Source organism: Podarcis pityusensis (assembly GCF_964106645.2).
Source record: "Podarcis pityusensis genome assembly, chromosome: 2".
Classification (NCBI taxonomy): domain Eukaryota; kingdom Metazoa; phylum Chordata; class Lepidosauria; order Squamata; family Lacertidae; genus Podarcis; species Podarcis pityusensis.
The window spans coordinates 105,969,491-106,112,678 of NC_138029.1; the positions used below are offsets into that span (position 1 = coordinate 105,969,491).

The following is a 143,188-nucleotide window of genomic DNA, read 5'->3' on the forward strand; positions in this document are numbered from 1 at the left end:
TTTTGGTGTTAAGCATAAGATTGTTTTCTTTACACCATTGAATTAACCCCTGTACTTCTTTCCTATAAGCAGTCTCATCGTTCTCACTAATGAGCCCCACCACTGTTGTATCATCCGCAAATTTGATGATTGTGTTGGACTTATACAGTGGGGTGCAATCAAATGTGTACAGGGAATAGAGAAAGGGACTTAGCACACATCCCTGAGGGGCTCCTGTGCTTAATACTAGAGTAGAAGAATAGTAAGGGCCCATTCTCACTGTCTGCGGCCTATCAGTCAGGAAATTCCTTACCCACAGACAGATCTTCTGATGTATACCCAAATTGGTCATTTTAAGAAATAACCTGTCTGGCAGAATTGTATTGAAGGCAGAACTGTAGTCCACAAACAACAGCCTTGCGTAGGTTCCCTGTCGTTCTAGATGACTCAGTACAGTATGGACAGCGATGGAAATAGCATCATCAGTAGATCTATTTCTTCTGTATGCAAACTGGAACGGGTCTAGAGTGGATGGAAGACCAGCCTTAATATGATCTAGCACCAATCTCTCAAAACATTTCATAACGACAGATGTTAGGGCTATTGGTCTATAGTCATTGAGAGATACCACCACTGACTGCTTGGGGACTGGCACTATAATCGATGTCTTCAGGCAGGTAGGGACAGAACCCTGCAACAGGGATAGGTTAAAAATGTCCGTAAACACACCAGCTAATTCTGCAGCGCAGTCCCTAATAGCCCGTCCCATGATTCCATCCGGTCCAGCTGCCTTCCTAATGTTAATGCTCCGAAAGGCACGTTGTACGTCACAGGTCTGTAATAAAAATGGTTGTCTATCAGTAGTAGTTTCTGATGATGTGCTGGTAGCCAATGCTGTAGTGACGGTAGTTCCAGTTCCCACCTCAAAGCGACTAAAAAATTGATTCAGTCGGGAATACCTCATGTTGTAACAATGCCATGTGGAAATATGGGGAAAGTGTTAGAAAATCAGATACAGTGGTACCTTGGGTTACATATGCTTCAGGTTACATATGCTTCAGGTTACAGACTCTGCTAAGCCAGAAATAGTACCTCAGGTTAAGAACTTTGCTTCAGGATGAGAACAGAAATCGTGCTCCGGCGGCGGCAGGAGGCCCCATTAGCTAAAGTGGTGCTTCAGGTTAAGAACAGTTTCAGGTTCAGAACGGACCTCCGGAACGAATTAAGTACTTAACCCGAGGTACCACTGTACAGTCATACCTCGAGTTGAATGTGCTTCAGGTTGACCGATGGAAGCAAAAGCTCTGAAAAAGCTCAATATGGAGGTCAAATGGCCGAAATATTGGGAAATTCTGGAACAAGATGGAGATAGACTGAAATTGCAGAGTTTTGAGAAATTAAAAAACAAAGTGCAAGACTGGCTTCATTATTATCAGATAATGGAGGCATACAATTTGGACAAGAAAATTGGCTTCCAGGTGGAAAAATCAAAATTAGAAACTGAACTGTTAGAACCCAAAACTAAGATTTTGTCAAAAATGTATAACTTGCTGTTGAAATGGAATACTCAGGATGAAACGGTGAAATCTGCTATGATTAAATGGGCACAAGATGTTGGACATAACATAATGATGGCTGACTGGGAACAGTTATGGACCACAGGTATGAAGTTTACGGCATGTAATGCCTTAAGAGAGAATATTATGAAAATGATATACAGGTGGTACATGACCCCAGTCAAGCTTGCAAAAATTTATCATTTGCCCAATAATAAATGCTGGAAATGTAAAGAAACTGAAGGTACATTCTTTCACCTTTGGTGGACGTGCCCAAGGATTAAGGCTTTCTGGGAGATGATATATAATGAATTGAAAAAGGTATTTAAATATACCTTCTTGAAGAAACCAGAGGCCTTTCTCCTAGGCATAGTCGGCCAATTGGTGCCAAAGAAGGACAGAACTTTTTTTATGTATGCCACAACAACAGCAAGAACACTCATTGCAAAGTATTGGAAGACACAAGATCTACCCACTCTGGAAGAATGGCAGATGAAGCTGATAGACTATATGGAACTGGCAGAAATGATTGGCAGAATCTGAGACCAGGGAGAAGAGTCGGTGGAAGAAGATTGGAAGAAATTCAAAGACTATCTATAGAAATATTGTAAAATTAATGAATGTTAGAATGATGTTGGATAGAAATTAAGTGGTTTCCAGCTGTAATGCTTTAAGGGTATATGAAAAATGGGTTGTTAATAGGTAAAAATCTAACGTTACTAATTTAAGACCAAAGATTAGGATAAACAAAGAGGGTAAGGATTTGCTGAACCAACAAACTGAACTGGAATACAAAAAAGGGAGGTATGAGGAGGTCCGGGAAACAAGCTAAGGAAAAATAAGTAATGGAAAAATTGAGTGGTTTTTAATCATTTTTATTTTGTATTTTGTATTTTTTCTTTTTTTCCCTTTTTTTTTCATTTTTATATTGTAACATTTGGAAAATCTCAATAAATATCTTATAAAAAAAAAAAAGAATGTGCTTCAGGTTGAGCGCTTTCGGGTTGTGCTCCGCAGCAACCCAGAAGTAACGGAGTGTGTTACTTCCGGGTTGCACCGCTTGCACAGACGCTCGAAATGACGTCACACTCATGCGCGGAAGCGGCAAAACACGACCCGCGCATGCGCATCTTACGTTCCATTCAGGATGCGAACGGGGCTCCGGAACGGATCCTGTTCGCATCCCAAGGTACCACTGTATATAATCTAATGGCACCTTAAGCCTAGGTTACGGTCGTCATAACGCAATGTCTAGGTACCATTCCCCGCCCTTGTAGGATAGTGATTGCTGTTGTTGTTCATTTCATTTCATTTCTATGCTGCTTTGCATTTTAAAGAACAAATCTCAAACCAGTTTACATAAAATATCAAATCAAACAATCCAGAATAAAACAAATTCAAGCTTCAAGGAAAATATTTCAGATCCTTCTCTGACATTCTGCTTTCCTCCGTCACCAATTGCCTTCAGGACTTATTGTAGTGGGAAGGTGGGACTGAAAATTTTTAAACAAATAAGAACAATGGTATCTTCCACTGGTTTGCAAATATTTGAACTTTTCAAGGCAAGGACTCTAGAATCAAGTGTCCAATCTGTGGCGAAATTCATACAATGCTTCAACCTCACAGAATACTGTACTGTTACTCACCTTAAGGTGGTCGTGCTTGAATAAAGGAACTGCAGAGAAAGATTGTAGGGTGAATCTAGTGAATTACAATTTATCAAGATTTCAATTCTATCATCCCAGTGGCCTAAGAAAATGGTCTTTAATCCTCAAAAGGTGTTAATTAGCTAACCAATGCTAGGGTGTTTGTGTTAATGTTGCTTTGTGAATTGTGAATAATCATTTTTGACAAAATTAAACTTTAACATATTTATTACCACCTTTATTCTTTGCATTTCTTTCCTCTCTGATGTTACTGCTTTTCTTCTTCCTTCTCTTGAGACAGACAGATGCCAGCCAGCCAGCCAACCAACCAGAAACACCCACACCCAACTTAGGATATTATTTCATGCAGCTGGTGGATTCTAATGCACTCAGGTTTATGCCTTTTTTATTGTGGTGTAAGACATTACCTTATGATTCATAAATCGACCCTCTATAATAGCTACAGTTTCCCTTACAAATAAATTTATAACTAAAATAAAAATCTGCTGTTCTGTAACCTTCATTTATTAGCCAGACACTGAACGAGTTATTCCACCTGCACAGTTTAATGATTCCTCTGGCATAAAAACCCAAATGCAAATTCTGGAGAGAGAAAGTAACACGTAAAAAAATGGGTCTGTGGAAGAACAATTGAGTTAGTAAGCCAGGTGTTCAACCTAAGTTGGGAATACAGTGCTGCCCCGCAAGACGAATGCCTTGCAAGACGAAAAACCCGCTAGACGAAAGGGTTTTCCGTTTTTCGATGCGCTTTTCAGGACGAATTCCCCTATGGGCTTGCTTCGCAAGACGAAAATGTCTTGCGAGTCTTGAGATTTTTTTCGCTTCCCCCCCCTTTTTCTAATAATAGCTAATAGCCTTTTAGCCGCTAAGCCGCTAAGCCTTTAATAGCCGCTAAACCGCTAATAGGGTTGCTTCGCAAGACGAAAAAACCGCTAGACGAAGAGACTCGCGGAACGGATTAATTTCATCTTGCGAGGCACCACTGTAGTGCAAGACTGACTTTTGAAAGCTTCTCTATGACTGTGGGGGCTAGAAATAATAATAATAATAATAATAATAATAATAATAATAATAATAATTTTGTTTATTCCCTGCCCATGCAGCTTTTCCTGTCTGCTAGATTCCCGTTTGCAAGGAGTGTGACATGCAAGAGCATTTGAGCACCTGTTTCTGACCTGCAATCCAAGTGATCTCAGGAGGGCTGCACTGGGTCAGACTACTGGTCCATCCAACCCAGAAGTATGCATTCTCTCTGGCAATGACTGCCCAGTGTATATCAGACTGAAAGGTCTTTCTTAGCACCTGCCACCTGAGACTTTTTAACCTGGAGATGCCAAGAATTTGACTAGGGGCCTTCTCTCCATGCAAAGCATGCCTTCTTCCACTATGCAATGGTCCTTCCTCTCCCCTGAAGAGTTATTGCACCAAGCAGCCATGACCTTTCAGTATTGCCTGTATTCCATACTGCACATGGCTCAAACTGAATTGTCTCTTTTAATTTGTAAGCGTGGGTAAGGATCATGTTCGCTGAAGTTTGAAAAGCAGACGAAGACACACAAGAAGGTAATCAGGAAGGCTGGACATGGCATGTCAGGTTTTATTAGTCGGAAGTGTAGTCAAACCCCAGATCAGATTGACACCAGCATCTCATATGGCGGGTGTACTCTCCCCCACCTTGGGCAATACTATAGTGCAAGAACTGATCCCTCTGCAAATCTGCCCACACTTTTTGAAAACAAACAAGGACAAAAAAAAAAATCATCAAATATTAGCTGTAAAAATGAGTTAAAACAGGCCCCTCCCCAACAGATCTAAAAAACCCCAAGAGAACATCCCACATACTTAATGCAACAGAACTTATCATAACCAGTTTGTGGAATTCTCACAGGCAAGACGCATTTACAGCACTTGGAGCCTTGAGGTAGCATTTTTAAGCAAAATTGAAATTACCTTTGTGACCGGAGAAAAGCATTCATAGCACATGGTTTAAGATTTAGATAGGCTCAGAAAATTTGTGTCACGTGCCTAAGAGATTAGGGACCGTTTTCTGCTTCCTGGGTGATCAAGGCGCAACATAGCCCTACAGCCTGTACAGGGAGAAACCACACAGAGAGAAGGCCTCTTCAAATGAATCATGTGGTTGAGCAACTGGAACACACTGACTTCACCAGCAGTACTCACAACAAAATATAACGGGGGGGCCGGACCCAGAAAAGTTGTATTTTTGGCAAGACTAGTATACAAATACATGTCAATAACAACTAAAAAGAAAATGGCATTTAAAGGGGTTACCTTTTCTCCTCTGCAAACCTGCACTTCACATATCAACATTTCGTTTCTTACATACATTTAGTGAAATTTGTGCTGTGACATTAACAAAAGTATAACACAGGGACACTGTAAGCTCTTCCTACCAGCCTCAAAAATGACAAGCAGAAAGCTGTGTTGTTGGTGTTTTAAAAAAGGACCATATGAAGAGATATCACTCTCATTAGTCACTTTGCTGCTGAGTTCTCTTATTAAAGCTAGACATCACCAGTGATCATACGCAAACTATTTGCAGATTTCTTTCCCCCTTGATAAAGAGCAATACCAGAAGCAGAAACAAAATTCTTAAAATACGTTCAAATGTCATAAGGAGTTAATGCAGCTATGGTAAAGCAGTGATCCAAAAATGGGAGCTGAACCACTCTCGGTCAATATTGCTAGACTCCAGGGAGATTGGGGACGGAGGCATGAAGGGGGAAATAGTAGATGTCAACATGATTCGTCCAAGTATCTTTCACTCTAAGTATTTCACAATACATCATTTTACAAATAGCCAAATCATTACCACTCAGACATATAAAAAATGGCTCATTTTAAAAGTAATGTTGATGTCTTCAGTGCGAGGAGCAATCCACACGGCTACAAACTGGACTTGTGTTTAAATCCAGCCAAAGAAAGAAGACTGTCCTCCTTGAATGTTCAGCTGGAATTCCCACACAACTTATCTCAGGAACACCAGAAAATTGTGGCTCTTGACAGTGAGTCATATGACCAGTCCACCATCCATAAACACACGGCGATAAATCAGTTTTGCACAAAAAGGAATGTCCAATTTTGGGATTGTGCATTTGAGCCCTTCAACTTGCCTGCTTTCAGAAAAGTATAGAAAATTATTTTCAGCAGGTAGTCTATAGATCAGTATAGCTAGTCTGGCCCCCACCCACTCTACTTCCTGTAAAGACATTTCCCTTCCCTGTCATTTCTTTCTAATGCAGCAGAATCCTCTACAAAACTCCAACAAACAGAACCCCAGAACCTCAGCTTGGCCAGGTTGAGAATGTGCCATTTTGAGTAACGTGTTAAGAACTATATAAAGCAACATTATATAGGGCAAAGACAAACGCCTGCAGGGTTCCAGTGAGTAAGTGCTCAGCATAAGAAGGGAAGGCCTCTACTGGCTAGAAACTGTGGGTCTAGAAGGAATTTGGCTCACCTGAAATTTGACGAAATCTTAAGGAAAACTTGAGAATGGCTTGAATGCATACCTGCTCAACTCAGCTTACAAAGGCTCCACAGTGACCTTTTTCAACCAATCCCCTTAATTAGATCCACAACCTAAAAGAAGTTTACACACTGAAAATCCTACAATGAAAAACAATATCTTTGGTGTAAAATCTTAAGATGAATGAAGCATATTTTTCTTCTGGGCTTTTGTAGCAAGCCTGTCTCCTACAAGCAGAGAACGCACAGCTGAAATGGAGGTGTTGGAGGAAGAAACGCAGGATACAATCACCAGAGCTTGGATGTCTTTTCCATTGGCTTTCATTACATTAAAAAAGTCCTTTTGCCTTCAAGCTTGTACAGTATCATTCCCTGATTCAACAACATATTAAAAATTATGTCTTAAATTGCTAATGTAAAAACATAAAAATGAGACAAACTGGGAAATGGCTACTAACTATGAGCTAATTTGTGGTTGAATCTGTGGCATTGCCAAGAAGGAGGAATTATGAATGGTGGAATTATTTCAGGTTTAAATGGCTGGGCCACAATGAGTGAAAGGTTTTCATCTATAATTGCAAATCCATAATTGGTGAAAATCTCTCTCCAAAATAGTTATGTTTAGAACACACTGAGAAACACTGATAGTGAAATAGTCAAAGCAAAATGACTACTTACAGGTTCCAAAACTTTTTTCCTTAAGAATGTTCTTTCTAATGCTATAAAGAGAATCGTTTTAAAATCTAATTGCTGTAGATATAATACTTGGATAACACTTAATCCAGATTTTTGGCCAAGATCAAATATAGTGAGAGCAGGAGGCCCCACAAGCAACAGGGCTTTTCCTTCCTCTCTCCCAAAATCTGCTCCGGAGGGTTGGGGGAATTGCCAGAGCAGATTTTTAGGGGGAGTGCACAAGGGATAAAATGAGGGAGAAGAGAAAATCCCAAGTTCTATTGTGCAAGCAGATTTTCATTGCCCAGGTGATGAGCATCACTGGATGTTGCTAATTATTTTAAGTAAGCACTAAGATAGAAAGAAGATACTTTTTTAAAAAAATGCTGCTGACTTAGGAAGTGTTTTGGAGAAATGTCGTTAACTGAATCTGAGCTCAAAAGATCCCTCCAGCCACAACATCAATTATCCAGGTAGTGAGATTTTTTCATTTTAGGTTTCTTTCTTTTTTTTTTTTAAAAAAAGAAATCATTCTCGTTTGAAGTAAGTTTCCAAAAAAAGGTTTAGCAAACAGACTTGGCAACTGGAAAGTGTATACCTAATTTTGTTAAAGAATGCTGTAAAATATTAGAGTAGAAGGGAGCCCCTTAAGTACATAAATATAAGTTACAAAAAAAAACACCAAAAAACCAACCCTCCTTAAAAAAAGAGCATTAAAACTGATTCTGCGCAGGGCAGTGCCATGCAAAATTGAAGTGTATAAAGAATCCCCACAAACAGGAACTTGGGTTACGCAATTCTGTTTCCCATCAGACCACAGATTAAGTCTTAATCAAGAAAACAGGTCAACTTTTGGAGGACAATATTGTTGCAACACTTCTGGCCACTGGATCCCTTGACCTAATATTCAAATTCACTGTAGCCTAAAAATATAAAAAACCTAATTCCGTTTTCTGCTAGATACTGCTCAGAATCCAGTATTTTGCTTCATTATTCATCGACTGGAGCAGGTCCACCCTTGGACCCAGAAGCTTTAGAAGCTGCAGTACCTGCTATTTGCAGCAGGTGGCAGGGAAACCTCAGAACTCGCTAGCTCCAAAATCTTCCCATGCCCTTGACATTATCAACTATTTCAAATCCAAGTACAACATCTGTATTAAAAGCAGATTGATACTCTGTCGGGGGGAGGAAACGTCAAAGGGAAGATACTGTAAGGAGGTAGCTGTCCCCGAAAGAAGGAAGAGCCACCTGCTATTCCAAATCACAATTACAAAGTTTTCTCTCGCAATGATTTTTGTTTAAACAAGAACAAATAAGAGGGCTCCACATCTTTCGTATCAGGCACTTGAATTGTTGGAGAGACATGCCATTCTGAATCAAGCAAAGTGAAAGGAGGATTAAGAGACTCAGCAGTAAGCTAGGTCTAATAATGAAATTTCAGCAGCAGCAAAGCAGAGGCCTGGAGCAAACCTTGACCTGTCCAGCTGTGCTGAGACCTATGTAGGTTTCTAAAAAAATGCCCAAGAAGACACCAACAGCCACTGTCCCATAGTGTCCTTCTTTCATTTGTGTGGTGCTGCGCTGTTGCTAATAGGAGACTTTTCTGTGTCTTGAACTGAGAAGGCACTAAGGTACTCTGTGCCTAATTGCCTGGATGGGTCAGGTCCAAGCTAGAACCAAACAACGCTACCAGCTGCTCTTCGTAATGGGTTATATTCCTCTTCATAATGTCCATGCAGGGCCCAAGTAACCTTTCGAATGCTTGCACATCCATAACTGCACAGAAACACAGGGAGACATGGAAAGAATGCATCAAAATAGACTTCAAGGGAAATCCCCGCCCCCCACCTGCACCTCCAAAGAAAACTGGAAGTAGAACAAGTCAACCAAGAAAACAGGGAGATATTGTTCCTTGAGGTTTTTATGGTTGCTCCAAGAGCAGCCACCTGTTTTAGGGAAGTTTTTAATGTTTGATGTTTTATCGTGTTTTTAATTTCTGTTGGGAGCCGCCCGGAGTAGCTGAGCCCAGTCAGATGGGCGGGGTATAAATAATAAATTTGTTGTTGTTGTTGTTAATGGTTTGGACTGCTGCATCAGCAGCATGGTAAGTTGCAGGGACAGAAGGAAAGTGGCACAGTTGATCCGAAGGATGGATCCTTTCTCAATCAGATCATTTCAAGGGAAACCACTTTTCACAGACAGCAAACTTTTGCCTGGTATTGCTATTTACTGTGGATCCCAAGGCTATTCCAGAAATGTATCTAATTCTAGACTGTAGGCCGCATCCAGCAGAATGAACAGAAAACAAAGCCAATGAGAACAAGTCAGATCTATTAATAAGCTGGTTTCCAAACGTAACTACCCAAGCAAACACAGAGCCAAACTGGAGAGCAACTTTTCTGAAAACAGTATGCCTCCAGTATCATTGGTAGGAAGCGTGAGCGAGAGGCCTTTGTCGCTTGTGTATTTGACTGAAACTTACTGATGGGAAGGGTCGACCTTCTTGGTGTCTCCCTTACTGTCTTCTGGACACCAGGCTTTTTAATCTTTCATGGAAACTGTGTTAATATTGCTCTTTTAGATTTCAACTGTTTTATAATTTTATCACTCTATTGTAAACAACCCTGGAATTCCTTTTTTAACATAGCTGTAAAGGTAAAGGTACCCCTGCCCGTACAGGCCAGTCGTGACCGACTCTGGGGTTGCGCGCCCATCTCGCTTAAGAGGCCGGGGGCCAGCGCTGTCCGGAGACACTTCCGGGTCACGGGGCCAGCGTGACGAAGCTGCTCTGGCGAGCCTGCACCAGAGCAGCACACGGAAACGCCGTTTACCTTCCCGCTAGAAAGCGGTACCTATTTATCTACTTGCACTTAAGGCTGCTTTCGAACTGCTAGGTGGGCAGGAGCTGGGACCGAACGACGGGAGCTCACCCCGCCGCGGGGATTCGAACTGCCGACCATGCGATCGGCAAGTCCTAGGCGCTGAGGTTTTACCCACAGCGCCACCCGCATCCCATTAACATAGCTGAGTAGGATATAAATTTACAAAATAAAAATGAAACTGAACGCCCTGTCAGATTTTGAAGCAAACTGGAAGGAACTGATTTCAACTAGGATATCCCGTGATTTAAGTATATAATTCTATGTTGTTTTATCCCCAAAATGTAAAACGCATCAAGAAATTTGGAAACCGCTTTGTTACAAAGCCACCAGGCACCCATTGGTTTTGCCTTCTCTCCATTCTGCAAAGTCAGAGGATTTAATAAATGTGTTCTGGAGAACACCAGAGTTCCTTGGAAGCATTTTAAGAGATTCAAGAATATAAAGGACTCTGAATGTTGGCTTGCCTGCCACTACTGATCTTTCTGTGCAACATGAAGCCACAGAGGAACACTAGCCAGAGGTACACCTTTATCTGAATAGGACACTAGTGAGACTCAACAGTTGTGATGTGGAGTGGCTGTGTTCAAACATAATTCTAGACCAAGGTTTAGTGCTATGTGCATGAGCTGGAAGCCCAAGTGAAGTTTCAGGCTCACACACTTTCCTCTGCACAGGCAGAGGGATTTCATAAGCATTTAGTTTCAGTTTCACAGACTACTTGCCACGCCATGTGAAACAATGGTGTGGTATATCACAAACTCTAGCACACTCTAAACTGTGGGTTATGAAACTGTCATGTTTAAATAATCAGTTTGTGATAAACCACAATCTCTGGTTTTGCTTAGCAGCTACAATTCTTGATTTTAAATGACAGCTCACTTCCTCTTGAGCAGATAATAAAGTTTCAAGGGAACTTTCTAAATACTGATATCCTTAGATAACTCTGTTGGTTAACATGACCCCTTCACTATGGGGCCTTGGGTGTCAAGTAAAGACTATCTTTTCACCTCGGCTTTTGAAAATAATTGCTCAGGTCAGGGTTAATATAAAGACCACTGCAGTTTGTATTGTTATTTTAACAAAGCCGCATTGCTGTTCATCAGTGTTTACTTAACTCTTTGCTTTTTATGGTTGTAAACCTGAATTTTATTGTTTTAACTGATTTACTATAAACTGCCCTGGGATTTTAAATTGGTGGCTGGTTTAAAATAATAAATAATATAATGCTAGAAAGGAATTACAGAGTGTTCATACCATCTATGACTGACTTGGTTCACTCACAAATCAGCATATTTGTCCATAAAACTGAAGTCCATTCACTGCCTCCTATTATGGAAACGAATGTAGTTGTTCACCCAAGATTAGAGTGAAGAATCGGGAAACTGTAATTTTACTAGGCATCACTGACTGAACTTCCAAGTTGCTGTCTTGGATGAAGAAATCAAGGTCTCAAGTTCACTTTGGATTCAAATTATGTAAACAGGCCCAAACACAGGTACTTGCCAAGGAAAGAAAACAAGTCCTTGGAAACAAATCTTTGCATAGCACATCTCCTTTTGCTAGCAATCTTCTAACCAACTGGGATCACCAAAAGCTATGCAGTGGGTCAACTCAAACATCACAATTATAACATATCGGACCCTTTAAGAAAGATGCTGTCGTATTTTCAAGATTTTCTTCGCAGGGAAAAGAGCTAGAAACTCAGTGGAACTGACTTTCTCACTCGTGGTGCTAAGGTATTTTATTCTTTGAACTGCCCTGGAATCTCTTGAGGAAGGGCGGTATATAAATTTAATAAATAGTAAGTGGGTGGCGCTGTGGGTTAAACCAGAGTCTAGGGCTTGCCGGTCAGAAGGTCAGCGGTTCGAATCCCCGCGACGGGGTGAGCTCCCGTTGCTTGGTGCCTGCTCCTGCCAACCTAGCAGTTCGAAAGCACGAAGTGCAAGTAGATAAATAGGGGGAACGGCATTTCTGTGCACTGCTCTGGTTCGCCAGAAGCGCTTAGTCATGCTGGCCACATGACCTGGAAGCTGTACGCCGGCTCCCTCAGCCAATAAAGCGAGATGAGCGCCACAACCCCAGAGTCATCTGCGACTGGACCTAATAGTAAGGGGTCCCTTTACCTTTAAATAATAATAATAATAATAATAATAATAATAATAATGTACCCGAACAAAAAGATTATGGATCCAAACAGAAGTGTGGAGGAAATGGAGCCGCTGGTGGTACTTGATCATACAAGAAGAGAGAAAAAGTTATTACCTAAGAACTTACAAGGAGAGAGAGAAAGTTCTTACCTAAACATTTGACCTCCCCAACTGCATAGGCAGAGGCTGCTCTGGGTTTGTTGGTAACAAGTGCAAGTTCTCCAAAATACTGTCCTTTTTCACATCGAGCAATCTCCACCTCTTGGTTTGCGTCCTTGCCTGTGACGGTCTGCATCAGAAACATTAACAATTGGAAGTGATTCTTGTTCCCCTTCAAACCCTTCTATGCAGCGACACTACTTGAGTGCCCTGCTGTCAGTTCCATGGCTATCAGACTGAAGTATCACAAGGTACAGAGGCTTTTCTGTGGTGGTGCCCTCATTGTAAAACCCTGCTCTCAAAGAAGGCTGGAAGGCAGCATTGTCTACATACTTTTTAAAGTTGGCACACACAGTATTTATTTCAACAGGACTCTGAGGAATGAGGTCGGTCCAGCTAGGACCCATACAATGACAACCGTTTTCTAAAAAATATTATTAAATTGATATTGAAACTATTGATTGATTTCACTGTTACCTAGAGGATTCTGTACAGTTATGTTTGGAGGAATTAAAGTAAAACAGGAAAGTGCCACTGTAAGAGGCAAGTTCTGGGTGTTCTAGCATACTATTTGCACAGTAGTTCTCTCAGCTATCACACCTATCTACTTAAATCAAGGCTGACTTAACAAGAGGCTTTGACCCCTTCAAAAGATCTCTGCAGCTGCGTAATGTGAACATGGATTTCACTCAAAAGCAATAAAGCACTGCTGAGAAGGCAAAGCACTAAGGTACTGAAAATTGCATTTTTGTTGACTGCATTCTAATACTGCTCCACTAGGAAACATATTATTTTTTGTTGATAGCCAGGGTACATTGTGACTGTCAGCATACGGTATAATTTATATGAAAAACTTTTGGCATGGTGGCCCAAAGCAGATTTAACAGTAGGAGTGGGACATGGGTTCATGCACACCCTCTCTCCTCCTCTCTGCTGTACACACACTTCCTCCTTTCTCTTGTCTGTAGATTACAATGCAGCAATGCCAAGAACACTGAGCTTTTAACAAGAGGTGTGCACAAGCCATAAGCTTTGGTCTGGACCCTGTTTCAGTGCTTCAGAAAATAGCCCATTTTAACTCAAGACCTATTTAGCGTCTGTGTGATTCAGATCTGAATTTCAAACCAGATTCAGGAAAATCAAAGCTAATCACTATTTTGAGAAATTAAAAATGCGATAAACTACTTTTTTAAACAGATAAAAGTTGCAGGCATATTAGCTGTGCCTGCCAAGATAAAATATCAGTTAATTTCATTGTACACAGGTTGTACATTGACAATAAAGGTATTATTATTATTATTATGCTAATTTCCACACAAATTGATCCAGGAGTTTTTGTGCTGGGCATATATAAGTTAAACACACACACACCCACACACCATTTTTTAATTTTGTTACTAAATGAGATTACATTTGCAGGCTTGGTAGCCCCTTCTGAGGGGATAAATACTGCCAAATTTCAGAAGGGTCGCTGTATGTGAACCAGACCCGTGGTTTTCTCTCACTTATGGTATATTATTTCCTTACAATGCATCTAAATGACCAATTCACATAGGACAATTCCTACGTCTTTTTAATACCATTTCAAACATAACTTTCCTTCTTATACTAAAAGTATTTCTGTAAGGTGAAACTAATTAAGAAAGCTATGTGTAGAAAATGTGCATATAAAAATGTATGTCTAGAATATGTTTTGTGACAAGAGATACATGAATCTCTTGTTCACATGTAAGTGTATATGTCTCATTCCTACACAGAGAATATTGCTGCACAAAAATGACATCCTCTGTAGATTAGCCCTGAACTCTCTTCCCTGGTACATTAACCTTTTCCCATTCAAATGCATATTAACTGCTTTATTTTAAACTCATTTTCACAAATCCATGTGTGTGCAAGGTAACACGGAAGCAACAGCAATCTCTCAGTACATTTCCCCCTATAATATTAAGTCTTGAGAATTCACTAGCAAAGGCAATTCCACAACTGGAAATTATAACCAAACTAACACAGACCGTAAGCAAAGTGAATGCAGAAGAGGGAGAGCAAACCTCTTCTTCCCATAGAAAGAGATTTTTAGGCTTAATTGTTTGTTTGTTTGTTTGTTTGTTTGTTTGTTTGTTTTAAAAAAACAACCTAGTCTGTACTTTCTTTAAAGATACATAGATTTTCTTACCAATGTATGTTTCTAACTATGGCAATTCACAGCTTTAAGGCTTTGCAGTGGTCTTGCTCACAGCCTACATGAACTTTTGGCGTCCTAAGAAACTGTTAATACCTTCACACAATTTCTTCCCTGCTCCACCCTCCCACCCCAATAGTAACTTTAGAGTAAAATAAGTAGCAGTTCTTATAGCAAGATTCTTGGAAATGATTGCTTTTTTCTGGTCATTTTTCTTGATATTTGTATTTACTAAATTTTAACCAATCAGCACCACCGCGTATTTGGACTCACCTTGCTTTTAATCAAGATCTTTACTTCACCAGATTCTACAATGTAAAAGCTGTCTGCCTTATCACCCTGTGAAGACAAGAAGTTCTTTTCAGATTTGTTTTCGTTTTCTGAAACTCTGTTCAGCCCACTGACTTGGGTGGTGGTGTTGAACTGCTTTATTGTTTCACTGAAAAATTTCTGTTTCCTAAGTTCATTAGTAACAACAAATGGATGCCATATGCAAATCAAATATTAGACAAGCTTAACAGTTTTGAGGTTGTTAGCTTTGTTTACTAAATACACATAAACATACTAAATTATCTCTCTCTAGGGCATTTTCTGATATAAATTTCCCTAAGTTGCATGGGGGGGGGGATTCCAATTCAGTACATCACTGGTACAAATACTGGCATCAAACCACAATTGTGCTTATTTCCAGAGTACTTCCTATAAAATGCAAATAACAGCATAGAGGGAAAATAAAAGATCCAGGCTGAATGACAAATAAGTACATCAGCAGAACCATGAAGTGCCACAGCAATACCACAGCACTTTGGTCAAGGAAGAAAGAAAGGCGCACATAAATGGCCACATTGCTTAAAACCCCAACACCAGTCACCCTAAAGGCTTATATTCATTTTACTTTCTGTATGTTGGTTTGGGTAATGTAAGTAGGTATGATCAGATAAAACAGGGAAGAACAGTTCATGCTGATAATGAGGTCAAGCTAAACCTAACATTATGAGACGAGTGTGTTGCGGAAGAACAGTGTCCACATACCTGAGCAATGATACGTTCCCCATCTTGAAACGTTTTCTCCCCTATTACATCAACAATTTTCATTCGCTCTGAAGGCTGCAACAGAAAGGGAAAATGAAATCCACCTCCCATAATCCTTCCTCTGGCATAACCTAACCAAATGCTGTAACAAGGCGACCAAAGTGCCCATATGTGGATATGTTAAACCCTTCCCACAGTATTATTTGCATAACTTTGTCCAAAACGGCATTGCAGTTTATGGCCAATAGGCTGTTCACCCATTCACTGTTTTTGTCACCCATGCTTGCCCTCAACCCTACTCCTTCCGCTGCTTCCCTGACAGCTCAAAGGAAGTCTGCTTCTCCATCCCTCCCCACATCATGAAACTGGACACAGCAATTGATGCCTGTTGTTGCTTCTAGTATACCTGGAAGCCAAAGAGAAACAGCAGTGACAACCACAAAAGCGCCACGTAGAGCTCTTTTGCCTTCATTTTAAATTACCGTATTTTTCGGACTATAGGACGCACCGGCCCATAGGACGCACCTAGTTTTCAGGGGGGGAAATCAAGGAAAAAAATATGATTTCCCCCCCGCAGCTTTGGGAGCAGCGGACAGGCTGCACGCAGCCTGTCCGCTACTCCAAGACCTTCTCCCTGCTTTTGCGGGAGGTGGCGGAATTCCCCAACCTCCCGCAAAAGCCCACAGGAGCCCCGCGCGACTCCTGCGGGCTTTTCGACCAGGAGGGAGAAGGGACTGAAACGGCCAGTCAGTCCCTTCTCCCTCCTCGGGGAAAAGCCCCCAAGAGCGGCGCGCTCTTTAAAGGGTGCGCGGCTCCTGCAGGCTTTTCTAGGAGGTGGGGGAATTCCCCCACCTCCTAGAAAAGCCAGCAGAAGCCGCGGAGCCCCTTTAAAGAGCACGAGGCTTTTGCGGGCTTTTGCGGGAGGTGGGGGAATTCCCCCATCTCCCCCAAAAGCCCGCAGGAGGGAGAAGGGACTGACTCGGCCAGTCAGTCCCTTCTCCCTCCTTGGGGAAAAGCCCCCAAGAGCCGCTCGCTCTTTAAAGGGTGCGTGGCTCCTGCGGGCTTTTCTAGGAGGTGGGGGAATTCCCCCACCTCCTAGAAAAGCCGCGGAGCCCCTTTAAAGAGCGCGCGGCTTTTGCCTGCTTTTGCGGGAGGTGGGGGAATTCCCCCATCTCCCGCAAAAGCCCGCAGGAGGGTTGGAGAGTAGCGGGAGGGCGTCGCGCGCCTTCCCGCTGCCCCCCATCCTCTGGGGCTGGCGATGGGGGAAGCGCTGCTTTCCCCACCGCCAGCCTCGAAGCCGGGTTGGAGGGTAGCGGCAAGGCGTCGCGCGCCTTCCCGCTGCCCCCCATCCTCTGGGGCTGGCGATGGGGGAAGCGCTGCTTTCCCCACCGCCAGCCTCGAAGCCGGGTTGGAGGGTAGCGGCAAGGCGTCGCGCGCCTTCCCGCTGCCCCCCATCCTCTGGGGCTGGCGATGGGGGAAGCGCTGCTTTCCCCACCGCCAGCCTCGAAGCCGGGTTGGAGGGTAGCGGCAAGGCGTCGCGCGCCTTCCCGCTGCCCCCCATCCTCTGGGGCTGGCGATGGGGGAAGCGCTGCTTTCCCCACCGCCAGCCTCGAAGCCGGGTTGGAGGGTAGCGGCAAGGCGTCGCGCGCCTTCTCGCTGCCCCCCATCCTCTGGGGCTGGCGATGGGGGAAGCGCTGCTTTCCCCCACCGCCAGCCTCAAAGAGCAGACTCTCCTGGCTTCAGCGGAAGCAACGCGAAGCCTCCGGAGCGCAGGCTTCGGAGGCTTCGCATTGCTATCGCTGAAGCCGAGGAGTCTGCATTCGCTCCATAGGACGCACACACATTTCCCCTTCATTTTTGGAGGGGAAAAAGTGCGTCCTATGGTCCGAAAAATATGGTAGTAACTAGAAAGGCAATAGGGAGACCCACGCATGCAGCTCTTGGTGACAGCATTTCGTAAGCTGCCAGTTAGCTCAAGTCATCATTCTGAAGGTTCCATTAGCATTTTCCCATTAGAAACCCTTTAATACTGGGAAGAGAGCCACACAAAGCCTCGATAGCGCGGCATAGTTTGTCCTGCATAATTTGCCCTTTCTTCACCTTGGGACAATTTGCCAGACAAGTAGCAAGGCTGGCTGAAATAGTTAATGTAGAAATAGAGTGCGGTTCTAAAGGAGTTGCTGCTGTTACGAGTCCTATCCAAGCCTGGCAGGCTCAGCGACCCACCGAATATTTACAACGCTGAAAAGTTAAGTATAGCAGTGCCCCTAAATCAATTTTAATCATTCTTTATGGGTCACCTCCAACAAAATACTTTACCTCCAGTGACTTAAGGATGGGCACTGACTCAATGAATAGTTCATACGTCTTCCTTTTCCTTGCATTGTTCTTCACGATAATTCTTCTGAACGTCGCTCGATCCTTTAAGAAGCAGCATTAAAGTGTAAGTTATTTACCCAGACAACTTCTATCCGAATTAGTCAAACAAGGACCTCTTCAATTGAAACAAGGAGCTCACGCTTGTAAAGTTATAATTACGTTTCAATTCTTTGTAAGAAGTGTCACATTTTTTTGCTAGTCAGGGCTCTGGTACTAGTTTTTGAAATGTCCACATAGTAATGTTAATACTGGAAAGGAAACAGGAAGAGAGAAGAGAGGGGGAAATGGCTCTTTCCTAACCTGGTTTCTCTACATGCACTTTGACTGATGCAGAGGATACATTCAAAAACTGCTTGTTGAAAATGAGCAAACATTTATTTAGCTCAGCTCACAAAGACCCATTAACTGCATACCAAATATGGAATTAAAATGTCCATATGAAATTTGCCAACCTTTCTGCAAATCCACATAAGGCAGTTCACAGTTTAAGATGGCAGCTTGTCATTTGATAAAAGCAAGACATTAAGGGAAAGGGATAGAAAAGGAAGAGGAAATAAAATTCAGGCCCAATGTCCACTGCACAGGAGTATGCTGGGAGGAGAAAAGCCAAATGGCAAGTTATCTCAGCCACAATAATGGAGGGAGCATCACCATCTCAGATGCAGCTAGGTGGGAAGGATGATGGAGACAATTTGGGGTGGGTGGGCTAAATGTATATTAAGCATAAAAATTAAACAAATGAGAAACCTGCACCACATGTTTATCATCTCTGCCTTAACACCATACTGTTATTCTTTTAACATTTTTTAATGTTTTATGTACACCACTTAGAAATTCTCAATATTAAACAATATATAAAACCCTGAAATACATAAACTTCTGAGAAGACCAGCTCAAACTTGCTTTCCTAGTTACTGATAATTACATTAAGAAAATGCACTCAAATATCATGGAACTGTAGCCCTGGAAATTGCTTAAAAACATAAAGGGAAATTATTCTGAAAACAGCCAGTCTCTGAAACAAAAACAATTGCTTGGATAAAGAAAAGAGAGTCTTAATATGTTTGGAAAGGAAGAATTTGTTTGCAGCTGGATATATAGCTATGTTATCTTTCCAGAAACAGTAAACTGTACACTGGGGCAAGAGAAGACAGAATCTGTAATGGCTGTGCAATAACTACAGAAAACAGTAATTCAGTTTCCCATTTTTGCCAGCTCAGGCTTGCAATGCTGCTCATGTTTAATTTCTCTAGCGTATGGCAGTGGTGGGGAGAGCCTGTCATTCAAGAATGCCCCCAGGGCCTAATAAGCAGCTGTGAGACAAAGTAAGGTAATTGAGAAAGCTGCTCCAACATGATGGCAACATATCGAGAAAGGAAAGAGACATGGGAAAGAGAATCTCTGGGAAGCGGAAAGCAATGCAGATAATCAAGGAGAAACCTAGTTTATGTCCAAGAAAAAAACATGTCGAGGGCATGGGCAGTGAAGCTGTTTTCATTTCTCTTCAACATTTTGGACACTCGTTTTTAAAAGGGATTCACAAGTAACATCATGCATGTGATAAGGTATCTGGAATAAAATGCTACCTTTTGTCTTGCCCTCTCTTAATCAATAAACTCACATAGTATAACATATTTGGTATCAATTACTTAGATGGTCATTTCCAACTAACAGCAGGGAAAGTGGCGGCAAATGACCAAGCCCACAATGGAGGACGCACCTGCTTAGTGGCGGACAGAGTTTGATCAAAGCCATCCCTATCAGACGGACTAAATACTAATTGCCATGAAACTTGGTAGATACAGCGTACATACACATAATCCATGACACTTCAAAGGGCTCTATGACGTCAGAGGAACCAAGGCAAATTATTGCAGGCAACTATGAAGTGATCTCAGATTAGCAGTTGCAGATTAGTGCTAGAAGGGAAGTTCCTCATTTTGTAAGTATATCCCAGAAAAAGCAGCAATGCTCTCAGTCAGCTTTGGGAACCGCACTTCAGGAACTCTTTGCACTCCCCCCTCTTGGGGAGAAGAGAATCTATAAAGGCATTTTCCAACTCCATATGTAGGTATACCAAAGCCGATGTGCAAGAGAGGCAGTTGTTCACTGGAACCAAATAACTGGTATATTTAATACTTGACGGGATCTAAATAATTGCATTTCTAGTTTGACATGCCAAGGGGACTCTGGCTTTCATTTCTTGAACAGCAGTCCCTGGTGCTGCATGGCAAATAATTTTGGAAAATGAGGCTTTCAAAAGCGGTTTGCAATATGATATGGATAAGTGTGAGCAGAAAAAATAAAAATAAAAACATTTTCCACTAGGCATGGAACCAAGACTACCAAATACTCCCTTAAGCAATATCAGCCATCTTGTTTTTTTACATACTGCCTTAGGTAATTTTCATTGGAAAGGCAAATGAGCTCAGTGAGATGAAATTAAATGAATTAGCCAGGAGTCAGTACTGTCAGTTCCCAGTCCACTTTATGTGGCAAAGAAAAGGACTGGTGTTTAGAAAACAGTCCACCAATAACATAAAATCTCTTACAAGGAAGTGACTATCTGGTACAGCCTTTCGTACAGAAAGCGAGGTCTCAGAAATGAATTCTGTGAAGCGACAGCATAGCTAGCTAGCTTAACTGCTAAATGGCCAAGGCTACACTAGATCTAATATACACAATTTTGAAAATAATAGATAGCAAGCCCTGCCAAAACCAGGAATAGCATAAAGCCATTGGAGGGGGACAACATCTGATAAACATAATGCCTATAATAGTACAACAAACAAAATGTGAGTAATTTTCCCACCACGCCCCAAATAAACTTACCAATCCCCAAAGGGATCCTTCTGTTGTGGCAACAATTGTCGCAGCTCTAGGAGTGTTGTACATCAACGCCAGTTCCCCAAAACTGCCATGATTATCGTAGCGGCCAACACAGCGAGTTTGGCCATCTCGTGTTACAAAAATATCATACAATCCCCTAGAATGATGGGGAAACAAACACCATGGGCATTAGACCAAATATAACACTGCTGAAAAAACTCAACTTTGGCAAGAACACAAGGAATAAAATAAGATGGTTTCCGCATCTCTCCTCTGTGGTTTGGAGAGAATATACCCTGCCAACATGTATCCTGATCTGCCCTCAAAATAACTTGGCTATTTCCTTTTCACAGTGTTAGGTCTTTATTTGGAATTCCTTTTCTCTTGCAAGTGCTATATATATTTATAATTTGCAAAATATTGTATATTTTTTATTTACTGCTCTCAGAATAATATTTTGAAGTAGGTCATTGTTATTTCTGTTTTACAGATGAGGAAATTTAAGCAAATAAAAAAATTACTTGCTCAGAAGGCACACACTAAGTGAACAGTTGAGATGGGATAGTGATATATGCCTTCGAAGGAATATGTTAACATATCTCAGTGTCTATCAGTGATGCAGAGACTTTATTTTTTCATGGAAATGCTTCTGTTTCATAAACTCTAAGAATGAATGCCAACTGCAAATGGCAATTTCAAAGCTTTTAGTTTTTTGAAATAAAATAGATATGCAAAATTAGATCACAATCTATGCTACTAGAGAAATTTCTGATGCAAACTGAAAACTACCCTAAGCAAATTACCCTGTACTCAAATGACTGCAGTCGTCCATGAGACTTAATTTTGACCCCTAATGGTTAAATTTTCCAGTTACTTAATCATTCAAAATACTACTAATTATGATAAGGTGTTCTCTTTATCTCGTGCCAGTCTAGTCAACCTCTGTATGTACCATTTGAAAAAACCTGCACTGGGAGCCAATTATTTATATCCCACTATCACTCCAACTGCCAGGCTTACACACACACACACACACACACACACACACACACAGTTACAATGTCTTGAGATATACTGAAGAACATTTTGTAATCTGACCTGTTCCCCAAGGTACCATGCTATCCTAATAAAGTACACTAGCACAGAAAGGATTATGATCTATCGCTACAAAAAGAGCAATGTTACTCCTGAGCCCCTAGAGGATTTTGTGTCTTCAAAGGGTTTGGGGCTTAAATGAGCATGAAGTTGTCAGAGTTTATTTATTAACTAAAACTTTTATTTTAGAACAGCAGTGTTCTAAACTTTAGTTGAAGCCATGTTGCAACTTCCAAGACACCTACAACAGTTTTATAGCTGGTCTAGTTCAGTGCGGCTGCGACTGGATAATACAGATCTTAGCGCGCAACTCTCACAACTCCAAGTTAGGATTGTTGATTTCTATGTATTATACTATAGAATAAAGGGAAGAAAGCATGCTATCCAACTAAGTTCAACTTGGAGTAGACACACTGAAATTAATGTCTGTGCACAACTAATGTTGGATACAACCTTGATACTACAATACTGCCTTATGCTAATTGCTGAAGCTTTAATGCTAAAGACATTAACATTTTGGGAGAGCTCTACTTTAAAAGGCACTCACCCTATTGCGCAAGTGACAAGCTAAACAATACCAACTGGTTACATTTTGCGCACAATTTTTATTCCATGAGAGTATGAGTATGCAACGTTTTCCCTTCGTAACAAAGTTAAATTTTCACACATTTTCAGCAAAATGCAAGAAAAGGAAACACGTGAAAGTTGTCATCACTGGAGAACAATACATAAATTGGCTCTTGACAAACATGTCTTAAATATATCACTGATTACATTTGTACATCATGCTCAACCATAATTTAGAAAGACATGCAAACCTAGAGGTTACCAGAGCAGAGACAACAGTAGTTAGGCTATCACTGTCCAGATAGGAGTGCAGCTGGGCCACCATCTAAAGTTGACGGAAAGCGCTCCAAGCCACCTGCGCCTCAAGCAACAGCTTATTTAATTAAAACTAACCATAGTTAATTAAGGTTAGCCACAGTTTCAGTTCCAGATGACTGGGAAGCTGTGAATAATCAAACATCAAAGCAAAAGCTTCTGAGCTCCTCCTTCTGGTCATGCAAGGGGAAGAAACCCAAGGCTCACTGTGACTTCTTTCCACTTGTGCATGTTGCACTGAACTATGGTTTAGTGTGGCATGCATAGACACTGTGTACTTATGATACAAAAAGCGAATCTCTATGCGGAACAAATTCTAAAACCCACTGACATGTGAACTAGCCAAGCAGTATTTGAGATTGATGGGACATACTAAAGTACAAGTTAATATTATTCCAGTTTATTCAATCCAGTTACAGTCATACCTCAGGTTAAAGTTGCTTCAGGTTGAGCATTTTCGGGTTGCACTCCACGGCGACCCAGAAGTAACAGAACGCGTTACTTCTGGGTTTCGTTGCTCACGCATGCGCAGACGCTCAAAATGACGTCACACGCATGCACAGAAGCGGCGAATCACAACCAGCGCACGCGCAGACATGGGCTGCGTTCTCTTCAGGATGCAAACAGGGCTCCGTAATGGATCCCGTTCGCATCCAGAGGTACCAGTGTACTAGAACTCATTTTTTCAAAACTACCATTTTTTTAATGTATGGCTATGTTTTTTGCTAAAAAAAAAATTTAGTCAAAAATTGGGGGTTGTTTTATACAGTGATGGTGAAAGCACAGGGGTTCGGGCTCTGGCGTGGGCGGCCTGGGCTTGCGTTCAGGCTCTGGCCCGATTTCTTAATTTGGGGTTCAAAAAAATAGGGGTCATCTTATACATGGGGGCATCTTATACATGGTACATTTTTATCTGCAAAACTCCAAAGAGGTACATCTTCAAAGTCCTTTCAAATATCTTATTCAGTCTTTCAAATATCTTACTAAATAGTTGCTCTATCTATGTGAGATTCTTATGTGCTAGATTTCAGATCCTCCCTTTTAACATTTTAAATTTAAACTTTTAGCTTTTAAACATTTTATTGTATCTTTGATTTATGCTGTGATACACTTGGAGATTCATTTGAAGAGTTATATATATATATTCCTATAGAAATGAATAAATAGATAATGCATATACAAGTCCCTGTTAAAAATATTGTGCCATCTTAAGACTAGCTGAGCTGAGCTCTTAAGAGACTTTATTCCCACAGCCATTTATCCATTGGTTCATCAGTCTTATTATCATCCTCGTTCCACAGGAAACCATAAATGTTCATATTTCACTATTATCTGTAGAAGAATTAAGTAGGTGTTCATCAGTAAAACTGTCAGGATAATAATATTTAAGAGGGAACATTACATGACAGTTTTAGACACTTCAAAAATGATATAAACATATTTCATGACTAACGCACAAGCTTCACAAAAAGACCATTCTTCTTACTTGGAGATAATGTCAACATAGTTAAAGAGATAATGTACAAAATCAACTTAAGAGTTACTATAACTCTGACAAGACAACTGCCCCAAAGCTTCAATGAAGAATCAGGCTATGCACAATTAAACTGCTGGTGTTTTACAGAAGAAGCATTATGAATCCTATGAGTATTGTTGATGGTTAGCTAATATAATGCGCATTTTGTACACCTACACTCAAAGGGATCTTTTGACTGCATCGGCCATTGACAATTAATGAATGAGCCATAAAATGAAGGCTGAAGTATTATCCAGGTATCATGTGCGCTTTCAACCATATCGTGTTTGTAGAACCCTCTTCTCCAGTATGCACCCTGCTTAGAAAATTCCATTTCCTAGCAAGGCACTCCTAGGTACTAAATTACATTTCAGAATACCATTTTCTACTCAGATAAAAAACCAAGTCCTAAACCCATTATAAAGCAATGCTTTAGCGTCTTACCGTTCAATTACATAAAAGTTGTCTCCATCATCTCCTTGGTCGATTACATGATCCTGAGGTTGAACTTTCATTTCAAACATGGCATCAAGAACCTGTGATAGTTGCTCCTGAAAGGACAATAACGCTTGGGTGAATACATTGGCTTATTTTTATGCCCCAAATCGTCCTGTTTGTGCCTACAGTCCCCAGTTCCATGTGAGGAGAAAAGTCAAGTAGCCATTGTAAATAATGGCTTCTTGGGAAAATTCAAGCTTATTTGCACTTTCCAACATGGCAACTATCTCCATGAAGGGAAAATCTATCTCATGAAGCAATCCAACTATTTAACTCTGAAAGCAGACATTTATCTTAAACATTTGCTGTGAGGATCAAGCAAGCAACCAACTCAAGGCACTTGTACTAATGCAGTTCTTATATATAAGTACATGTGGTGACCATTTTGCATGTGACCACCAACGCACAGGTCCCTTTGGACCCAGAAGAGGGCAGCACAGGGGCAGATGGGGCAGAACAGGCTTATGCATGCTCAGCTGACATGTGTGAGGGACAGGAACAGAGCCTGTTGCTGCCTGTATTTTCACTCACTTTGCAACACACATGTGAGGATAAGAAGTGGAGTAATCAAAGCACCTGCACACTAAATACTTTATAATTAAATGGGAGTAAGTCTTAACAGACAAAGCCAGAAAATGCTTTGTTACAAAAACCTGCTTCAAACATTATAGTGTAAATAGCACACAGAAAAGAATGAGAGTCTAGATGGTGGGCTTCATTAACACAGAGTACTTTTTTATCACAGCTTGTATCTGTATTGATTCCGAAATTGTTTTAACTGGGTTGTATCCAACTAAATCACTGTACATGCAGGACTACTTTTGTGAGTGCAATGAAACTCCCCCCCCCCCCCAAAAAAAAGAACTGCTTTGGGAGCTCCTGAAGCCAATTTGCAGATGGCACAGGGAGCAGAGGAAGGAGAAATTCCAGTGAACTCATGGTAGACATTTAGTTGGCTAGAATCCATTGTTTTTATATATTGTTTTAATTGTTGATGTTTTTACAGTGTTTTTATAGTTGAATCACTTTAAGATAGGAAGCAATTCATAAATTGAAATAAATAATTTCTACACATTTTAATCAGCTCTGAGTAGCAAGAAAGAAGTGGGATTGAGGACATTACTGAAAGGATTTTTGATTCAGAGGAAGGGATTCCCTTAACTGAAAAAAGGCTCCAGAGCAATATAACTTTCATTCAGTAGCTATTATCTGAAAGTACTTCACAATACTGTGAATCACAAAATGAAATGGCATAAACTGTTTGGCAATTACAAAATGTAATTGCCAAACAATTACATAAATCGTTAAGTAAAAATAAAGCATCTCTATGAAAAATCAATTAAAATCAATGCAATTATTATTTCTATCACAGACACGAAACAGTTGTAAGAAACTATATTTTCAACCCATAATTTTATTTAATTCATGTGAGAAACATAATCATCCATTCACAACTTGCAAAAGTGTTTGACTGTACAGAAATAAAATACTGTGATGACACTGAGACCAATTTTATATTAAATTTTATGTTCTCAAAGCTGTCATCTTATTCCTCAAATAGGACACAAATATTTCTTATCATTAACATGCAGAAGGCAAATCTGTTTATGTCCTAATGCAACCTTTCAACTTTGAATGATGCTTGCTAGGCAGTGAGCCTGCAAATACATCCTTTATTATCTTAGTGTTGACCAGCCTACTTAACAACACATATTTTCCTTTCTCCTTGCAAGTGCTGTTTTAGTGACTAAGAACCACTTTTCAGCCTGAAGGCCGCGCAAGCAGTTCACTGTTACACATACACCCGAGTCTATACTATCAGTTACTAAAATTTTGTTTGATACTGACACATATCAACTCATTTCTCAGTTGTACCTTGTTTGCAGTATTACTGCTTTTTGAATGATTAAAGCTGAAAGTGCTACAGTAAACATTTTGAAAGCACAAGGGATTATCTCAGAGCTGCCGAAGAACCGCAAAACAAACTCTGGACCACCTTCAGTGCAAAGAGGGGGTGGGATTTGAAAAGGTTTCAAACTACAGCAGTTTGGGGAGCTGACATTCAGACAAAAGGTTGTTCCTCCCTGTTCAAATCCTATCAAAGGACGTTCTAGGGCTTTCATCATACCAGGATTCCCGGCGCATGCAGCGTTTCTGAATCATCATTAAAAGGATGCAGATAGTAGCTAAGCAACCTATTAACAATGCAAAGAAAACCTAGAGAAATAAAGGTTTCAAAAGGTTTTACAACGCCTCTATAATCATACTTTCTAATAGCTGGCAAACAGATGGGGCAAATCAAGCTGGGTCACAGGATGGATTGAATATCTCAAGGGCTTCCATAGGTCTGCACAAGAGAATAAACTCCTCTACTTCTGATTCACCACTCCATTCATCACCACCACCATCATCCTCTGGCAGATGATCAGAGTCAAGGTCTTCAGGGGAAGCAAAGTGTCTGGGTAGGCACTGTGTTCCCCTATCCTGAAGTGCAGGGGCAGCAGAAACCCTGGGTTGGGAGTGAGGAGCCCTGTGTGAAGGTCACGCTTTAGGCCAGGGGTAGGCAACCTAAGGCCCGGGGGCCAGATGCGGCCCAATCGCCTTCTCAATCCGGCCTGCGGACGGTCTGGGAATCCACGTGTTTTTACATGAGTAGAATGTATGCTTTTATTTAAAATGCATCTCTGGGTTATTTGTGGGGCATAGGAATTCATTCATTCCCCCCCCCCCAAAAAAAAAATATAGTCTGGCCCACCACTTGGTCTGAGGGACAGTGGACTGGCCCATTGCTGAAAAAGGTCGCTGACCCCTGCTCTAGGCTGCCTGTTGGAGCTGGAGGGATGAGCAGGGGCAGCAGATAAAGATTGTTGATGAAGAAGATTTGGAGACTGAGAGGGCATTGAGGGCAAAACTACTTCTGTAGCTAGATCTACTAGTAGAGCCTCCTTAAGGTGGTGTAGTAGATCTGGATGAAATTCAGGATTTAATAATGCTGTATTCTGAAGCAGAGACTGCTGCTTGATTGTTATGTAATGATGCTGAAACATTTGATTCATGTTAGGCCAAACTGCATGAACACCTTGACTCAGAGAGGTTTCCAGGGAATGAGGAAATTCCTCTAAGTTCAGCTGAGGAAGAGCTTCCCTGTTAAGTGATCGAACTTGTGAACTGCATGCTCTCCTTCACCAGGAATAGATTGTGTTGCCCTCCTCTCTTTGCCTTGTGAGTGCTCCTAAACCAAAGCAGAGGTACAGTCATCCCCCTAATAACTGCAGAAGGACCTGATCTCCCCCCCCCCCCAAGAAGGAGAAGGAGAGGCTGGTAAACCAGGAAGATCTACCGTAACTGAGCTGAAAGTGGTAAATACTGCTACTGGGTGGCAGCTAGAGCTAAAACTTGAGTAGAAGCAGAGCTAGCTGTAATCATGTCTAGTTCCTTTACGGGCTGTAATTTTGCTGCTGCAACTTGTTCCTCGCAGGAAGTTAGCAAAAAATGCAAAGAAACTGGCTAGCCCCCCACTGAGCTAAGGTCTAGTGGTTTGAAAAGCCTTAGCTGTACTGAGCAAAGGGCTGGAAGAAGGAAGGAGGCTAACTAAAAGCAGCAAAAATGCAATAGAGAGTCTGAAGAGATTGTAGATAAGGAAACCAACAACTGAATTGGCCTTAAAAAATGAGTGGGAAAACACCAGAGCGCTGGATGGAGCGCTGAGAAGAACCAACAATGAGGCTAAACAAAGAAATTCAACAAGAGGTAGAAGAAACAAGGAAAGAGCCAGCATGAAAGACGTTTCAGGAAGAAACAACTGCTTTCTGCGACTCAAAGTAAAAAACCAAAGGAGGAAGTTGCGGGGAGGAGCTAAGACAGCAACTTCCTGTTTGAACTCTTTATTTTTATAAGCTTGCAATGTTACCTATTGACCAAATCTCAATCTAGCCGCAGCTTTTGTGGGATTCTCCACAATACACATCCATACTCTCAGCTAACTAGTGGAACTGCTCAATTATGTAGGGTTGACATACGTCTGGAATTTCCTGGACATACCCGGAATACTGCAGTCAAAAGCAGTGTCTGGGAGGAAATCGGCTGTCAGCAGTGTCGTTTTTTCCAATATTCCTCAAAAATAGCTCTAAAACATTCAATTTCTTAGCGGTTTTGCAAAAAAAGCTCAGTAATACGGCACTCCTAAATTATGGACCAGCTTGGGTAGGTGCTACCAGGTTTGTTCCAACCACCAGTACACTTGGTTTGGTTTCTGACTTCCATGATTAAGACTTGCAAAGACACATCAGCCCGAACATTTTCAACAGGTGAAGGAGTGTGCCCCAGGCAGTACTATTTCTTGTTGCTTCTCCCAGCAAAACTACCACTCAGGCATTCTGCTGCTCAGGAAGGGAGAAGAAATCTGACAGCACCATAAATACAGCCTCTGGTGAGAGCTAACTTGTCTCCCTTCGCTCAGCCTCACTTCTGCAAACACCTGACTATGAATTCCCCTTGTTAGAATTTAATGAATAAAGAGCAGTCACATGTAATTTATGAATAACCTTGAAATTATGGCTATGCTTATAAGAAGTTCAGCACAATTAAGGCTACTGAATTAAAAGACAGCTTGTTCCAGTTAGGTTAAAAAGCTGTTTCACAAAGTTGAAGCTAGAATGACAATCATTCTTCTTGGGTGCATCACAGAACAGAGTGGCAAGAAATGGTGAAGAACATTATAGACCAAGACTGAATTGCTGTATGAACAGTAATGCCAGGGCACTATATTATCCAAACATAAATGGCAATTAAGAGCAGATTGAACTCTGTGTTTGCACAAAATGACGGAGAGATAAACAGATGCCGCCTGGATTCTTCATTTTAGAATGGTGAAACACAAAAAAAGCTGTCATGGCATGCTAACCTTGCAACAGGAAACTATGTTTTCACCTTTTATCACTGCACCATTCCAAAGAATACCTACAGAAGGGTTTGCTACCTTATTGAATTCTAACCTTTCACTGCTCACTGACACTTGCTGATCCTGGACTGCCTCTATAAGTAGCACAGGCCAACCTTTCATAACCTGCCCAAGTATCAGGTTTTATACTGACTGCACTCATAGCTTCCTTGCACTCTCTTCAAGGACTGTCAGGATGTTGCGGAAAATCTGAAGTGCCCAAAGTGGGTCCCCATGTAACAGAGCAAAGCAGACATTGGGTTTTATATATATCTGAGTGTTATGGCACTGATGGAAAATCACTGGTGTTATAGAACAGCCTTTTTTTTGTAGCCTGTGGTGCATCACTGAGAGCACAGGGGGAGAATCTCTTCATCTCTCTATCATTCGCAGGCTGAAGAAAGGGATATGTCAAAATGCCTCTCCCAGGCAGAGAAAACAGGAAGAGAATACTAGGGAAGAACAGATCATAAATTTTTAAAAAACTTTTAAAACAGCTCTTTCCTTTTCTTATTTATGTCACTTAAGACACCAGTACAAATGACAACTTAAATACTACCATAAATATCACTTTCCTGATGCCTTATAAGGTTATTTGTTAGTAGATGCACTGGATGAGCATCAACGCTTTTGCAAGAGCTTCAGCTTTGTTCACTGTTTATCCTAGGCATAAATATCCTTCTTTGGTTGCCTGGTGTGTGCAGAGTAGCAAATATTTTCCCCAAAAAGCCAACTGAAAAAATGTTTTGTGACAGAATAATGCATCAGTAATTGACTAGCAAAAATTAGCTGGTTTGGATAGTAATTTGGTCATTTGACTGGAGTGCTTTAACCTAAGGATTGATTTGCTTTTTTATTCTTTTCAATTAGTGTCCCATTATCCTATCCATTAAAAACTCTGGGAGTTCCTTAGTTAATTTATATTCAATATTTGTAAATTCCCTTAGATGACAGTGTTCAGAAAGTAGAACGATATAATATTTCTCTCTCTGCCATAAACTAGAACTTCCAGTGGAATCAATTAGCAGTAGGCTCAAGACATAAAACAAAGGTCTTCGTAAGACAGTGCATAATTTAAGAAATTCACTTTCACAAAATGTCCCCAAAGACTGAACCAACTGCTATTAGCCATGGAACCACTATGCTGTGAGGCACCATGGCACCTACAAGCCCACAGTGGGCAAGAGTAAGATGGACTAAATAAACCTTTGGTCTGTGTTTAGTGTTTGGATAAGATATAAGGACTTATTGGAAAATAAAACCCCAAGGTGGCTGTCACTGATGGAAGCGAAAGCCCTGAAAAAGCTCAATATGGAGGTCAAATGGACGAAATATTGGGAAATTTTAGAACAAGATAGAGATAGATTGAAACTGCAGAGTTTTGAAAAACTAAAAAATAAAGTGCAAGACTGGCTTCATTATTATCAGATAATGGAGGCATACAATTTGGACAAGAAGATTGGCTTCCAGGAGGAAAAATCAAAATTAGAAACAGAACTGTTAGAACCCAAAACTAAGAATTTGTCAAGAATGTATAACTTGCTGCTGAAATGGAATACTCAGGATGAAACGGTGAAATCTGCTATGATTAAATGGGCACAGGATGTTGGACATAATATTATGTTTGCTGACTGGGAACAGTTATGGACCACAGGTATGAAGTTTACGGCATGTAATGCCCTAAGAGAGAATATTATGAAAATGATATACAGGTGGTACATAACCCCAGTCTAGCTTGCAAAAATCTACCATTTGCCCGATAATAAATGTTGGAAATGTAAAGAAACTGAAGGTACATTCTTTCACCTTTGGTGGACGTGCCCAAGGATTAAGGTTTTCTGGGAGATGATTTATAATGAATTAAAAAAGGTATTTAAATATACCTTCTTGAAGAAACCAGAGGCCTTCCTCCTGGGCATAGTCGACCAATCGGTGTTAAAGAAGGACAGAACTTTCTTTATGTATGCTACGACAGCAGCAAGAATACTCATTGCAAAGCACTGGAAGACACAAGATCTACCCACACTGGAGGAATGGCAGATGAAAATGATGGACTATATGGAATTGGCGGAAATGACTGGCAGAATCCGAGACCAGGGAGAAGAGTTGGTGGAAGAAGATTGGAAGAAATTTAAAGACTACTTACAGAAATATTGCAAAATTAATGAATGTTAGAATGATGACGGATTGAAGTTAAGCGGTTTCTAGCGGTAATGGTATAAAAGAATATGGAAAAATTGGTTTTTAATATCTAAAAATTTAATGTTATAATATATCAAGATTAAAGATCAGAATTAAAAAGGAGTGAAAGGAATCGCTGGACTAACAAATTGAATTAGAATACAAAAGAGGGAGGTATGAGGAGGTCCGGGAAACAAGTAAATGTAAAAGAAGTGATGAAAAGATGGAATTGTTTTTAACTGTTTTTTTCTTTTTTGTACTTTGTATTTTGTATTTTTCTTTTTTATTGTCAAATTTCTTATTAATGTGATCTTTTTCTTTTGAAACTTTAATAAATATCATTTAAAAAAAATAAAAATAAAATAAATAAACCTTTGGTCTGATCTGGCATAAAATTACAGAGTTGTAGAGTTGGAAGGGACCACAAGGGTCATGTTCTCATATACTTGGTCTAAGGCTGAAGTTCTATGTAGAATTTACTAGTGATTAAGTCTACTGGACTCAAGGGGCTTACTTCTGAGTAAACAGGCACAGGAACTGGGCTGTGGCATTCTATTTTTCTTTCTTTCTAACTAATCTATAGCAGGTGTGGGGGATCTTTCATTCTCCAGATGTTGCTGAACTGTAATGCCCATTATCCCTGACCATTGACCATGCCTGCAAGGACTGATGGGAGTTGTAGTTCAGCAAATATCTAGAGGGCCAAAGTTTCCCACTTCTGCTCTATGTGGAAAAGCACGGATATGCTAACTGATTACTTAAAAAAAATACTGCATTTGATGGGTAAGAGAAGAGCAGTTAACATTAGCTGATTTCAGGCTGATTCTCTGCATTGTGAGGTTAAAGCCAGAGAATCGTTTTCAAAAGTTTTCTTACAGATTCGTGGAGAATACCTCTTAAGACTGCAGCACCAGAGTGGTTACTTCCTGCTAGCAGACCAACTACCGTATTTTTCGCTCTATAAGACGCACCTAGTTTTTGGAGGAGGAAAACAAGAAAAAAAATATTCTGAATCTCAGAAGCCAGAACAACAAGAGGGATCGCTGCGCAGTGAAAGCAGCAATCCCTCTTGCTGTTCTGGCTTCTGGGAGAAGCTGTGCAGCCTGCATTCGCTCCATAAGATGCCCACACATTTCCCCTTACTTTTTAGGAGGGAAAAAGTGAGTCTTATAGAGCAAAAAATACGGTATTTAAAAATGTCAAAAAGAATAACAGAGTTTTGGTCTTTAACAGCTTTTAAGCAGTTTGCTAAACCTTAGAGTTGAATTTTTAGGGCAGCTGGCAGTACAGTGGTACCTCGGGTTACAAACACTTTGGGTTACAGACTCCGCTAACCCGGAAGTAGTACCTCAGGTTAAGAACCTTGCCCCAGGATGAGAACAGAAATCATGTGGCGGCGGAGCAGGGCCCCATTAGACAAATGTGGTACCTCAGTTTAAGAATGGTTTCAGGTTAAGAACGGACCTCCGGAACATATTAAGCTCGTAACCAGAGGTACCACTGTAGCTTGAAATTACAGCAAAAAAGACCATTGGCAATGCTGCTGATAGATGTGCTGAAATGGCTCCACTGTGCCACGTTTTGTGGAATAAGTAATAAACCAATTTTATAGTATACCTACTTATACCAGATGAAAGTACAAGTTTCTAGCAGCAACAGTAGAATGAACAATGCCTGAAAAGTGATTTTTCCTCTTCCCAATTTCACTTGCCAAGGAAGGGCTGATACTGACCTTCAGTGAGAGTTCAAGCTGGGCCCAGGGGTAGCAACTCATACCAAAGTAAGTGAGCAGAGGCATTTAGAGTTACTGTGGAAAGGTCCAGCTTTCCAGAACACCAGCTACACACTCCTTTCAAATACTGACAATAGACAAGGCAACAGAATGCACAAGGCCTTAATACAGCAAGCGGAAAGAAGGCACTGAGGTGGCTGAGGCAGGTACTTCCCCAAGTGGTACCAACGTGAAGCACTAGGCTATCGCTATTGCCAAGGTCATTCACCTAACGACAAAGGCGCAAGAATTCTTGTGAATATGCTGCTCTTGTGGAGGAAGAACAAGGTGAACCTCTGAGTCAACAATGATTATGTTGCAAAGAACTAACAAGCTAAGACATCAGATAAAAGTAGTAAACACAACAAAAGCAATGCTACCTGATCTAGATTTTTGAAGAGGAGGATATCTTTGCATGCTTCTTGCAATCTGCATCTCTGCTCATCTGTTTTGGGATTTACTACCTGCAAAACATAACAAAGGGAAAGAATTATAGGGGAGTAACCCAGCTTAAACTTAGAATATACCATCTTACTTTAAATCTGAACAGTGAAAATTCAAACATGTGTACAGAAATAGGTACCAAATTTGATCGATAGATGGGTGTGTGGAAATTCCACTTGTGGAACAGGGCTTCCCAAAACAAACATGTGGACCACCACCCCCGCCAAAAAACCCCAAACTCATCCAAGTGTCAAAGGACCTTCTGGAATGAGTAAAATGGGAGAATTTGGCAGGGTTCCCTTGCACAAGTGGAACTGTATTTCTGTTCACACAAAACATCTCTGTTTGGTATCCAATGATTAAATGGATACCATTAAGTGCACCTCAGTAAATTTTGTGCTCTTTGTTTGTTGGAGAGTACTCTGAAAATACCTGTGCTAAGGAGCAAGTTTTCCCATTGCTATCTAGTTTGTTATTCATTTTTAAAAACTTTAAATAACTTGAGAAAATGAATGAAAGAGCATGCTTGTTTACAAGTGTAACTATATTTGCTCTAGAGATGTTTTCCCTATTTGAAAGTATGGACTTATCCCATGAAAGATATGAACATGTTAGATATGAACAGTTTGTTAAGTAATATTGAGCATTCTCTAAAAACAACTGCATCTGAAATCCCAAACAAGCCTATCCATACTTTTAAAAATTGTATAAAACAAATGTTTCTGCTTTTTACAGCATGTGGAATAATGCTGGGAGTTTTTAGGGGGGATGATAGGTATCTCCTACTATTAGTCAAATTCTTGAAAAAGTAATGCATTCCACTTCTACAAAGAGGCATTAAGAGACGTGAGGAAATCTGGGTATCAATTTTACTAATTTTTACATGCCACCACAAGTAGTATGATCAAAGTCTCACAGATAAAAGGCCTTCAAGTATAATTGTGAAAACCCTTTGCTGTTCAATCTGTAACACAGCTGCAATGCCCTACAGAACAAAGTGTCGCTGCATCACTTATGACTTCACTTTGTAAACACACAGATCCATGTTATAAGGAAGGCAGGTAGCACACACAGAACTGCTTATTGCAGAACCAACAGTATCTGTCCCATTAAACTGTGCAAAAATCAGATACGATTTGTTCATTCTCCCTTACCCTCGGTTCTGTGTCTTCCTCTTCTTCATCTGGGTTGAATGCTTCTGCACAGACTTGAAAGAGAAGAAAATATATTTTAAAAATTATAAACATGCAGAGAACAATGAACTCTGTGTGTGTGTGTGTGTGTGTGTGTGCGTGCGTGCGCGTGCGTGCTTGCTTGCGTGCGTGCGTGCATGTAAGCTTGCCAAGCTGCATTGCAACCTATTTATTGTGTATGAGGAAGATGTACTGGTATCTTCAATTATGTTATTGCTCCCAGTTCTGGCTGACTGTTCAGTAGAAAACACACTATTGCCATTGTCTAAGTCAGGCATGTTCAAAGTCCATTTCAGGGCCCTAATCCGGCTTGCCAGTCAATTTAATCCGGACCCCGTGGCAGTATATGTCCTGGGGTAAAATCCTAAAAAAAAGCTCAGCAACTTCAATCCTTGATCAGTTCACTTCATAAAATCAGGCCCTCTTTGAAAAAAGTTTGGACACCCCTGGTCTAAGTAAAGCAAAGGCTTCTTCCTCAATTGCATAACCCCCAATGGCTGGCTTGGTTTAGCCCATTAAGTCAAAGTCACTCAGCAGAAAGCTAGGAGGGGGGAACTGAAAGCTTTTTCTGTTGAGGAGCTGAATAATATTTCTGTGACCTTATCACCTTCCATAGGGTAAATTCAAATTATATATATGCATGGGAATTAATAGGATGATGAGGAATTAGTTCTTGTATATCTGTCACTGTTATATTTGTATGGTGACTGCAGGGCTATGCCCTTCAAGCTATAAATTATAAAAGTGTCATTTACTGTAGTTGTCTTGTTGCTTTGGGACTAAAGCTGTTTGCAAAGAAGCAACTTTGCAATATCCAGCTCCTTGGCACATTAGAGGAAAATTTGGACTGGCTGACGCTACAGTTTGCAAACCAGAAATGTCTAATATTCTCTTAGACTATTGTGTTGTTCATGTGTTAAAAACAAATTACTTATGCATTAAACTTTTTGTAAATAAATTTTTACTGAACTGATTTTACAATTTCAACTTCAAAAATTGTTTTTGACCCCCCCCCCCAAAAAGGGGAAAAAAGAATGAGAAATACAAAATATCCAACACAAAGAACTAAAATAAAAAAATTAATAACATCTTTTGGGGGGTTCTCTTTAACGTCCTGACTTCCCTCCATTTCCTTTACTGGTTCATTGAATACATATATTTTCTGCATAATTATACTTAAACCTCTTTTTTCATATCCATATTATTTTATTCTAATTACATACCATCAGTTTTTATTGTTTCAGTTCAAATTTCCTTCCATAAATTTTATCTTATTTTAACTACTTGCAAGTGTTTGGGTCAAACCCTGCCAATTTTTCTACTTGTTTACAATATTTTTGTACATATACAATAAATGCCTCCCATTTTTGCATTAAACTCTTTTTAAGCATCTGCTGTATTGCATAAATATGGCTGCATCTAAAGAATCCCCCCCCCCAACGCTTTAACTATTCACAAGCTTTATGCTACTTAAGTCCCATAGGACCTACACAGCCAGAAGTTACAAACACAGCAAGTGTGCGAACACAGATTACTGCAATTACAGAAAATTGGGATTTGGTCTATATAGAATTGTTTCATTAAGTGATATAGATGCTGGAGATCTATGAAGAGATTTAAAATGTTGTGGAACTGAATGGGACAATAGTTAAAATCCAAAAAAATAAAGGGAAAGGGTCCAGACTCCTGGTGCTGTTTGGAGAATAGGAAAGGAGCACAGGAAGCAGAGGCTGTATGGAAAATGGGACATATATATGTCTGTGGATGAAGAGATCACAACATTCCTTTGGGTGGAAGCAGATACTATTGCTCAGGGTTACACTTGCACTGTCCTATACTGTCCCCATTTGACAATTGGGCTTAGAGCTACGTATCATGATTAAATCTCTGGTTAGCAGGATTGCCTGGGGGGCTTAACTAGACCTGCTTAAAGCGGAAAAGAACTAGAGATTACACTGGATACAAAAATCCTGCTTTACGAGAGAGAGAGAAAAATTCATTCTCACTGAACATGGATGGGTAAACTCTGCATCAATATAACCACCAATACTAACAAAATGATATTGTGGATCTGTATTTGCTATCCAGAAAGAATAAGGGTTCCGTATACTGTGAAACTAAATATTTAAACTGAAGCATGGGAGATTTTATCAACCCAATCTGTATTAAAAGAAGCAAATAAATTTTATAACTGAAGTTGAGTCATATACAGAAAGATTACTTGAACAGGATACATTAAGTCAATGATACCTCATTTTCTGGTGCAGCATAAAGCCCCTAGGGAACTCTGAACACACATCCCCTAAAGCAGGCATGTCCAAAGTCCGTTTCGGGGACCTAATGGCTTAATCCGGCCGCTGTGGCAGTTTATTTCCTGGGCTAAAATCCTAAAAGAACTCAACAACTTCAACCCTAAAAGAAGCTCAACAACTTCAATCCTAAAAAAAAGTAAACAACTTTGGTCGGCCCCCACGGCCCTTCACTTCATCAAATCTTTGAAAAAAGTTTGGACACCACTGCCCTAAAGCCTTCCAAAGACTTAGAACAGTCATTTTCAATTTTGAAGGGTCATTTTATTCTACTATACCATTATACTGAAACAGAAAAGCAACTCAAATTTGTATTCAGAGCAATTAAATGTTGTTCCCAACTATTCTGAATATAAATTTGAGAGTTTAGCATTTTAAAAATTGGTGTGGCTGTCTGCAAACATTGGGCTGTAGTCCATTAAATCCCATACCATTCTCTACAAACAAAGCTAAGTGTTGTAACTCTCCAACGGTTTGACTTTACCCCCTTAGGCGCACTCTTCCATTGTTTCACGAAACAGACGGATGCCAGCATTAACTTCAATGGGTCTACTCTGAGTAGGACTAGCATTAAATGCCACCTAGGGTTTCATCCAATGCCAGTCCTACTCAGAATATAGTCAACTTAATGAACCTGACTTTGTGCTCAATGCACCCAACCAGCCCTGTCTGTAGAAGACCTGTGAAAGAACTTCCGCTCGCGCAACAGGGCTTTCCCCCCCCACTCTACTCCCGCTGTGAGCCCCCCAAAACCACAGGGGGGGGGTCATTTCACCTAGGAATCAGGAATGTTTGCACAGATTGGAAGAAGCTGTTACAGCTTCAAACAAAACAGCTGTCTTTTTCTATTTAATTTTATCTCTCCTTGCTTACTCTAAAATAAGCAGGTTTGTGGGATCCACCTGAAAAGCGATATATACCATATTTCACTGTGTAATGGTCACCACTGTGTAATAGTCACACACCTTTTCTTTGGTCCCTAAAATTGGTTCCCTAAGCATTAACCGCATAATAGTCACAAGGTGTAACTCTCAGCGTGTGCATTCTCAGTACCAAAAACAAGTACACCTACCCTGAAATACTACTGGAGTAGAATCTCAAATTACAACTATGAGAAATGCATCTTTTCTTACCTTACAGTTACAAACAGCTGAGAGAATTGAGATCCTATGTGACCTGTCACATGGCAAGGTTGGAATGGTGTTGAGTCCTCCCTTCCTTGCCATCCTGCAATTCATTTTACTGTAAGAGATTCACCTGCTACTTCTTCCTTTCTAGCTGGAATCTATGTGTTTGGAGCCAAGCCAATCCCATTAGTTCCTTGTTCAGATATGAACTTTAATTAAGGCTGCATTAAAAGATGAATCTATAACTTCTACTTTGCTTTGACTGCAAGACTAAAGAGAACAGGTCTGAAGGGTGGGGGATTCTCCTATGCGAGAACCAGTTGTAAGGTTATTTTGAATGAGCTGATATGCGGTGAGTGAAATTTGACTGCCCCTCCCCCACCCTACCACTCATCCTGAAACCATTCACAAAATTTAAAAAAGTCCTGGAGGCAGTGAAAGGCTCCATGCAGCCCTAAGCAAGAACAATAAATTATTTATAAAAAGAAATTATGACCAGTATTGACAGCAAATACTATTTCAAGAAAATATATTATGGTATGCTCAAGTCATTCAGTGAAATTGATCAGGAGAGGGTTCTTGCCCAAACAATTCATTCAACACATTATGTGGAATGCACTGCTGAAAGGTGCAGTCGTAATCAACAGCTTAGACAGCTTTTTAAAAAGATATGTCCTCTGTGGATTTGTCTGAATAGATATTTAAACATGACAGCTAAAGGTGCTGTTCCATATTTGAAGGCGGTATATCTCCAATTACCAGCTACTGAAGACAAATTGGCACAGGATGCTTATCACCATACCATGCTGTGTGTTTCCCAGGAGCACACAGCTAGCTACTCCAAGAGACAGTGCTGGCCTAGATGGTTCATTGGTTGGATCCAGAAAGGCAGGTATTGTTGGACTGACCTGGAAAGTGCCCTCAACTTTATTTATAATTTGTCCCCGTCTCACCTTTCTATAGCAACAGTCAGGTCAGTATACAATTAAAAGAAGTACAACAAAATATACACTCAATTATCCTTCAAGGACAAGATGTTTCTGGTCTTTTTTTCTTCTCTTTTGTAAGTATGGTTGCTTTCAAACCAGAAATTTCTTGCCTTTTTTTGGAGTCCGCTTACATAGTGAAAGTAAAGATGCCTAACAGCAAAAGATTAGGAGTCAGAATTGTTTTAACCTTACTTTGTTCCTCTTCTGTTTATGTTTTGCTGGAGTCTACACCATTAAGAATTTTACAGAGGCGCTCATTTGTCCTCTATTCACTAGTCTGACAGTACAAAACTCTTGGAACATTGCCCAGCTTACTGAAGTGAATAAACCTGAGCAGAGAGAGAAAAGCAAGCCTTTTATAAAATCTGAAAGAAACCCCAGAAGCCTGCAAGTCACTGGAGATCAAAGGTTTATGCAGTTTCCTAGCCATGTTATGCATAAATGCAGCATTAGTTGAGATACTTATTTGTACTCTCCTACAGAGAAAAAGTACTGTGTAAGTAAAGCATTGTCACTCTCTAGTTAAGCATTCATTCAGGAATTAACACAGCGCATTCTAACATTAGCAAACATAAAGCTGAGATGAACAGTACTACAAATATCATGTCTTCTTTTTTTCTATTTCCCCCCACAATTAAGCAAAAATCAAATAGATGGAAATGTGCTGTTTTATATATGATGTCAGGCAGGATTCGAGATAAAAGTGCTCTTAGACAAAAAGTCACAGCATCTTCTCTTGTAGAAATACATTCCATGTTTTACTTTGCATTTGAGTGAAGGAAAGACACAGAATGCTAGACAGAAGAAGCGTTATCCTCATCTAGAGAGAAACTCATTAAAAAGTGTAGCAAGGGTTTAAAATCTCCTTAACAGTGGTAACACAATAAATGAAACAAGAGTACCCCCTACTCAGAAATGAGTTACTACTGCATTTTGCTTTCTGTATAGTCTTCCTAGATGATACAAGGTCTGAACTGAATTACAATGACCATTTCGTGGGGGGGAGGGTTTCTATTCCCAGCCCCCTGCATGCATCGGTGGAGCACATGACATACCGTTACACTCTTTTAGTGACATGTTTAATGATGCTTTCATGTCACTTCCAGGTTCAGCGCTGTGCACGCAATCACGCATCATTCTGACGCACATTGATCTGTCCTTGCCAGTACTTTACATTATTGCTCACATGACAGCTGTGGTAAATGAGTTCAATAACTGAGGGGAATTAATGATATGGAGGAAGGGACACGGGTGGCGCTGTGGTCTAAACCACAGAGCCTAGGACTTGCCAATCAGAAGGTCGGCGGTTCGAATCCCCGCAACGGGGTGAGCTCCCGTTGCTTGGTCCCTGCTCCTGACAACCTAGCAGTTCGAAAGCACTCAAAGTGCAAGCAGATAAATAGGTACCGCTCCAGTGGGAAGGTAAACGGCGTTTCCGTGCGCTGCTGTGGTTCGCCAGAAGCGGCTTAGTCATGCTGGCCACGTGACCTGGAAGCTGTCTGCGGACAAACGTCGGCTCCCTCGGCCAGTAAAGCGAGATGAGCTCTGCAACCCCAGAGTTGTCTGCAACTGGACCTAACGGTCAGGAGTACCTTTACCTTTACTGATATGGAGATTAATGTTATTGAGCTTCAGTTGCAAGTTCCTGTAAGTTACTTGTCATGTCTCTAGTTGGTTACATGAAAATAAAGCTTGGAGGCCTATTCCTTCTCTGTTACTTGCATTGGTGGCTCATGCAAGATTACATTATCAATATTACAGCTATGATTATTGTTACCAACCATTATTGTTACCAACCATTGATATAAGGTTTGAAGTCAGTTCACATGATCAAACAAGAAGAAATCTGGGTTTCAGAACATATGCCTACAACCTGCTATGCATTCAAAGTGACATGTTCGACAGCCACATTTTTGTAATTCTGCCTCACCAGTACGGCAGAATAGTAAGGAATTGGTTATTGTACACTGGCCTGCTGAATACACTGGGCAAGTTCACAAATCACAATAAACCACAGTTAAAAACCAAGTATGGTGTAATGTCAACAAGCAGTATGCTACTCAAAAGTGCACTCGTTCCCCATTTGTCCTACTGCTGACAAGTCATGGTCAAAAGAAGCCCAAGCATCTGGTGGGCTGCATGATTCAGAACTAGACTTACATGTTATTGAGCATATGGGATTTCTGTTTGGTCAACCGTGGGAATCAGACTCCAGACAGAGTAATGAGACCTCCTCTGGAATTGCCCACCAAAATGGTGTCTCAACTTAATTCCTTTGGTGTCTAAAATCATCTAGTTAAGTCACTAATGGAAATTAACAGAGGGGGTGCTCTTTATGAAGACCATGATTGTGTCACCAGTCTGTGAGACATGAGACACTAAGATACTACAGCAATAGCATGATTAAAGCTTCACAGCCTCAAACTCCAACCCTTTTCACTGCATTTAATCTTTTAATTCCCTTGTGTAGCTTCCAAGACTAAATGTTTTTCCCCAAGCTCTACAATAGTTATTTTCTACCCATAATAGGAAACACACTCCTAAGTATCTTTACAGTCAGCATAAATATAATTTTATGAGCAATGAAATGAAGCTTTTAAATCATTCTGGTCAATATTTTAAATTTTCATTATATTTTCATTGGGTTCTTCTTTCAACAGCTTCCCCCACTCCCAGGGAATTATTTCAAAAACTTCCAAATTAAAAAGCACCACCAGAGTCTGGTGATTCAGAGAACAGAGCATGAGATGCTGATAACAACTGGAATAAAAAGCTGGTGTTAATGTGACCTTGCAAACTGCAGGATCAAACAGGTTGCAGACTGCATATTTCATCAATATGTTTCCAAGTATTCTGAGTCTACACTTAGAATCTCTCATTATTATTTTTTAAGAATATATACCATATTTTTCGCCCTATAGGACGCACTTTTTCCCCTCCAAAAATGAAGGGGAAATGTGTGTGCGTCCTATGGGGCGAATGCAGGCTTTCGCTGAAGCCTGGAGAGCGAGAGGCGTCGGTGCGCACCGACACCTCTCGCTCTCCAGGCTCCAGGAAGCTATCTGCAAGCCTTGCGCACCCGGGGGGAGTTCCCCCGGGCACGCAAGGCTTGCGGGCAGCAGCCTGCAGCACGGGGCGCCCTCTGGAGGATGCCCCGTGCTTCGCGCAGGTGTCGGCAAGCCTTGCACGCCCGGGGGGAGATCTCCCCCGGGAGCGCAAGGCTTGCGGGCGGCAGCCTGCAGGGCGGAGCGCCCTCCGGAGGACGCCCCGTGCTTCGCGCAGGTGTCCCCAAGCCTTGCGCGCCCGGGGGGAGATCCCCCCGGGCGCGCACGGCTTGCGGGCGGCAGCCTGCAGCGCGGAGCACGGGTCACCCTCCGGAGGACACCCCATGCTTCGCGCAGGTGTCCGCAAGCCTTGCGCGCCCGGGGGAACTCCCCCCGAGCGCGCATGGCTTGCGGGCGGCAGCCAGCAGCGCGGAGCATGGGGTGCCCTCCGGAGGACGCCCCGTGCTTCGCGCAGGTGTCTGCAGCCTGCCGCCCGGCGCGTGGGGCGCCCTGAAGCAGAGCGCCCCTCACGCCGGGCAGACACCGGCCAGCCCCACAAGCTCGGGGGACAACGGGGAGGCGCAGCGCCGCCATCCCACTGTTCCCCGACCTGGTTTTGGGGGGGAAATAAAGGGAAAAAATTTTTCCTTTTATTTCCCCCCCAAAAAAGTAGGTGCGTCCTATGGGACGGAGCGTCCTATGGAACGAAAAATACGGTATGTTGCTGCAGATAAAGCAGAGTGTTGAATACTACATTAAGGACATAGTAGTATAGCACAAAGTTGCCTGTCTTGCTTGGCTCTCCATGGGAACACAGAGAGAGAAAAGACTCAGTATAGCACAGCACATTCAGCTGAGGCTGAAAGCAAAGTCATTGCTCACCATTGTTTCTAGACAGAATGAAAGCTGGAAAAGGCAAGTCCTGTTCCTCCCACTAACCTGTCACACTTGCAGTCAGATAAAGCACCCTAACAGCTACCCATATGGCTTGGATACATGGGCATAGCCAAGTGGGGGGAGCCAGGCCCCCTAAATCAAGTAAATCAATAAAAATACTTAACTGAGGTTCTGCCCCTTACCACCCATTATTAAGGTGGTGTACTTTTACTGCAGAATTTAAGTGTTATTTTTAAGGGGGGAAATGTGCAATGAAACCCCTACATCTATACTAAAGCTTTAGACTCTTTCCAGACAACAGTTTGTCTACTAAATAAAATAAACATGAAGCATCAGGACATCTTTCCTCAATGAAATGCTTCTCTTCCAGATCTGTCATATTCTCCTCAGCACTCAGCTTTATTTTTTCAAAGGGAAACACGTGTCTCTCTCTAATGCACCCACTGCTACTGAAAATATTTGGTTTTATCCAACTAAAACATGTGTGAACAGAGTGACTTCCACAAGCGCTACAGAACTTACCCCCTCCCCACACACACACTTTTCTCTCCCTGCACACCTCCCAAATCTGCTCTGGGCATTCCAATTCTCCAAAAATTTGGGTATGGTGCAAGCAGTGCACAAGTGGGAGGAAATTCTGTTCTGTTCATGAAAGTTTTTCCATGCACACAATGATTTAGTGTGTGATACAACTCCAAGTAGAATCTATGCAAATGGAATTGACCTTATTGCACAACTTCTGTTACATCACTTGTGGCAATGCCTCATGCCCACAACACTTTTGAGTCTTCCAGTTTTAGGTTAAGAAGATTCTCACAGAGCAGAACCTACCTAGCACTTTTACATAAAAAGGTTACTGCTGTGGAGATTTCATGAGCCTTGAGGTGTTTTAGTTTTGAAGACTCTGCCCTTTTTAACCCCAGTATAGGAGAACACGTCTGCTCTTTCCCCCCCTCTGTATTTAACTATTAGTATACTCTTGTCTAAATTAAATAAAAAGTACAAGATATTTTTTACAAAGCAAGAATGGGGAACCTGTGGCCTGTTACTATACCACAATTCTCAGCAGCCCCAGCAGCATGGCCAATGGTCAGAGTTGAGAACTGTAGTCCAAGAGTATCTAGAGAACCACAGGTTCACCACTATGCTTTTAAAGCAGCTACTGATTGTCCCTGGGTGGCGCTGTGGTCTAAACCACTGGCCTAGGGCTTGCCAATCAGAAGGTCGGCGGTTTGAATCCCCGCAACGGGGTGAGCTCCCATTGCTTGGTCCCTGCTCCTGACAACCTAGCAGTTCAAAAGCAAGCAGTGCAAGTAGATAAACAGGTACCGCTCCGGCGGGAAGGTAAACAGCATTTCCGTGCACTACTCTGGTTCGCCAGAAGCGGCTTAGTCATGCTGGCCACGTGACCCGGAAGCTGTACGCCAGCTCCCTCAGCCAGTAAATCGAGATGAGCGCTGCAACCCCAGAGTCGTTCATGACTGGACCTAACGGTCAGGGGTCCCTTTACCTTTACTGATTGTCCCTATTTCAACAAGACAGATAACCTATTATTTTGTGGAGCCAGGGTATCAGATCTTACAAAAGTTTAGCATAATTTTTTTAGAATAAAAGGCAGTTTTATTTTTACCAGCGAGTAATGCCCTTATTCTAAAATACAATCATACTGGCTCTGCAAGGTCCCCATGTTCCAAGCTACAAATCTCCTAACAGGAATGTTCTATCAGCACCAGTATCCTCAAATCAATTAGAACAGCTGAAGCACAAACATTCATTCATTCATTCATTCATTTCACCTTAAAAAATGCTTGCCTTTGGTACTGCGTGGCATGTTACAGGCAAATCTTTAATCTTGGGCACGTCTAGATATGTCAGAGCCATGCACCTGACGAAAAAAAAGCTGATACAAACATAGAACACACAATAGCTGTTGCATTGACTATAAAGAATACATAGTCTTTGGTCATAGAATTTTAGAGTTCGGAAAGAGCCAAAGGTTATCGAGTCCAACCGCCTGCAATGCAGGAATCTCAGCTAAAGCATCCGTGACAAATGGCCATCCTACCTCAGCATAAAAACCACCAAGAAAGGAGTCTACCACCTCATGAGAGTCTGTTTGCCTGGTAGTTATTTTGACAGTTTCCTTTTCTTACGATTGCTAGTTTATCTGAACTCTCAGATTGTGTTTTGTATTTTCAGACATGCACTCATGAAGCAGTCACTAAGATTTAACACTAGATTGTTTCCAATGGAAAATTCCACAAAAGCATTGCACTATTTTCTCCCACTTTCTCCTTGGAACAAGTTCCCATATCAAATCCCCAAATTCCATTTTGAACATTTTACTTCACATGTATTTAAGCTGCTTTCTGTTAACACCTTTAACACAGAGACGTGACAGAACTAGTTGTTTGAACTTCATGTTCCTCAAAATATAACAAGGAAAGAACAGTGGAAGGTAAACATGTTAGTTGAGCCTATGCCAAGTCACTGCACAGAAGGAGAATTTCTGAAGAGGCTTTTGGATAAGATACCTGCCCTAAAAAAGATCTACTGGAAAATATGAGTCATTCACAACCACTACTTTCCTGCTTGGCAGGGGGTTGGACTCGATGGCCCTTGTGGTCTCTTCCAACTCTGTGATTCTATGATTCTACTTTACAATTCAAGGCAAGGCCCCCACTTTTAGGAATATCCAATGTTTTCACATTGTTTACTTACATAATAGTTTTAAAATATCAGATCTGTGTAACTAAGGCAAATTTAGCAAGGCACTGAGCACCAAATTATGTCACTGTCTCAAAAATAAGCAGCAACGTTTGTCATGCTAAGAGCAGGGGTGGAGAGAAAAAGGATATATGAATTTTACTTTAAGCCTTTTCTGGTACAATGCTTCAGGACTCCCAGCAAGTTCTAACAAATGACTCAGGCTGTACTGCCACAATCAGTATGCAGTTTTTACAAAGGTTGTTAAACGCAAGTACTTGGCAGGAAAATACTCTTGAAAATAAGACACACACAGGGAGAGAATTATATTCTACAAATAGGGAATCTTGTTTGAAATACAGTTTCAAATTAAGCTGTTCCTGTTTCATTTTAAAAAGAATTCACTGAGTGGTTTATTTCAGTTATGAATGGAGCAGAAAGAAAACCATACTCCTTGTTCTGTGATGACCAGCCAAAAGCATACTTTTGTGCACCTATTACCCAACAGATTTCCCCACCCAGTGGAAAATGAGAGGTTGTTCCAACAGCCTCTGGAGAGGCATCTGTCATATAAGTACTGGTGCTTTGCATCCCCCACCTGGTAGAGTGTATGGGACTGGAGGAAATCAGGACCCAAATGGCTATCACCACACTAATTCATAGTTATTAACATCACACAAAATTATTATTTCTGCCATGAAAGAATTATGATCACACAAGCGAGCTGTATTTTAGGAGGCTGCCCTGGAAGGCATATTTCACGTGCTCTACAAACTTGTAGTCTTATAAAGATTATGTGTATTTCATTCTATTGAAAGAGCAAAAAGTAATATAGTCGTACCTTGGAAGCCAAACAGAATCCGTTCCGGAAGTCTGTTCGATTTCCAAAATGTTCTAAGGGACAGCTTCCGAAGAACGTTCACAAACCGGAACACTTACTTCCAGGTTTGCAGCGTTTGGGAGCCAAAACATTCGACTGCTAAGGCGTTCATCAACCAAGGTACGACTGTACGTACTGGGAACACAAACCAATCTGCAGTCAGAACGCACCATTAATGAAATCTGCAATGAATATAGTCACTTGCAAACAAAAATTACAGTTCTGCATTTGCCCTCTGGCCTGTAAGGGGTGCCACTAAAAACATCAGGATATATTGAGACTTCCCCCAGCCACACTATGGAAGGAGACAGGAAGCCTGGTCACACATAAATCAACTTGATGAATTACTGAATATATTCAGTCCCCATTAAACGTTTGGGTTGGTTTGCTGTGAGCAAGTGATTAATAGAAGAATGTTGGTTAGTGGTTTATGAAACAACGCATTAGCAGTTTAGACACAGCTTGTTCTGTATAGGTAGCTAGAACAAAGTCTATTTTTGTTGCAGCAATGTTCATTGTTAATGGTCCTTGAAATTCAGAATAAAAATTAGACACAAGCTGAAGCTGTGTAATATATGGGTCATAAAACCCTCAGGCAAAAATTATCTATACTGGATTTTAGAAAAAAAATGAGCTGGTCAGGTTAAGCAGGTCAAGCCATTTTGTTTTTTTAAAGCCTCATCCATCCTCTTCTCCAACAGCCTGTTTACTGATGTGTATATGGTTTATTACCTTATGTGCGTTGTATACCACAGTGAACATGCAGCAGTTGCACCTTGTCAGAACTTGTCAAGAAATGTATATTCTGACAATCTGTATTACCATCTTAAAATCCTCCAACCCCAAAACTGAAATATTAGAAAAAATCCCTGACTATAGGCATAACCTCGTTCATACTTTATCCTATTCTGATGTGTTTTAAATGAGCCATTCTTTTCACAACCTCTGTCAACTATTCATCAATACCCGTTGCCAATAGTGGTGGTTTCTCTAAAGAGATGTCTCCCAAGTTCAATTCTCCATCTCATCAGTCACTTTTAGAGGGCCAGATGTTGCATTTAACTGGAGCTCCAAGAACCCAGGTAATATGCAGCCAACTCCATTTTGAAACCCTTCACATTGGCTTAAAGCAAACATTTCTTGAAGTCTTAGATCCTAACTGCTATTCCAACATCATCAAGCAACATAGAAACAACTTGCCAGTGGAAACTTGTATTTTACTATTTGGTACTGTTCGGCCAGCTTAAAATATTTGTTCTTCACTTCTAGGTTTAAATAAATACAATAAATTTATTTCAGATTTTGTGGGAGGGGGTTGTGGGGGAGAACCCTGCTTTACCCCACAACGATGCAGGACATGATTGCCATGGTTATTTATTCATTTGTTCTTTAATATTTCTAAGTTGCTTAATATTTAATTTTTTCCCAAGTAGTGTATGCAAATAAAACCACAAAAACAATATCATAAATGAAAATGCCATACAAAAATCCAGTGGTACATGGTCCATTCTTATGCATCAGGGAAAGCCTACACAGGAGTTTAATTTGAAAACATAATGGCAAAGGGGTTAAAAGGAACAGGAGATGAGACGGGGAAGAAAAGAAATCCAAAGACTTTAAAAGCTATTGTTATTATTTTAAAAGATAATATTTTTAAGAGCTGACTCAAGTTCCACATTTGAGGGTAACAAGTAAGTATGATGTATACACTAGCTGTCGTTTGGCCCCCACCAAGCTCATTGAAATGCTCTGCAAAACATAATTACATGCAGGCAAATATGCAAGTTTCAAGCTGCTCCTTAGTTCATGAACCTATCAATGGGGGCCCTCACAACTGAAAAGTTACCCACTCCCATTTTGCAGTTACTTTTCCAAGTAGGTATTAGAACAAGATGCAGCTTTAAAACTGTCAGAGGAAGAGTTGTTCCTTTGTGAAGCTTCCCAAGCTGTTAATCTATTACAGCCTGAAAACAAGCGCTTGCTATAGCTCAGCTAAACATCCATTTGTCTTTCGAACTGGAGCAGGTCACAGTGTACCATCTGATCCAGCCCATTTCTGCTAAACTCTACAGAAGTAATTATGAAAAGGAGAACCACCACCCCCAACTGGGTGCATAGGACAACACAGATCAACTGGGGTGATTGGGTAGCAGGAAGAGCCTCTGTATGGTATATAACCTCTGTATGGTTATATACATGATCTACATACTACATACTAAAAACTGAAATGCTTTTGTTTGTTCCTCCATAACTGTCATAAATCTTTGCTTAGGTTACCATGACATTTAGAGCAGCCCTGGCAAGCCAGTGACAGGTACAATAATACACTGCTTTTATTCTTTGAATGCATACCAACTGCTAGTTGAGATATAAATTTGTTTCAGTCTTATGTATGTGAAAACCAACTGACTCATCACATGCCTTTCTGGAATGAAAGGTCATCTTATCGCTGCAACAGGATTGCCTACAGTATAGTGAGTGTATCCACATTTACATAACCTTGGCCTTAACAATGGAAAAGAATGTCAGTATACCAATATGTGAAGCAGAAATTACAGTGGTACCTCGGGTTACATACGCTTCAGGTTACATACGCTTCAGGTTACAGACTCCACTAACCCAGAAATAGTGCTTCAGGTTAAGAACTTTGCTTCAGGTTGAGAACAGAAATCGTGCTCCAGCAGCGCGGCGGCAGCAGGAGGCCCCATTAGCTAAAGTGGTGCTTCAGGTTAAGAACAGTTTCAGGTTAATTACGGACCTCCGGAACGAATTAAGTACTTAACTCGAGGTACCACTGTATTCTGATTTGTGAACAGCTAAACTTGAATTTGACATGCAAAACAAACCATTCTTACACTTGATGAAGGATCTTCCTACAGGTGTACAGGTCCAAATCTATAGACATACCTCTGGAGCCCTAACTAGGCACATTCTATCTGCTCCCCCAAATAAACACATGAGGCAACCCAGGGCCCACTGCAGCTTCAGGCATCAGCAGTGTCAGGGAGCCTAATTATGAACTCTATTCTCAGGCAAAATATCATGAACACTCCAACTTATATACAGGACACCACTGACTGTCTGAAGAAGAAACTACAATATATACTACTGTATATTATTTGTACTTCTACCCCACCCTACACCAAATGGGTCCAAGGGCAGATAATAAAAGTAGTACAATAAATCAGAAATAACTACAAAACAACCAATGACAAAGCAGCATCACAGAACAGCAATGAAGGAGGAAAGCCATCCACTTAAGTAAAGACAAAGAACTGTATTAAGAAGAGGTAGATGGAGAAACATCCAGGTCTCCCCAGAATTCAAGAACTACTCTTATGGTGAGTGGAGTACCTGTGCATACTGTGAGCTGATCTGTGTGTAATACTAAGCTAAACCATGACTTAGCATACATACATAATGACTCCCAGTGAAGAGATTGCAGCCGCTGTGCTCTTCCCCTAGCTCTCCTGCTGCAAGCTAAGACATGGTTTGGTTTGGGCCAGGGTGACCCAAGATGTTTTGATCCTGAGGCAAAATGTCCCATTGCTGCCCCTGCAGTATGCCAGGGGTGTAAGGCCCTGCAATGGCTTCACCTCAAGGAAAACCCTAACAGTTGGTGAGAGTGAGGCATTCTTCAGAGCTTTGGCACTGGTCTCTCTCCACCTCTAGGCCACAGAAGTGGTGGGGTGGGCAGGACACCCATGGAGCACCACCTCTTGCATTTCCACCACCTGAGGTCTGAGCTCCTACTGGTGCCATCCTAACCTGAATTTGCCTGTGCATCGTCTCTGCTTCCCCTCAGATGACCCAATGAAGCAGCTTTATTCCAGTAGGTCCTATATAAGGAGGATAGTTTGAAGGGGTGTGTGTGAGGGGGAAGGCTATGTACATGGATATTCTCCTGTAGCTTAAACCCAAATCCAAGATGACAGGATGTTGTGGGGGGGGGGGCTTGATGAAGCTCATCTACATTTTGAAACTAACTTTAACAAGCCCCTGAAGTTCCTTGCATAGTTTAAGGCAGGTTACAAAGGTAGTAAAACACAATACTATATGCAATTATACAATGTTCCTTGATCATCACACTTTGCCAAAAAATATACTGCTAGAGTTGGCCAATCAAGGAGCACACAACAGTGGCTGGCATAATTATGTTTTCTTCTAGACAAGACTTTCATCAAGCCATCTTTTGCTTAAGCATCCCACTGGCCAGGCCAGAATGCAGATGTTGATAGAGAGTGTTCAGCAAAATACAGCCATAATATTCAACATCAAGTGTTGTTCAAAGCTGCCCACTCTACCAATACCAACTTTTTGATCTATGTAGTTAATGCTTCACTTCAAAAGACATTAGCACTTGATGAAGTGTCCTAATGCTATAAAGAAAGACCACATGTGCTCTCTAGAAGTTCAAGTTGAACAATAAGGCCATCATACCTGAGCAAACACAGGGGAAATGTCACGTCTCAGTCCACTTCATTTAAAATGCACAATTAACCTTTTGTTCAAGAAATGCCGGAAGCAAGTTCTCTTCATCATGTAGCTATGTAACTAAGAAATTTTGCAGGGCAATTATTAATGGCTTCAACCCTTCCTTCATGAAGAAAATACCCAAGTAGCATTTGACAGTTTTTAGTCTACTAACCCACTAGGCTGACTTTTGTAAGCTTGCTATAATAAAACTATGTTTATTGGATCCTAAGCCTAAAATCTGTTCTCTTACAAGACTGCATGTACTATGCATTCTAACACAGTTGTCTAAGATGCTGACAAGTCTATTACAGTGGTGCCTCGCAAGACGAAATTAATCCGTTCTGCGAGTGTCTTCGTCTTGCGGTTTTTTCGTCTTGCGAAGCAACCCTATTAGCGGCTTAGCGGATTAGCGCTATTAGCGGCTTAGCGGCTATTAAAGGCTTATCGGTTTAGCGGATTAGCTGCTAAAAGGCTATTAGCGGCTTAGCGGCTTAGAAAAAGGGGGGGGGGAGCGGAAAAAAATCTCAAGACTCGCAAGACATTTTCGTCTTGCGAAGCAAGCCCATAGGGAAATTTGTCCTGCGAAGCAACTCAAAAACGGAAAACCCTTTCGTCTAGCGGGTTTTCCATCTTGCGAGGCATTCGTCTTGCGGGGCACCACTGTATTTCTATACAAAAACAGGAGCTATTTTCCCTTTATGCTACTACTACAATTCACTTACAATATCATGGTAAGGATACAAAAGTAGCATATGGAGAACTGTGAAGAGCCTTGCATCCTTTGGTGTGAGGGGCAGAGAATATAACCCTTTTCGATAATTATGGCTGCTTCCTTTATTTCTTTACAAGTCAGTGGAAAGATGAAATACGTAAGTTTGAAACGGTGGGCAGCTGCTGCACAGCATGGGCAGTCTCTGCACTGCCTTGAGACCAGCAGGCCTAAACAAAACACATGCAACCTCTGTGTGTAGGAGAGTAGATGGGGAACTACTCACACTACAAAGCAATGGGCTCAAAACCTGTTGCTTCAGATATATAATGCAGATGAAGAAAGAACTCTTTGTGACCTGTGCCCATTGCAACATATGCAACAGATCTGGACTACGGAGCAATGTGTAAAGATCCTCAGCTTTTTGTTAAAATTTCAAGAATGGAGGATTATTCAACATTTGTAGCAAAAGCTGCACCCTGGTGGCCTTCAACAAAATATTTGCTGAAAGGTCTAGAAAAACTATTTCTACAAACAGCAATTACCTTAAGAAGGCTCAGTTACACTCTTATCCTGACTGCATCGGGTGGACGTACCTTTAGAAAACTGAAACTGGTTAAGCATGGATGGGTTGGCTCTTTGCTACGAAGGGCCACTGGCTACAGAGGAAAGTCAATCAAGTCCCAAGGGAAAGGCTAGACCATAGGTAGGCAAACTAAGGCCCGGGGGCCGGATCTGGCCCAATCGCCTTCTCAATCCAGCCCACGGACAGTCTGGGAATCAGTGTGTTCTACATGAGTAGAATGTGTCCTTTTATTTAAAATGCATCTCTGGGTGATTTGTGGGGCATAGGAATTCGTTCATTTTATTTATTTATTTTTCAAAATACAGTCCGGCCTCCCACAAGGTCTGAGGGACAGTGGACCAGCCCCCTGCTGAAAAAGTTTGCTGACCCCTGGGCTAGATCAAGGGGAGCATGTGCTGTTAGGTGCTTTCAGGCAGCTCCCAGCACTACCGTCCCATGCAGTGTTTTTTTTGTTAGGAAGACTGGTATATGCACTAAACATGGTTAGCCAGATGAAATTCTGCTATGGACCCACCCACAGACCAAAGGTTCTCCCCTCTCAGTGGTAAATGATTTCAAGATCTACCACAGGACATTTCGCACTCTGAGGAAAAAGTAAGCTTACTTGGAAAATCTTTGGAAATTTAAATAGGGTTTGCCAAAATGAAAATGATGGAAATGTTATTCAAGGAAGTAGATGATTTATTAGTTATTACTTATTATAAAGGATGTTTTGTTTTAATTATGTGAATTTCATACTTTTATCTTGATTTTAGTAATTTCAAATAATGCTTATAGATAGATTTGTAATTTCCAGAGATTATAAAAATTTTATTTCACATTCTAGTAAAGTGGGTTAGATAAAGTAGATAAATGTATTAATATCACTAAACATGTGAAAAATATTATCATTTTTCATCAATAAGTAAAACATATCGAACTATATAATACACTTAATATGTCAGTACTACATGTACTTAAATATGCTATGTTACTACTAACGGCATTTGGGGCATGTGCAACAGGAGAGCCGCAGAGACCACATCTTGCCCCAGGCCCCACAGTCCTCTCTGTGACGCTGGCTGCATATGCAAGGAAATTCACTGTTGAGCAAAAACATTTATGGTAAGTTGTCCCTTGGATCAAAGGTTAGAACAAAAATGGTCTCAATAGCAATTTTAACAGCTTTAAAGATTATCTTAGACTAAAGACAGCATAGAAGACTGAAGAAATCCACAATGTACTGACTCCCCCAAAGTACTGGTTTCATATGCTTAACATTCATTCTCACTTAGGTCAGTACTGAACGCAAACAATGGCAGGATTCTTCAGTTAGCCTAAAATATAGATTTAGCCTAGGCGGAAATTCTGGCTCAACTTAACTCCCTGCTTTTAGGACACCAGCACACCTTGTTTAATTCAATTATGTCCCAATTTAGTGTTTCTGAATTAATCTTTGTTCCAGCAATGCATACAATCAAGTTTGAAAACACTCTGTTCCCTTGAACTATTTTTAAAATAGTGTGCATCTGAAAATAGACTTCACCATAAGTAAGTGTGATAGTTTGGGGCAATGAAGTAGTTAACATCAATTTTTAGCAGGAAAATGAGAAAAATAAAAGCTACATAGATATTCACAAGAACTAGTAGTGCAATGTTTCATCTCCACCAGATTTATGCAAATACAGTGTGACCACACTTAGAATACTGTGACATTCTGCCCCACATCTAAAAAATATATTGTACAGCTGGAAATTGTTCAGAAAATTTCAGTGAAAATTATCAGGTGGCTGCAGCCACTCCCGTATGATGAAAAGTCTTGTTGTGTGGAATTTTCAATTTTCCATTTGTGTCCTATCTTTCTAGATTGTCGGCCTGAGGGCAGGGATTGTATTTTTTGTGACTTTCATGCTGCTCTGAAAGTCTTTTTTAGCTGAAGAGAATTAAAAAATATATATATGTAAAAAATCATATGAAAATTAGCTGGTCCAGACATAGCAAGTAGTATTCAACTACTGCATCTCGTCAATGCAAGGATTTTCCTTGCGAAATGGGTGTATGTGCCCTCTCCCCTAATCTGCTCTAAAGAGTTGGGGGAACCCTTAGGGCAGTTTTTGGGACACACAGGGGGGAGAAGAAGGAGAGGAGACGGGGAGCATGTTTCATTGTACAAGAGCAAATCCTTGCACTGATGGAACTAGAGTCTTAGTGCTATGTTGATTCCTCCCACCCTGTCCAAGACAACCCTGCAGATTTTCTCCAATACAATAAGTTACCCTTCATTCTAATACTTCTATTTATTGTTAGCTTAAATAAGAAAATACAAATTGTGGGGGTATGTAGCCACAGGTATTGCTATTGCTGTACAGTATTATTGCATCTTTGCAAAGACAGAACTGCAAAGTTTACCTGAAACAGACTTCCAAAGATGGAAATCTCTTTTAAAAGAAGAAGTCAATTTAAGTACGAAAGAGGAATACATTAAATCAATTTATCTTCCTTGAGTTGTGCCCTATTTTACCTTTACCATGGTGTGGGGGGGGGGGATTCATGTTTTTAGAAGACACAGATTAAAAGATAACATGATTTTTTACTGCATGTTTAACAAAAGGCAAGCATCACTGTAAGAAAGTGAAACGATCCTAATCCTAAACACTATTGACGAAAGGCAGCCAAATTAGGCGTTCAAATCCCAGAAAGCAATTAACTTGACAGCTGAGGTCTTCTTACACAGCAGGGAGACACGCACAAAAAACTGAGGGAGGTTTCTGAAAATTTCTAAGCATTGCAAGAAGAAGAAAAGGCGCTGTGCCTTCGTGACTGCTGGCAGCCTACCCAGCCTAAAAGATTGTCTGATAATTATGCTATATACAAGACATGCAAATACAGCAAGGTTGGAGAGCGTTTACCTTATGAAAGCATACAACATAAAAAGAGTTCACATTCTGGTGCCAAACTCATTATAATGCTACACTAGTTCCGTTTAAACCACTGTCACGTTGAATAGATATATAAAAACAATATTTGATTCCCTTCCCCTCTTTCTTTTTTCCTTTCTCCTTCTGTGATGGAACTCCTATTTGGGGACTTCCCTGGCTTTTTTTCTGGCCCATGTAGGACCAGTCTGGATAGTTAGTCTTGGTGAAGACTTGAAGTTTTCATCCCCCCAAAATTTTTTGATTTGAGTTTCCATTGAAATGAGGCTGCATTTTAATGTTGTAATGTTGTATTTTAATCTTGCTTTTAAGTTGTATTTTAATCAATTGTTTTTATATTGAGCGTTAGCCGCCCTGAGCCCGGTCTTGGCTGGGGAGGGCGGGGTATAAATAAAAAATTATTATTATTATTATTATTATTATTATTATTATGCTGCAACTTGTCTTGATGGTGTCACAAAATGAACTTTCAAGGCTGAAAAGAGAAGCCAACTCAACCAGGATAGTACCAGTATTGGTCATGTGATGACCCTGACCTAGCTTTGACATAGCTACTTGACACTTTAATAAAATGTTCCAGTTCCATTTGGGAAATGAAAACTTGCAAAGCAAGCAACCAGTTCAATCTGAAGTACAGTGGTACCTCGGGTTAAGTACCTAATTCGTTCCAGAGGTCCATACTTAACCTGAAACTGTTCTTAACCTGAAGCACCACTTTAGCCTATGGGGCCTCCTGCTGCTGCCGCGCCGCCAGAGCATGATTTCTGTTCTCATCCTGAAGCAAAGTTCTTAACCTGAAGCACTATTTCTGGGCTAGCAGAGTCTGTAACCTGAAGCATATGTAACCTGAAGCGTATGTAACCCGAGGTACCACTGTATGTGTATGCTTAATATCCTGTATCTGAAACCTGTTCTGCCCCCTCCCCCACACTTGGTGCCATTTTGCAGACTGTCAACTGGATCCTCATACTTTTCTCAGCTTAAATGTTAATAAGGTCTCATCTACACATGCAGCAGAGTAAGTTTACCCAGAATAGTACCAATTCAGATGGCAGATGGGAGAATGACAGTGCTGAATGCTTTCCCATGTAGAACAGTCCCTGCAAATAAAAACCTAGCATATTTGGAGGAGGGATGCTAGCCTAACCATTACCTTCTATGCTATTACTATTTGTTGTTTGTTTGTTTGTTTGTTTGTTTGTTTGTACATAAGTAAAAAGTGACCTTTCCCCATCTGGCATGATACAAGCCCATTCTTACAACTCAGAATTTTTTCAACTCTTTCAGCTACATATGTAGAATATGCCTTCATTTGTTACTAGGCAGAAATGTAATTACCCATTTCTGATGCATGCTACAGTTCCCTGTTGTTTGCTGGCACTTACTGACCTAGAGGCACAGATAATTGATCCTGTTATAAAATGTAGGAGAAGTGTTGTTTTAAAGAGAAAGAGGCAGGAGCATTAGCTTTTTCCTACTGCTCAACTGGCATGCAGTACTTAGCTGGAGTTACTTCAGGCTAAAAGCCCGATTCTGAACCCAGATTTTATTAAAATATCTGCCAATGTTGTTTACATACTTTTCTAAAAAGGGCTTCATGCCCTTTAGAAAGAGGAACCCAGAATTTGCCTGGGGAAAACAGAATGCCCTTTTCAAGCACTTGTTCCCAGCAGCTTGTAATTGTTTATAGCAGTCTTCTGGTGTCTGGTAGCAGGCACCAGGTTGGGGGAAGCTGGTTTAGGGGTATGTCCAAGCAGGCTTGATAGCAAAAACTGTTTCTCACAAAGTTAACAGCTTATACAGCCATTAAGTGACAGTGGCCTTATTAGGCAAATCACTGTCAGCCCTTACAATTACAATATGGGGACAAAATATTGAACTTTGGCAGCTTCAGTCAAATTGTTCTCTCTGAATTATCCTAGCACCGTGCCTCAGTAAGAGCTTGATAGTCCAAGAGCAAGGACAAAAAAAATCTTGCCATGTGTGAAGAATAATGCTGACTGTGATTTCTGCATGTTAATATTGAACTACCTTACAGGGTTATTCTAAAGTGTACATGAAGTGCTTTGAACTCTCAAAAGTATTATGCAAATGCTAAGCATTACTAATATTACAAGGGTGTATGGTGTGTTAAAGGAAGGGCAGTACCTCTGGTGAGGGACACATTGTGCTCCTTCTGGGGTTGTTTGCCCATTTTTGGTCCCCACCCTGCACTCCACTCTCACCTGTGGCTCCTAAAAGCTGCCAGCATACGACAGCAGCCACACCTCGTGAAACGGCTTTGTGGCTGGCCAAACCAGGTGAGAGTAGCCAATGGGTCTCAAACCCTCAGTGAGTTAGGGACTTCCCTTGGATGTGAAGACAGACTCTGGCCGATTGAGTGGATAAGACCAATAGGGGGTCCAACGGTCAAGAAGGCAGTTACTCCACATGCTGTAGAGGGAAATGAGGGGCAGACAGGGCTCGTCAACCTGGGAAGGTTTTCCTTCTGGGAGAAGGAAAACTTTAGCCTCCACTGCCTTGTGGCTATAATCGTTCACAAGAAAGTCTTCAGAAGTAAACCCTGAGGAAAAATCCATACCCGCTGCCAAGCAGGACATCTTCGGGGGGGGGGGAGGCTAAGGAGCGAACCCTAAAAAATTCTGAAGTGGAGTCCCTAGGATGGGTGGGTGGGATCTCATACACCACCTTCTGGCAACTCCTGAAGCTAAGCTGGTGCCAAATGTATTGCTCTTGTTTCCTTTGGAACACAGTAGTGAGGCCAAGAGGGGGAGGATCTTGTTGTCTGGGCAGCCCAGGACCTCCATACACACTGCCCAGGCTTGTGCCCCAGAGAGGTCACTTTAGTGCTGCTACTGCAGCAATAGCAACATGGGAAACAACAGTTAAGAGTTACTGGTCTCTGCAACCATAACAGGTGCTGTGATTCTCCAGTGCTTTAACAATGTAACATGCAAAATCATAAAGAAATATGGCAAACTAATCCTACTACAACTAATATAAGGTTAAATCATGATATACATAAAAAGTTAAACAAAACCAGAAGATACTGTAAAATCTTAAATAATGCTTTGAGATTGACTGAAGTAATAAATATAATTAAACTTTAACTTTGGAATATTTATATATCTATAGCATCACCCAGTGGTATAAGAGGTGTTATTTTTTCCACAGGTGAGCCTAGTTCACCAAAGAAGAGAGGGTTAGCAAAGTTATGTCAACCACACAATACAAAGAGTTGGTGACAGAAGATTACATTGTTCAGCTATACTCATCAAATCTATAAAGTCAACTCATTCTGCAGTGAATTTGTCTTTTTTAATTTGTCTGTGTGCAGGTCTCAATTTATTTGTCAATTTTCCAAATACTTTTTCAAAATTGTTTACGGCAGTCAAATATGAACATTTACTTACTTTCTCTCTTGTGAGAAACATAATGAGGCCACCAACTACAGTCCACTGCCTCTGGAAATGTGAGTAAAATAGAGGTTTCCTGCACCTTCTAAAGAATCTGTGGCATAGATGGTATCTGAAGAACTGTATGTTGAATGGTCCTACATCAGAACTCCTTGCTTGGGGGAGGGGAAGCATGCCTGGGAACAGGCTCAGAGTCAACCACTCTGTTTAACTTATGTGTTCAAATCTTTCTATTCAAATAATATTCATCAACTGCATTTCTAAAGATTCCTAGATTTTAAATGTTCAATATAACTGAGTATTCTAAGCAAATTTATGTTTCGCTAGGCCACTGTGAATCTAACAGTTAAAAACATTCCAAACACTCACATACACTATCACAGATAAGAGATTAAAATAGTTTAGAGGACAGGTTCTGCCCCATAAAACTTGGTGTAAAAGTTTTATCACTTATAGCAATACAAACAACAGCTGTAGTAAAAGAAATTCAAGGCTGCAGAGTGTGGTTTATTTTGGAACATGAACATAGTAATCCCATGAAACCAAGACCATCCACTCACTCACTGCAGCTTAGATCCTAAGAGACAGGCTTGTGAAAAGCCAATCTAGGATGCTTATACAAATAAGCGTTTCCATTCTGCATGTTAAATGTTAACTACATGCTATTAACTGCACTAAATCCCTGTACACACACACACACACACACACACACACACACACACACACACCCCCCCCATATTGGGAACAGCAGAGCTGCCTTACTGCATGTTCCCTACTTACTGTGTCTTCCATGCTTTGCGACAGAAGGTCTGAAACAGGGAGCCTGCTCTACACAAGTACTCTCCTGATACAGTTTAGAACTCTGATTGCACACATCACTGCAGACAGTCCCCCTCCCCATAAAGGCATGGCCACTTTGGGGGTGGGGAGAGAGCCAGCAAAGACATGAAGGGAGAAGGACACTGTAACAGCAAGCATCACCTGTTCTTTGCTTCACATGATGGTGAACATTAGTGCAGGCGGCAACAGCATACGTATTGTTGGACTCCAGATAATACTTAACTCCCCCAAACCCAAAGATAAGCAATAGGCATTGAAAAGCCACCAGCTAGGGGAGACAAGCACATTTCTACAATGAAGGAAGTCCACATAGTACCTACTCTCTTGGGAGTTGGACATCCCTGCTATACACCATGAAGTAGTCTGCATAGGGCTTCCAAACACTTTTCTAGAGCACATATAAGACATTCAGGGTAAATGACCAATAATCAACTGAATTGGTGTTATATGAGTGTTGTTCCATGACATAATTTTAGACTGCCTTTTGAACAGTTCAGATCTATTGGATTGGGCCTTTTTTTGTTTTTACATTTCATTTATGTATGTAAAGTGCTTCAGTAGCATTCTGCCCTGAAAGACAGCACAAATTATTTTTTTTAGATAATTAGGTAGATACAAGCCTATTTTGCTGGCATTCCATCATGGTTTCAACAGCCCTCACTGAGCTATACTGAAGGAAGCTAGGCAGCAAGCAACTTCTCAGCTGCATTGTAAGATGCTAGTTTCCATGTCTGCTAGTCCATACAGCCATTCAACTCAGCCCTCTCAAAGCCACTCCGCTGCTTCATAACATTAAATATCCCCTCCAAGAGCTCAGTGACAGATTGCAAAAAATATGCTACATTTAATTCTATTTTGAATTGATTTTTAAATTAAAAAAAACGAAGTATAAAAGCCAACTAACAGACTCCCTGATCAAAACCTCCAAGTTGCAAGCACTCCAAAGTTCATCTGCCCTGCTATCTGCACTCACAGAGCATTTAACATTTTTACAAGGAGCTCATATTCTAGTTGGCCCTTTTCCTTATTCTCCCTCCATGCCACATGATAGCAATTCCTATTAAAACTGTAAGCTAAACACCCAGAACAGAAAATTTTGAGTTTTTATACAAATATGGTACATGCATATGCTGCCCTTAAGCTGGCAACTTTCCCCCCTAATTTTTACAATAGTTAAAGCTGCCTATTAAAGAGGGAAGAGGGTACAGCTTAGTGATGTAGAACATGTTGTGTCTTCTAAAAGGTGCTGTTTAATTCTTTCAGTTTTAAAAAAACTGTCTTGGACAGCACTCTCATAAATTTTGCCTGGTTTGAATGAGAAACATTCAGTATAAAAACCCTTAATTACTTGGATAAATAGTGTAAAATACAATATTGGTAGGGTATAAAAATAGAGAGCAACAATACAGCACTACACATATGGTTGTTGCAGTAAGATTGTAAGACATTAAGACTAAGCTATTAAAAATATTACCTTTTTAGGATGGCATATAAAGACATCACCGCTCTCAAAACACGCCCACAGAATTTGCCAACACAATATAAACATATATGCACACTGAGTTGTTTTTTAAAACAATTCTTTGACAATTGTTTTGAGTTGCGTTAAAATATGGATAATCTTACCTGATACTCTTCTGTTGAATCTGTTGATAACAGGAGCTGCAAAAAGAGAGAGAAAAGTCCAATAAGCTAGGAAATACTTGGTTGCTGAAACTACTAAGAACACAATACCATACTCCAGTGGTTTTCAACCAGTGTGCACCCTAGAGTACCTTAAATCAGGCTTCCTCAAATTCGGCCTTCCAGATGTTTTGAGACTACACTTCCCATCACCCCTGACCACTGGTCCTGCTAGCTAGGGATCATGGGAGTTGTAGGCCAAAAACATCTGGAAGGCAGAGTTTGAGGAAGCCTGCCTTAAATGGTTGCCGTGGGCAACATTGGCCTCTGTCCCTCTTCTTTTCCCTCCCGCCTCTGATGCCCTCTTGCGTCTCTGCCTCCCAAAGGCTTGCACTGCTGTATATTGCAGCACCCCTGGCTTTAAGCTCCACTGGCAAATGGTGCCTGGGAGATACCTCTCTTTGGGGCTGGGGTGGGGCGAATGGCAGCTCAGAGACCAGGGGTGATAGCAGCAGCTGCCCAGAGGACTCCCAAGGAGAGGAGGCTGAGGGAACACCCCACAAGGGAGGGTGTTCGAAAAAGGGTGAGAGGCTGCCAGTTCTGCAGGCAAGGGGTGACATAACTGGGCTCCTGAATGAGCCCCACAGGGGTGCTGCAAAAAGAATGTAGTTGGTTAAGGAAGACCTGGGCTCAAAAAGGTTGACAACCTCTGCCAAGCTCTGAAAATGCCATGCTCTGAGAACAGGAAAAGGGAAGGGTGCACAATCCTTTCCCTGTTCACCACTTTTCTGCTCAAAGCTGAACATCACATATGACTGCTTTTTCTCATCCAGGATTCAAAGCTTCCATTTCCCTCACAAATACATGAGCAGCTCAGAGAAAATAAATGCCGTGGTGCAGCAGCACAACCGGATGCCTTCATCTGCACCAGCTGCAACAAAACATGTCTCTCCTGTATCAGTATCTACAGCCATAGCCGGCACTGTAATTCTCCAACAGTTTGACTTCACTCGCAATGGCACATTCCTCTATTGTATCCCGAGACAGACAGATGCCAACAACTAACATGCTTAGATCCCCAAAAGGGAAAAAAAGTGCCTAAGGGACTCTTGAGTATAATCATTATTTAATCCATAGCCCCTTGATCATTTTTCTTTTGTCAAGATTTCCGTATGCGTAATGGAACTTAAATGCTTTGCAAAGTGCTAGAAGTTATTTTTTGTTAAAAGGTAATCAGGTGTGCACACCCGACTCTGCAACAGAAATATGAGAACCTGTTAGTAACTAGGGGTGAAGGCATATTTATCCCTTCTGTTAATTAACACACTAATGGGATGTTCTTTGTAAATTTTGATGTCCATGTTCTAAACATCCCAATCAACATCCCATACAAGCACATATTAATGGTATTTATAGAAATTCTAATGATAGATTTCAGTTGTTAAAAATGGGCTCTCAGTGAAGTAACTGAACGTATCTGGTATTACATGTTATTCTTCAAATTAGGCATCCAAGCAAGCATTTGATCCTTCCTCAGCATTCTCAGAACTTAATACCTTGTTTCCATAGCTTTGGGATTTACATCATATATCAGTGGCAAACAAACCCGTATTTTCAAGACGACGTGTGCAACAGCTCGCACTTCTTAGTGCAACTGCACTAAAGCTACTACCATCAAGCGCAACCTTAAATACTCACAAACCCTCTGACCAATAGTCAAAATAAAAAAAATCCTTCCAGTAGCACCTTTAAGACCAACTAAGTTAGTTCTTGGTATGAGCTTTCGTGTGCAAGCACACTTCTTCAGATACACTGAAACAGAAGTTGCCAGATCCTTCTATATAGTGAGAAGGTGGGGAGGGGTATTACTCAGAAGGGTGGTGGGAATGGGAGATTGGCAGATAGCTGAGATGAGCCTGCTGACAACTCTTAACGACTGTAATAGGTCTTACAGGAAAAGGCAAGGGGTGAGAAGGTGAGAAATGGCTTAGTCATGTATAATGGGATAAGAATCCAATGTCTTTGTTCAAACCAGGTCTCTCCATGGTTTTAAGTTTGGTAATGAGTTGCAATTCAGCAGCTTCTCTTTCCAGTCTATTTCTGAAATTCCTTTGTAGTAAAACAGCTACTTTGAGATCTTGTATAGAATGTCCTGGGAGATTGAAGTGTTCTCCTACTGGTTTCTCTGTTTTGTGATTCTTGATGTCAGATTTATGTCCATTTATTCTTTGGCGTAAGGTTTGGCCTGTTTGTCCAATATAGAGAGCTGAAGGACACTGTTGGCATTTGATGCCATACACAATGTTAGATGATGAGCAATTGAATAGTCCCGAGATGGTATGTGTGATGTTGTTGGGGCCAGTAATGGTGTTGTCCGGGTGTATGTGGCAGCAAAGTTGGCATCTGGGTTTATTGCAGGCTCTGGTGCCAGTGTCTGTGTTAAGTCTGGTTGTAGTATTATTGTGGGTTAGGAGTTGTTTAAGATTGGGTGGCTGTCTGTAGGCAATGAAAGGTCTTCCTCCCAGAGCTTGAGAAAGAGAACTGTCATTGTCCAGGAGAGGTTGTAGATCTCTGATGATGCGTTGTACTGTTTTAACTTGGGAGCTGTATGTGATGACTAGAGGTGTTCTGTTATTTTCTTTTTTGGGTCTGTCTTGCAGCAAGTTCTCTCTGGGTATAAGTCTGGCTCTGTTGATCTGTTGTCTAACTTCATCTGCTGGGTATTTTAGTTCTGAAAAGGTTTGCTGTAGATCTCTTAGGTGAGAGTCTCTGTCTGTAGAATTGGAACAGATGCGGCTGTAACGTAGTGCCTGGCTATATACAATGGACTGTTTGGTATGTTTGGGATGGTAGCTAGAGGCATGTAGATATGTTTGTCGGTCAGTTGGTTTACGGTATAAGGTGGTGTCTATGCGCCCATCCTGTATTTTTATAGTAGTGTCCAAAAAATGTATTTCTTGCATAGATTGATTCATTGTAAGGTTGACTGTGGGGTGAAAATCATTAAATTTCTGGTGAAAGGTGTCCAGGGTCTGTTGACCATGTGTCCAGATGATAAAAATATCGTCAATGTATCGCAGGTACAAGAGAGGTTTGAGTGGGTAGGAGTTTAGGAAACGTTGTTCTAAATCTGCCATGAAGATGTTGGCATACTGTGGGGCCATGCGGGTGCCCATTGCTGTGCCGCTGATCTGAAGGAACAGGTCATCACCGAATTTGAAGTTGTTGTGGGTAAGGACAAATTGGCAGAGTTTGGTGGCAAGGTCCGCTGTGGTTTTATCTGAAATGGTGTTCGTTATAGCTTGTAAACCATCGTTGTGTGGGATGTTGGTATACAGAGATTCCACATCCATAGTAGCTAGTATAGTATTGTTGGGAAGATTATTTAAAGATTGTATTTTCCTCAGAAAATCTGTGGTGTCACGTACATAGCTGGGAGCACTGATGGCATATGGTTTCAGAACAGAGTCCATATAACCAGAGACACCCACTGTAATAGTGCCAATACCTGAAATGATGGGGCGTCCTGGATTTCCTGGTTTGAGATTAAGATTAAGATTAAGATAAATTTATTGTCATTGTCCGTATATACACAGTATACACAACAACGAAAATCAAACACCCACTCAAAGACCGGGTTCACATACACATTTGCACGTATCTCCAACACTCTCATAGCAGCAATAAGTTCACAAATAAAAATAAAACACAAATCACTGAATACCGGTCTTCGGAGTGCCGAGCCGCTGCAAGTGCTTGCGCCGCCATCTTGACCCATCTTTGTGTATTTTAGGTAGAAGATAGAAAGTTCCTGGTCGAGGTTCTGTTGGTGTGTTGGTGAGGATCTGTTCTTGGATGTGTGGGGGTAGCTCCTTAACAATCTTGTTCAGTTCTTTCTTGTATTCTTGTGTGGGGTCTGAGTCCAATTTTGTGTAAAAGGCGGTATTGGAAAGTTGTCTGTGAGCCTCCTGAATGTAGTCAGTTTTGTTCATGATGACGACAGCTCCACCTTTGTCTGCTTCTTTAATTATAATGTCTGGGTTGTTTCTGAGATTATCTATGGCTCTCCTTTCAGCATGGTTTAGATTTTGTTGTAAGCGATGGTGTTTTCTGGTCACATCTGTTTGGATTCTGTGGCGGAAGCAGTCAATGTACAAGTCCAGTGTGGTATTGCGTCCATCAGGAGGGGTCCCGGACAACACCATTACTGGCCCCAACAACATCACACATACCATCTCGGGACTATTCAATTGCTCATCATCTAACATTGTGTATGGCATCAAATGCCAACAGTGTCCTTCAGCTCTCTATATTGGACAAACAGGCCAAACCTTACGCCAAAGAATAAATGGACATAAATCTGACATCAAGAATCACAAAACAGAGAAACCAGTAGGAGAACACTTCAATCTCCCAGGACATTCTATACAAGATCTCAAAGTAGCTGTTTTACTACAAAGGAATTTCAGAAATAGACTGGAAAGAGAAGCTGCTGAATTGCAACTCATTACCAAACTTAAAACCATGGAGAGACCTGGTTTGAACAAAGACATTGGATTCTTATCCCATTATACATGACTAAGCCATTTCTCACCTTCTCACCCCTTGCCTTTTCCTGTAAGACCTATTACAGTCGTTAAGAGTCGTCAGCAGGCTCATCTCAGCTATCTGCCAATCTCCCATTCCCACCACCCTTCTGAGTAATACCCCTCCCCACCTTCTCACTATATAGAAGGATCTGGCAACTTCTGTTTCAGTGTATCTGAAGAAGTGTGCTTGCACACGAAAGCTCATACCAAGAACTAACTTAGTTGGTCTTAAAGGTGCTACTGGAAGGATTTTTTTTATTTTGACTATGGCAGACCAACACGGCTACCTATCTGCCTCTGACCAATATATAGTGTATGCGTGGATCCACAATTTAGAGTGATCCAAAGCTTATAATGGGGCACACTTCCCCAGTTGTTTATTCATTTCTACATATATTGAGTATTCACATGGGGATGCCATGCTTGAAAGCATCCTGGTCTCAGTGTTGGACTGCATGCAGTACTATGATATATGGTAGACACAACTGGAAGTTTGGGAATAATCTTGGGTGGCTCAAAGCTTATTGTGGGGTCCACACCCTATTTTGTCCCAACTGGGCCTTGTGTTATTTGTTACACTGCCCCTTAGTCTCTGCATTTAGAATGATCAGGCTTTGTTGTGTGTTATTATGCATTTATAGGTTGTTCATATGTAGACGGCTGCTTAAATTCATTTCCCTCAGAAAAGGAAGTCTCTGCTCTGGACTTGTCGCCTGACATTCTGAATTGCAGCCTGGAAGGCCTGACATTTATTTATTTATTTATTTATTTATTTATTTATGCTTCACCTCAACCATACAATCTCTTTACCTTAGATTCAACCTTCCTTTAATCCTCCCCTCCTACAGCTACATATTTGATCTTTTGCATTTGCTAGCTGTTTGCTATTCAAGCTGCATTAGCAATAAAGTTGAAGATAAGATCAATGTACTTGAAACGGTGAACTGGATCCAAGTTTAGCTGCCTGGATAGATATACAGTACAGTATAATGTGTGTTGTAGGAAAGAACATAGCGTTGTTCATTGGGTGTTACTGGCATGAATGTGTTCTGCTTGTGAAGTGTCTTGTGCCCCAATGAAGCACTTAACTAAAAACAACATTTCAGTAACTTTTACAAGACACAGCTCTGGAAGTGTGAGTGACAGCACCCTGCTGGTGCTGTCATAAGCAAGTCACTTCTCCTTGCTGCATGGCAGAGTTAGATTTATATAAACCGTAACAACACACAAAATAATTTAAGTGCTGCAGATCTATAACCAATTTTCCTTGCCCAAAATCACATTCAGCATTATTATTCACATATGGTAAGATGTTTTTGTCCTTGCTTTTACTGCAGCACAGTCAGAGGACAATTCAGAGAGGCAAACTACAATCTGACTGAAGCTGCCAAAGCAAATGTTAGCGATACTGTTCTAAATCTTGCATGTTTAACAACGCAAAACCACTACAGAAGTTAGTAAAGAGGAGAAATGCATGGATCTCATCTCAAGAAGAAAAAGAATAACTATCAACGGATCAAGAACTGCCAGCTTTCTGGGGGGTCAGAGGGTCTGCAATAGCTCAGAAGCAGCCACCACTCTCTTCCCAAGTGGTAGTAAATGAATGTAATAACCTTTTCCACCAGACATATTTAGAGGTATGACTGACTTGCAGAAGCAGTCCCACGTCAAAGAACTGGAGTGCAAAACTGCCATTATGACTGACAGCTCAGAACAACAAACAAGTTAATGAACAGCTATAACCACACTAAGGCCGTTCAGAGAAAAATTTACTCAGCAAAGTGAGCTACGCCTGCTTTCAAAAAAGGGGGGAGGGCAAGCAACTTACAGTATTCCTTAAGAAATTATATTCTGTTTTTAAAACTGAATATTATAAGAATAGGAATCAGAAACAAATGGAATATGAATGCACTGATGTATATTTGAGGCTTCACATTCTTAATTCCTCATGCAAATACTTCTAATCTATGCAACCAGGATTTTTTCCAAATGATATAGGGTAGTTCAATCCGCAGAGCACAAAACTAGACCCGTCCGCAACACGGAACTGATGCAAGCTGAAGTGCCATGTCTGCGCAAGTGCATGGCGCGATTTAGCACTTCCGTGCATGCGCGAGTGATGAAACTCAGAAGTAACCCGTTCCGGTACTTCCAGGTTGCCGCAGGACGCAACACGAAAACACTTAACCTGAAGCGGACGCATCATGAGGTATGACTGTATAGTCCCAGTGGATCAGAGATAAGATTAATCTAGTCCAGCATCATGCTTCCCATACTGACCAGCTAAATGCCTCCAAAATACCAAGAAGCAGGGCAAGAAAGGCAGGAACAGAGGTATACCACCTCAACATGGAGGATACCCAGAGATTTTCATGCCTGCACAGGGATATAAACATGGTTTCCCACTACAGCAAGCATAGGCAAACTTGGCCCTCCAGATGTTTTGGGACTACAACTCCCATCATCCCTGACCACTGGTCCTGTTAGCTAGGAATGATGGGAGTTTTAGTCCCAAAACATCTGGAGGGCCAAGTCTGCCTATGCCGGCACTACGGCATACCTTTTTACTTGATGTCTGTGAACCAACCAAAATTTAGAGGGTAAGTACACATTTGGCTGCCTCTAATATGCCAGCAAATTAAAGTTCGATCAAACCTTGAATAAAATAATTGAACTGGAGTACCCAAAGTGAAGAGGGAAGGGATAAGCATAAGGCTCTTTCCCACAGCACCAGATCATTGTTTTACATTGCAATAAATCAAGAATTCAGGTTCAATTGTACTAAAAAAATCATTAAATAAACTGGAAGTCTCTCAATAAATACAATGGCTATTCCTATTATCAATCAATCAATCCACCTTTTATTTAATATTTAATAAAATAAGGAAAATTTAATAAATTTTCTAATTTTCATTTTAGACATGTAAATTCAAGCGATATTTCTGAAAAGCAGCAACCATTCTATGCATGCTGATGTTTGTTTCCTTCAAAAATGTTGCTCAAGAACAATACCAAAGGAGGAACTGTGTGAGAATACTAAATTATGGTTAAATGAAGTACATGAATAACACATTTGCAAATCAGCTGGTACTGTCAAATAAGAAAGACAAAACATCTCCACTTTACCATACTGTCAAGTTTCCTTAAGTGCTCTTTTACATGAAAACATGCTAAACTGTGAAGCAAAAAAAATTAAACTGCAAATTTATTTCAATACCTACTTTAAAGCAGTCATAGTCATTTAACTTTTCTATTACTGTCTTGGGTCGTTGTGTGTGTTTATTTCTTTGTTTTTGGTTCACAAGTAAAACTGGAAAGGAAATTTCTTAAGATTTAGACATTAGTCTGAAAATCCTATCAGGTGATTAAGGAATAAAATGCCACTCTAAGCTGGACAGGGGAGAATTATTTAGCAGGGAATAAAAACACTTCAGTGGCTGTCACCACTTGATTTCACCATCTTCTGATGTCTTATATACTTCACTTTAGCTAATTCAGGCAAGAAAGGCATGACATGCAGAACAGGCTTTGTCAGTAATCCTCTCACTTGAGAAATGCCTTCTCAAAGCTCAGTGCCACAGTACAAAAAGACTGCTTCATATATGAAGCTTCATATATGCTATTCTGTAGCTGTGGAGAATGGTCAAGGACTGCAGGTAGAATCAGGAATTTGAATAATATTTTCAACAAACTGTGCTGCAATTTCTTTCTGACTTCATTCATTTCTTGAACAAGGCTATGTTGCCCACAGTTGTTTTTGTTATTAGCTCTAGTGCTTTTATTATGAAGCCATTACATATCCTAAAGTGGGTCACATTTCTCTTAGTGTGGAAATCAATCAACACTCTGCAAAATTGACAGTTTGTTTGCCTCACCATCTCATTGTATCCCCTCTTTCCTACAGCTATGCAAACACACTAACCAGAACTACACCATGGTTTGACTTACATTAAAAACTAACAAACCACAAACTAACTAATGTTTCTTCTTGGTTTACCATTCACGGTTTATTTGGGGGAGACAAACCATGAGCCAAATTTGTTTTGATAATTGAGGGAACTGCCATACTGAATGATGCATCAATAAGTGATAAGAAAGTGAGAGTGAACTATGACTGTCAAGTGATTTCCACATTCCAACAGGATGATAAACGTCCAACTGCACACACTGAAGAGGGTGAGAAAATCTGACAGAGAAGTTAAGCAGCTCCCAGATACCAAATGAACAGTCCAGCCAGCTCATACCATTTCCTTTCAGAACACACAGCTCTGCCAAGAAGAGCAATGAAATCTTGCTGAAGAGCTCTTCCAATCAAGTGCAATGTATAAACAATCCACATTCAGTTTTAAGAACAGCCCACAATATAGACAGAAAAAGACCATTCAAATTAGCGGCCTGCAGTTCAGGTGAAGACATTTGTTGCAGTAATGACAAATGTTTCAATACCAAGCTATGGTTGCACACAGTACTCAGGGTGAAAGTATCAAGACAACCAAATTCAAGCAGTGTTATTCAGTTCAATGTCATATCCTGTCTTGTGCATCCTTCAGAGATCTCTCCTTAACATTCTCCTCAGAATCTACAAGAAATACCGGTACATACATTTATTTGTATACTGCACTGCTACAAAGTTGCTGAATTTCTGCAGTTTGGAGATCATGCTTAGATCATTTTTGCCTGACCTTACTGTTTCGTTATCAATGTTTTAAATATATTTGGAGTTTCTTAAAAAGCAGGAAGGAGCTGCCGTGAGCCTTTCGTTTGCATGTTCCCTTCCCTTTCCTCCTCCCACATGACCAGAATGATAATTGGCATGGTTTAGTTTCACTTTTCATGAAGCCCCACTAGTTGTTACATAAAACAAACTATGGTTAGTTTCTATATAAGCAAAAGTCAACCACAGGTTATGAAGCTGGTTTGTTAAATTAACCCCAGTATGTTTCGGAGCACAATTCCAAGTGTTGGTGCTGACCTTTAAAGCCCTAAACGGCCTCGGCCCAGTATACCTGAAGGACCGTCTCCACCCCCATCGTTCAGCCCAGACGCTGAGGTCCAGCGCCGAGGGCCTTCTGACGGTTCCCTCACTGTGAGAAGCAAAGTTACAGGGAACCAGGCAGAGGGCCTTCTCAGTAGTGGCTCCCGCCCTGTGGAATGCCCTCCCATCAGATGTCAAAGGAATAAACAATTATCTGATGTTCAGAAGACATCTGAAGGCAGCCCTGTATGGGGAAGTTTTTGTTGTTTTTTAAATGACTGATGTTTTAATGTATTTTTAATTTCCTGTTGGAAGCCGCCCACAGTGGCTGGGGAAACCCAGCCAGATGGGCGGGGTATAAGTAATAAATTGTTGTTGTTGTTGTTGTCAGAGTTCATTTTAAACCACATCTATGGTTAGACAAGCCACATTTTGTGTCAAAATCTTTCCTCTGGCCACAAAGGAAGAGAAGGGAATGCATGTAAGCTTCTTTTCTGCATTTGCACATAGCACTAAATCATGGTTTAGAGTTACATGCAAACTGTAGTTTCTTGTAGTTTGCTTCAAGCCATTTTTCAAATGTAAAACAGTATGCAGCTTCCAGCATGCTTTGTATGCTTGCCACTCCTGCACACGTTAAGAAAATTGCTTTCACTGAACTGTCGAAGATTCTGGAAATGTCACACTGTCAACTTTCTAATTACCAACTATTACAAATAGCAAAGACATTCTCCTGCACACTTTAAATCTTTCATAAGCTATGTTTATTTAGTGAGTTTAGCATCCATTTTACAAGTGCCCTGCTCACTTTTACAGCATGTCATGAAACAAAATGTACATACATAAAGGAAAATTATTGTAGACAATTATATGCAAGGTTTACATTTCTTATTTACACAACAGGGCAAAAATCCAGTTCAATGCTGAACGTAACATTTTCCTAACCCACCACCAACACTGTGTTAACACTGCTGAGCATGCTATGTTTATGGCAGGGTTGTAATTAGAGAACTGGGCCAAAACAAACAAGATGAATTTTAACAGGGAGAAATGTAAAGTATTGCACTTGGGCAAAAAAAATGAGAGGCACAAATACAAGATGGGTGACACCTGGCTTGAGAGCAGTACATGTGAAAAGGATCTAGGAGTCTTGGTTGACCACAAACTTGACATGAGCCAACAGTGTGACGCGGCAGCTAAAAAAGCCAATGCAATTCTGGGCTGCATCAATAGGAGTATAGCATCTAGATCAAGGGAAGTAATAGTGCCACTGTATTCTGCTCTGGTCAGACCTCACCTGGAGTACTGTGTCCAGTTCTGGGCACCACAGTTCAAGAAGGACACTGACAAACTGGAACGTGTCCAGAGGAGGGCAACCAAAATGGTCAAAGGCCTGGAAACGATGCCTTATGAGGAACGGCTAAGGGAGCTGGGCATGTTTAGCCTGGAGAAGAGGAGGTTAAGGGGTGATATGATAGCCATGTTCAAATATATAAAAGGATGTCACATAGAGGAGGGAGAAAGGTTGTTTTCTGCTGCTCCAGAGAAGCGGACACGGAGCAATGGATCCAAACTACAAGAAAGAAGATTCCACCTAAACATTAGGAAGAACTTCCTGACAGTAAGAGCTGTTCGACAGTGGAATTGGCTGCCAAGGAGTGTGGTGGAGTCTCCTTCTTTGGAGGTCTTTAAGCAGAGGCTTGACAACCATATGTCAGGAGTGCTCTGATGGTGTTTCCTGCTTGGCAGGGGGTTGGACTCGATGGCCCTTGTGGTCTCTTCCAACTCTATGATTCTATGATTCTGTTCTATGATTCTATGTAACATTTAACTCATTAACTCAATTAAAAAACACTTTTAATCAGCTAAGGCATCCCCAAATAGCTGGGCAGCATACTTTTTTAAAGTGCTAGCACCATCTGAAAAGGCATTCTTCCTTCTCTCAAAACAGAGGGAAATCTCTCCTGATCATGCCTAAGACACACACATGTACACCCCTATAATATATGCTTTGTTTCAATCACACATGATCAACTGAAACTCATGATTAATCAATTAAAATTCTTTCAGATTAATTGTGGTCCTAAGGTTAAAGGAATCCACAGTTTGAATGTTGTGTGCATCAGTATTCAGAAGAAGTCTGCAATGTAACTTTGGAATGATGCCATAGCCATCACCACACAGCAGTGTGAGTGTGAATACTAGACACTAGCTGTTGGCATTTGCTCAAGTGGCTTTATAATAAATGTCCAGCTGAAAAATTGATGATCTATTTAAATAATAAAATGTGAGGATCCAGAGGGCAGGCAGAAAATTAAACTTTTAATATCCTGGAGCAGTTCTGATCCCATCTGCTTCTAACATGCTGTTTGCCAGTGCTCAGTGGTTACAAGTAGTCAATTTTGTATTGTATTTCCAAAGCAAGCAGGATGATGCAATGACTCAGTACATAGCCTCCATATTTACGTGGACAATTAATACCTATTGTAATTTTTATATGAACACCCTGTGATTCCAATGAAAGACAGTATATTAATATTTCACATAAACAAATAAAAATAAATATTTAAGGAAACAGGTTCAGCTATCAGAAGAGTAGAGCTGCACTATAGCAAAACCCAACTATATTTTAAAAATCTTAATACAGAGCTACATACTGCAAACACAATGACCATTTATGTATTTATGAAAGTATCCATATACTGCCCTATCATGCAAAGCGACTAATGTTGGTGGGCATGAAAATGACATCTGCACTGTCAGAACACACAAGGAAAATTAAAGCTAGTTTCAACAGCTTTTGTACTGTGGAGGATATTGATACGTTTAAAGAAAACTATTTAGGTGACTATAATACTTTGCTTCTTAACTCAATTCTTTCCATTGTTTTCCTTACAACAATGGTTAAACAAGTGCCAGACAGTTTTTCTGCAGCACAAAGCAGGAGTTTGATGCAAGGTTTGGTTGCGATGTGAATGAGGAACTTGCCCCACTCACATAAGTGGGGCCATGAGAGAGGCCCCTCAAAGATTCTGAACTTTGCTCTGCATAGGTGCAGAACCTATAAATGACACCAAACAGAGGCCATGAAGAACATTAAGCCTACTGGGTGACCTTTGGTGAGTCACTACGTCTTAGCTTAATTCACCTCACAGGATTGCTGCGAAGATAAAGCAGATAAACTAGGTATGGCGCCCTGAGAGAGTGGGAGGAAGGGTGAGAGAAAAGTGAAATGAGTAAATAAATATCCAAGCAGCAATAAAAAGACTCTTTCCAATTAATCCCTATGCCTCAAGACAGACCAGCTGTTTTAAATCTCAGCTAAAGCATCCATGACAGATGACCATCCAACCTCTGCTTGAAAACCTCCAAGGAAAGAGTCCACCACCTCTCATGGGAGCCTGTTCCACTGCCAAACTGCTTTTACTGTCAGAAGTTCTAGATTCTGACTTTCTGAAATCTCTTGAAGATCTCTTTATGCTGACAGGCCTTTGCAGCTGTTGAGTGGTCAGTCGGTTTAGCGATTCTCGGTATTGTTTCTTTGGGTGTTTCACGTTTTATTGTGAAACACTACACAGACATTTTATGATACGATATAGAAATATTTTTATAAATAACTGCCAGGAAACATCTAACTATACCCACACATTATCTGCTATCAGTCTAAGAAAAAGTTGGTGCCAGCCTATTCATCCACTAAGTAAGGCCTACTGGTCGATCGTGGGATGTCCGTGGTCGATCCTGGGACCCTCAGATAAATACTCCCCCCATCCCCCCCATCTCTGGCTCCCTAAAAAAAGCTCAACAACTATGGTGGTCAATCCAATGGGTAGATCACTGAAGTTTTTATATAGCGGTAGTAGATGACAGTCTCTTGGAAGTTGGACAGCCTGAACTAAGTCGTCAATATAATACACAAGGAAAATTACAATGTGTGAAATAAGACATCCTGTTTTACATTCAAAGATCCAGGTAGCTTTTGATCACATAAATTGCAATGGGGAACACTGATGATGGCAAATGGCCATGGCTCAATAAAGACAACCTGTTGCAGAGGTCAGTATGGTTAAGCAGCTGCCAAAAGCTTGAGAGCTTGAAAGGGCCCATCATCAGGGGTTCTCATCTGGTATCCCCAGTGCCAATGAGTCTCTGACCATGGATCAGATCCAGGTAGCAGCTCATCTCCCTCCTATTCAGAAGAGTCGCTGCCTGCAAGTAAAATTCATCTAGAGTACACAGGTGTTTGATGGCTACAAATGTTGGTACCGGCAAACCGGATTAAAAACAAAGAATTTTTGACCAGCGGTGTGGAGATTTCCCACAAGCCAGTGTTTTGATCAAGAGCAAAAATTTTACTTTAATGAAGAAAACAATGTTATTAATTTCTGCATTTAATTTAAAATTTAGTTAGACTTTCAAAGTCATAAACAGAGGAGACTGGGAGAAACAGACTGCTTGCTAACAAGGGCCTGATGGTTTCCCTAAGCAACAATCATGTTCAAGTGGAATGCATGGGGGGGGGGGGAGAAAAGAGAAAAGAGAACAGACTCTGCTTGCTATCAAACAGAAGCTGACTACACTTCCTTTTCCAAAATTGAATACGACAGTGTAATTGATATGTGATCAAATAACCAATCAGAAAATTCTGGTGAATGTTGCTTTGCTAGCTGACATGATTCACTCAGCTCGCTGCAGTGCCAAAATGACCAAGGAAAAAGCAGTCACAAATGCCTCTCCAGCAGGCTGCAAACTCACATAAATCATGCTAAGCCATGGTTTGGCCTAATGTGGTATGAAAATGGTACAAATTCCAAAATAAGGAGTAAAAGGAAAGGAAAAGGTTTCCATTTGCAAAGAACTCACATATGAGGGAAAGTGTGTTTGGGGCTTGTGACTATGGGAGAACTTGGTAGAAATGCTCTGAGTCTGAAACAGTGAAGAGCAGGAAAATGTTTTTTTGTCTGAACACAACATTACTGACCTGCAATAAATTGATAGGTATTAGAACAAAATACTTCTTTTATTTTCACTTGAAATTCATAATTTACAGGGAATTCCACTACAACAAGATGTAATAGCAACTTCTTTAGATGGCCTTACCAAGAGGATTAGACAAATTTATTAAGAAATGCTCAATCAATGGATAATAACCACAAAAGGGTGTGTATATATAAACTGTTTCTTCAGAAAACTATAGCCCAATGACCAGATGCTGAGGACGAATCACATGGGATCAATTATATACAGCACAAATGCATATTAGACAGTTTATAAATAATACATTATGATGGTCATTGCTAGAGACAGAATGCTGGCCTAGATGGATCTTTAGTCTGACCCTGAACACATTTCCTCAGGATCTCTTGGGAAGAAAACAAAAGAAACCACCTCTTGTATAACTAGCATACCATGTGGTCTGATGAAGTGGCATAGACAGAAAAAGACAACAAACTCAAAACACTAGGGAACAGTTTAAACAAGTTTTAAAATCTCTTTAGCTTGTCTACACCACACAATAGTACAAGATAAATCTCAAGCAACAACTGCTGTCATACGAAGCACTTATTCATGGCACAAATGCTAGAACAGCTTTCTAGTGAGATGTATGTGGTCACCACCAATCTCATTCCCAGCAACCTCTGGGATGCACAAAGGGCTTGGGGGTTGGATGGGGTTTTCTTCCTTTTGTGTGGGATATGGAGAAAGTAAGAAACAGTGGCAGTTTCTACTGGACAGGACTTCTGGTTCTTACTTGTTCAAAATCTGTTCTGGAGAAGAGAATTTGTGGGCTGCTGGGTTTCCTGCTTTCCAGTTTCATAGCAATGGTGGAGATGCATTCTCATGCCTGATTCTGAATGCTCCATTTTATTTTTGAAAAATAAAATTTCTTGCCATTTTGACTTTATAGAGAATGAAACACAAATAAGCAGTGTACTACCCAAGTGCATAGTATGTAGGAAACCTACTCCTACCTTCTAATATTCTGAACAAAAAGGAAATGTGGACTTGGTAGTATTTTAAAAATTACATACTCCATTACAAGTACAGTGGTACCTCGGGTTACATACGCTTCAGGTTACAGACTCCGCTAACCCAGAAATAGTACCTCAGTTTAAGAACTTTGCTTCAGGATGAGAACAGAAATGTGGAGCGGCAGCAGCAGGAGGCCCCATTAGCCAAAGTGGTGCTTCAGGTTAAGAACAGTTTCAGGTTAAGAACGGACCTCCGGAACAAATTAAGTACGTAACCTGAGGTACCACTGTATTTAGGTTTTCAATGCAATGGGTTTATGACTTTAACTCTTCAGCCCCCCCCCTCCAAATCCTAACTCCGCTATCACCACACAAAAGGCCTGCCAAGCTGTCTGCCCACACAAATTTAACTGACAGGATAGTTTTAATAACTGGCCTAAACTACTTACTGAGAAGGAATTGCTACTTGCCCTACTCACATGACAAACCCTGACTGACAAATTGTAGGGAAGGTTGTGTTGGGGCGCTCAGAGCTCTTGGAGATGGAAGTTAAAGGGAAGGGCAAAATCCTGAAGTGGTTTCTCTGCCCCATAACAGAAGATCCTGTCATTCCCCTGCAAAGTGATTTGAAAAGAATAAAAAAACCAAAGATGATTTCTTCTTGTGTTTCTCTAAACAAGGTTGGGGGGCGGGCAGCTGCCACCTCATTACATGCAGCACCAGCCTGTCTGTACACAACTACATGCAAGGTTCTCTGCACTTTCAGCTGTGGAACACATGACTGGTGATGCATTGGGGGGTGGGTGAGGGAGTAAGCTTGGGGTGGAGGCATCCAGGTTCAAAACATTTAAAGAAGCATTGGGCTAAATGCAAAGTTGGTATAACACAAACTTACAAGTATAATTCATAGGGCTAAAAACATCAGTGAACAAATGCAGGCAGGGAAAACCAAAGCCCGTCAATTCTGGCACTAAGACAGAAGAATAAGCAAGGCCAAGGAGGATTTTGAGGAATAGCTATTTTAAAACCTTTAGAAACTGGACGATTGCCAGCTGCTTCAGTAATAGGGAGCAGCATGCATAGTAAGTATCACATATATTGTTGGTGCAGCAAGCACACATTCAAAGCCACTTTGCTATAAAAGAACCCAGAATATTGGTGTAACAATATTTGTCTTTTATATTTCAAAATCAAAAGTTAAGAAAATCTTCACCTAGTACTCCAAAATAAAAGTTGACAGTAAATGTGGTACAGATCAGGGGGATCTAAACTGATTACTTATATTCAATCATACCTGTAGTTGGAAAGCAAGATGGTTTTAATCAAAGTTTCAACATTTTGCTCGTGAGTCACCAAGTTCTCCCAGCAACAACCCAGCTTTAACAGAACATTTTGTCCCAGATTTCCTATAGGTTCTATGAAACAAGCAGTAAAAAACCAAACAGAACTTGATTCTGAAGGGAAGAAAAGAAACACTGATCTCCCAACTTTCCATCACAAAAACATAGTACACTTACTTTTCTAAACACTGCGCTTTAGGAGTCAAAATACTAGATCACACATATATGTGTATGGATTTAAGATGTTATTCCTCTCCCCTCTCCTTTTCAGCTCTGGTTAACAGTGTCTTTATTCTTGGGTAGACAGAATTTTATAAAACTGGTTGGTATCCACGAACTGACTAGTCATGTATATTTAACCAGCAAGCCAAAAAAAATCCCTCTTCAGCTAACAACAGCTATTATTTCTTGGTAATTAAGCAGCTTTGTATTCTAGGAAGACAGCACCTATCTTGCATAAACTACAGAGGTCAGCTCTTCTAATGAGATGAGAGATTAGGACAGAATACTGCCATGCAAAAACAGCTGGGTATCTCGTGTACTTCAGGAAGCTTGTATATTCCAAAAGAAATAAAACAAAACAAAAATCCCACAATTCTGAATACTTCCCCAGATCAGTATTATAGAAAATATTTAAGAACCAGGAGAAAGGTATCTAAATAGTCAAAGAAAAAGACAAGTGGTGCCCTTATCACAGGCCGTTTGGCATAATGCAATGATATATTGCCTTCAAAAAGAACATTACAAAGAGCCTTGTGATGCCCTAAAGACCAACAAATTTATTTTGACATAAGCTTTCTTGGGTCAGAAGCAACTTTGTCACACTTCTGGCAAAGTACACTTTAATCCTTCACAATCTGTATACCCTCACTGCATCAGGCTATCAGAAATATGTTGTAGTTAGCAAACACACATAATTGTGTAGAAAAAATACAAACAAATGCCAATGTATGTAAATAACATTCCAGGCATATCTGTGAAACATTCACAAAAGCAGAAGCTGCAGATGTTAGAGTAAATGTTGATGAAAATGACCTGTTGTCTTCAAACTAAAAATACAGAAATAAATAATTATTATTCAGAAGGAAAGAAAACTATCTTTCATGTATGATCTGAGACTGTATTTATCCAAAAAAATTTTAAGTCTCATTTTTGTTTATAGTCACACAAAAAACCTAACTTGGACATTCATATTTTCATTATACAATTTATTTTTTAAATAAATACCTATAACAGTTTCATATGCCGCAGGGAACACTGATAAAATTGAGAGAGTAGTTCCATGCAAACATAGAAGCAAGTGCCCATTTTGTGCATGACTCTAACTGTTAGTTTAGAACCACAGGAGAAAGTCTCAGCAAGCCTTTGCTTTCTGCACTTCTCCCACATGGCTTTTTAAAAACATTATTTTAACTTTAAACCAGCCTTTCCCAACCTTAAGACCCCATATGCTGTTGGACAAAAATATCATTACCACCAGCCAGTATGGTAGTCAAACAACATCTGGGAATACAAGGTTAGGGTATCCTCCCCAAAATTTTTGATCGGCTTAACAATCCCTGCTCTCTGCAGCTGTTTGGCCTGCAGGTAATTGAAAGGAAAGGGGAGCACACAGGAGAAAGTAGTAGTACTTAATCTGCCACACTAAAGGTTTTTCACTGGGCACTGAATTAATGGGAAGTGCCGATAAAAGAATGAGAGCAAGTCATAAGAAAAGAAAGTATGAATCAAACTGAAGCTTTAGGCCAGGCATGTCCAACGTCCGTTTCAGGGGCCTAATCTGGCCCACCGGTTTAATCCGGCTCCTGTAGAACTTGGGGTAAAATCCAAAAAAAGCTAACCAACTTCAATCCTAAAAAAAAGGTCAACTTCATCAAATCTGGCCCTCTTTGAAAAAAGTTTGGGCACCTCTACCAAAATGGGAAGAAGAACCTGCATTCACTGTTAAGATGCAAATACCAGTGTCTTATCTGCAATGCATCACTCACAACAAAGGAAACTATTTGAAACACTTACAGATAGGTAGCCGTGTTGGTCTGCCATAGTCAAAATAAAAAAAATCCTTCCAGTAGCACCTTTAAGACCAACTAAGTTAGTTCTTGGTATGAGCTTTCGTGTGCAAGCACACTTCTTCAGATACGTATCTGAAGAAGTGTGCTTGCACACGAAAGCTCATACCAAGAACTAACTTAGTTGGTCTTAAAGGTGCTACTGGAAGGATTTTTTTTATTTGAAACACTGTTAGGAAAGAATCACAAAGAATATTTAATCAGAATACCAGAATTAAGGAAAAATAAATTAAACTACATTAAAGCAGTCAAACACACTACTTTCAGCAGTCACTAAAGAAGATGACTCAAAGACTAAAGCCTGTGTTGCTATTACATGGAACATCACTCATGCTAAACAAATTCTGATTGAAAAATTGTCAACAAAATACAGCAGAAATGTTGTGATTTTAGATTCAAACACAGCAAATTCCAATACGGCACCACGCTACAGAGACGAATCTTCCAAATCAGTGCTAATCTTGCTGACATGATGCATAATTATCTGAAGAATTATCTAGCAACCAGGAAACAAGCCACAGTAGTGAAGCAAATAATGCTCATGAAAAGCACTGACAATGACAATGTACTACAGGATAAACTTCAGAGTATTGCAGCACGTGGAAGACCTGTAACAGTAGAAAGAAAGGAAAGTTCCTATTGCTATAGTTGGCATCCATATGTCTGAAGAGAGACAATGGAAGAGTGCACCATCAAGGGTAAAGTCAAACAGTTGGGAGTGACAGTGCCTGCTGTGGCTCTAGAGACCAATATAGGCTTGGGAGAGCATATCTTTGCTTGAGACTCTGTTCTACCCTGTGGTGCCCAAAATCTTCCTGATGCAGTGCACATGGAAGGTGTTGTGGCATCGCTCCTGGTGGGTGTAAGTTGCCCATGACTCACTTACATAAAGCAGTATGCTCAACATGCAAGTCTGACAAACTCTCGTCTTGGTATTGGTTGCTAGCATCACATTCTCCCAGACCCTTTTGGAGAGGTGAGCCATTGCCATAGCTGCCTTATCAGTACATTTGCCTAGCTCAGCATCAATGGAAAGGTTGCTGGTTATGGTAGAGCCCACACAGGCAAAATTGTCTACCACCTCCAGCGCGTGGTCACCAAAGCTGATACATGGAGTGCTGGCAAAGTCATGACCCAAGATGTCTTAATGTACTCCTGAAAAAAAGTGGTCCAGTTTCCAGATTTTTCCCATGTTGGTTGCATCATCCACCATGAAGATCTCATTTGTGGATATATAAAGCAGGAAAACAGTGCTGGAAAATGTCAGTTTTATCCATATGACTGGGAGCACTCATCCCCAGTTCACTTAAGAGGGGGCTCCAGAAGACAAACCTAGTTATGCTTCTTTCTACTGTGTTGGGACATACAGATCAGTCAGCAATGCCTTAAATAAATTTGTTGAACTGCTGAAGCCTAGCAGTACCTTTATTTTTCTAAAGGAAAAATCATTATCAGCTAGAGGGTAAAGAATAAACACAGGATCTGACGTTAACTCAGTATTTGCAGAATCTCCATTTGGCATTCCATGGTAAAGACAGAATTATTTCTGTCCTTGCACTGACACACTTCATGCTTAAAGCTTTGGCTCAGAGCCATAGCATCAAAAGGCTTCAAACACTTTCCTTTTTCCCCTGAAGTGGAAGTGAAAAATCACAAAATTTAGGAAAGTGAGATCCCGATTTGCCTTTCCTGTAAATCTATTTATGAATGATATAATCAGTGGTGGCTGTCAGATTCACAAAACCATGGCTATAGAAACATGAATGGAACTGCTGGAACATCAGGAGGACTAGGCTCTATGATGCATAAATCAGTATCAACAATCATGTTCTGGGAGCAAGTGCCAAGAGTTAAGTATCATCTAATTAAGAATGCTAAACCGTGGTTTACCATTATGTGCAAATGCAGCCATGGCTGGCCTTGGGCATCTCTCAGTCTCCATGATCCTCACCTATAAAATACAAAATTTTAATTGACTGCCTTTGAGCCTTTGTTGAGCTCTGCCAGTCATGTTGCGTAGTGTGATTTGATGCTAGAATCCCCTTATTTGGATTAATTCTAGATTAATGTTTTCAAATAACCTATCATCACAAAAGGATCTAGTGATTTTGTATAATTTAATTTTGGGGAAGGTTCATCATATGTGGTAGAAGTAAAAAATAATCATATTTTGAGTGTACCACCAGCATTGAGAGCTATTGTTCTAAGCAGTCAGTCTGGATTCAAATATCAATTACACATTATTTTATAATTATTCTCCCTTAGGTTTTGACAGATTCCTCAGGCTTCACCTTTTATAAATATGCAATACATTTAAATGATTATTTAATTTATGTTACACTTTGCCATTGTCAGTGAATTATCTTGAAATGTTGCTATGTTTTATTATGTGCAGTTTTCTGATGTGATGAGCCACTTTCAGCATTGTTTACCATGTTAATGGGACATTCAAATAAAAATGACGATCTGATATATGAGGAAATCATTTCCCGCCACACACAAGCTTTTAAAAAAACACTATCACAACTGTCATCAACATTTAATAGTAGACTATAAATTTTGACAAATTCTTTAAATTAATCTGAAAAAGGAAATACTTAGGAGGGATGATGATGTTGGGTAACTTAGAGGTGTGGGCAGGTTTTTCAGTTCTGAGTTGAATAGACACTATGCACTGTATGAATTGAATTATGGTTCTCCTTGAACCATAGGTAGATCACAGAAGCCTGAAGTCTGCCCATCCCTGATGTATGATGAAATACTTGCCAGTGACATAGGGACAATGTTTTCTACTTTTGAAGACACATGCAGGGACTCATGTCTTCTCTTCTATAGGTCATTCTCATAAATTCTGTGTGGGAAAGGTGGGACAGTTTTCTACTTGCACTGTTGAAAGGGGGAAAAATTATGCATGCGCTCAGAGAAAATTTTACTACTTAGCGTATAATGGAGATAATTACTGGCTATGAAGCCTGGTCACAACTTGGCAACTTAAAAGCATGACTTGAACAGCAGAAGATGACTGAACAATATTTCAGCAGTACACATGCTTAAATAAGTCAATAAAAGTACATGCCTGTGCTAGTTTGCTCAGAAGTGAGCCACACTGGGCTCAACAGAGCTTACTCCCAGGTGAAATGGTATTCTTCATACTGTTTGCCTTTTCTCCCTATATCAAGTTTGGGCCCATGGATAGATTCTGAAGTTTAGATTTGTGTGATATCGAACCAAAGCTACATCATTTGACACTGCCAATTACCAGAGGCTGCGCTCAACAACTTTGGCTGGATGCTCCCCTCTAAAAAAAGGTCAACAAATTCCGGCACCTCTTTTTCTAGAAAAAAAATGAATACACCACTCAATTGTAAATACAATTGTATACAAAGCAAATAAGCCTTTAAAGAGAAAAAGAGTGTATAGCAAGTTATCACCAAATGAATATTTAGGGGGAAGGGAAATAATGCATACTGAGTAACTGGCAAGCCCTAGAGCGGAATGCCCACACAGATAAACTCTGACATGTAAATGGGACATTCTATGGCATCAAAATGGCATTAGGTGATTGACATCTGTCAAAGTTCAAAGAAAGTTGCTGTAACAGCGGACATTGACAGATATAGTACAGTGGTGCCCCGCAAGACGAATGCCTCGCAAGACGGAAAACCCGCTAGACGAAAGGGTTTTCCGTTTTGGAGGTGCTTCGCAAAACGAATTTCCTATGTGCTTGCTTCGCAAGACGAAAATGTCTTGCCAGTTCCTGCGGGGTTTTTTTCCTTTTTCCCAAGCCGCTAAACCGCTTATCAGCTGCTGGGTAAGCCGCTTATCAGCTGATCTTTAAGCCGCATAACAGCTGATGCTAAGCCGCTTATCAGCTGATCTTTAAGCCGCTTAACAGCTGATGCTAAGCCGCTTATCAGCTGATCGTTAAGCCGCTTATCAGCTGATCGTTAAGCCGCTTATCAGCTGATCTTTAAACCTAAGCCGCTAATACTGTAGCGCTAAGCCGCTAAACCTCTAATGGGCTTGCTTCGCAAGACGAAAAAACCCGCAAGACGAAGAGACTCGCAGAACGGATTCTTTTCGTCTTGCGAGGCACCACTGTAATCACCTTTGGTGCTAAAAGTGTATCTTTAATCAGTTAATTAGCAATGAGAACACACTTTCAAAGAAGCTCCCTGTAACCGCTGGGTTATAAAAAACAAGATAGGTGCCAAATGGCTTGTGGGACCTGGGTTGTGGGCACCAAAACAGAATGTCTAGTCGCCACTGGGGGGGGGGTCGGCAACACTTTTTATTTATTATTTTGAAACGCATGAACTCATACGCAATTCATGTAAGTGACACATTGTTAATATCACATTTTTTAGCAGAAACTGTTAATACATGTTTAATTGGGTGCAAAAAAAATTGTACCATACTTCCAAGTTTTCAAAACACCCTACTCTTTATTGTTAAACTCCTTAAAATATTGTCTATCCTTAACATACACTTCGAGGCTTCGAAGCATATACATTTAAGTAATCCTCGAGTATCAGCCAGGCACAAAAATAGCACCCAGAGTTTTTGAGGTGCTCACAAATGGAGAATCTTTAGATGCAAAATGTGCCTGGCACCCTGCTAATTTTGAACCCTGATTGGGGATACAGAACCTTGAGCCCATAGGCCTGTCTTGGCCCTGCCATGATTCCCCATTTGGCCTGAAAGGCCTTTTTGGGAAAGGCACTTCCCTCAATACAACTAACGCCATACAGGTAAGGACAGGGCTTGTCAAGAGCCTATTTTCTGTAGTTCCCAAAGCACTTGACAACCAGCTGGTTGTCATGAGCCTTTGAAGCACTGCACAAAGCAGGAAAAGAGTGCATGAGAGAGTTCTCAGTGAAGGAAGGGAGAGCAAGGCTGCTTGGGTTCAGGTGCACCAGAAAACTCCCTGAAAACTTATTTCACACTGCATATTTAGTTATAAGACTAACCTAGTCCACATTTCCATATATGTGGTGACTTTAAGGTGGGTAATGAAGTCATATGGCCACAAAAAAGATTTAAAAGATTAAGAAATACCTATATGGGGGACTAGGAGGTCAAAATTGATTATTTCGTCTGTCCGGATATGGTGGTATCTTTGTTACCTATTCTCTCATACTTTAGGATTTTGTTGTGTATTGTAGTTGCTCACTCTGTAATTTAAACTATTTCTGATTTTATCACGGCCTCTGGCTAGTACAATAAACTTATGAACTAAAAAAAGTGGTAAAATAAGATGTTTCACACACAAAATAAAATTGTAGTGACAATTCATTTTGGGCTGAGCCAGACTTACCTTCAATTGGAGGATAAAATATGTTGTGTTAACATGACTATATCTCCTTTCAGCTAAAAGGCCCCCAGTAATTAAACCACTGATGAAAAAACAGTAATCACTATATTATACATGGAAGAACAACACAGAAACTAACCTTAGAAAAGGTGGTATGGGGAATCAATCAACCCCCCCCATTGGAAAATACAGTATTCATGAGAAAATGAAAAAACCAAAGGAGCCAAATACATCTCCCACAGCCTAGGTACCACCACCAAAACAAGCCCCACCCCTGTCCCACTAAATCATCAAGACAGTAGTGAAACAAAGAACACGCCCTCATCTCAATAGAACAGGCTACATTAAGTGTCTTGGAGAAAACCAAAGTACAAACTATTAAGAGTTCTAAAAAGTAACAAAGTGGGTTCTGAAACAAACCAGGAGACTGACTGAATAATACTCAGTAATATATTCTGAGTAACCAGCCTCAGGTAAAACCTTGGTGGCAATATTGTAAACCATTTGTGATTTCCAAGGTGTCTTCAAAGTTGGTCCCACATAGTCTCAAATATATTCGCTCACAGTCTGGTCACAACTGCTCTGAAGATGGGGAAACTTGATTGCAGTTACAACATTAACTGCTATATAAACCAAAGACCACCACAGTGACCCCAATACAAAGAGAGAAAACAGATTAGCAGAAAATTATTTATAATAAATCTATACTTACTACATAAACAAATCTAACTGCTTATTTTATTACAGTTGTATTTCACCCTTCCCTGAAGGAGCTCTGACCACTACACATATGGATTATCCATTTTATCCACACAGCTCTTGAGATTGTGACTGACAAGGTCACCAAATAAGCTTTGTGGCTCAGTCAGGATTTGAAATGGAATCTTTCTGGTCCAAAACTGTAGCCATTAAACTCTCAGACTTAAGCAGACGGTTGGCTCAAATAGGAACTTGGGAGACAAAACACATTAGCTTGGAACCTAAATTACTCTGCCATTAAAGTGGGGGGGGGGGTTTAGCCAAAAACCCTACATGCCCTTGTACCACACTGTACCTCATTTCCAAAGGTCCACCAATCCCCTGGAACAGATTTTCAAGGGACAGCAAAGGGAAGGGGGAAGCTAGAAATCCCTTTCCCGTTAATGTTAAGTCTGGTCCGTTCATACAAGGAAAGTTAGCAACTAAGTTACTGAGTATTAACTCAAAATTCACGATTTAGTGTTAAGGAGTATTACATACAAGGACAGAAGAGTTTGGACTGACTAGAAACATCTAACTATGATGAAAGAAAGGTAAATATATATATATTTAAATAATCTTGCGCAATGTTGAAAATTAGCTGGGCGCCAGTCACATTTTGCAACTGGCAACCAGCCTTTTATGACTGGATGGAGATATCCAGGTGCCAACTTTTTGTGCTTAGCATCTCCACCTGCTTGGTTGCAGTCAGTTGGTCGGGCACTGTGTGCTGCCCTGATTTGCCCAGCAACGGACCAGCAAAAAATGCATCTTTAAAAAAAATAAAAAATGCTGCCAGGTGAATCACCTGGTCTGGTACCATGGCAAGGGGGGGGGAGGCACCTGGACATGGCTCCTCTCTTTCCTATCCCAGTTTCTAACACAATGCTAGAGGTGAAAGTGCAACCTGACAAAGCAAATGGATCACTTGAGAACCCCTTCTTACCTCCACAGCTTGCACTGCATCTTCTGGGGGAAAGGGAATGAAATTTATTTGAAGAGATATTTAGCTCAGGAAGTTAAAGGAATTAATTTAAGAGATACTTAACTTAAACTTACTTGCATTTTTAAAATTTCAACAGCATATGTCACGCTAAGAAATAAATCCTACATCATTTCAAGTCTTCACCATGAAAACTGGTTATGCTTTACTACTGGTTTCTGTAACACCTAATTAATTGATCTAAAACTCAACAGAAAACAATTTTCCCACAACCCCAGCATTCCATTCAACCCTATTTTCTCTTACAGCTACCTCATGCATATTCCCTCGTTCATCCCCACAATGCAATACAACCCTTCTTTGCTCCCAACACTCCCTTGCTTCTTAATCCAGAAACTGAATCTATATTTAAACTCACCATTTCATGATCCCTAAACTTCAGAATGTCAATTCCCTGTAAGATTTCCCTTTCCTGCCTGCCTTTTATCATACAGTATTCTGAAATTAAGAACAGAGCAACTCACATACAAAGAAGGTAAAATATCTGTCATGGGAATAAGGCACTCCAAGGCTGCACTCATACCAGCGTTCATAATTATTGGGGGAAATGAAGTGTGTGTATGTGGTAGGTAAAGTATATGAGAAATGATCAAATTGGGTATTCACTTACATAGGAAAGCCACCTTCAACTATGCAACTGGTAGAATTAATGGTTGAGGGATTAACTGCTTAGATCAAGGTTTAATATTCAAGTACAGTATTCCTGACCCAGACTCGTACATAATCTTAACAAAAACAAGCCTTATACAGCCCAAACTCTCACTCCCAGCAAAAGTGTATCACAATTCAGGAAGTTACAGTACCTTCTATGAATGTTTCAAAAAAAAAAAAAAAAAAAAAAGGAGACTAGGGAGGGAAGAAACCTTCCTTACTTTTTCCCTCTTCTCAAGCATGGCAAATTCTTCTCAAACATATCCAGAGTGTATCCAGTCTAAATGCTATTGTGGGAATCTCCAAAACATTACCTACATCTACACAAAGAGAAAGCCTGTTACCTCACTCCAAAGGTTAGGGTCATCTCCAGGGGTTCTGCCTTCTCATACATCACGAAAGAACCTACTACTTGCACAAACAGCTCTGCTCCAAGAATTATGGATTCACTTCATGCTCTTCTTGTCCTTCCAGAAACATAGCTGAAAGGCTAGGATCACACTACCACACACACAAAAATGGGTGCTGTAAATCCTCTCCACTCCACCTCACATCCCAGAATGGAGAGGAGACTCCTTCAAGCCACTCCCTCCACCCTCCTGAGATTTCCTTGAAAGCTTTCTTCCTTTCCAGCCGTAAATCCCTCCCTCCCCCTGCTCACAAGAAGGCTCTCATTCATTTAAGACTGACTCAAGCAAGGCAAATTACTCCCACCCATGCAAAATGCTTTTATAAAAATATTTATATACCACAAACTTAAATAGAAGGCATGGCATAGTATCATCAGGACTCCACAAGCTTTGCTTTCACATGCCTTATCTCTTTGCCAGGGGGCTAAGATTCAACTGCAGACATTCTAAAGCAACTGCACGTCTTCTGAACAATTAACTTCAGTTCCAGTTGTGTGCAAGTACCCTGGTACTAGGGCAGACAATGCAATGGCTGGGGACAAGATTAAGCTGCTATTGCAACCGCACTGTCAACAAACCCATAATAATTAATAACCCACTTTGGCAAGCGGAAAAGAATAAAGACAGAAAGGCTCTGTATCTAATACACTGCACCTTCTTTCACTACACACGCAAGGTCACACCTACTCCGTGTACGAGAGAGCCACGCACACCCTTGTGCACTCGCTGTTATCTGCAGATCCTTTCTGGCATGTTTATCTGTCGGGCACGTTTTTATGTCTCGCCTTTCTCCCGTCGTGGAACTCAAGAAACCTGCGGTGAGGATCACCCACCCACCCCCTTGGCGCAGAAACAAGCCGTGTAAAGCAGCGAGGGAGAGAGAGGATTAAGCCCATCTTTCGCTGATCAGACCAACAAGGGCTGTAATGTGAGCTGAAAAGCGCAACCAGTCCCGCGTTAAGCGCCCTTTTGCTGAAGCCGCAGGCGCATGGAAGGGCAACTATAATAATAATAATAATAATTATTATTATTATTATTATAAATAATTATAAATATTTATTATTTATTTGTACCCCGCCCATCTGGCTGGGTTTCCCCAGCCACTCTGGGCAGCTTCCACAAAGACCAAAAATACACTAAGGTATCACACATTAAAAACTTCCCTGAACAGGGCTGCCCCTATTGTTTCCTACAGTTCCTGGGGTCTGGGGGCAGTAATAATAATCTTTAGAGCCTTTACAACACAACCCCCCCAACCCACCCCCCACTTGCAGGCCAGGCAGAGGACGGGGTGGAGGGCCACCCCACCACCACCAGCAGCACGCCCCCTGACCCCGACCCGCCCCTCACTCACGCTCGAAGTCGGAGTCGGAGTCTTCGTCCCTGCGCTCTTCCTCGCCGTTGGACTCTGTCTGCATGGGCTCCGCGCCGAAGTTGACCCCTTTGCCCCGGGCCCCCACGCCAGCCTGAAGCTCCCTCTGCTGCTGGTCGCGGGTTTCCCTCAGGCGGCCGAAATATTCGGCGGCGAAGGCCAGCAGGTCCGGCGGCCGGTGCCGCAGCACCTCCACCGTGTAGCCCTGCAGCAGCTCCGTCAGACCCGGCGGGATCTCGATGCTCATTTTGCCGCCGAAGGGCCCGGGAGACAGAGAGAGACAAGACGGAGAGAGAGAGCGGGAGTCCCTGCTCGGCGCCGCCGCTACAACTACTACTGTGGCGGTGGTCGTGATCGTAGCCGCCGCCGCCGCCGCCGCCGCCCACCTCTATCTATCTCTCCACCTCAGCTTTCTACGCGGGCCTGGAGCCGGAGGTGGGGGGTGGCCGCCGCCGCCGCCGCCGCCGCCGCTTTCTCCGCCTCCACGTCCTGCCTCCTCCTCCTCCTCCTCGAGCCCTCCGTCAGCCCTGAGGGAACCGCCGCGCTCGCGCCGCCGCCGCTCTCTGACACGCGAGAAAGAGAAAGGAACGGAGCGGCGGGGTAGTCGGGGGAAGGAGGGGCCGGAACGGAAGCGCGAGGCGAGCTGCGCATGCCCAGCAGGAAGCGGCGGAGAGCGCCACAGAAAGAGAGAGAAGCAAGGGAGGGCGGGGAGTGGGCGGGAACACGCTTCATGCGTCACAAAAGCGGACAAGAGGCGCTCGAGGGATAGATTAGGTGGATAGATAGAAATCCCCCCACACCTCCGCCCGAGGTGGGCGGGGTGGGAGAAAAACGAATGGGGCGCGTGCATAGAAGGGGGCGGAGACTAAGGTTCGTCCTCGCGCTCTCCCCTCTCCATATTTGGCGTGAGGGCTTGGAGGGAAGGGGGCGAAATGGGCGCGAGTTCGCCATCATTCCCTCAGATTGACTTTTTTTTTTACTTAGAGAAATATAATAACACTGAAAGTTTCCCTCCCATCTGGGTTTCGTGAGGAAAACATGCCTCTGAATGCCGGCTGCTGGGGCCCGCGCAGGTGTGGAGCAGTGGCATAGCAAGGTCACGTGGTACCCGTTGGGAAAAATTTCGTGTCACCCCCCCACACACAACACTGAAATTATTAAAAGAAGGAAAAATAGGATACTTACAGTTGCAAGTGTTATTTTCTGGTTTATTTACTTAACATTGTGAGCATAAGCACTTAAAACCTACCCCCCCTAACTTTGTTCTCTGCAAATTTTGAAATTACATAGTCAAAATCAATTCCTTTTGCTGCTTTCTTTTCAGCTGACAAGATGGCTAAGCCAGAGAGCAGAGCTTGACTCATAGCAGCCACATTTTGTTGCGTTTGTTGACTCAACTAAAAAGTTTCGATTCGTATTATGTTGACTTGTTGAGGTTAATTAATTGTCAGATGAAGTTATTAAACTCATTTTAAATAATAATATTTAATAATAATAATATTTTTTTAAAAAGTGTTGCAAGCCCAAAAATTTTCTTGAAAACAAAACATATTTTTGCCAATTTGTCACACACACCCTCAGTGATGACACCCGGGGCGTCCCGCACCCACCGCACCACCCTTCCTACGCCACCGGTGTGGAGAAGGCTGTTAGGCTCATGTCCTTCAACACAGATTATTGCACCGCTAAAAACACAGTATTTAAAACAGAAGCATAGCAGGTCCTGAAAATAGGCAGTTCAAGCGTCAAAAGCCGGGGCAAAGAGGTGCATCTTCAGCATTCTGTGTAATGAAGGCGTCAGGCTACCTCTGTATCCCACAGCTTAGGGGGCCCTCCATGGGGAAGGCCCTCTTCCAGGCCACTATCCCCTCAGCCTCTGAGGGCAGAGGAACAACCAAGGGGAATCCCCTCTGCCGATCTCAGCACCCAAGAGTGTCTGTGGGGAAAGAGACAGCCTTCCAGATATTTGGGCCAGATACCTGGTTGGCAGCTCATATAGATAGGCCTTTGGCCTGATCCAACTGCATAGTTGCAATCATAGAATAGTAGAGTTGGAAGGGAACCCAAGGGCCATTTAGTCCAACCCCCTGCAATGCAGGAATCCCAGCTAAGGCTTCCATGACAGGTGGCCAACCTCTGCTTAAAAACCTCCAAGGAAAGAGAGTCCACTGCCTCCCGAGGGAGATCGTTCCGCTGCTGAACAGCTCTTACTGTCAGTTTTTCCTGATGTTTAGTTGGAATCTCTTTTCTTGTAACTTGAAGCCATTGGTGTGAGTCCTACCCTCCAGAGCAGGAGAAAACAAGCTTGCTTCATCTTCCACAATTCAGGGGTAGGCAACCTAAGGCCCGTGGGCTGGATGCGGCCCAATCGCCTTCTCAATCCGGCCCACGGACGGTCCGGGAATCAGCGTGTTTTTACATGAGTAGAATGTGTGCTTTTATTTAAAATGCATCTCTGGGTTATTTGTGGGGCATAGGAATTTGTTCATTTTTTCCCCTTCAAAATATAGTCTGGCCCACCACATGGTCTGAGGGACGGTGGACCGGCCCACAACTGAAAAAGGTTGCTGACCCCTGTTCCAAATGGTGGAACTTGAGATCCTTGAAGATGGCTATCATATCTCCTCTCAATCTTCTCTTTTCCAGCTCCTTCAACCGTTCCTCATAAGGCTTGTTTTCCAAGCTTGTCTCTACGTTCATGAGCATGCCCTCTTCAAAATTACCAAGACAACAGTTCAACAATTGTAAGTGAGTTTGTCTGTCGTTGTTGCTTTAATTACCTGTTACTACAGTTGCGTGAAACTTCCAGTGTTTTCTGGGGCAGGGCAAAGGAATGTATTTCCACCTCAGTTGTTGTCCTAAGGTAGCTTCCTTTTGGGAATCTGTGTTCAGTGAAATTAATTCAGCACAGGACTTATTACTAATGCCCTCATTGGCACTGCTAAGTATCTGGGACAACCAGAACAATGATAGAAAAAGTAGAACATCAGTCATATTTTGGGGGCAGGGGGAGGGAGTAATGTCTGCAAGGCTATAAATCCCTAGACATTGATGGGCATCCCTACAGAGGTCATTGTAATCATAACATGAGAAGGTGTGGTTCCTGACTGTCTTGGAGAAGTGTAACTATTTAGGGGACATAAAAAACAAAAACACCAATTACTGTATACAAATTGGTTTGACTTTTTGAATATATCCAGGATCGACAAGTATGCACTTATTTGAAACCAATGTCAGCCACCTCCTCTCTTCAGAGTTCAAATGCACTGGATGGACACAATGAGTCATGATTTATCAGACATTTCTATAAAGCAACAGACAGATAATAATTCTATTTTTTAATTTTAAATAAAAACAATTTAATGAGGCTTTCTTCCATAGCCTTGAAAGCGGAAATTACCTTTCTAATTAAAATTAAAGTTATAATTGTGGACATTTTTAAAAATCGTCTTGTAATGTCATACTGGTGTGTGTAGATAAATGCTAAAGTCAGTTTGTATTGTCCTAATAAGAGAAGATGGACATTTCTATCACTGCTTAGTAACCAACAACTCATTATTGCACATGGAATAATACTTAGAGAAATTAGAATTATTATTTTAACCTTCACCCCACTTTTCCTCCAAAATGCTGGGGACAGTCTATATAGGTCCTCCCTCCTATTTTTCCCCACAGAAAACCCATCATCCTTGACATGCTAGCTGAGGCCGAAAAGAGTTGGAAGCCAACAACCCCTGGAGACCCACAGCTTTCCTTATCCCTGCATTAAAGCAACATTTCATAGCCTTGTAAATAGAATTATGAAGCATATTAGACCACTTATGTTTTACAAGGTCAGTTATTCATACACCTATTTCATTCATTTGTGATACAGTTGAGTGATACAATTGTATCCCAGTAAGCAGAATCTCAGTTTGGTTGCCTGGAGACAACTCTGGCTACCACATCATAAGTACCCTAAAACCTGAGATTCAATAGGTAGGACTTGGTGATGTCACAATAACAGGACTTGTGATGACACATAGTGCCAACTATATTTTTTTTCTCCTTTTTATACTCATACTTGACATTACTTAGGAAACCTAGTAGCATATTGTGTATTATTATAGTGATGTTTCCCCCCTAATTAGATAACTTTAAAATGCAGTATGTAACATATGTAGATTTCTTTGCCTAGGAGTTAATATTTTCTATACAGGCAAGCAGAGAGGCAGGTATTTAAGTATTTACAGCTCATGGGTAAATGGGAGTGAATGTGCATTTGCACAATCTGTGGCTTGTGTCCTTAAGTCTTTTTTTTAGTGCAAGATCTTATTCCTGTGCACAGCATTAGAAATTAATATCTAATATTTCTAAATATGAATACAAAAGTCTAGCAAGCAAACAAGCACTTGGCACCGGCCTTCCTATAAGACGTTAAATCACCAGGTGACGTACAGGCTGTGGGTTTGGTGACGTCACTCTGTGTTGCCAGTGTAAATGTTTATGTGCTGTTACTCTGGTTTCAACAATAGAAAGAGGAAGAAATCAATATTTATTTGAATTGCAGGTTCTACTCACTATTATGGCTTGGGCTGAGCTTGTCAGATACAGCATGTTTTTTATTCCTTGCTTAATGAAGTTTTCAACTGCTTCTCCACTCCCATTTCCCAGTCATTTCCCTAAAATAAATACTTAACTCTTTTATGCATATTGATTGAGAACAATAAGTTCCCTCATTAATAATTTTTGTTCAGATTGTATGTTTCTGCTGCAAGAGGGGCTGACTAAACGTTTTCTTGGTTTTATTGAAAATGAAAAGGGAATGGCTATGTGTATTAATGTAAGCTTTAACATGGGGGTTTTCCAAGGAACTATATTAAAGCCAAGAAGTGCTCTCTGAACTCTTGGATGAGTTGATAATTAACTATTGTTGTTTCCTGCTGGCTAACACATGAGTATTGAATTGCTAATCATCATTTTGAAGGGAGTTGCTTTTGGTTCTTTTGCTCCCAGGCTCCATGGAATAAGGACGTAAATGAAGCTCTCCAGGAAAACAGCTCCAAGCAAAATGGATGCTATAGGAGAGAGACCTTTGCTTATAGATCTGTTTGGGTTATTTCATATTTTGTAAGGTGCTAAGCCTATGCCTTGGACTGGCATATGTCTTGTGGAGCTGATTAGATGACTCATTTGATGTTTTCACTCTGTTATGAAGAAAGTTCTGCAAGTAAAGTTTTGAATAATATCTAAGGGGTCTGAACAATGCTTCATTCCAAACAGACTCAGTTTTCATGCATCCAGTCACTTCAAACTGCACACTATTAATATCAGCAATAGCACCACTATCTCTTGGCATTATGTTCACTAGCAGTGTTACTTTCAGAGGTCTATGTGCAGTACATTTTCTGTTGGTGTACTTTGGAGGCTTAAAATTGACTTCTACTGGCAGCATACACATCCTCAAAACCCATTGGCTTAGTTGCTGTTATGTCATGGAATGTTTACAAACACTGTAGCAATTGAGAGAGATGGATCAATATAATACCACCAGACAGTGAAACTGCAGTCTGGGTATGTCATGAATCACTGAAGGAAACTATTTATATGGGACCAAGCTCATATGGTTTATTTTTATACTGTTGGTGAAGAAGTCAACAATCAAGGGAGCTTGGAGAGCCAATAGAAATGTGAGTCATGGGGCCAAGAGGCCAGAAAGCCACATGAAATATTTACATTTTGATTGGATATAATCAGCCATATATTTGGCTACTGTACATCGTTGATTAAAAGAAGCATAAACACAAGATAAAAATAAACTTTTAGAAAATATAGTAAGTACCTTGGAGGATGCAATTTATAAAGCAGAGGGAATTGCTTTGCCATTGTACCATTCTGAATGTTTTACTATTCCACTGAAAATGGAAGATGTGGGGAGACAATTTAAGAAACTGAAGAAAAGGCAGGTTCTTTACATGCCCCCACCCACCTCACTGTAGCCATGTTTCGGCTGAAGGGGTCAATGTGTGATACAGAGCCAGCCCACTCATGTTGTGGGGTGAAGCCAGCAGTGAAGAAGCCACCTTAGGCAGATGAAACCCACCCCACCACTTCTGCCACCAGCGGAGAAGCAACCCAGGTAAGGGAGACAGTGGTCGCAGAGCAGCACAGTGTTCTGCTGGTCTCTGGAACACCACCTTCTAACCAACTTTCAGCAAGAGGGAGGTCTCCCATCACTCCACTTGGCCACTGGTCTCCCCCTGTGTCCCTACCTTACACAGAGTTAGACCATTGGCCCATCTAGCTCAATGTTGTGTGCACTGACTGGCAGAAGCTCTCCATGGGATGTGGGGGACTTCTCTTATATATGTCCATTGTTGGCTATAGAAAGGGAATATGTGATTCTACCCAAATGGTTGCAAGGAGAAAAGGAACAGCCAGGCCAGACCCAACCACTTTAAGCTTCAGTGAGTTCCTCTGCCCTGTTTCTCAAGGGAGAGAGAATCAGTTGACATAAGGATTTGAAAGCACTTGTGTTTATCCAGCCATGTTGCAGTAGTGTTGGGGTTGAGGTTGATTATCCGTGGGTCTGAGGCAAGGATTTCCCAGCTCTCCCATAATGAGATCCCCTAAGTCCCCCTAAGACCCTGTGCCCCCTAAATGCCTGGCAGATAAGCACAGAGCTTGCACATAGTATACATGTTTGTCCTCAGTTTGAAGGAAAGGAGGTTTAAATAAAAGAGAGAGAGCGCGCACATTTTGGGAGGAGTGTTTTGTAATCATTGCTACAACTCTGAAGCCTGTGCTGTCACCTTACTAATCCCCTGATGATGATAAAACACTCTCTGAGAAGTCTGATGAACACACACACAAAACAAAGCATCAGAGCCAAAGAAAACAATTTAGAAAGGTGGGGGAAGTCAGGGTACAAGCTCGTTCTCTTGACATCGTCTTTGAATTCATATATTATGTTTGTGACCAGGGGTGTTGCTAAGGCAGCTGACATGCTGCCTTTCATCTACTTTTGGACTCCAACTCCTATCATCCCTGACCACTGACCATGCTGGCTGGGGCTGATGGGAGTTGCTTGGTTGGGGATGGCTAAAAGCAGCAGCAGAGAAGTTCTACAATGATGAACAAGCTTAGGTTCTCCCTCTGGGACCAGAGAGAGGAGAGTTTACTGAACAAAGGACTGAACCCCATTGCTTGCTTGCTTGCTTGCTTGCAATGTATTACTTGTAACATTTATCTTATTGTAACTATTATTTAAAGTTGTTCTGCAATAAAGATTTGAAACACATTCTTGTGGTGGAGAGAATTCATTCCCACACAAGTTCTTGATCAGGGATTCTGCTGGACAACTCTTAACAGTCCCCAATCTGGGTCTTTTGCTCTGGGCCCTAATCCTGCTGCCCCTTCCCTCTTTTTAATCAAAGAATAAATACATTTTCCTTACCGGGCATCTGGCTGTCAACCACAATGCTGGTGACCAAACTACCGTCCATTTTAATTTGCAGGGGTGGGTGAGAGAGTGATAATGGTGAAACTTTTTCGGGGAACCATAGGTCAATATAGGTCCTGTACCCTAAGTCCACAGCAATGCCCCTGTTTCTAACTAGTTTGCTGCTGACATTTTAATCCTAAACATCTTAATACTGCTTGTTCCGTGTAACAGCATCGTCAGGCGCTTATCTGTAATATTTGATATCTTCTGGAAATTCAACAAAAATACTCCTTGCAAAATAATAATAATAATAATAATAATAATAATAATAATAATACTGCTTGCTCATAAACCTTCGGGGAAGTACCCTGGAGTTTTCAACCTGAGCTTGCTGGAAGCATTTTAGTCTGCAGCCTCGGGAAAAAAGCAGAGGTTTTCATTCTAAAGAGAGCAAATTGCTTTCTCCATCCAAGTCTCTTACACAGCAGCCAGACACTTGGCCAACTCTAGTGTTTGGCACCGGCCCCGTCTTGGTCCAGTTTTGCATGTTTGTTGATTATTTCTATTTGTATTTTGTATATAAATCTGGTTATTTATACAGGGAAATAGACATGTTGCCAGTAAATATGAGCAAGGCTCTGAAGAACTGTGCAGTGTGCTCTTTCTGTGTATATGTCCATACATGGAGAACAATGAGGTATGCTAAAGCAAAAGGCTAGAGCATAAACATCACTTTTTCTGTTGTGTCCTTGAAGGTCATTTAAACACAAAGCCAAGCCCACATTTTATTCCTCTCCTTTGGTCCCCTTGTTAACAAGCATTACTGCAAGGGTGCTAGTGATGTGCTGAAATCTGTCCTCCAGTTTCTCATAAGTTTCCCCCCTGGGGAATAAAATACTATTTTTTTTCCTGCCACATTCTCAGAGCACTTTAGAATGTCTTCAGAATTGTACTGAGTGCAGAAGTTTGAGCTTAGTTTATCCTTCTGTAATGGTCGTGGGTAATTTTTTTCTTTGCAGTTAAAAAATATTAATAAAAATCCTTGTGGCCTCCTTGGCTGCCCATGCTTCCTGGTTTGAAAAAGTTCCACTTGAGGAACTATCTTATGATATATTCACCCAGGTATTAATTGAAGCACAAGCCCCCCGGAAGGTTCTAGAGTGTAGACCACTGGTGAGATGATTTGAAAAATGCAAGGAAGGACGCTTGCGAACACCTTTCAGACTCCCCAGAAGTAAGGTAGGCATGAGATGAGATTTTGATCAAAGTTTTCTCTCTACTTTAGTAATTTTTGGATGTGATTTATTTTATCGATAGACACGCACACAGAGAGAAAGAGAGATGTGGGAAGAGGGGAGGGGAGGAGAATAACTTTTAAAAAAATGTTTTTATTACATATTTTCTTGGGTTATAAAAGTACATACAGCGTCTCTATTTTCAGATCGTAAAGTCCATTCAACAGATCAGTTATATTGGATGTGAGTCGCTAATGTAGACAATAGACAATATAAGGTTGGGGAAGAAGAGAGGTGGGGAGAGAGAAAGGGAGATAGAAAACTTTCATTCTTTTACATAGTGTAGTAGTGTCAGGTTTTTGAGTCAGTGTAGGTTCTATTTCTATTCATTTATTAGATTTCCTTGGTGGTGAGAGAGGTTGGTGACCCCAGAGCATGGCTGGTTGACTTCAGTTGGCTGCAATGAGTTTTGTTTGCCTGTGTGAGGCAGAGGGGTTCTTATGTCAAGTTAGCTATACCCTCCAACTTTTCTCCGATGAAATAGGCATGTCCCATTCCATAATGATAATTTTACTATTTATATCCCACACATCTTATTGGATTGCCCCAGCACTCTGGGCAGCTTCCAACATATATAAAAACAGAATAAAACATTAACATTTAAAAAAAAAAAATCTTCCCTATACAGGATTGCCTTCAGACGGCTCGGGTTGGATAACTCCATACCCTCTAGCATTTCTCCAATGAAAATAGGAACATCCCAATGAAAAGTGGGACATTCTGGGATCAAATCAGAAACCAGGACAGCTTCTCTAAATCAGGGATGGCCTTGGAAAATAGGGACAATTGGAGGGTCTAAATTAGCCATATCAATTCATATGCTCTTGGTGGGTTCTTCTTGTTGTTGGGCTGTGTATATAATGAAGGGAAACAAGGGTGAAAGTGTCCTCTTTTGTTTGTCCCCATGATAGTTTCAGTTTGTTGCCCAGCAGCAGTCAAAGCAGCTTAACCCCAGGCAAATCTCCCATCCTAGCAATTTATGGGACTCAACTTCCTTAGCTTCAGCAACAGAAATGGGTGTACTGTTATGCCACATGCACAAAAATTACACCTTTGCTTGCCAGAATAACTGTCATTTGATTTCATACTCAAGTCACATATGCAACCAAGCATCCTCACCTATGTATTCTATTTTTTGGGGGGGGGGGATATACGTTTTTTAAAACACTGATTTTATAACAGTAGCAAAAAGCCATTATGGGGTAATGAATCCCTGTGTCCCTGTGTATGGATTCCTGGAAATGTAATTCTGAAATCTCCAGTCAGGCCTTGGTTTTAGCTCCAGGACAGGCTGCCTCTGCAGTCCTATTTGAGTGCAAGCAGGTGATGATCTGAAGAGCAATAAGCATTGTCAAAATCAAGATCTGGCAGGCAAAGAGCCAAGGGCCAGAAGCAACAGAGATGGTCATAGATGAGCTTCAGATCGGGCAGACAAAGAGCAAAGGGCCAGGAGCAATGTAGTCAGAGTCATACAGGTTACGCTCCAAGACAGCAAGAGCAGGCTGAAGAGGAAAACCTTCATACTCAAGACAAATTGGTCAAGCTGGTAAGCTGGCTTGGCTGCAAGGGCTTTATAGGGCCTGTTGTGTCTCAAATGTGTTAGAAAGCTGATTATCCGACTGCAGCCTTGAGGGCACTGTTCCCCTCAAGACCTTGTCTGAAAGTCCAGAATCGTGGGAGTGGAAGAGGTGAAGTGCTGGAGACAATCTGCTGGAGGCCTTGATTCAATCCCCTTAGCATGTGGTTAGAATGTTGACCTTGAACCTTTGAGAACAGGCTTATTATCTCAGCTGAGTGACAAAGCACTACGATGCTATGCAGTCAGTTCTACACAAGGTCAAAGACGGAGGCATACTTCCCTCAGGGCTATGTGGAGTCTATTAAGAGGACTCTCTCTCTCTCTCTCTCTCTCTCTCACACACACACACACACACACACACACAGAGAGAGAGAGAGAGAGAGTATATAAATGTTCCTGTTGTATCAGCTGAGGAAAGAGCAGAGACAACAGTCTAATTGGAAGGGATCCACTAGTGGGAGGACCGAGATAGAAAGAGTTGTTGTACAGTCAAACGCTAAATGAACCAACCACCGTAGCCCAGGCAAATGTGAGAATGGGGAACAAGAATGGAGATGCACATGCAAGAGTGGAAAAAGTCAAGTATCCTGTCTTGCTCTCCCAACCATAAGGGATGGCTGGCAAACATGTTGTACCATCTTCTGAGTGCTCCTCCTCCATGATCTGCCTATGACTAGCCTCCATTTCCACCCATGTTATTATGTACTGAAGTTCTCACCCTGGGCCAGCAGGGGGATACTGTAGATAGTTTTCACTCAGGTCCACATATGCAAATAAGGGATTGAAAGTGACGTTCAGTGATTGGATAGTTACAGAAAGTTGTTACAGTTGCGTTGTACTGGAGCTCTATATAAGCAGGCTGGCTGAATCCTTCAGTTCAGTTCTGTTCTGGCCTGTGAATAAACAAGAGCTGTTTGAAGAATCACTGTGTCGTTTGATATGTTTACCGACAACTTAACACATGTGCTCTATTATTTTGTTGGTTGATTTATGTTATGCAAGGTCTGGTCTCATTCAGACTTTATTTCTCCCGTGTTGCCCGTAATCACTTTGCTATTTACTCCTTTCTGCTTGCACTTCATCAGTTTGCAAGAGCAGCCTTGAACTCCCTCTTCCATTTCTAATCTGTAGCACATCAACCGGCAATGACAGTAATCTTGGACAAAGTTAGCCTGCTAAAATCCCCTTGAGTCCACTGGAATTTCACTTGCCTAACTATGTGAAGGGTTATAAACAGACACCCCAACACAGCAAAGGAATTCTGCCCACAGAAGCAGACTTTCACACATGCATGTATGTCAGTATGAATATATGGATAGGAATTAACCGTGATTCCTGCATTGCAAGATGTTGGACTAGATGGCTCTTTAGTTCCCTTCCAACTCTGCTGTTTTATGATACTATGCATACTGAGTCAGACCATATAGTCCAGTACTGTCTATTCTAATTGGTAGTAGCTCTCCAGGGTTTCAGACAGGATGCATTCCCAGGCCTATTTGGAAATACCAGGGATTGAACCTGGGACCTTCTGCTTGCAAGGCAAATGCTCTACCACTGAGCTGAGGTACTTCCCCACCATCTGATCAACATTCAAAATTGCAGTTCTGTATGCCTCACTAAATTATTGCTTATATCCTTTAATGCGTTGGGAGGTTTTCAGCTGGAGATTATGCATTGCAAAATTCCAAAAAGTACAAATTTCAAAGGATAGCTGAATTTTGGTTCAGGAAGAGTGCATTAGGTAGGTATATTTAACATTATTTCCAGGTCCATATTTCCCGTCTACTCTCCCTTTTGGTTCCCATGCTTTAATCATGAAGCGGGAGACACTGACTCATTTCTATGAGGGAAACATTAATAACCTCGCAATAGCCAATGGAAAATTGGCAGACATGAAGCAGACTCAGTATAAAGTGCTTTCTGGGTGTTGTGTGGAGATTGTGCCCGATGAGGAAGAAGAAGAAGAAGAGGAGGAGGAGGAGGAGGAGGAGGAGGAGTGTGGACTTGATATCCTGCCTTTCACTCCCCTTAAGGCAGGCATAGCCGAAGTCCGTTTTGGGGCCCAATCCAGTCCGACTGTCAGTTTAATCTGGCCCCTGTGGCAGTCTATCTCCTGGGGTAAAATCCTAAAAAAAGCTCAACAAGTTCAATCCTAAAAAAAAGTCAACAACTTTGGTCGGCCCTCACGCATGTTCACTTCATCAAATCCAGCCCTCTTTGAAAAATGTTTGGGCAGCCCTGCTAAGGAGTCTCAAAGCGGCTCACAATCTCCTTTCCCTTCCTCCCCCACAACAAACACTCTGTGAGGTGAGTGAGGCTGAGAGAAGTGTGACTAGCCCAATGTCACTCAGAAGCTGCATGTGGAGGAGCAGGGAAGTGAACCCGCTTCACCAGATTACGAGTCCACCATTCTTAACCACTACACCATGCTGGCATGTGAGGAGTTGCTGATTTGTCAGTAGTTCTGTCCCCACTATTTCCTTTGAGCCATAGCCCCCTGGGAAGCTCAGCAGGAAATCCCACAGAGAGTACCAGGGGAAGACAGATGAGGGCGGAAGCATCTGCCAGCAGCAATTCTCTCTTTTCTGAGACACAAAACAAGTCCTCCCTTCTTTAGCTGCTCACAGCCTATGCATACAGCATGTGAAAGAGGCAGCCTAGCACATGAGTGGACAGTTCCCCTGTGCAAAGTCCACCCCAATTAAGGAAGATTGATTTAGGATCAGAAAAGAGGAGTTGCATCCAGTTTAAACAGGTAATAAGCAAAAATAAAACAGCATAAAGGCTTAAATGCCTTTTTATTTGTTGTTGTTTGTAACGTTTTTATTCATCTTTAACTGTTTAACACAGTTGCATTGATATATATCTTTGTTTACATTGGAGCATATGACATGCAGCAATTACATAGAAATAAAAATAAAACAATAAACATAAAATCTTAAATCCTAACTAGCCCAGAAGAGTTACAAGCAGACCTAGATCCCCATAATACTCACACACATGCTGTCAGGCAGGGTTCCCAAAGGGGTTCAGTTAGATGATCCTCAGGGTCCCTTCCAACTCTACAATTCTATGATTCTATGATTCATGTGGGTGGTATTTTAAAATACAATTTTAAAAATCATACATGTGACACAGTGCATTACCATTGCTACAACAGGCAGAAAAATCCTTAGGTGGTCCTCCAAGACACTCAAAAAATTTCAACTGGTCCATTGGTGGGGGGGGGGGGAGTTTGGGAACCAGTGATGTAAGGGAAAGGTTCAGGTATTCAGGAAAGTTGAGAGTCTGAATGTGGGAATATTCCAAAAATTGGAAGAAGTTATAGGGCCTGTTGAGGGGGAAATTGATGGGACAGAGGAAGGACCTCCATCGCATATTGAATGGGAGGCAGCTTACCCATGATCATGTGGCTTCTTAAAGGTTTGACTCCTCCTCTGGTTTGGAAGGTAAGGTCAAACAAGAACAAGCTGGAATTGTTGTTGAGCCTGAAGGGGAGGGAACCTCCCACTAATTTTGACTCTGCCTTCAGTGAGAGAGTGAGGTTAATTCCAATTACGGTATGTCACTCCTGTGGGTGCAATGGTAATTTGTTGTTTTTTTAATGCAGGCAAAAGTGGCTTCTTTTATCCTCAGTCGTCAGCTGGATTTTCAACTAGGCTTAATATTTATTAAAATTCTTCAGCTAGTCCCCCCTCTATACCTTATGTTGTTTTTCAGAATTTTCTAGCCAGTTAAGTGATTTAAGTACCTGCTTTTCTTCTCCATGCTTCAGCTACATTTCTTAATGTTGTTTTGCTATACTTTAAAACAAACGTCGATAAAACGGATGTTTGTTTGCTTAAAGCAACTTCAGCCACTGAATTTCGTGCACTTCTCCTTTGATTTTGGAGGGGCACATGTCCAATTCCAAGCATCAGTTCCAGTATACCTGTTAGTACTTACTTTAATTACGCTTGTGGCGCAGCATGCTGTTCAATTTAATGATAATTTAGGAAGCACTTTTCTATCATTATAGCCGTCCCCACCCTACCCTGAGAATATTAGCAAGTGTTCCCTGGAGCTTTGCTTCCAATAGCCACCACCTGCTGAGTTTTTAGCATACATAATAAATTAGGAGTATCTGTAGGTAAATGAATGGCTCAGAGGTTTTATAATGGAGCATGGAGCTTCTACTCCTTTGAATGCAGCTCAAGTCCCTAGCTAACAAACATCATTTCCATCCATCTATTATTCAAAGAAATGTGTTTAGAATCTAATTAAGTTACCTAATGAAGGAGGTAAAATATCAGTAACTACTGCTGATTGGCCACAATAGTCTGGAAGCAGAAACACAGGCTCAGAGCATCTCCAAAGCCATGAAAAGCCGGGAGAAAAGAACAGGGAGATGAATGAACTCATTTATATCCTTCCTTGTGTTCTGAACAGGCTTGCCATTGTTAAGATGCAGAATACTGAATTAGACAGACAGTAGAAGTGATACTCAGGGACTGTCCTAGTGTTGGAAGCATCAGTCAAAAGAAAATGATGTTCACACAGAGCACAGTAGGACCAGTTTGTCCATCGGATAAGCTGGTATTGGGGTTTGCAAGTACCACGCAAAGCCTGGTGTTCTTGTTGTCTTCAACAGGTGATCCATTGGCCTTTTCAAGGTTCACAGGATAAGGTTTCTTGTGGCTGTTAAGTCCCCAAACTTAACAGCCTGCCCCCAAACATTTCAGGTAGAGTGTAGGGTGAAAGGGGAGAGCGCAAAATATGGTTTGAAGCTCAACATAAAAAAAACGAAGATCATGGCCACTGGTCCCATCACCTCCTGGCAAATAGAAGGGGAAGAAATGGAGGCAGTGAGAGATTTTACTTTCTTGGGCTCCATGATCACTGCAGATGGTGACAGCAGCCACGAAATTAAAAGACGCCTGCTTCTTCGGAGAAAAGCAATGACAAACCTAGACAGCATCTTAAAAAGCATAGACATCACCTTGCCAACAAAGGTCCGTATAGTAAAAGCTATGGTTTTCCCAGTAGTGATGTATGGAAGTGAGAGCTGGACCATAAAGAAGGCTGATCGCCGAAGAATTGGTGCTTTTGAATTATGGTGCTGGAGGAGACTCTTGAGAGTCCCATGGACTGCAAGAAGATCAAACCTATCCATTCTTAAGGAAATCAGCCCTGAGTGCTCACTGGAAGGACAGATCCTGAAGCTGAGGCTCCAATACTTTGGCCACCTCATGAGAAGAGAAGATTCCCTGGAAAAGACCCTGATGCTGGGAAAGATGGAGGGCACAAGGAGAAGGGGATGACAGAGGACGAGATGGTTGGATAGTGTTCTCGAAGCTACAAACATGAGTTTGACTAAACTGCGGGAGGCAGTGGAAGACAGGAGTGCCTGGCGTGCTCTGGTCCATGGGGTCACAAAGAGTCAGACACAACTAAACGACTAAACAACAACAACAACAGTGTAGGTACAGCCTGGAAAATCAACTCTCATCAACCCTTGCTAGCATAGACAATGGTCAGAAATGATGGGTTGTAGTCCAACGGGAGGCTCAGGATAGGGCCTCCTTGCACTAGAGCATACCAAGGTTTTTCCCCCGTTCTTGCATGTTCTTTCCTGAGAGCCAGGCTTCCAGAGAACTGGGTGAGTAACTGGAGCTATAAAGTGAAACATCAGTGTAAATAAAAGTGGAAAACATGGGGCAGTGATGCTGTTGTGTGGTGTGTCTGCTTCGCCACATTCACCAGATGTGAGCTAAGCAAATGAGTTCAGCCTCTCCAGCTACTGGCTGCCCAGTGTTTACTGCTTTTTAAGTGTTAACAAATAAACCAAAATTGTGACATATGAATGTCCCCCTCGGAACAGAAAGCTTTTGTGACCTTGATGATGTCTGGGTGGCGCCTCTTCTCAGATTTAATAAGGAACTCCAGTCTCCAGGCTTATTGGCCAAGTACGTTCTGCTGCCACAGAAACAAATACAAATAAATCCCTGTTTCTTCTTCTTCTCTTCTTAATGGTGTTGTGCGCAACCTTTAGTGCTGCAGTTTCAGTTTGTCTCTCTGTTGACATCTAGTGCCCTGTGCTGAAAGAGCTTCATTGAGGCATATCACCCAAAGGCATTCCATTGCATTTGGCTTGGTTGTAATATTTACTTTTGCAAATCTTAGTCAACAACTTTTCTTCTCTGTCACCACTTTTGTCAGCAACAGTATAACAAGGGGTTATCAGTATAACCCTTCTTATACAGTTTGCTGAAAATTATAATCTGCTAACATAGGAGTAATGTAATAGGAGTACTAGAAATGTCAGGTGAATTGGTACTCTGGAGTTCTAAATTCAGGACTTCAAAACCCCTCTTAGACAGCAAGGCACTGCTAAAATGAAGGGGAGAAGGCTTCATTTTAGCAGGAGTTTCAGTGCAAACCCCTTGGCTTGATCATGAACTGAATTCATGCACTGAATTAAATCAAGCTGAGCAGGATCAAACTCCCTGCTCATCAGCAGATGAGTGCCAGTTAAATTTTGCCGCATTGACAGCATGCATCAGTTCCCTGTGAGGAACTGCTGCATACAGTCAACACAAAAATTATTCCTGTCTTGCCCATTAGTTGACGTCACCTGCCCATTGGAGTATTATCAGCTGATTGGCAGGTGGGCCTAGTGTTGGGGGAAATGGCCTAATGGGCCAAATTGGAACCTCTGGTTGCCAAAATTGGCCTGTGGGCAGCAGGTTCCTTACCCATGTACTAATGCAGGGATGTCCAACCAGTAGATTGCGATCTACCAGTAGATCCCCAGCTGATCCTGGTAGATCGCAAAAAGTTACGGGGGGAAAGCTAAAAAATTCTGTGCAGTCCTCTCCCAATAAAGCTCAACAACTCTGGGCAATCCACCCACCCCCTGCACACTCCTCCTCCCTCCAATGACAATGGGTAGATCACTGCCAGTTTTCTTATACTGGGAGTAGATCACAGTCTCTTGGGAGTTGGACATGCCTGTTAATGGATTGCATAATGGCGGAACCTAAAACATGTCCCAATCTACTTTGTGCATTAGAGGGGTTGTTTTCCTTTCTGCCACACAGAATATATACCGGTCTAACTACAGCATCCTCTGACGTAGGCTTGGTTGTTTGGAGAAGAATTTTGCAACACCTTCAATCTGTCCTGCCCCAGTCTTTCCTTTAGCAAGCTTTTCCTGATTTATTTAAGATTAAAGCTAAACTAGATACACTAGGGATGGACAAATTTCTCTCTCATTTTTCTAAGCTTAAGTTCAGTTTTCCACATCTTCACATCAGTTCAAATTTGTACATGTTTGCAGGCACCTTTCTCCTAATACAGGCATTTCCCTACACATTTTTTCCCCTTCATATATGCCTTTCTGCAAGGAAACTTCCAAATACAGCATATAGTTTAAATGTTGGCTGTTGACGGTGAAAGTAGTCCCAACCCAACCCAGCAATTCCTGCATCTGCATTCTTTTGTTGAAGAAGAAGAAGAAAAGAGGTTAGGAGTTCTGGTCATAGGATTCCCCTCTCAGATTAGAGATAAATCATTTTACCTACCTAATGCACTCTTCCTGAACCAAAATGCAGCTATACTTTGAAATTTGTACTTTTTATAATTTTGCAATGCAACAAAAAAAAACAACGCCTGCACAAAAGTGTATATTACGAGAAAGTGCACAGAAAAAAATGTGTATATTGGTGGAAACAATGAAAAAATCCATTAATTCTGTTGCCTTAGCTGTGAGTTGTTCCTGTTATGATTAACTGAAGGCTGATTAGCTATTACTGCCAGATTCCTAAGCAGAAACAAATGCCACAATATCTATTTTATGAGGTGGGGGAAGAGTGCTGAGACAAGAGCTCCAGCTACTACAATAGAGACTTCCACCCTACAAAACTTTGGGGCTAATAATATGCTTCCCCCAAAATATAATGGGATAGGAACTAATATAAGTGTTCTGAAAATAGGCACATCAAAAGATGGCTGCTCCATATCTTACATGGGACCACATCTAAGCAGTAAAAAAAAAGCACTGACTCACTTCTGGTCTCCTTGAAGTACAGTTTTGTTTCAGGTATGTTGCTTCGCAGGTCTGCTTCCATCAATATCACAGGGTGTGGGGCCACCACTGAAAAGGCCCTTTCCTTGTTACCTGGAAACCTGATTGATCTTAATGGCATGGGAGAGAACAGACTACATGAGGCACACCATAGTTCATTTCTTATTTTGATTTATGGGGTACTTTGCCATATGAATATGCACAAAGTGGATCACAACAGAACTTTGTTAGCATTTATAACACAATGCTTCACACTAGATTTTTGAATTAAAATTGCAGCTGATCCACAGATGTTTAGTGGAGATAGGTTAATAACAAGAAAGCTGAAATCCGAACAGCCAATTGGATCGTTCTGAACTCTGGGTCACCTCCTTGTCACTAAAGTCCTATGAACACAAGTCCTCAACACATTCCAGACAGGCGCTACCTCTCGTTTTTCTCCACCCCACATTCCAATATAGAACCGAAAGATCCCAGCAGACACTTATTCAATTGACTGAAGCAGCAAACAGTCAAGTACATCGTGTTGCCATGCAACTTGTGTCGGCTTCCCTGTGGATGGGTTTGGTTTTTTTGGTTGTTGTTACCTTGGTGACAACCAGCTGAATAGTCGTGGCACACAAAATTGTCTCTTTCTTCCCTAAGAGTGAACATGGGCTAATTCTGTTCTTCAGGGGGGTTCTAGAAGCGAGCAAAGGTGGATGGATTTCCAGCACAAGATGATAGCAGGTACTTTGCTTCCCAAGTCAAGGATGTCTGTGAGCAACTTCACTCTCCCCTCCCCACTTTGAAATTGCATGTGGAAGCAGCATTTGGTGGAAAGAAAACTCTGCAAATCTTTTGAGCTACCGGAATCTTTCTCAAGGTCTGGAACGAACAACTGCACTGGAGAGCAAATTTCCCAGAGGCTATGGATGATGTAATACACGTCTGAGTGGAAAGAGCAGGCCTTTGCAAACCATTCCATCTGTATCACTGACCTACTTGGGCTCAGCCGAGTTCTCAGTGACCTGGGAGGAAATAAACTAGATGTAATGAATGCGCAATCACACCTGATTGGAGGGAACCAGATGGTGTGAAGTGCATTTAATTATTCACATCCATGCTACAGACATGTGGGCTAAGCGACTGCCCTGGTCTTTCCTTGTTTTATCATCTAGGGCTGCTCTAACAGCGTCTTTCCTTTGCGGCAGCTGTCTGCCACACAGCACAGTGCTCGCTAATGGTGCTGGGACTTCAGCCATCAGGGCCACAATCTTATTATGGACTTTTGTGAGCCTGCTATGTGGGCATCCTAATGCTTACTGGCAGATGATGCATCATAAATGGTGCTTGGGGTCCTTGGGCATCCGTTGAACAGAGCAGCCGAAACCCAGAACACATGTTCCTCAGGGTCTGCACATCACATCGCTGAGCCGGCAAGACTGCAGACAGTACCTTGTTTTAACTCTGCCTGGCAGTCTGAAGGAACAAAATGTTTACAGCATGGAAACAGGACCTTGTTCGCAGAAGCCATTTGCTCCTCCCACATGCAAAAATAGGAGCGGCACCATGTTTCCTGGCAGAGCCGCAGGCAGAAACCAGCCAGGTAAAGCTTACCTTCATCTTTGTTTCTCCGTTGCGTCTCACAACTTCTCCACCAGAGGCAAGGTTTTTAAAAAGGAAAGGAATCTCTATGTGATTTGTACTTTCATTTTGTACTTTCCTCATTGAAAATCACTTTCATCCATCTCTGATTTTAGTAAGCCTCTCCTCCTCCCGGAGGGGAGGGATTATGATCGGGAACCGATTCCCGCGCTGCGCAAGGGGCGTTCCGGCCCCTGCCCTGCCATCGTCACTGGCGTGCCACACACCCCGGAGGCGTGGTTTAGCCGCTCGGGGGCGTGGTTTAGCCGCTCAAATGCGGCCGGCCAGCTCTCCCCTCCATTGCGCTGCTGATTTCTTCGAGTCACCCACCCACCAACCATTCCCTTTAGTGCGTAGCTTCTTGATTGACCTTGCTATGGACCTATGGTTGGTCGCCTTGGTTGCCCAGGGGGCCTGGTAGGAGTTTTTTCCAATTGGCAAATTGGCACCGGCCTCTCGGTTTTTTTCGCCTACCTCGTGGCAATCGTCACAACTTTCTCGGTATTTGGTGGTTAGGCACTGGAATGTGTTGTTGGTGTATGGAAGGGCAGGGTGTGGCCATCGCCTACCCCTTCACTTATGGGTATTCCGTTAAAGGAATCCGGCGGTCGTGGATCCTGTCCAATGCCCTGCGTGGCTGGGGGCCATGGCATGACCCCCGGTGACATCAGGGGAGAGCTTATAGATGTATTTGCATCAACAGGCTCCCCCTACTGGTGGTTAACCCTCGTCTAGACTCACCCCTCTCCGAGTGGGTGGAGTCAAAATTTGCTGTTGTCCAATGCCTAAGCCAATACCTCTCACATGATGTAATCAAAAAAGTTGTGGCCTTTTCTTGCCCATTAACCTAATATACTGTGTCCAAGTGTCTTTATTATTCCCAAGCGGGGGGCGGGTCCTCGAATCACAATGAATGTATGACTATAGGAAGAAGCCTGCTGAATCTGGCTAAAGTCCTATCTTGTCCAAAATACTGTTCCTACAGTGACCAGCTATATGCTTCTGAAAAAACCCCAGGCAGGACAGGAGTGCAATAGTTCTCTCCTACTGTTTTTCCCTGGCAACTGCTATACAAGAACATACTGCCTGTAATCCTGGAAAGAGTACAATAACCTTTGTGGCTAGTAGCCATTGGCAGCGTTATTCTCCATGAATTTGTCAAAACCCCATTTAAAGCAATCCAAGTTGGTGGCCATCACCACGTCTTCTGAAAGTCAATTCTTTTAAAGTGGCACTTATGGCAGGGGGCGGGGGACATAATTTGACTGGTGGATATGAAAATTAAACTGTAATGTCAATTCCAATGCATTTGTTCATATCCTTTAGAATTCCTTTTTCAATTGCAGCATTAAGGAAAGACTATAATTTCAGCAGAATAAGAAGACTGAACCGAGAAACCGTAATCTCTATTAGACATTTGGAGACAGGTCCTGCTGTCCAAGCTTGCAAATGATTTTGAGCACGTCTTAAGATACTGTACTAACAGGCACAAAACCTTTATTAACAGGTGCAAACCAGTTAACAGTATGCCTGTACTGCAAACTGTTTATTTCTCCACCCGCCTGCAGTGGTGAACTAGTACTGAGTTACTAAAATGGCATGTAAGAAATGGATGTAATTGTAATGAATGAAGCCTTAATGGGTTAATTTCATCAAAACAGAAGTTTTATATTCATTAATTCACCCAGAGTGCGACAGCAACAGCTCTGCCATAAACTGAGTGAGGCGACAACAGCAGACTATTTAGAGAGAGGGCTGGAGGTTAGCACTAGACAACCTGTTATTGGGAACTAATTATGCACAGTTGGTTAATTTACATGCCTTTCTGGTTGGTGTACTTCCCACTTCCTTTTCCAGAATTCTGGGCAGCCCTTGTCTTCTAGAAATGGCTATCAGACTAATACTACATACAAAGTGATGGTGTCAGAACGAGCTGTTGTCATAGTGGACAGTTCTCTGAAGCTATGGGGGGCAGCATATTAAATGCTAGGAAAGAGAGAAAATAAAACAGCAAGCACCATTATGCCACCGTATAATAAATCTATAGCATGGCTACATTTGAAGCACCGTATACAGCAAGGGGTGGCTTTACACATGTCATTAAACTCCCAATTCTTATCAGCCCCAGCCAAGATGAGAGTCCAGGCATAATGGGAGTTCTGGTTCAGCAACATATGGAAGGCAACAGGTTAGGCACTTTTGGTATATGATACTGGTCACCCAACTTGAAAACGAGCACAGAGCTGGAAAAAACCAACTATAATTATCAATGGAAATGAAAAGCTTCACTATAAACATTTCAGTTTTTTGGGAGGGAGGAGGGAGAGACTTAATAAAGAATATGAATGGAGTAGAGTGAGAGAATCGTTCCCACCACCATCACTTGCAATCCTAGAGACTCAGGGTCACTCAATGCGGTTGATTGGCAGCAAATTCAGGAGAAACATGTTCTGTGCCTTCATGTTCTGCTTGGGAGCTTGCAGGAAACTGTGACTGAGTGCTGTCAATAGCAAGGCTGGTGTCAACACCTAGCATCCTTGGGCAGGTGTGCCAGGGCCATGGCTCGCCATCAAGGCCCACAACCAATGCCTGCTCTAATCCCACATTAAAAAGAAAATCCTCCTGGTGCTCCAAGCAGCCATTTTAATCCCTTCAATGCTATATTCCAGAGCAACAGCACTATAGAAAATTCAAATGGCAGCTCAGCTCTTGATGTCTGCAGTTCTTTCCTGCTGCTGCAAGGTTACCGGTAAGTGCATTAAGGCCTGCCAGGGAGCATTTTGAACAGGGCTTTCTCAAACCTGAAGCCTGCTTTAGTTGGAGCTTTGGTTTGATGCAGCAGGGCACAAAATCATAGAATGGTAGAGTTGGAAGGGACCCAAGGGTCATCTAGTCCAACCCCCTTGCAAGGCAGGAATCTCAGCTAAACCATCCACGACAGATGGCCATGTATTGTTTTAATTAATAAGGCTGGTTCAAGGACTAGCAACCCTGAAGAGGGGTTGCGTTTTGCAAATGTTCTGAGAAAACTAGCCCCTTAAAGCCTCCACCCCCAAAAAAGTACTGTTCCGGGGACAATGAATTACTAATATTTAACCAAATGACCTAAGCACTGAATGATGCAATATACTGCAAAGGAAAGCAATCCTTTGTCTTAGATAGGAAGGAAATGACCTGCTTAATGTGTTAATGATGGGCATCATGAAGTAATTTATTAATGTTTTACAAGAGATGAAACCACCATCATGAAACTATGCACATGATCTTTATTTTTTTTAAGGGAGCAGTTACTTTTTCAAAAGCTCATAGGCAGCTTGTGCAGGCTTAATTATCTTACTTTGGTAGAGGAGTATATTCCAGAAAGAGGATTTCTCTTTGGAATGCCTCAAATATACAAGACACAGTGAGAAATGAGCAGAACGACTGACAGCCAGACAGCCAATTTTTAGTTAAAGCAGGATCTCAACTGTCCTGAGGGAGACCTTCAGTCCCAGCAGAGTTAAAGTTCAATTTGTGTGTTTAACAACAGATTCTCACAGACAGCAACAAATACAAAACTATACACCAAGAGAACACGAGCAGCCTTTGGGGGTTCCCTGGAGAAGCTAGTATAGGATTTGCATTCCAAAAGAATCTCAGCCCTTAGAACAAGACTCTGGCTCTCATGATGGCAGAGGCTATTTTTAAAATAGCCTGGCTGATATCTATGAAAAGGAAGACAAGTCTCTGCCGATGGTGTAGTAACTCCAAAACGGAAAGTAAACAAGAACCACCAAGACCAAATTCTGGCTGAGACTCAGCAAGTCTGTTCATAGTCCTGAACAGGATAATTTTATCCCACTGAAACACTTTACAGATCAATAGTCCTGCCTTTACTGCCTGAGCATGGGATGTGCTTCAGCTAAAACACACCGGGCATGCAATAAAGTCCTCTTGAGGAAAAACGGCAGTGGAAACAGTCACTCTGAAGTTGTCATATTTCAGGCTCTTTCAACTTCCAGTTTTAAAACTTCTCTTGACTTTGAAACCACCACAATACAAGCACAGGTACCATATGTACCAGAATTCATCATTTGGCACCTCAGATATAACCATGAGGTTGGCACTTGTGAAGCTGGTATCACTGGTTACCAGAAAGCACCTATTGAAAGAGTATTTTAGGGGGGAAGGGGGCTTGAAACACCTGTGTTTCTGTGCTGACTGCACTTTCTAACCAACTGTGACAGGATCTCTGAAGAAACCTGGAGATTACTCCCTTATACCTGTAATTGATCAGTTTGAGTTTATTAGACATTAATACAAGATTCTGCAGCTCTGTTAATTTTCTATCTGTTGCGTCCAGTTCTTGAGCTTTCAGTGTGTGAACTAGTTCAAACCAGCATGCCGCGCCACAGTGTGGGTCATACACCTCAAGGTAACAAACAAGAGACTTAAAACTAGTACCTGCCATGACTGAGTAATGCACAAGCCCCACTGAAGTTCCTGGGACTGCTGAAGTAACATCTCTGTTCATGTGCAAGTCTCATTCATTTCCATGCTGCTTACACAGGAACTTTAGTGGCAGACTGTGTAGTGCCTGTAAACCAAAGCTAAACAATCTTCTTACGTGCTTGCATGCACTTAAGTGTGAAGTTTATCCTGAGAATTAAATGCACAGTGGCTAGATCTCCAACCCCACCCTCCACCTGGTACTATCGCCACCATCCATGCAGTTCTTTACTAAGATTAAAAAATGGGAAATTAAAATATTCCTTCTTTATTTCCAAAAGAGGCAAATAAGAAGAAATTTGACACCTATTAATAGCAGTAAGGTTTTCTACGAGCAGCTTTACCCCTATGGTAACTTTGGGTTCAGAAGGCAGGTATGCATCTCAAACTCCCAACGGGGATGAGAATTGGCTCGAGATTCTGAATGGCAACAACAGCCTCCTCCAGAGGTAGCGAGTAAGGCAAAAACCGGTTATTAAAAAATAAGTCATTTATACAGCTTATTTTGCTTCCATTTTGCTTCTCTAATGCAATTGCCTCCTTCCTCTTGTCCTCAGGTTCCCTTAGGAACACGTCCTTCCGGTCTTCACAGACTTGGGGCGAGCCAATTAAGGAACTTCATGGCGACTTCAAAACCAAGGAAGCAGGCCTGGAGGAAAACACACAGAAAGGAATGAAATGATCCAAATGGAAACAGGGCTAAAAAAAAATTCTACCATCTGTCGATGAGCCCACTGTTCACTTACTGCGTTGGCTGGGAAAGCCCTGATCATCACAGCGGTAAATCCCTTGTACAGTGACGCCACTCCTTCCTCTCGAATCAGCTCCCGCAAAACGTCTCTGAAGCCATTGGGATACTTTCCCGGAGGAGCTGTTGAGAAAGGTAAAAGCATGCAAGTTATGGTTTAAGTCACTGAGAAGTCCTGGCCTGCTAAGGCAGCTTTGTGCTCCCCCTTCCTCCCTGTTTGCCCAGCAATCACTCTCCCTCCTTTCTGCACACCCTCAAATGATAACTACTGCTGTGGGAGCACATTTTCTGCAGTGATAAGTACTGCATGGAGTTGAGGGTTAGGGAACCTGGCTCCTCCAGCACGGCCAGGAATGACGGAAGCTGTAGTCCAGCAACAACTCAACATCTACAGGTTCCCCATCTCTAGTTAGAGACCCTGCCTTCTGGGGTGGGGAGAAAGGGAGATGTTCCTTGAAATCAGGCTTGAAATTAACCACCTGCCACTCACTCAAGGGCGAGTAACTTGCCAGATCCACTGTACAAGCCACACTGTGGCGAAGAGGCTCAGGCAGGCAAAACTTTCAGAACTTATCTGAATGGCTTGTTGAGTAGGCAAGGCATGGCTGTGGTGAAGATGCTGAACCAGCTTTACAAAGGAGTCCAGGAACGTTCTGGCCCACTTCCCACCTGTCCCACTGACTAACCCAATCTAATGAGAAATCATTAGAGGCATACCAATGGCCTGAAAACACCAACTTCCTTGATCAGACAGGGATGGGGAAACTTGCATGATGCAGCACTACAACTCCCAGAAACCACACTGGCTGGGGCTGAAGGGAGCTGTAGTCCCCAAGGTGCCACAGGTTCCCCTCTCTTTGGATCCATGCTCTTTATTTGCAGGCAATTATATTCACCACAGCTGACCAGGCAAGCAGCTATTTGCCTCACCAGAAAGCCAGCACAAAAGTTTCCTCTGGAAAAAAACTTAACAGAAAGCCTCAAAGAGGCTGCAAAATGGGACCATACCCCACTTTGGTTCCAATTCCCTTAGTGAATAGAGTTGCAGCTGCAAAGCCAACAATTAGGAGGGGAGAAAAGTGAGAATTTGTGCCGCACCAGCAACCCAATGGCCACAATGGGAAAGGGCAGTCATGGCACAGTGAAGAAAGATACAAATGTCTCATCAAGCTCCGGATTAAACCAGAGTGTGTGGCATGGGCTGTTGCCCAGGAATGATGCTCAGAGGAACTCACTGAAGAAGACAATGTGCAAATGAAACCTGAAAGAGATAATCCTTCAATGTGCATTCTCTTCCTAAGAATATTGTGGAACTACAGTGGAACTCAGGGTGGGGAGAGGCATGGATAGTGTTAGCCACACCTCCATGTTTTCTCTAATTACTCTAAGGTGAAATTAGCAATGAGTCACTCAAGATGCACACAATTTTACTGAGCGCTCAATGTTCCAATTTGGTTTCCCTGCTTCAGTCTCAGGCAGCCACCTGCCAAAAAACAATTCTGACAGGGGGAAGGACTGGATCTCTTTGAATCATGTATTTCAAAAGGCAATGGAAGACAAAAACAGCAATCTCCCAAGAGCCCATCTTTAGGTTAGAGACCAAGCTGACTCACCCGTCTGGAAACGAGACTTCAACACATCTGGAGGGATCGCAACAGCCCAGTTAAAAATCCCTGCCATGCCACCTGCAAACAGAATCCTGGGTACACTGAGGTCACGGACACTGCAGAGAAGATTAAAAAGAGGGAGGGAGAAAGAGAGAGATTCTTCAGTGTCCTCCATCACCAATTACTTCTGTTGTGAATGGTCACAAGGTGCTTATTCTGCATAAATCTAAGCTTTATCTGCATTGGCACAGAATATTATTATTATTTTGCATTTTATCATTATTTGACACTACTGTTCACAGGGTGATGGTTGTTCTATATTTTTGCATTCCGAGGGCAACATTTCTCATATCTGTAACCCATGAAAGTGCAAACCGTAGACTTCAGGGTGCCACAAGACTTACTTTTCTTTTCCGTTCCTATTTATGAAGATCACAACTTCTTGGGACCAGAAATGCAACAGACACCAAGGCAGAGGGGACAGGCAGCAGGGAGGTTGGCACAGTGCAATGGCACCAGTAGGGCCAATTCGGACTTTTCCGTTGGTGCACCTGCACCGCATGAGGCTCCCCACTACCTCACCCCCTGTAGTATCACAGGTCTGCTCCACCCAGCAAGCTGCTTTTGTTGTTGCGTTCCTGCATCGCGCTGAAAAAAGGGAAACTTTCCTGCTACAACTCAGGTCAGAGAAAGACGTTCTGTCATAATTATTATGTGGATTCCTGCACTCTGCCCCTGTGTCATACTACAAGGCACATACAACGACGAAGCCACTTAGGCTTACTTTACAGTAAAGTTTACTGTAACAGAACATGTTAAGGGCTTTGATCACTTCAAATCCTTGATAGAAATGTAATCTTATTAGTAGTAGTGCATTTTTTAAAAAAATTGCTTTCCTGTAAACAAATGCAACAAAACTAAAGAACACGTAACCAAGTATTTGAGCATTTCCCTGGAAACACTTGCCACTGGTGTTTTTGATAATTAAGTACACAAGATTATCCTTACTCAGCAGCAGGAAGAATTTCTTAGATGTACTGGTGGGAAACGTAGGGTTTTACTCACCTCTGCCCTTCAGGTGTCAAAATATGTTTAAGCCACTCATAGGTCATGAAGTACATCCCACTGGCTGGAACATCTGGTAAAACAAACACAAATTCAGACTTAGAGAAACCAGAGGCGCAACCGGGGCCTGACTTGCAAGGAACGTTCTGCAATGAAGGAAATGGCACAGAACATTCCGCCAGGCCCCAAAGCAGAACAAAGTGGGCTTGACTCCTTGATTGAGACAGGGGCAGAGCTGGGGAGAAGGGGTGGGGAGAGGATGGAAATACAATATCATCTGTGATTATAAATCAGATTATAAACCAGACAGAGGGCCTTCTCGGTAGTGGCGCCCGCCCTGTGGAACGCCCTCCTATTAGATGTCAAGGAAATACCGTATTTTTCGCACCATAGGACACACTTTTTCCCTCCTAAAAAGCAAGGGAAAATGTGTGTGCGTCCTATGGAGCGAATGCAGGGGGGAGGCAGGCGGGAAAAGCCCCCAAGAGCCGCACACAAGCTCCGTGCGCTCTTGCGGGCTTTCCCACAGGAGGGAGAAGGGACTGACTGGCCGCATCAGTCCCTTCTCCCACCTCCCAGAAAAGCCAGGAGAAGCCGCAATCTCTTTAAAGGGGTTGCGCGGCTTCTGCGGGCTTTTGGGAGAGGTGAGGGAATCCCCCCACCTCCCAGTAAAGCCAGGAAAGCCCTGCGCAGCGTCTCCCGGCTAGGAGAGGCTGCACGGGGCTATGGATTCTTTAGCCCTGTGCAGTGTCTCCTGGCAAGGAGAGGTTGCGCAGGGCTAAAGAGGAAGCCAAAACAGCGAGCGGGATCCATCCTGCTTGCTGCCTTGGCTTGTGCCATAGCCCCACTCAACCCCTCCGGCAGGGAGAGGTTGTGCGCAGCCTGTACGCTGCTCTTTGGGGCTGGGGGGGAAATATTTTTTTCCTTGATTTCCTCCCCTAAAAACTGGGTGCACCCTATGGTCCGGTGCGCCCTATGGTGCGAAAAATACAGTAAGCAGCTATCTTATTTTTAAAAGACATCTGAAAACTTCAGGGAAGTTTTTAATATTTAATGCTGCATTGTGTTTAACACTTGATTGGAAGCTGCCCAGAGTGGCTGGGGAAACTCAGTCAGATGGGCGGGTATAAATAATAAATTATTATTATTATTTTATTATTTACAAAAGGAGCCATTCAGTGCCAACCTCCCCTCTCCCCCTTTAACAATCCAGCTACTTTTATTGTTATTTTAACAAAACTTTAAGAAAAAAATAACATTTACAACATTCCACAAACAGGGCTTTAGGGGCACTTGACCAGCAATTACCTCTCATGAGGGTGAGCACCGTTCCTTTGTAAACACCTCGAATGCCAGCCTCGCGATAAAGCTGTTTGGCACAGTCCAAAGGGCCTCCATATTTAATTTCACCAGAGGCTGCCTGGATCTAAGGGAATTAAAGAATGGTTTTCTCATCAGCTATAACTACACGGTTGTACAAATGCCCCTAAATCTAGAACTCCTGAAAGGCAGCTCTGCAAATTTGATTCCTCCCTCAGACGTCAACTGTGAGATGTGAGCCGCAGGATGTCAAGTGATGATTGCGCACCAAAGTGGCGGAAATTGAAATCCACTTGATATACAGTAAATATTTATTGCATATATTTATTCCATAGGCCATCACAATTGCATAAAAATATACAAACGAGAAGGATAAGACAAAGTCAGAATGAAAATCAACTTCAAAACTTCTTGTGGTCGCTCTTAGTTTTAGCTTGCTCAAATTAATGAGTCGCTTCTGCAAGCCTGGTGTGAACATTCTGTTCAAAATTTCACTCAAATTGCAATTGAACAAACTATCAGCTGCTCTGCCTGTATCCTTCTTCCCCTTCCAGCTCTTTAACATCTAATTTCCTTACCTAGTCCAAAAAGAGCCTGCAAAAACTTCCATAAAGTGTATCATTCATAACAGTAATCAAATGCAACATTTAGTGACTTCGCCTCGGGGGGGTAGTCAAGCTGTAAACGGATGTATACTTGGAAATAAACAGGCAGGCTGTTTATATGGGGAATGAGAAATAAACCTGCACATTCAATATGTTCAGATAACCACAGGCTGAATAACGGGCGTGCTACTATGGGGAGCTTTCAATAAGGTCTGGAGGTCCAAGGCTCTTGGGAAGCCAAGAGCAGATATGCCTGGTGTGAGCTACCCCCATTTCCCTCCCTGATCCAGGGAAACTGATCTTGGGGGAAGGGGAAGAGACTATTCTGGTCTACAAGATAGGGCCCATCAGAAGGGAGAAGTCCTCTGGAGAGAGTTACTTGACAGCCAGGAAAGTGTCAGGGTGCACCGCAGGCTCTTGCCTGTTGCCTCTCCAAGAAGAGAGTTCAGATGTAAGAGAATTTCACCGCAAGGAACTCCAGCAGGGGGGAAGGGGGCTGAAATAAAGTTGAAAAAGTGCTGTCACTGACACAGAGGCAGGTTGCGTCTTTAAGAAAGGCCACAGGCCAAAGCTGAAGCCTGAGGACCAAGGAGAGAATTACATATCAGTGTCAAATAGGACAGCAGTGGGTATAGGACCCTTGCAAATATTGTAACAGGCCCGTCAACCCTATTGGGAGAACACTGTCCTAACCAGTTCAGCGTAAATGTGCTAGGAACCTCCTGCAAGCTACTGCAGGATGCACAAGCCCCTGGCCAGATGACTGGACCTCTGTTCCACCCGTTGCTCTCCTCCTGCTCCTGCAGTCGTCACTGCACCCTACTTATAGCACTCATATGAGCAGTATCATTAAGAAAACATTGCTGGTAGGAATGTGATGTGCCAACGGTTAGTAGTTTGAGGCGGGGCATAGTTTCCTGGCAATTTTAGCATCCTCTCTCGTTCATATCTATACACACTTCCGCACATATGTCTTTTTACACACACACACACACACACACACACACGGATATGCTTAGCCAAGTGGACTGGGGGACATCCAAAACATTTAGAAAACTTTATATTTACATGGTGTCCTGCTAACCTCAGACTGCAGGCTAGAGGAGGACACCCAGTGATAAGAAGGAAATATAAGGATAGAAAGCTTTTGCTAGGGTGCAATGGCCAGACTAGCTTCCTGGAACGGTTGGGTGGCTTCCTGAAGCCCCTCTTACCTGTAAAAGGCACTTGATTCTCTCTCCCGGAGCCATGATTACGGTGGTGAACACCCCAGAAAGCATGCCTGCGGCAAAAAGCTGGGGATATCTGCATAGGGATGAAAGGACATTAGTCACAGGATTTGCATTTTCCTAAATACAGAGCCAGGAAGAGATGTAGTGATGACTCCCAATGTGGATGTTTTTTTAAAGTGAACTAGACCAGTTCATGGGGGGTAAAGGCTAATAAATTCAGTTATCAGGCTACTGGTCATGATGGCTGTATCTAACCTCCAGGATTAGCGTCAGTAGGCCTCTGAACATCAGTTGCTGGGGGTCAGAAGTGGGAGAGGGCTATTGTGCTCATCTCCTGCTTGTGTGCGTCCCAGAGACATCTGCTTGGCCACTGGTCAGCCACCCGTAGGGTTCTTGAGTCCTTACTAGGCCTTGCCATGCCACCGTATTAAATCAACAACTGCTCAGTAACGCGGCATTTTAGACTCTGTTCTTTCAAAGCCCCTTCCATTTCCAGAACAAAAGAACTAAAAACGCCAGCCAACTATTAAAAATACCTGTGCATATTATCAGGGCTGTTCCCTGTCAACGTTAAAAATTCCAATTATGTGCCAAGAAAACCAACGTTCTGAGCAAAATGTAATCATGTAATTAAATGATAATTTCGTCGTCTTTATTCCCCCCCCCAATTTACATCTCACCAGGTGCTTCAGAAAGAACCTCAGAGCAGCTAACAACAATTTTAAAAAATAACAAAAGCCAATTAAAAATATAAAGGCAGCATGAACAGTCATTACAGAACCATAGTAGCAGCAGATTCAGATAGATCGCTACAAATTTGGAACAATATTTGCATATTCCCCCACTTTACCGCAGGGGTGGGGGAGCCTCAGGCCTCATGTAGGCCTCAGTCCAGCCCTTGGGACTCTATCATGGTCACATCTTCTCTCTCAAGATCACATACAGTGGTACCTCAGGTTAAGAACTTAATTTGTTCTGGAGGTCCGTTCTTAACCTGAAACTGTTCTTAACCTGAGGTACCACTTTAACTAATAGGGCCTCCCACTGCTGCTGCACAGCCATGTGATTTCTGTTCTCACCATGAAGCAAAGTTCTTAACCTGAGGCACTATTTCTGGGTTAGCGGAGTCCGTAACCTGAAGCAGGGTATAAATAAATATGGGCGGGGTATAAATAAATTATTATTATTATTATTAGGGTGGGGTTCAGTCCTGCAGGGAATGTGCTGGCGAAGGAGACCTCTTTCCCCCACCCCTGTGAATCCACTATGAAGAAGAAGAAGAGTTTGTATTTGATATCCCGCTTTATCACTACCCTAAGGAGTCTCAAAGCGGCTAACATTCTCCTTTCCCTTCCTCCCCCACAACAAACACTCTGTGAGGTGAGTGGGGCTGAGAGACTTCAGAGAAGTGTGACTAGCCCAAGGTCACCCAGCAGCTGCATGTGGAGGAGCAGGGAGGCGAACCCGGTTCCCCAGATTACGAGTCTACTGCTCTTAACCACTACACCACACTGGCTCCCCAGAACGCTAGAACCTCCTGCCTATCACCTGATATCATCACGACACCAGACGATTAATAGGCGGGCAGCTGCACTCAGCTGTTAAAGCTGGCCCATGGGAAGCAGGGGGAGATAAAAGATCTGGCCCATCAGGCCCAAAAGGTTCCCAACCCCTGGACTGGACAAACTCATGGAGGAGAACATTTACCAATGGTGACAAGTCATGATGTTACCTCCAGGGTCAAACGATCCTGTGTCAGAAGACCAGTCGTTGAGGAACAACTATAGGGGAGGGCAACTGCCCTCACATCCTGCTTGTGGGTTTCTCATGGTCATCTGACAGACCACTGTGGGAAACAGGTGCTGGACCAGGTGAGCCTTTAGCAGGGCTGTTCTTATGTAAGTCTGCAAGGAGCTGAGGTATGAGACAAATTCTGGGAATCCAGCATGATCCGGATGCACTTAGCTATTTGGAGAACTGAGGGCGTACCAGAAAGATGGGTACGTCGTGGGAAGGTCGGGTTATGTACATCACCAAGTGTAGGCTCAGTGAAACAGTCGTCTCGGCATATAAATGGCGTTTATGTGCTCAGGCCCACTATTACGAGGAGGTGTTACGAGCCTGCCATTATGTAACACACACCACACTAATCTAAAATATAATCCTTCCTAAATAGATGCAAGTTTTGCCTGGGAAGGAAACTATGCAGCAACAGCCCACACAGTGTCTGTTTTCAGCCGGTGCAATCAATCCCACGCTTCCAGGAGCCTTAAAGCTTGCCAGATTTATTCATTTCGCAAAAAAAAAAACCCCTATGTATATTTATAACAGGGAGGAAAAAAATAACACGGTTCTTGGCTGCATTGCCGGAATGTGCAATTTTATACGTCACAGTAGCCTGGAATGCCTCGACAGCCTGTTGCTAGATTATCGGAAGTCACTCACGTCAGAATGTCATCGGGTGTTCTCTGCTGGAGTTTTTTCCCCAAGCCAAATCCAAAGAAACACACAGCAAACATGGGGGTCACACCAACAATCGGAGCCGCCATTCCTTTATACAAACCACGGACTCCCTGCAAGACACAGCAAGGCAGTGGATTACTTTAGCTTTTCTGCAGCACTTCACAGGGGATGCTATTTCACCATCGGATATCAGCGGCAGACCCTATTCAAGACAGCACAAGTAGCTGCTGGCTTATTGTGAGGAAGAAGGGACACCGAATTTATCTGCAGCCATACTTCCTTAAGAAATGCGTCAGAGGCTCTGTCCACACATCATGGTAAGACATAAACCATGGTTCATCATGCACGAGCCGATTGCATCCGCTTTGTCCTGGGCTGAACAAACCGCACTATATCTGAGCCAGAGGTGGTGGTTCCTTTCACTCAAACAAATCACAATGGTGACCTGAGAACAAGGTTTGGCAGAAACAACTTCTCCCATTCCCGGTCTTAACCAGAACTTGGCATTCCCATCTTAACAAGGATTTGAAACAGATTAAGAGGGAATCTAGTTGGCATTAACCACGGCTAGAGGTGGTGCAGATGTAACATTCAACCACTGTTAAAGAGGACAGGGGAAAAGAAGGGGAAATTTGCTGCAGAAATTGGAAGAGGGAAGAGGAGTCAGTAGAGCATGGGACTATAGATTTCAGAACTATAATTAATAATAATGCAGTAATGTAAGGGTTACGATATTCTTCCCTACTTTCTTCAAGGTAAAGGAATGGCAAAAGGATCCTGGGATATCATCCAGAAAGCCACTTGTATAAATTACACATAAAAAACCATGCATGGCTACAGAAAAACCATTACGTGTACACAGATTGTACATGTGTTGAATGTAGCAGCCATATTCACTCATCAAATAAACCATGGTTTATCATGATGTGCACCAGCTGCAGTGAGCTTTAGATTTCTGCACTCCTCCTTCCACCTTCTGTGTCACTGGAAAGAAGCATTCAGGAGTATTTATTTTCACTTTTTGTAAGCCTTTACTTCCCATTCCAGCCAAACTTGGGGTTGTAGATGGACACTACTGTTTCAAAACAAGCCAAATCCATAGGTTATGAAGCTGGTTGGTTTAATCAAACCAGAGTTAGCATAATCCATGATCCCCGGTTTGGACAAAAAGGGGAAGTTGTGTTTTACCAAAAATAAAATCCTTGTTCCAGTCACAGAAGACAAGGGGAGCAGGGAGGAGCCTAAGAGTTGCTATGGGTTGGGCACAACAGAATAAACCTTATCATGAAGTGCAAACCAGGCCACTGTGCAAACAGCCCCGAAATGTAAGGTGTCACATCTTCACAATTATATGTGCTTAGGAGTTGGACAATTACCTTTTACCTTTACAGTATAGCTAACTAGTTCTCCTGTCAAAAATAATTTCCCACTGAGTCACTTGAGCATGAGTCATTTGGTCTGATAACCCAAGAAGCTCTCCATCTTCAGCAAGACATCATTCTGACACAATTTGATTTGGAGAAGCAAGTGATGTTTCTGACAGGCATGACAACTGAACTGACACAATACCTCGGCGACGAGAGTCTTTCTGAAGCAGTCAAAGGTCCCAGAGTAGAGTGCAGGCTGCCCAGGCAAAGGTTTCGGTTGAGTCTGTAGCCTGACCTGCAAAACAAGTTGAAGGGGGGAGGGAATGCAGTGAATGCAAACATTCTCTCTTATTACTGGGCCCTTTTTATTAGGAAATTGGTTTCTAATAGAGACGGCTAGCCAGCCACCCAAAGCTCCGATTCCCTCAGGCACCTTTCTCCTAACCCATCACATGCCCCTCGTGTTTTCCATCTTCAAATCCACCCCTTACCTGATGAAATAAGAGTGCTGTGTAATGGGATTGAGGGGTGGCAGTCCTAATAAATTGGGACTGACAGGCATTCGGCTAATTATACGGCTGAATAAGAGCTGCAGAGATAACGTACAAAATAAGCCAAAGAGACAGCCTTCCTTTGTCAAGGTTGGGCCAGAGCCTAAGGGCAGGATCTCCTGAAACTCAGACCTGGGAGATTAAGGATTCATGTAGATTTATTTCTGGATGAGGCGGCTAACATGCTCTGTAGTACTGAGACCTAAGGTGATGAGCTGGGAGGAGATGATCTCTCTCAGCTGTGCTCACTCGGGCAGTCAGTTCAATACCAAATCAGGCTCAATGGTCAGTGAGAACCTAGGACTCCCATCTGTCTCGCTCAGCTTCCTGTCAAGATGAGCGCCATCTTTGAATGCCTGATGCTGGGTAATCAGGGCAGATTAGGATTTCCACTGATGTACCAACAATAACTGCAGGTTCAGAGTATCCCAGCCTGACCTGATGCGGGTTAGTACTGAGGACCTTAGCAAGATTAATCATCTTCATCATTATCATCATCAGGGCTTTTTTCTGGGGGTACGCATACCCCTAAACATTTTGTGAATCTAAGTTTAGCCTCATTGAGGGGCAGTATTTCAATGAGAGTACCCCTAAACATTTTTTTAAGAAAAAAAAGCACTGATAATAATAATTTTATTATTTATACCCTGGCCATCTGGCTGAGTTTCCTCTGGTTGTCATGGGCTAGCTTGACATCCCCGTCCAGGCTGCCTTAACTTGGTTTTTGGAATCCCCACAATGTTTTCTGTTCCTTGCAACCATTGTAAGAAATTAGGTCATTAAAATGCCCGACTATAGTGGAACCTCGGGCGGAGGCACGTCCGCAACCTACAACGTCCGCATCTTGAAGTGCCGCGTCTGCACAGGCGTGATTTGGCACTTCTGCGCATGCAGTGAAACCCAGAAGTAACCCATTCCAGTACTTCCGGGTTTCCCGTGGTCTGCAACCGGAAAACACATAACCTGAAGCGGCAGTAACATGAGGTATGACTGTACTTTTGACAATATTTGACCCGTCTGTTGAAATGAAACCTCCCAGAGAAAAACAGCTTGAGAACACAAGAGCTGAGGTTTTACACTTTCACTGGCCAGCTGCATTGGGGTTCCTGAGACTCATCCGCCACCCACCTGACGAGGTTATGTCAGGCAAATTCCAGTGCTACTACTGATCACTACTCTCAGCAAAAGGACTTGCAGCTCAATGCTTTGATTGCAAAAGGCCCCACGTTTAATCCTCGGCATCTCTGTGTAGGGCTGGAGAAAAACTTGTGCCAGAAAAGCAATTAGTTAAGAAGCCTGCAAATGCACTGATAAAACAGCATATTAAGATTCTGCAAACCCAATTATCAATGCTAATAAACCAGGAAGTTGAGTGGAAAATAAAATTGATAAAACAGAAAAACTTTGAATTTGCTAACAAACCAAGGAAATTAATGGTGTGGCAATTAAAGAAGAAGCAAGGTCTAATTTACTTAAAAGACCACTGTAAACAGTTAAAGTCTTTGGCAGGGATGTAAGGGCACTTGTAATGTGGAATTGTTTTAATGATAATTATGGTTATATAATAGCTAGATAAGGGTAAAAGATGCAGTAACCTTAATCTTAAAGAAGGAACCTATGGAAGGAGGGAAGGTGGTCAAAGGGTTTGAAAGAATTCGGTATTTTAATGTTTAAAATCGTTATGTTTTATATGTACAAAAATATCTTTTTAAAAACTTAATTTTAATTTTTTTTAAAAAAAGAGAAAGACTCGTGCCAGAAACCTGGACAGCTGCTACCAATGGTCTGATTCAGTATAATGAAGCTTCCTTTGTATTAAAACTATTGATTTTGCCTGGGCTAGGGCAGTGTATCAGTTCAGTGTCTGGAAGCTCTGGGGTACAAGAACTCCTCCACTGGTCACATTCGTCTCAATTCTGTGTGTGACCAAGCCAGCATGCAAAGGGCAAGTCCTCCACCCTCCTTTTGATATCCGCCCTGTTTAAAACAGTATGCTAGAATCTCCTGGTCTAATGATTAGCAGGAGGACGCATACAAAGGCAAAGTCCATTGTCCTTGGTTTCACAAGGATACAGAACTTCCAACTCATCCGATTAAGACATAAGATACATTGGAAACGGGACTATAAAAAACAGGATTAAAGAGGTTTCATCCAGGTTGCAAACCGGCGAGGAGGAGAGACAGAACATTATAAACTGGTAGATGAGAAGGCATCGTGACATTGCAAGCAGAAATATAAAAGGTAAAGGGACCCCTGACCATTAGGTCCAGTCATGACCGACTCTGGGGTTGCAGTGCTCATCTCGCTTTACTGGCCAAGGGAGCTGGCGTTTATCTGCAGACAGCTTCCGGGTCATGTGGCCATCATGACTCAGCCACTTCTGGCGAACCAGAGCAGCGCATGGAAACGCCGTTTACCTTCCCGCCGGAGTGGTACCTATTTATCTACTTGCACTTTGACGTGCTTTCGAACTGCTAGGTTGGCAGGAGCAGGGACCAAGCAATGGGAGCTCACCCCATCGCGGGGATTCGAACCGTCAACCTTCTGATCGGCAAGTCCTAGGCTCTGTGGTTTAACCCACAGCACCACCCGTGTTCCTAAGCAGAAATATACTGTATAACAATTCTGCTGATAACACAAATCTGGACTAAAAAAGCTGGAAAAACCCATTTGCACATATTTGCTTTGTGCACACAGGTCATGGGGAAGGACACTGGGAAGCTATGGAGAGCACAGTCTGAAAATCCTACTTATTAACCACTCATACATTTATCTCCTCTAGAAACCTCAAGGCTGTATGTGCAGCTCTTCCCTGCCCCATCCATTATATCTTCACAGCAATTAGGCAAGGTTGTATGGCTGAATGGGGATTTGAACCTGGGTCTCTCCAGGTTTAAGGTAAAGGTAAAAGGACTCCTTTACCTGACCAAACTGTGGGAGGCAGTGGAAGACAGGAGTGCCTGTCATGCTCTGGTCCATGGGGTCACGAAGAGTCGGACACGACTAAACAACAACAAGGGGACTCCTGACCATTAGGTCCAGTTGCGGACGACTCTCATCTCGCTTTATTGGCCGAGGGAGCCAGCATACAGCTTCCGGGTCATGTGGCCAGCATGACTAAGCCGCTTCTGGTGAACCAGAGCAGCACACGGAAATGCCGTTTACCTTCCCGCCAGAGCGGTACCTATTTATCTACTTGCACTTTGACGTGCTTTCAAACTGCTAGGTTGGCAGGAGCAGGGACCGAGCAACGGGAGCTCACCCCGTCGCAGGGATTCGAACCGCCGACCTTCTGATCAGCAAGCCCTAGGCTCTGTGGTTTGACCCACAGCGCCACCCGCGTCCCTCCAGGTTTAATCCTGCACAAACCAATATATTACTCTTCAGCTGCCCTCTCCCAGTTTCTGTGATCTCACCAAGCATTAGCCATATACTTTCAAAACCTATTTTCACAGCTGTAAGGGTTAGAACTTTGCTTTAAAAAAGAAAAGTGAACTAAACTTCTTAGAAGATGCTGCATTCAGTACCCTGTACCAAACTCTCCTCTAGTGTAGAAATCCCAAGGGCTTGCAAAATGACTGGCAACAAATATCTTTATCAAGATCGGCCTCCCTAATGCTTCTCCTCCCAAGGCAGATCACAGTATAACCCATGACCACATTTCAGAGAACGGGTATATCTTGTTCTACCTCCATGGTTTGGAAAATAACTAGGAGAACCAAGCTGAAAGATTCTGTGACCCAAAGCAATTTCACCATATGCCCCATGCACCCAGGCTACATGGGTTAAGAGACCTCTAGTGCAATGCTATGTTGAGCCATGCAAAACAGTTGGTAGGATATTTTTTACTAATTTTTATTGATAATTTTTATTGGTAGGATATTTTTTACTCTGCAAGACAGAGTTGTTCCACCAGGCCTTTGGTCAGGGCACAGCCTGACTCCCTCCTCTGGCAACCTGCACAGAATTTTGCTTAACGGTTGCCATTAATTTGATTTTAATTAATTTTTATAATGAAATGTTTTTAGAATGTTGGATTATTTGATTGTTTGATTATTTGATTGCTGTTAGCCGCCCTGAGCCCGGCTTCGGCTGGGGAGGGCGGGATATAAATAAAATTTATTATTATTATTAATTTGTATTGATCTGCTATAAAGTTATGTACACACTAACACATAACCATGTGAACAGAAACAGAACCACACACGAAGCAGATTCAGTGTGTATGTATGTGTGTGTGTTTGTGTGTGTGTGTATAGATAGATAGATAGATAGATAGCAAAGTTTTCAAAATCAGTCTGTATAACCCAACCATGTAACTGCTGGTGTTGCTGTTGCCAGTTCACAGTAGCAGTGTTCAGCAGTATTATTATTATTATTATTATTATTATTATTATCTATTGAATCTGTATACCACTCTTTATCCAAATATTACAACATAAAAATACAAAATGAGAATACAAAACGCACAATAAAAACTCATGCCATAACTGCTGGGGAGTAAGGGCCCATGAATTCATTGGAACTTACTCCCAGGTCATTGGGCAAAAAACTGCAGCCTAAATGAGGGAGGAAGAAAATTAACTATGAATATGGAGCAGAGATCTTACCACTGGTATTTTACTGGTTGCCATTTTTATCGCTTTTTATGACTCAGGCTTTCACAACGTTGCCACCCGCCCTATCACAAATAACGAGCTTGCAAAACTACAACTGGCATGTAGACAAGGCCCTACCTGCGTGCAAGTAAGCTGGCACTCCTAGCAGAGGCCAAGACGCATCTTCCCTCCCCCTTGCAAATGGCACAGCAACACAAACATTTCCACTGCAGTTCCAAACACCAGCAATGCTCCATTGCTCTTCTAAAACTTTATGAACTTTAGAAAACGTCAGCAGCAGCAGCAGCAGCAGCAGCAGCTCATGCTATCCATGTTGCTTTCATAACTTTTTATTTAGGTACTTTTGCATTTAAGTTACTGAATGCACGAGTTTTGTAAGCCGCTTAGAGGAACTGATTGGTGGTATAAACAGTAGTCATACATTTAAAAAATAAATTTTGCATTTGGAGGAAAGCCCGAAAAGCCACCACATTGCAACTTCCGACATTCCCCTAAGAACTCCCTGTAGCATCAGTGCAAGGCGCTCTGAGCGAACTTCGAAACTCCTTTAAGCGCTCGCCGTGTTCGCGGTGCATGCTAGGAGTTGCTTCCAAGTCTTCCCCCCCCCCTTCTGCTTCGCGCGATGCATGACGGGGGCTGGAGTTCTTTTGAGCCCGCGCCATTCGAAATGCCAGTCATTCTTGGGGTGGGGGTGCAATACCGGGGGTGGTAGTCCATGGACCAGTCTATCCGAGCCTTTCTCAAACTCGCATCCCTAGACGTTTTTTTTATGGACTACAACTCCCATCATCCCTTACCGCTGGGAATGACAGCGGGATTACCCCTCCCTCGCGAGCCTCAACCCGCGCGGTGCGCCCTGGGGCTTGTAGTCCCCAAGTCCCTCTCCTTCGCCTCGCTCCTCACCTTGATGGTGTCCAGCGGGTGTCCCACGAAGACCAAGCAGACGCCCCCGAAGCCGCCTGCGAAGAAGTTCTTCAGGGGGCTGATGGGCGCCTGGGAGGGCCCCTTCTTCTCCGCCATGGCTGCTCCGGAGGCGAGGTCGCCTGTCCTGCCCCGTCCTGCCCTGCCTCTTGCTTAACTACTCCGAGCGACCTTTACCCTCCTTTTCCCTCCCGCAGCCCGTGCGGACTCAGAGCACAGAGAGAAGCCTCCGGCGCGTCTAGAGAGGCCGAAACTCTTCCGGCTTCCGTCGCCAACAGCAGCAGCAGTTGAACGTAGAGATAGCAAATGTAGAGTAGGCGCACTTCCCCCCCCTCCACTTACTGGCGTCGTTTTGAACGCCCGTTTATCCCTGTGGCAGTTCTGATCCTGTATTTTGTAGAGTTCAGTAGGATTATTACTACTGCTACTACTACCACCACAGAGCCCAGGGCTTGCCGATCAAAAGGTTGGTGGTTCGAATCCCCACGACAGGGTGAGATCCCGTTGCTTGGTCCCTGCTCCTGCCAACCTAGCAGTTCGAAAGCACATCAAAGTGCAAGTAGATAAATAGGTACCGCTCCGGCGGGAACGTAAACGGCATTTCCGTCCGCTGCTCTGGTTCGCCAGAAGCGGCTTAGTCCTGCTGGCCACATGACCCGGAAGCTGTACGCGGGTTCCCTCGGCCAGTAAAGCGAGATGAGCGCCGCAACCCCAGAATCGGCCACGACTGGACCTAATGGTCAGGGGTACGTTTGCCTTTACTACTACTACAACAGCCATGTTTAGGGAAGTTTTCAATAACTGATGTTTTAATTTTTTGTTGGAACCCCGCCAGATGGGCAGGGTAGAAATAATAAATTATTATTATTACTACATTTATGTATCCCACCTTTCGACTGCCACCTGTCCTGTGTAATACAGGATTGTCCTGCATTTTAATGTAAAATGCTACATCCTATATTGATAGAGTTTGTCCTGTATTTCAGATCTTCTCTCTCTATCTCCCCCCCCTCCAAGTTAGGGGTCCTCTCTAAATGCATGGGTTTGAAAGGATGTGTAAAAGATCATGTATTTATTTTTATTGGGTTTTATAAACAAGAATAATGTTATACAAATAAATATACCAGAGAGCCAGTGTGGTGTAGTGGTGAGCAGTGGACTTGTAATCTGGTGAACCGGTTCACGTCTCCGCTCCTCCACATGCAGATGCTGGGTGACCTTGGGCTAGTCGCACTTCTCTGAAGTCTCTCAGCCTCACTCACCTCACAGAGTGTTTGTTGTGGGGGAGGAAGGGAAAGGAGATTGTTAGCCTCTTTGAGACTCCTTTAAGGTAGCGATAAAGCGGGATATGAAATCCAAACTCTTCTTGTTCTACCAAGTTTTCTCATATCATTTTGTATATCACAAAAGTTGCATAATAAATGTGGGAAAATATCTACGACATGTGTTTCATTACTAGTGGTCAGTGTATAAGTTCTTGGTTCATCAATTGGTTTAAGCAATTAGGAAGAAGAAAAAGGGGAGGAGAGGGGGAATTGCAAGGGGGTGGGGTCATTTAAGCTCTGAGTAGCAAAGCACAGGTGGATTTACAAATTCATGGGTGTGCGTGCGTGTGACAAAATCCAGAGGGGTCATCCAGTTAGATGGCAGTAGATTGTAACGTCCGCCAGATTGGGGGGGGGGGGAATCTCCGCCAACTGCACTGCACTGGCCCGTAATTTTGCCAGAATAAAGATGGCGACCTGGCATGCATAGTTCCCCTCATCCCTATTTCAGTCACACAACAACCCTGTGAGGTAGATTTAGGCTGAGAAACAGTGGCTGACCCCAAGGCACCCAGCGAGTTTCATGGACAAGCGGGGATTCGAACCCTCGTCTCTCGAGCTCTAGTGCAAAACTTTAACCACTGCACCACACTGGCTCTCAGTTCTGTAGGTATGCATAGGACTGCAACCTTGCAGCAGGAGCCTAAGAGATAAAACCGTGTGCACTTATGCAGCACAACGCACACACCCCACCTCAAAAACTTAAGGGTTGCTGCAAAATGTAAATGTCGAGAAGGGTAAATTAGAGTGCCAAAAATTCTTTGAGGAAAAGAAATGTACTTTAAAGGCATAATGTGTACGCAACCTTTTGCGTGATAAGAATATGTAAACTTTATCATGTATAGAAGTGGTTGGGGCGCAATTCTCACGAATCACTCTGCCTCCGTCCTAAGCTTTCTCCTCTCACTCCCTGCACAATCACACACCACAATATGAAAATAATAACGGACAACTTTGCAAGGAAACCCATTCACATCCGGCTCCAGCCCCACTTCCCACAGTTTAAAATGTGGAGACAGTAACACATGACAACATTACAGAGTTGTCGTAAAACATATCAGTCTTGTCACTCCTCCAATTTTGGCGAAAGGCTGTCATGGTTCCATGCTTAAATTTCCTCCGCATTTTCCCTAGCACAGTCCACACTTTAAAACTCCATGTCCAAGTGCTTTTCTTCTTCTTCATTTTTGCTCTGGAGCTTTACAAACCCGTTATTTGCTGCTGAATCAGAGCAAATGACAATCCACAGAAATCCCAAATTGCCATTTGTTGTGCTTCAGCTTTAAACAGCAGGCGTTTGTAGAAAAAGCTCTGGGGCAGGGGTCAGCAACCTTTTTCAGCCATGGGCCGGTCCACTTTCCCTCAGACCATGTGGTGGGCTGGACTATATTTTGAAGAAAAGAAAAGAAATGAACGAATTCCTATGTCCCACAAATAACCCAAAGATGCATTTTAAATAAAAGCACACATTCTACTCATGTAAAAACACCAGGCAGGCCCCACAAATAAGCCAGAGATGTATTTTAAATAAAAGGACACATTCTACTCATGTAAAAACACGCTGATTCCTGGACCATTTGCGGGCCGGATTGAGGTGATTGGGCCGCATCCGGCTCATGGGCCTTAGGTTGCCTACCCCTGCTCTGGGTCAGAAGAAGAAGAAGAAGAAGAAGAAGAAGAAGAAGAAGAAGAAGAAAGCAACAGCACATGAAGCAGAGCGGTTCCTGGAAAGTGTGGGGCAAAAGGTAAATGTGGATCAGCCCTCAGTTGCAAAGCGCATGCTTTTGCTTGCAGGAAGGTACCAGCTCTGATTGAAGAGGAAGCTGCTCCTTCTCTTCTTTGCTCCTGCCATGGCTTGTTCACTTGGACAGGCAGCAGTGGCAAGTGGGCATAGCAAGTTGAAGGGGCTCAAGAGGTTGTCCTTAAGGCTTTGGAAAGTGCCCAACAATGCTTTGTAATCTCTTGAAAATTGGGAACTATTTTCCTTATACTGCCAATATTTGTTTTACAGTGGTACCACGGGTTACAGACACTTCAGGTTACATACAGACTCTGCTAACCCAGAAATAGTACCTCGGGTTAAGAACTTTGCTTCAGGATGAGAACACAAATCGTGCGGCGGCAGCAGGAGGCCCCATTAGCTAAAGTGGTACCTCAGGTTAAGAACAGTTTCAGGTTAAGAACAGACCTCCAGAACGAATTAAGTTCTTAACCTGAGGTACCACTGTATTTTATTTGGAAAGCATATACCCTCCCCAACCCTTCCAGGGCATCTGAGTTACTCAGAACAGCTTATAATAACTAAAAACAAAGCAATCCCATAAAATAAACGAAACAGCCTAAAAATGTAGGCATGCTCAGCGCATGAAGACTCCAGAAATGAAGCTCTGCAAGGCAAATGTTTGCTGGAACGGAAAACTTTTAAACAGTTGGCAGAAAACAGGAATTTTTCAGGCTGCACAGCAAGGTTCTGGTTTGTAAAGCTGACTGCATATTTTATCTCCTCCAGGGAGTCTTTTCCTTCCTCATTTCCATGGGTGCCAGCTGTCCCTGCATCACAAAATATTCCTATAATATTATATGCAACTTTAATGTGCACGGCTTAACAGAACACATGCATATCATTTGCCTGTTGCATTTAATGTGTCGGTATCTGCCGTTCCACAAAGGAGTCTAGGACGACAAAAAATCTGTTCCTTCAAAAATGGGGTAGATTAGAGATACTAGACAGCATCTTAAAAAGCATAGACATCACCTTGCCGACAAAGGTCCGTATAGTTAAAGCTATGGTTTTCCCAGTAGTGATGTATGGAAGTGAGAGCTGGACCATAAAGAAGGCTGATCGCCGAAGAATTGATGCTTTTGAATTATGGTCTGGAGGAGACTCTTGAGAGTCCCATGAACTGCAAGAAGATCAAACCTATCCATTCGGAGGGAAATCAGCCCTGAGTGCTCACTGGAAGGACAGATCGTGAAGCTGAGGCTCCAATACTTTGGCCACTTCATGAGAAGAGAAGACTCCCTGGAAAAGACCCTGATGTTGGGAAAGATGGAGGGCACAAGGAGAAGGGGACGACAGAGGACGAGACGGTTGGACAGTGTTCTCGAAGCTACCAGCATGAGTTTGACCAAACTGCAGGAGGCAGTGGAAGATAGGAGTGCCTGGCGTGCTCTGCTCCATGGGGTTACGAAGACTAAACGACTAAACAACAACAGAGATACTAGCTAGGCTAGCATTCCCTCCAGGTGCCCTCCAGATGTTCTGGACTCCAATTCCCATCAGCCCCTGCTACATTGCTAGCAGTCAGGGATGATGGGAGTTGTAGTCCAACAGCAGCTGGAAAGCGCCGTGCTTTGGAAGGCTGATAAAAGGCAATTTTAATTTAGATCAATGTAAATGCAAAATAAGAGAACACTGACTCCATTTCTGTTGGAATATCGTACATCTAATATTCATTTCAGTTTTATGTTCTGACAATGCTCTGCTTTAACTTCTGATGTAAATTGCCAGTTGTGTGGAAATACAGTCCATAAATGTTGTAGCTAGAATGATTGAAGATAAATATATTTTCCTCTGGGATCATAGCTAGAGCCATGCTAGGAGGATGTGGCAAGTCTATGACCTATGTATTTTTGGCTAGAAGAGGTACATAGGAAAGATGTTTATGTGGTTACTTATGCTGAAGGGCCTCTTATTGGCAGATAAGAAACATTGTAGTTGGCACCTGTAGGGGAATAAATTATAGAGTGGGAACCAAGGCCAGCCCGAAACTTTTTGCTGGATGTTAGCAGAGCAGTGAATGTCCTGGTTCAATGCATCTCCAGCTAAAAGGATCAGGAGCTGATGGTAGGAGAGGCTTCTCTGTCCCTAGAGAACCACTGCTGCTCTGGGAGTAAAGCCCTGGGAGGCCTTTCTCTACATTGCGCCATCAGGAATCATATGCATAGAACGGGCCTTTTCTGTGGTAGCCCCCTGGCTTTGGAACTCCCTGCCCTAGTCTGCAATGTTGTCATTTCGATGCCAGACCAAAACATGGTGTTTTTTCTTTACACAGTTTTACGGATATTGAATATGTTGCTGGTGTTGCTGGTGCCCTATTTTAATGACAGTGTTGTTCCCTTGTCTGTGATCTTCAGATTAAGGGTGGGATATAAATAATAAGATACAGACAGATACCACTGCCTAGATCAGCCTTAACCAACTTGGGGCCGTCTAGATGTTTTGGACAGCAATTTCCTGCAGCTCCAACTGACTGGGATTGATGGACATTGTAGTCCAAAATATCTGGAGGCCTAGACAGACAGATAGTGGGACCTGGTTGGCAGAAAGCAGCGCTCAATGGTCTCCATTTTAACTTTTTCAAAGGTGCGAGTGCTTCGTTTCAGCATGGCCTCAGTTCCAGAACTTACAAAACATGCTCAGCCATGGAACGTCTGCACAGAGAAACACACTTAATTTCTAAGATTGTTCTCATGGACATTTATCACTTTATAACAAGAGAAATGCCAGGCCTCAAGCTGAAAGCCACAAACTTAGACCTGGAGGTTCTGTGCCTCAGTAAATCACACACAGAAATGTGTTGTTGAACGGTAAGGGAAAAGCACTTTGTACGTGCTTAGAAATTTACCGCATTTTTCACTCTATAAGACGCACCAGACCATAAGATGCACCTAGTTCTGAATCTCAGAAGCCAGAACAGCAAGAGGGATTATTGCGCAGAGAAAGCAGCAATCCCTCTTGCTGTTCTGGCTTCTGTGATAGCTGCGCAGCCTGCATTCGCTCCATAAGATGCACACACATTTCCCCTTACCTTTTAGGAGGGAAAAAGTGAGTCTTATAGAGCAAAAAATACGGTATTTATTTTATCCCCCCCTGCCCCGTTGAAAAATGCAGGAAGAGACACAATACTCTTTAAGCCTTGCTTCCAAAAACAAGATTAGCAGCTGTAGGGCTCTCCACTAGCTGTTCTAAAATTTATCTCGTCCCAGTCACATTGGGAGCTGGTAGCAGCAGGAGGAATCTACGTGTGGGGGCAAAGGCCCCTTCTGCTTTCTCCACTTTGGGTGGATTTCCAGGAAATGCTCTTCTAAGCAGCTGATGCTGTTGCAACTCACAGCCTACAAGTCAGGAAGAAAAAGCTCCTTCCCAAGCACCAAGTTGAGCCTCTTACTAATGGTGGCTTTCCCCACCTGTTTAGTAAACTGCTGCAACCAAAAGGCAACCCAGAAATATTTTCAAAACATCATGCTTTGAACAGATTGATTAGACACAAAAGAGGATAGAAACTCTGGAATCTTTTATAGTTTGTTTCTTAAAAGCATGTCTTTTTTAAAAAAAAAAGTTAAATATGTTTTTAAAAAATCTTATATAGTTGAGGGTTGGTTGTTGTTGGTTTTTTTTTCCTGATGAGATTCCTTCTTCCTGCACCCATTAAAAGGTGCAAGAGTCTCGTTAGCCTTTCAAGGCCGGTCCTACCATTAGGAAGGTGGCAATAATGGCAGTCTCCCTGGCAGTTTTTCCACAACTACCAGTAATCAAGACCTCCCAAGTTCTAGTCAACTTTACCCCAAAATTGTCATTTTCCTAACCGCAAAGTCTTTTTCTCTTTTTAAGGTAGATCTGTTGCATTAGGGCAATGAGGTAAATCGGTAACAGCTACAAGATGGTCGAGGAATTCAGTTTCATGAGTCAAAGGTGTGGGAATGGTGCATCCAAAATAAAGTGGTACCTCGGGTTACATACGCTTCAGGTTACAGACTCCGCTAACCCAGAAATAGTACCTCGGGTTAAGAAATTTACCTCAGGATGAGAACAGAAATTGTGCTCCAGCAGTGCGGCAGCAGCGGGAGGCCCCATTAGCTAAAGTGGTGCTTCAGGTTAAGAACAATTTCAGCTTAAGAACGGACCTCTGGAATGAATTAAGTTCTTAACCCGAGGTACCACTGTACTATGCAAACAGTTAATGCTGTAGCATAGAATCATATACTGAGGCAGTCCCCCCCCCCCCATTTGAGTTTTCAACTGTGAGCGAGTTTTAACCATGAGAGCAGCGAGTGTTAGGTGTTGTGCTGTTGCCTGTCGGATACAATTTCATGTAAATATGCTTCAGTAACATAAGTATTACATACCTCTCTTGTACATTCAATCTGACAAAAGCAAGTACAGCCCATAAAAGTCAGATGTTATTATTAAAATTTACAAGCAAGTGTTGTGTGGTTTTTCTAGGGGGAAAAGAACTATTAAAAGGGGGCAACTTCTGAACAACTCTTTAAAGTAGTTGAAAGAGGCCCGTTCGCAACATGCAAAGAGTGCAACCTGCAGCGGCGCGCCTGCGCATGATGTCATTTTGCGCGTCATAGAATCATAGAATCATAGAGTTGGAAGAGACCACAAGGGCCATCGAGTCCAACCCCCTGCCAAGCAGGAAACACCATCAGAGCGCTCCTGACATATGGTTGTCAAGCCTCTGCTTAAAGACCTCCAAAGAAGGAGACTCCACCACACTCCTTGGCAGCAAATTCCACTGTCGAACAGCTCTTACTGTCAGGAAGTTCTTCCTAATGTTTAGGTGGAATCTTCTTTCTTGTAGTTTGGATCCATTGCTCCGTGTCCGCTTCTCTGGAGCAGCAGAAAACAACCTTTCTCCCTCCTCTATGTGACATCCTTTTATATATTTGAACATGGCTATCATATCACCCCTTAACCTCCTCTTCTCCAGGCTAAACATGCCCACCTCCCTTAGCCGTTCCTCATAAGGCATCGTTTCCAGGCCTTTGACCATTTTGGTTGCCCTCCTGTGGACACGTTCCAGTTTGTCAATGTCCTTCTTGAACTGTGGCGTCCACGGGATGTAACCTGAAAGAACATAACATGAAGCAGATGTAACATGAGGTATGACTGTATGATTACCACACACACAGAGAGAGAAACTCCTAACACTGTTGGGAGAGAGTGGCCGTTACGCTCAGGTCCAACTGATGGACTTCCCTTGGGCATCTGGTTGACCACTGTGAGAACAGGATACTAACTAGACACCAGCCTCAGCCAGCAGGGCTCTTTTTATGTAAAGCTGTATTAAAAAAACTAATACACTCCACCAAGTGGCGGAAGCAGAAAGTGCAGAGAAAATGTGGTATCTGAACCCAGCAGACTGCATTCATTTGCATGTTGGAGAGAATCACACTTTATGGGGAGGAAATAAATGTAGCGCTATGGAGATCCTTCCATCAGAGCGAGCATTGCCGCTTACTTAATGGAGTGATTGCCTCTCTCCTTCCTCTGTATGCTCTTCTGTGGGGTGGGGGGTGTAATAAAAAATTTAAGGTCATATATATACACACACACACACACACACACATATGTATAATAAATGTTCATAAATGTACCAACCAAGCATGTACATAGATATGTGGATCACATGTCTGGAGCAGCACAGGAAGACTGTCCTGAAACCATTTTGGCTGCCAAACTGAACAAATGTTTTCTCTGCAAGGAGGGAGGGGGTGAGGGAACCTTCCCATTGTCTCAGGAATTGGGTAATCACCATCTCAAAGGAATGGCCAGACTACCAGGAAAGGCAATCAAATAAGGCATTATCAGATAACCTGACAGACAGGAAAAACAACAATGTTCAAATTTCTGTTGTAGACAGCCTTTTCTGTGATGTAGGTATGATGTTTGTGGGGGCTGGCCTTGAGCTCCAGGGCAGGGAATTTAAAATGTATGTATAAGGGCAGGCACACCTTTGTTCTGGGTCCTCCTCCTTTCCTGCATGTGAGGGGAGCTCCCTGTTGCAACAGTTCAATAAAGATCAGGCTTACTAGCTGCTTTGCTTCTCAATATTCTCTGGTTGGCCTCTGTTATTTTCTCCTACCGATAGAGAACCTACAAAGGACTCTGTAAGGGCTCTTGTGTCCCCCATAAGGGAATAAGGGCAGATTTTGTTTATTACAGGTGTCTCTAGACTCCCCCACCAAGGTGGTTGTGGGGTGAGCAGAAGGAAGTGGAAGCCCCATGGCGCTAGCAAAAGTCCTTGCACAGGCTTCCACTAGTAGGACCAGTTAGTTGAATCTGGCTCTATGTTTTACTGTTAACTGTTGGAATAAGTTAATGAACAGAAGGTTACCTGGGCTGTACTTTCTTGCCAGCTAGTTACCCTCTGTAACTGCCAGATGCTGGTTTTCCCCAAACACAAGTGGCCTCAGGAGAGCAGCGGTCAATATACGCAGTCAGGAAGAAGGATTCCCTTTCTCTTTGCAAACAGGGGAGAAGACTGGAGAGCTGAACTTTTTCTGCAGAATGCTTGAAAAGGGCAAATGGCACATTCTCGCCTTTCCACCCTTTGGCTGTTAGTGAATATACCAACGAAATTGGAATGGCAGGCGAAATTATTGGATGATGTAGTATTGGCAAAAAATGACAGGGAGAATCAGGAATCAATCCGATCAAAGGTTCAAAAGAGATTGGGATAAATACAGATTATATTTAAAAGAACATTGTAATCATATGAAATCTTTGGCGGGCTTGGAATGACTCCTGCAAAGTTATATAAATTGTGGATACTGTGGATAAACATAAGGTAGATAATAAATAATATGCAGTTGATAAAGAAAACTTGGCACCCGTGATGGGGAGAGCGGAAGTCATTATAGGTGGAAGGAATATTTTATGTATAGAAATGTTTTCTTTCATGTATGTTATTTGTTTTGTTATACTGTTGACTGGTGATATTAAAATCAATTTAAAAGAAAAAGAAAAGGACAAATAGTCAAATCACGGGTGGCTGAAATCACACCTAGGAGAAGTGTCGGGCTACCCGTAGGACCTAAGACTTGTCCAAGTACAGTGGTACCTCAGGTTAAGAACTTAATTCGTTCTGGAGCTCTGTTCTTAACCTGAAACTGTTCTTAACCTGAAGCACCACTTTAGCTAATGGGGCCTCCCGCTGCTGCCACACCACCATCACGTGATTTCTGTTCTCATCCTGAAGCAAAGTTCTTAACCCAAGGTACTATTTCTGGGTTAGCGGAGTCTGTAACCTGAAGCGTATGTAACCTGAAGCGTCTGTAACCCGAGGTACCACTGTAATTTGCATTGGCTTAGAGCTGCAGAGCCACAGTAGCCTCTCTGCTGCCACCTGCTGGAGTTTGCTCTTGTTGTTGTTGTTGTTGTTTAGTCGTTTAGTCGTGTCCGACTCTTCGTGACCCCATGGACCAGAGCACGCCAGGCACTCCTGTCTTCCACTGCCTCCCGCAGTTTGGTCAAACTCATGTTGGTAGCTTCCAGAACACTGTCCAACCATCTCATCCTCTGTCGTCCCCTTCTTCTTGTGCCCTCCATCTTTCCCAACATCAGGGTCTTTTCCAGGGAGTTTTCTCTTCTCATGAGGTGGCCAAAGTATTGGAGCCTCAGCTTCACAATCTGTCCTTCCAGTGAGCACTCAGGGCTGATTTTCTTAAGAATGGATATGTTTGATCTTGTTGCAGTCCATGGGACTCTCAAGAGTCTCCTCCAGCACCATAATTCAAAAGCATCAATTTTTCGGCGATCAGCCTTCTTTACGGTCCAGCTCTCACTTCCATACATTACTACTGGGAAAACCATGGCTTTTACTTTACGGACCTTTGTTGGCAAGGTGATGTCTCTTCTTTTTAAGATGCTGTCTAGGTTTGCTATCGCCTTTCTCCCAAGGAGCAAGCGTCTTTTAATTTCGTGACTGCTGTCACCATCTGCAGTGATCACAGAGCCCAAGAAAGTAAAATCTCTCACTGCCTCCATTTCTTCTCCTTCTATTTGCCAGGGGGTGATGGGCCCAGTGGCCATGATCTTCGTTTTTTTGATGTTGAGCTTCAGACCATATTTTGCGCTCTCCTCTTTCACCCTCATTAAAAGGTTCTTTAATTCCTCCTCACTTTCTGCCATCAAGGTTGTGTCATCTGCATATCTGAGGTTGTTGATATTTCTTCCGGCGATCTTAATTCCGGCTTGGGATTCATCCAGCCCAGCATTTCGCATGATGAATTCTGCATATAAGTTAAATAAGCAGGGAGACAATATACAGCCTTGCTGTACTCCTTTCCCAATTTTGAACCAATCAGTTGTTCCATATCCAGTTCTAACTGTAGTTTCTTGTCCCGCATAAAGATTTCTCAGGAGACAGATGAGGTGATCAGGAACTCCCATTTCTTTGATAACTTGCCACAGTTTGCTGTGGTCGACACAGTCAAAGGCTTTTGCATAGTCAATGAAGCAGAAGTAGATGTCTTTCTGGAACTCTCTAGCTTTCTCCATAATCCAGCGCATGTTTGCAATTTGGTCTCTGGTTCCTCTGCCCCTTCGAAATCCAGCTTGCACTTCTGGGAGTTCTCGGTCCACATACTGCTTAAGCCTGCCTTGTAGAATTTTAAGCATAACCTTGCTAGCGTGTGAAATGAGTGCAATTGTGC

General features: G+C 42.2%; 2 protein-coding genes and 1 long non-coding RNA gene across 3 annotated transcripts; 1 reads left to right on the forward strand and 2 right to left on the reverse strand.

The window, feature by feature from the left end:
* Window positions 1-4,785: 4,785 nt before the first annotated feature.
* On the reverse strand, window positions 4,786-91,140 carry PRKAR2A (protein kinase cAMP-dependent type II regulatory subunit alpha). The gene is made up of 11 exons (XM_080995838.1): window positions 90,425-91,140; window positions 62,013-62,048; window positions 35,454-35,506; window positions 34,236-34,319; window positions 24,911-25,017; window positions 20,977-21,130; window positions 18,085-18,186; window positions 15,766-15,840; window positions 15,007-15,072; window positions 12,546-12,684; window positions 4,786-9,142 (listed from the first exon to the last, which is right to left on the reverse strand). Exons 1-11 carry the CDS (start codon window positions 90,687-90,689, stop codon window positions 9,009-9,011), a joined length of 1,215 nt encoding a protein of 404 aa, XP_080851964.1. The 5' UTR covers window positions 90,690-91,140; the 3' UTR covers window positions 4,786-9,008.
* A 196-nt stretch (window positions 91,141-91,336) lies between these two features.
* On the forward strand, window positions 91,337-95,674 carry LOC308471666. The gene is made up of 5 exons (XR_013983046.1): window positions 91,337-91,538; window positions 93,089-93,186; window positions 94,118-94,275; window positions 94,992-95,379; window positions 95,413-95,674. It is a non-coding gene; the product is annotated as an uncharacterized lncRNA (long non-coding RNA).
* An 18,002-nt stretch (window positions 95,675-113,676) lies between these two features.
* SLC25A20 (solute carrier family 25 member 20) lies at window positions 113,677-131,629 on the reverse strand. The gene is made up of 9 exons (XM_080996615.1): window positions 131,400-131,629; window positions 125,528-125,620; window positions 123,941-124,068; window positions 121,478-121,568; window positions 119,647-119,764; window positions 118,339-118,411; window positions 117,280-117,389; window positions 115,665-115,789; window positions 113,677-115,567 (listed from the first exon to the last, which is right to left on the reverse strand). The coding sequence occupies exons 1-9, from the start codon at window positions 131,514-131,516 to the stop codon at window positions 115,505-115,507; spliced, it is 918 nt and encodes a 305-aa protein (XP_080852741.1). The 5' UTR covers window positions 131,517-131,629; the 3' UTR covers window positions 113,677-115,504.
* Between the last annotated feature and the right edge of the window lie 11,559 nt (window positions 131,630-143,188).

Bases quoted from the DNA above. Each gene is read 5' to 3' on its own strand.
- PRKAR2A (XM_080995838.1), bottom strand. From the start codon at position 90,689: ATGAGCATCGAGATCCCGCCGGGTCTGACGGAGCTGCTGCAGGGCTAC. The intron at 34,320-35,453 runs GTAAGGGAGAAT...TATGTTTTGCAG, and splicing joins AGGAAGACACAGAACCGAGG to GTAGTAAATCCCAAAACAGA. The intron at 18,187-20,976 runs GTAAGTTTATTT...TGCTTCTTAAAG, and splicing joins AAGGATCCCTTTGGGGATTG to GATCGAGCGACGTTCAGAAG.
- SLC25A20 (XM_080996615.1), bottom strand. From the start codon at position 131,516: ATGGCGGAGAAGAAGGGGCCCTCCCAGGCGCCCATCAGCCCCCTGAAG. The intron at 117,390-118,338 runs GTGAGTAAAACC...TCTTCTCTGCAG, and splicing joins TTGACACCTGAAGGGCAGAG to TGTCCGTGACCTCAGTGTAC. The intron at 115,568-115,664 runs GTAAGTGAACAG...GTTTTCCTCCAG, and splicing joins GGGCTTTCCCAGCCAACGCA to GCCTGCTTCCTTGGTTTTGA.